This window comes from Carassius gibelio, chromosome B6 (genome assembly GCF_023724105.1).
Source record: "Carassius gibelio isolate Cgi1373 ecotype wild population from Czech Republic chromosome B6, carGib1.2-hapl.c, whole genome shotgun sequence".
NCBI lineage: Eukaryota > Metazoa > Chordata > Actinopteri > Cypriniformes > Cyprinidae > Carassius > Carassius gibelio.
Genome location: NC_068401.1, coordinates 17,474,900 through 17,619,078, shown reverse-complemented (window position 1 = coordinate 17,619,078; position 144,179 = coordinate 17,474,900). Strand labels below are relative to the sequence as shown.

Genomic DNA, 144,179 nt, shown 5'->3' with positions numbered 1-144,179 from the left:
ATTTGCCATATGTATTTGTATATATACATGTAGCCAATATATTTTTGTACGTTTTAAATATCTTGTGCATATAGCTTTTCATCTTTCACATTTGGACTTTTGTATTGTGCTTTATTCCCCATGTGCTCTGGGACCTAGTTTCTCTCAGTTTCCCTGATTAGTTCATTCTATTTACCTGTCCTTGTTAATCATCTCATTTGCTCATTTGCTTGCCTGTCTTTAAACAAAAACTGAAGGCTTATCCTCTTGTTGCGGTATTGTTAATGTTGATCCTACATGTCTATCCTGCCTGTTTCCTGTGATTTACCTTTATCATTTACCTTTGTGCGTGGTTTTAGACCAGGTTAATAAATTAATAAATTAAAAGACAAGAAAAGAAGGAACAGTGCTAGTATTAGTTGGTTAAGTGCTGGAAAAAGATGAGTCTTTAGATGTTTCTTGAAAATGAGTAAAGACTCATTACTCATCAAAGACATCATTTCAATTCGTTCTCAAAGCTGTACGAATTGAGATTGGGATGTCATTCCACCAGCTGGGCACAGTCCAGGAAAAGGTCCATGAGAGTGATTTTGAACTTCTTTGGGATGGCATCACAAGGCGTCGTTCGCTTGCAGAGTGCAAACTTCTGGAGGGCACATAATGTCGCGTTTCCACCAAAATTACCCGGAACATTTGTACTAGGAACTTTTTTCCCCCCAGAACTGTTGCTTTCTGCTTTTCTACTGCGGTGTAAAGTACCGGGAAAATAATAATAATAATACTAATAATAATAATAATTTTTTTTTATAAAGCGCCTTTAAAGGCAACTTCTCAAAGCGCTGTACAAAAACAAGCAATACAAAGCTCAAACAATAAAAATAAGATCAAAAATCAAAGGCTAATTTAAATAAATAAGTCTTAAGTCTACCTTTAAAAATATTGTATCCCTGTGCTTCCCTAAGATCAGGAGGCAGAGAATTCCAAAGGACAGGAGCACATGAAAAAAAGGCCCTGTCACCCATAGATCGTAAGCGTGTTTGAGGAACAACCAACAAGATGGATTGTGAAGAACGCAGTCTCCGAGTTGGGGTATAGGAAGTTAACAACGCAGATAAATAATAAGGGGCCAAGCCATGCAATGCGTTATATGTCAGCATCATAATTTTAAAATCCACTTTGAATCGGACTGGGAGCCAGTGTAAGGACTCCAAAACTGGAGTGATTTGATTGCTTACCCTGGACCCAGTCAATATCCTGGCGGCCGAGTTTTTTAGAGACTCCGGCTAGAAGGGCGTTACAGTAATCTATCCTAGAGATGACAAAGGAATTCATCAGCTTTTCAGCTACTGAGAAATTTAGCATAGGACGTAATCTAGCTATATTTCTGAGGTGAAAAAAGGATGATTTAACAGTACTCTGGACAAAAGAATCAAATGAAAGCCTGGTATCAAAAATAACTCTAAGATTCCTCACTTTAGCTTGAGTAGCCAAGCCAGAGCCATCAATAGTCAAAGATAAGGAACCAGCTTTTGAAATTTGATGACGGGAACCAATAAGCATAACTTCAGTTTTACGACTATTCAGACACAAAAATTAGGCAAATAGACCAAGTGACGTAGGTCTGCGAGCGTTTCTCAATACAAAGTACGCTGATTTTGGACGTGCATCCTCTGTAGTTTGGACTTTGCGCATTTGACCCAGGAGTGTGATGTCCATGACAATGCAAATCCTGTAATTCTGCAAACAGCAGCGTACTTGATGAATTCGGTCAGCTGACCATTGCTACTGCAATTTTCCTCTCTGTATATTTACAATAAAACGAAATAGGATATCAAATACCACTGCCTCCTTTTGTTTTCATTTAAACATAATAACAGCTGCAGAAATGTACTTAGTTCAGGCCGGGATATGTGTATATATACAGCCATTACTATAAATTGGCCTTTTTTATTTTCATTTTAACATATAGATAAATCGAATACAGACCAAAGATAACCTGTTGCACTGAGCCTCTGATCCCGTGGAGCTCATTGTCTCCGAGATCAGAGAAACACATTTTTAAATAGGCACTGTCTTTAAAAATAAACCACAGATTTGAGTTTTAAACAACTACATTTTTGCCTGAAATACTTTTAAAATTACATTTCATGACACAGTAATAGTATTATTTTGAAAATTATCATAATGAATGGTGGTTGAACACTGACTCAACCAAAGCTGCGTGAACTCAACCAATCAGGATGTTTAGCGCCCATGTCCCGCCCCCGAAAGTTCCGGAACTTTGAAAAAGTACTACCTCGCCAGCAGGGACTTTCTGAGGGGCATTTTTTTTACCCGGAACTTTATTTAACTTATTCAAGTACCAGGCCAAAGTCCCTAGTTCCTGGGTAAAGTTCCTGCAGTGGAAACACGTCATAAGATTTAACCAGTGAGTTTAGGTATGTTGGTGCAGTGCCAGTGGTCATCTTGTAGGCAACCATCAGTACCTTGAATTTGACGCAAGCGGCTACTGGTAGCCAGTGTAACCTGATGAGGAGAGGAGTAATGTGAGCTTTTTTTGGCTCATTGAAGACAACCCTCGCTGCTACATTCTGGATCAGTTACAGAGGCTTGATAGTACATGCAGGAAGGCCCGCCAGGACAGCATTACAATAGTCCAGTCTGGAGAGAACAAGAGTTTGGACAAGAAGTTGGGTGGCTTGCTCTGACAGGAAGGGTCTAATCTTCCTAATGTTGTATAAGGCAAATCTGCAGGACCGGGTCATTGTAGCAATGTGGTCTGTGAAGCTTAACTGATGATCCATCACAACTCCTAGGTTTCTGGCTGTCCTGGAAGGAGTTATGTTTGATGAACCCAGCTCTAAAGAGAAGCTGTGATGAAGTTGTACCCAGTGTTCCTGAGTCTTCTATGTCTCCTGTGTCTTCATGGTTCCATCCAGCCCTGAATCTTCTGTGTCTCTGCTGGCTCCTCCCAGCATCTGTTCTCCTGTATTCCCTCCCAACCTCACTCTCCCATCTCCTCTTATACCAGTCAGTTCCTCAGCCCTATCTCTGCTGGTGCTTTCAGTCCATCAGCTCACACTTAGTCACCACCGTCTGGGTGCTCTGATCCTCCTCGGGAATTCCAGTCTCCAGCTCTGCCTAGGCATGAGGATCCCCTGTCTCCACCTCCAGCCTCTGAGTCCTGGACTCCACCTCGGTCCTTTGAAACATCAGCTCTGCCTTAGATCCAGCTTCCTTCATCTCCATCGTGGACCATCATCCCACTGGCTCCAGCTGGCTTTCTTGTCCCCTTGGCTCCACTTTGGTCAGACCTTTGACCATCTGCTGCCTTGGGACTCTACTCCTCTGGCTCTGTCAGGCTCATCCTTCCCTTCAGCTCCACTTTCATCCTCAGTCACTGTGGCTCCACAGTGGCCTACCAGATCACCACCTCTGCTTCTGTCACCTGAGCCTTAAGCTCCACCTTAGCCCTCCGGATCATCTGTGCCACCCTGGTTCTCCATCTACTCAGCTCCATCCTGGTTTTCTCTTCAATCTGTTTCATCTCTGTCAGTCATTCCCAGCATATCAGCAAAGCCTTCTCCACAATGGGTCCACCCGCCTTCGAATCCACCCTGGAGCTTTGTTCTGGCAGGTCTCCAGGTCCCTCCTTGATTCCTCCCTCTGTCTGATCTGCCTTGACACCTGCTGTCTCTGGTCTGGCTGATCCCTCCATCATCTCCACACTGGACTCTGTTTGTTGTCCACCTCCTGGGTGTCTGTCCTCCACCTGAACATCCACCAGTATTGCCTGCCTACCTTCCTGCCAGCCTTTTGCCCTCCCCTGTCACTATCCTACATCCACTCCTTTTTCCTCCTCCTAAGTCCCCCTCCGTCCCACCCTTTGTTCTTTTGGCGCGAGGTCTGTGCCTTCCGGGACAGGAGCATAATGTCACATCTTTGGACTTAGTGTTGAGTTTTCATACCCCATGTGCTCTGTAACTTTTCCTCAATTGACCAGATTAGTCCATTCTGTCCACCTGTCCTTGTTAATCATCTAATTTGTTTATTTGTTTGCCTGTATTTATAAGCCTTCAGTTTATGTCTACTTGTGATCCGGTATTGTGAATTTTGCTCCTACGTGTGTCTCCTGCCTGTGTGTTTCTGGGGTTTCATACCCTCCATCAGGTGACAGAGGTTACAGTAGTAACCAAGAAATTCTCTCAGTCACTCAACTTTGTGTCAGTATAGTGACACTAGGGTACCCTTTACTAAACGTCACATCCAGCTGAACCAAGTTACAAGGTTTGGTAGTGCAGATGGAAGCAAGCTGCTGCATGCCTAATAACAAGTGCACTCAGGCCATGTTGTAACCTTCCCTATGCCCCAATTAAGTTGCCATAGCCCACTATATTGTGAAAGAAGGGTAAGGATCATACTTACAATGGGAATATGTCACTTCAGCCAATTCTTGCCCTTTTTCCTTAACAATTAAAACTTACAGCTGTGCAGACCCAAGGTTTGCTCGGCAAAAGTATTAGTTTCCCTGTGTTGGAGAAAAGAAAATAAGCGTTTACCTGAAATTGGGTATACCACAGGTTATGCACATTTTCTTGCAGTAATGAACTGCAGTAGTTAAATAGTAAATTCCTCTGCTGAATTCAGCTACTGATGATAGCGATAATCTAAGGTTACGGGACACTAGAAACTCACCTGGATAATAAGAGCATAGTTATCACCTCAGAGAGGGGAAAGGCACAGTATACAGGTTATACACCCAGCCAGTTGCCCAAAGTTTTACTTGTTCATGCCTACCAACAATCAGGACAAAACTTGCTCAACCCGAAGATGTTTTGATAACATAATCAAAACAAAGCAATACAAAATCATTATACTGTTGATGCACCTGCATAGAGATCTACATTTACATTCATTCATTAAGCAGTTGCTTTTATCCAAAATGATTTACAATTGAGGAATACATCAAGTGATTCTTAAAGAGAAATATAGACACAGGAAGTGCCTGCAATACTAAGTTGCAGGCATTTTTCAAATAAGTACACGCTAGACTGGATATTAATTAAAAAAAAAACAATTTGATTGTTTCTTATAGGATGAAGTCAGTGGTGAAGAAAAATATTTGTTTTCAGTTGCTTGAAAATTGTCAGTGAAGTGGAATCCCAGTGATGCCCAATGATGAGGGTGGACAGGAAGACTGGATGATTCACAGTGTCAAAAGCACTATCCAGCAGGATAATAACTTATGATCTGGAATCAGCTTTTGCAATCTACAAGGCTTCAGTGGCTGACAATAGCTCAGTTGAATGGCCATGCCTGAAACCTGACTGGTTAGCATGCATGCAGTTTGTTATTTTGTGAAAGAAATAAGCTGGTTGAAGACAACTCGTTCAAATGTGTTGCTACGAATGGAAGGAGAGAGACAGGTCTGTAGCTATAAACTGTTTAATGTAGGTTTTTTGAGCAGTGGGGTTACCCGACATTGCTTGATTGCAGTGGGGAAAGTGCCTGTGAGGAAAGATATGTTGATGATGTGTGTGAGTGCTGATAAGAGTGTAGGAGAGATTGCTTGGAAAAGGTGTGAGGGGATTGGGTCTAGTGGGCATATTGTAGGATGCCTTAGTGAGGAGACAGAAGGAGAAGTGGGTAGTTTTAATAACAATGGATGGTTTGGTTTGAGATCCTGTTGGTTTGAGATCAGTGAACTGATTACAGATTTTTCTAGTTTTGTCTATGAAGAATGTGGTGAAATCATTAGCTATTAAAGAGGTGTTGGAGGGGGGCAGAGAATTTAATGTTTTGAAGAGATTATGTGTGTCTGGAGCACTGTTGATGTCATTGTGGATTAATCTAGTACAGGCTGAGATTGATCTAGTACCACTTCATCTTTCAACAGTTTTCTTTCTGAACTCTTCATGACACTGTACCTCGTTTTCAAAATAATCTGCATCAATGTCCGGACAAACCTCTGACACAATTCGGTATGCCATTTAAAATTATCAGTCTATTTGTTCCTTACACTGAAATCCTTCTGATATCTGTACAAAGACATGAATAAGCAGTTTAAAAAAAGCAAAGCAAACATTCTTTCACTTCAAGTGTCCTGACTACTCTTACGAAAAAGAAGTGTATTCAAGTGTGCTATTATTATACTTCTTTTAAACTAAAAATAGGAAAGTATGCTTTTAGTTTACTTTTTATGTAGTTCTCAGAAATGGGAGCAGAAATATACTTAAAATGACATTTATGTATACTTGACTTATGCTTTCAAAAATTATCAATATATTTGAGCTATACTCCTAGAATCCATGTTTTCATTATTATACGGTAGAGGACACAGAGAAGTGTGGAAGACATGCTGAAATATCTGTTGTTTACAGAGGTGTAAAATACTTGAGTAATTTTACTTGATTACTGTACTTAAGTATTATTTTTGGGGATTTTTACTTTACTTGAGTACAATTAAAAATCAATACTTTTACTTTTACTTAATTACATTTTTTTAGAAAAAAAAGTACTTTTTACTCCTTACAATTTTATTTACAGTCAAAAAGTACTTATTTTTTGGAGATCACTTCATTCTATTTTCCCTTGCTATAACCAAACCAATTGAATTGCGCTGATGCCCAGTTTAATTTAAATGTTATTTATTCTGCCTATGAAAATCGTTTTCACATTATATGAAATTGGTCAGACATGTTCATTGGTCCTTTGGAAGTGACGTCATGTCACATCTATTACCACAAGGCACAGCACCTTGACCTGGAAATTAGAGAAATTATAACAGTCAATCAGTGGAAGAAAATGGAGGAAGTATGTGATTCATCAGCAGCTGCGAGCAGCACAGTCCAAAATCAGCCACAGGATCAAGAGCACCCGTGGCCGTATCTTCGCAAATTCTTTTCTTTTAGTGGTGTAAATAAAGATTCATTCAAGATGAAATGTGTCCTCTGTCTCCCGCTTAATAAAGAAATATCGGCCTTCAAAAGTTGGCCATCAAACCTAAGGAAGCATATTGAGGTAAGTACATTAAGTATTTTGTTTTACTGATAGTTTTTTTTTTTTTTTTTTTTTTGGGTGTGCATGTTTTGACGTTGATGGCGCGCCTTTTATATGTGTAGTAGGCCTATTTTCACTAATGCATGCGATTGACAATATAAGGCTCACGTAATAAAATGCTAAAATGCATTTGTAATTGTCTGTAAATTATTTGCTATGGTAACGTTAGGTCCACGGGAAATTTGGCGCCTATTGCAGGTTTGAATAATCATTATCATTCCGTGCTCTCATTGTGTTTGAATTCATGCAAAACACAAGAAAACCAAGCGAGAAATTTTTATTTTTAATAATTACCAAACATGTTGTATTGTCAAAACGGTAACACTTTACAATGAGGTTGATTAGTTCATGTATTAACTAACATTAAATAACCATGAGCAATACATTTGTTACTGTATCTGTTAATCTTTGTTAACGTTAGTTAATAGAAATACAGATGTTCATTGTTTGTTCATGTTAGTTCACAGTGCATTAACTAATGTTAACAAGATATAAAGTATTAGTAAATGTTGAAATTAACATGTATACGTGCAGTTCATTATTAGTTCATGTTAACTAATGTAGTTAACTAACGAACCTTATTGTAAAAGTGTTACCATCAAAACTAATGTAATGAAATCAATTCACCCTGTCATGTCAGCCTTACAGTCCTGTGTTTTTGTCAATATAATCAGAAATAAAATTAATGTTTGATTGTCACTAAATGCTACTGTATGCTACTGTATTTCTAAAATCAACAAGTATTTAACATTATAAAGTGTGCAATTGGCTGCAAATGTCAGTTTTATTAAAGGGTTAGTTCACCCAAAAATGAAAATAATGTCATTAATGACTCGCCCTCATGTCGTTCCAAGCCCGTAAGACCTCCGTTCATCTTCAGAACACAGTTTAAGATATTTTAGATTTAGTCCGAGAGCTTTCTGTGCCTCCATTGAGAATGTATGTACGGTATACTGTCCATGTCCAGAAAGGTAATAAAAACATCATCAAAGTAGTCCATGTGACATCAGTGGGTTAGTTAGAATTTTTTGAAGCATCGAATACATTTTGGTCCAAAAATAACAAAACCTACGACTTTATTCGGCATTGTATTCTCTTCCGGGTCTGTTCTCAATCCGCGTTCACGACTTCGCAGTGACGCTACAATGCTGAATAAAGTCGTAGGTTTTGTTATTTTTGGACCAAAATGTATTTTCGATGCTTCAAATAATTCTACCTAACCCACTGATGTCACATGGACTACTTTGATGATGTTTTTATTACCTTTCTGGACATGGACAGTATACCGTACATACATTTTCAGTGGAGGGACAGAAAGCTCTCGGACTAAATCTAAAATATCTTAAACTGTGTTCCGAAGATGAACGGAGGTGTTACTGGCTTGGAACGACATGAGGGTGAGTCATTAATGACATCTTTTCATTTTTGGGTGAACAGAGTGCATCTGGAGCCTTTGGACCACAAGAAGGAATTGGCCAACAATTCATCTGATGATGAAGATTTTTTCGCTTCTTTGAAACCGACAACACATGAAGCCAGCAAAGAGTTGGATGGATATCTGGCCTGTGTTTCAGACACCAGGGAGTCTCTGCTCACGTTTCCTGCTATTTGCAGCCTCTCTATCAAGACTAATACACCTCTTCCCACATCGGCTGCCTGTGAGAGGCTTTTCAGCACTGCAGGATTGCTTTTCAGCCCCAAAAGAGCTAGGCTTGACACTAACAATTTTGAGAATCAGCTTCTACTGAAGTTAAATCTGAGGTTTTACAACTTTGAGTAGCGTGTACTGGCATTAGATTGTCTGTCTTATAGTTTGATAATTAAATACAAACAGTTCTAAAGCAGGATAAAACCTTGTATGCATTTCATTTAATGTTTTTTTAGATTAAAAGCTTAAACAAGAATCTCTAGTTTTCTTTCTTGCTTTTACTTTTACTTCTTTAATACTCAAGTACAATTTTAATGGAGTACTTTTTTACTTTTACTCAAGTAAGATTCTAGCCAGATACTTTTACTTTTAATTGAGTAAAATTTTCCCTAAGTACTTGTACTTTCACTTGAGTAAAATTTTTGAGTACTTTTTACACCTCTGGTTGTTTAACATTTATATTTAGGTTTAAAAGTCAACATGCAGTGTGAGTAATTTACAGTATGAGAGTAGGAACTGTGAAGGGACAGCTGTGTGTAATTGTCTGAATATAAATATCAGAATTTGTTTTACAGCACAAATAAATTACAGTAAGATGAATCTGACTGTGATCAATGCATGTGAGTGTGTGTTCCTGCAGATAATTACTGTGATTTTATTTGTCTTTATTGTTTTCATTTTTGATCTGGAGATTAAAACTACCTTATTTTCCGGACTATAAGTCACACTTTTTTAATAGTTTGGCTGGTCCTGCCACTTATAGTCAGCTGCGACTTATTTATCTAAAAAAAGTATCACATCATATCAAAAAGTACATAATGCCAGCAAACATATGAGCTGTTATCAAAGGCAAAGGAGGCCATTTTTGTTATGTTAATAAATACTATTTAGTTATTTCAGTTTGTTATTTGTCCAAAAATACAATAACATTTTCACAAATTTGCTCTCGACATTTGTCAGTTAAATAACACCATATAGGCCTTTATGAATAGACAATGTCGTGAATTAAGATCTCTTAATGTTGCACCATATTTTATTTTAGGCAATTTTACAGTGTTGAGCATTTTAATTTAGGAATGCAATGACTGTCACACTGTCTGGTCTCTGTTTCTCTGGATGCCCACTAGTGGCCTCACTTCCCCATAGGCACCTCACCGCAGGCACTACAATTCCCACAAAGCTTTGTCCCTTCATCACAGTAATTGCACTCCTGTTAATTGCACTCAGGTGTCTTCACTTGATAGTCATTACCCTGCCTTTATATCCGGTCTGTTTCCTATTGTCTTCAGGGAGTCCTTACTTTCCGTCACCAAGTTTCCTAGTGTGCCTAGTTTTCTATTTCCTGTTCTTAATCTTGTTTGTTTATTTGTTTGGACTGATGTTTGATTACGACCCCGGCTTGTTTTGACTCTGATTTTGGATAACCCTATTAAACCTACACTGCACTTTGATCTTCCGTCTCCTGTGTTCCCGAACGTGACAGAAGGACTCCATCATGCTAAGATCGAGCGGTGTGGGATTTCATATACGTTCCCCAGCCACCATAAAGGAGCGGATGGGGAGAGTTTCTAACCTAACCACTCTCCGTCAAAAGGGGAGTGAGATGGGGGGCTTGGCGCAAATGTTCTGGACAATGGCAGTGGGGATGGGGTATAACGATGAGGCCTGAAGGACCTTTTCAAAGACGTTTGGATGACGTTTACCTGGGTGGGAGATGAAGGGGCTGGAGATACTGGACTTGTGGGGGTTCACCAGTTACCTACAGCATCGATCTCGGTGGGATGACTCAGCCACACCTGTCTCTCTCGGTGGGATGGCCGACTCTAGACCAGTGTCTACAGACAGTAGGACCACCACAGCACAATATGACCGCCAGCCCAGCGCCACAGCACAAGGTGGTCGCCAGCCCAGCGCCACGGCACAAGATGGCCGCCGGCCCAGCGCCACTGCCCAGGATGGCCACCGGTCCCGAGTCATGGCACAAGATGGCCGCTTGTCCAGCACCTCCACACGGGATGACAGCCACAGTTGACCCTCCAGAGTCGAGTCAGGTTCCCGTTGACCCTCCAGAGTCGAGTCAGGTTCCCGTTGACACTGATTTGAGAGCGCAAAGGCTACAGATATGCATCCTTTCCTGTGTATGGGATATTTTTCGAACGAGGGACTCAGTCAAAAGAAAGGATGGCCTCCCAAAAGAAAGAGATGCGCTACAGCCATCCTAGAATACTGGAATCATAGGGAAGAGTTATCGGAGATGGGTGGTATGGTCTTCAAGGAAGAAAAGATCGTAATCCCCATACAGCTGATAGAAGAGATGCTTAAATGCATTCATGCAGGCAACACAGGAATTAAGAAATCCAAACAGCGATAACACATAGAATGTGTGGGCAGGAACTAAAGTACAAACTAAATGAATGAAATAATGATTAACACCTGAGCTGATTAGATGGATACCATGACAACTAAAAAGTGGTGGGAAAACTGAACATAGGAAAACAAGTGACAGAAAATAACCAATCAGAAGTCCATGAAAACAAAACTAATAGTCCATGAGGAACATTAACTAAAATTCTGCAACAGAAAAGTTATGAAAATAGTTAATTATTTGTATGACTACATCACAAAGTCAAGTCTTGTAAATGTCAGGAGAAATGGGCAGGATTCAGATGCGGGTTTACACAGAGCTTTATTAAAGCAGAGGAGGCAGAGCAGATGAGTCACGTTCACAGGATTCACTCGTAGTGACAGGATGAAAAGTCGAAGCAGATGAATCAAAGCCGATGAGTAACGTTCCACAGTAATTCGTATGACCGCCGAGACCGGAGGGATGACAACTGGAAGCTCCTAGGAGCTCTGCGCTTGTAAGAACAGGGGGCAGAGAAAACAGCTAAATGCACTGGAGCCTGAGGACAAGACACGACAAGGTGAGTGCAAAGAACAGCTAGGAGATCGGAGCTATTGGTACGAGTAACACCAGTCTGACAATAGACAGAGAAACACAGGGAATGATAAAGGGAAAAAATTAGAAGAACATAGAGAACAGGTGGCGAGCAATTAAGGTTCACAACGGGGAAACAAGGAAGGCGGGGAAAACTCAAACAGGCAAAAGCGGTGAGCTGTCAAGCGATCCAAACACACACAAATACACACACACACACACCAAAAAGGCAGATGATTACCCCCGAGACCCGACAATAAAAGCATTAGATTGAAAACTTTACATTTTCATAAAAGTGTGTCAATAATAAGAATGCAGCTTTTTTGCTTTAACCCATGAACTTTTCACCTGGGAGAAAACTCTCCTGACCACAACAGGGTCAGAATAACATCTTTGGAGTTCGTCACTCTTCAACCCTGAAAACATTTGATTGCAGATACCAACACTATGGAACCATCAAAACTTTCATCCAAGACTGTACCTGGATGCCTGTTCAGTGGCCAAGACATTGTACATTTAACTAAACAAAACAGAGGTTTAGTATACGCTATAGGCCCAGTTGTAAAAATGGCACTGATAGTTCTGTATAGATGGTTAATGACTCTTTTCAGAGCTTAATTCCCTGTTTCTCTAACAGTTCCCTTTATTCACTCTCATTCTTAGTGGCCATGAAAGATCCAAGATCCCTGTGCTGTAGATCCAATGATGAGGAGATTGAGAGGTTAGTAAGGTTCCGCTTCTCACAAAGAGACAATGAATCTGACTCCAAAGAACAGAACGAGTGAGCAAATCCAATGCTGAACTATTTATACCTATGTATATACCTATGTAGCTATGTATATTTTGCTTGACAATTTAATTGCCCTTTTTTTCTCAATGATGTCAGAGGTGTCGGCCCCTTGTGTCGGAATTTAACACAACGTCAAAGTGATCGCTTGAAAGGGAACTGCCAACTAAGTCAAATGAGAAGGTTATATAGCACATGGATTTAAAACTGTCTGGCTGCTACAAGTTCCATAATGACAGAACACATAATTGGAATTAATGCCACAGTAACAGGGATATTTATATACTCATATTCTAGGCACACACTCATCTGGCTTTGCTGGATGAGCAGTGGATGGGAAAAATAGGGAAGGCCCCAAGCTTTTATTAGTCCATGAAAGAGACAGAGGAGATGTCTGCCATACTTTTCAGCACTGCCATCAAGCCTGATTCACACATACACATGACAAAATCTCCTGCAGCCTGTTATCCAAACATATTGCTCTTGCATGAACGAACATCCTGTAGACAAACATGTGCATGCACACATGGTTGCTTGGGTTTTTTCTTCCTTTTTAGGGAAGCAGATGGACAGACACGTGTGCAAAAGCATCCATGCATAAAACAGAGATGTAGATAAATCCACAAATAGCACAGCATCAGTGTAAATAAAGGGTGCATGCCTTACAGCCCCAAACTCTCTGACCTACAAGCATGACTCAAGCATGCCCATTATGTTATATAAGAATGTACCGTTTAATCACCAGCCTGCCAGCTCTGATGGCCATGCAAAGGGGCAGCAATTCTTACTGAATCAGAGAAAGTAGTCAGAAAAAAAAAGATGTCATGGTAGAACCAATAAAAAATGTGATTGAGTGATTCAATAAACAGGACTTTGTGTGTGCATATAAAGAAATGTGGACAAAGACTTTGACTTTCTTCAGAATACAGAATACTGTATTCTTTAAAGTCATGGTCTTTTTTGCCTAGATTATGGTCTATGTGCCACTTCTTTTCTTGAGCCATTTGAACAACCTTCTTTTGGACACCAAATGCCATCTCACTGATGTCCTACCGCTAATGAATGGTGAGTCTTGTGATTGGTGCAAAGTGATTTCCTCTGTCTGATGGCTGGCAAATGTTCCATATTTACAAATGTCTAATAATAAAACACTTGGCCTGATGGTGACCAAATGTAGTAAGAGAGGCATATGTATTCTAGGATGAGAGGGAGGACATTTCTCTCTCTCCTCTCTCTCTCTCTCTCTCTCTCTCTCTCTATAGCTATAACTATCTGAACTATCAAATTACACTTCATATTTATTTACATGTCATCAAGTAATTTACAATTTGTAGTATACAAAATAAAGCTGCAGTATCAGTTTAAGGTTCAAGGCTAAATTTAATTAGCATTTATTTAATTAACAAGTAATTAGCATTATGTATATTAATCAATTAATAAATTATTAATACAGATTAATAAATGCTGTAACAATTATTACTTATATATTACATGATATGCATGCGTGTGTGTTCTAACCCTTTGGGCTGGAAAACATCAAACCTGCATTTTGCCTGGAAACTAAATTTCTGACCTGTACTCTGCTGTAAAATGTTCTTAACACTGGCTCTAATTAAATTAACAATTTTTTTTTTTTTTTTTTTTTTTTTGCGATGATTTGTGATAATGAACATATGAGAGATCATGAAAGAGTAGCTTCATCAAATAAATGGGCTTCAGGATAAGTTCTTTGACAAGTAATTTTTGGGTTTGGTTAATGTTCATGCCTAATGACTTACCATCAGTAAAAAACAATAACAATGAGGCCAGTTTTTCCCCATCTGTTCAAAAGCTTTTTCAGTCATGACATCATGCATTCCCTGTACACTTCATATGAGCTATTTATATACAGCCTATGGCCCAGCGGCATATGATGTCATAGCAAGAGAGAGCGGATGAAAAAAAAAAATTATAACGACACAAGTTCAAATAAATACAGTTTTCATGAATAAAAATGTTTTTTTTTTTTTCATTAAGTCTAGACTGCATAACCGTATAGCAAAAAAAATGCATTCCAGGAAAGCTAGCTCATAGCAGTGGAAAGGGACTAAATAAAGCTAATAAGTTATGATTCACTTCATGTTAGAATGTCGTCTTGCGAAGCAGTAAGTGAAGTAAGTCTCAGATGTGATAAGCAAAGCAACTGCTTGATAAAACATACAGCATGTGTAGGAGATTTTTATGAATTAACAAAAAAAATATGAAAAAATATTTTCTGTTGAAAATCTCCAGGTTAAACATATCACTCTGTTTTATAGCTTTACGGATTAGTAAAATGTGGTTTGCATACATTTCAGCTCTTTTTTTTTTTTATTTTTTTTTTTTTTTTTTTGCTGATTTTATGACCCAAATTCAGTTATTTCTAATATTATTTTCTGGTTATAATATCTGTTCCTGAAACAACCAACTATTCAGTCCACTGCATCTCCTTCTGTCAATTTTAACAATATAAAATATCTCTCTGTCTATATATGTATGTCTATATTAGCTGACCACTAGTTAATAACTGCAATTGACATAGTTTTGCAAACAGGACCAGAATATCCAGCTTTTCAATTACTGTATAGTCCTTTTAGTTTTATCACTAAAAGCAAGAAAATACTGTAAACTTAAATTGGCTGCTTTCATAAAATAAAATGTAATATTTCTTTCACATCTTAATTCCATCAATACCAAAATACGTCATACATGTGTTTATATGTATTCTCTATGTAAGGTATTATAAGGATGTGTATATGTATATAGTAGTAGTAGTAGTAGTCACAAGTACCAAATATATATATATATATATATATATATATATATATATATATATATATATATATATATATATATATATATATATATATTTATTTATTTATTTGTGTGTGTGTGTGAGTGAGTGGTCAGCATTGGTTCAACGTGATTTGATTGATGTGGCTCTTTTTTTCACCTACCATTTAAGTGACTTCTGTATTTAGGAATAGAGGTTAGCTGGCCTAATGCCTGACTATATTAATAGACCTCTCAGACTGTACGAAACCCCCAGGATAAAGTTAAGACCGAGAACCTGGAGATAGTTATTACTTTATAACACAAGCTTGAAAGAAAGAAGAAAGAAAGAGGACAAATTTTTCATGCATGCATAATGTAAAACCTTACCTTGATGCGAAATTGTTTTCTTCATTTTCAATAAATATCCACTTCAAATGACACAAAATTAAATAAATAAATAAATAAATAATGTTCAACGTAAATCAGTTTTTTTTTTTTTTTTTTGGACGATGAATGCCTTGTCGTCCAGTTATCGGTACACACGTAATCCGCGCGCTGATCTCGTTGTTCAGGTTTGTAGGGCGCCAGTGTGCATCTTGCTCTTGTCAAAAAGAGAGCGTGACGCGTGATAAGAGTATGTAGGGCGCGCTCATAGACTCACATGTACCAGGAGCGCGCTTTTTTACACATAGTCTACTGCAGGATAGCTTTGGTGGCTCGCTAGCAATTCCCAGTGTTTCTTTCCTGGGTTTTTATCATTTATCTTAATTCACTTAATGAATTATATTAAATTAAATCAGTGTTTTGTCACAACAGAGTTCATAAGGCAGCATTAGACAGATATGGGGCTTGAATAACATAATACAAAAGATAAAAAAAAAGAGTGCCACTGTTGATGCAACAATGGAGTACTAACAATTTTTGGATTTTGTAACATTACAAAAATAAATGTAAATGTTACAACATTTTTGGAGTTTTGTAACATTTACACACCCATGGGGCTCTCACACTATCATCACACTATCGAGCCTTTTTGCACTTACACGAATTAGACCAGAAGATGTCGCAATTGTAAAGTATATTGATATTTGTTTTGTCAGTCCACAGCCATCATTTCATAATTTCATCAGCGATAATACGGTCGCGCCATCATTAAATGGCGAGTGGAACGGGGCAAATGGCAGAGAAAACGGTGCAATATTTGTAAAGTTTCTAGTAATACTGAAAACCCTAAGCTGTTTTGGATGTGTTTAATTAGGTGTTGAGCTAAACACTGCAGGATAGTGGCCCTCCAAAAGAATTAGATGAATGGAAGAATACTGGCAGATTTCCCTCAAGAATCCTAAAACAGGACTCAAACATTCCAGTAGGCTATAAGGACATGAAAGTCTTAAAATTGTATTTCGGTTTTGAAACGGTAAGCAATTTTGGACATGGCATACATTCATCCGCAACCAGCCATGAGGCTCGCTGGTCTGATTTTCCAGTATATCAGGAGTAGTTCTCAACCCAGGAAATTAAACTGACTAAGGCGCCCCTCAAAAAAGTTGCTTGTTATCTTGGCTCTTTCTCCATAACACATCAGATTAATCCTGTCAGATAGGCAATAATTTACAATTACCACCTCCTAAAAGCTGGTCAAGTCAAGTCACCTTTATTTATATAGCGCTTTAAACAAAATACATTGCGCCAAAGCAACTGAACAACATTCATTAGGAAAACAGTGTGTCAATAATGCAAAATGACAACAATGACACAACAAAAAAGTTGTGACATTTTCACCATATCGCCCACCCAAACAAACCAATACACCATACCCTACAGATTTGAAAAAAATAAAAAAATAAAAAATAAAACGCCATACATTACATAAATTCTTTCAACAATAAATTACATTCATACACACTCAGGCAAGCTTTCAAATACAGACATCTTTTCTACTAAGGAAAAGGTCGACCATTTCCTCTATTTGTTCTCAAAGACTTTTCATTTCTGTGACTTCTGCTACTACTTGAAACCACTCTTCTCTCATAGGCAGATCTTCTTCGTACCATTTCTGTGTTGCCACCTTTTTGCTTGTTACCTATAATAGCTTAGATATCTGTCTTCCTTTTTAACCTCAGATAAAAATACTTTAACATGCGGAATTCAAAGACAACCTATGGCAACGGTAAGACTACAGCCATGGCAACCCTGTCCTGTTCATGCCATTTTTGAATGTCTGTATAATCACTTGTACATGCTGATTAATCTGAAAATTTTTATTTATTTCCTTCAAATAATATTGGTGTAGATGTAGGTATCTATGTTTGCAATACCTACCAAACATTACTTATTATTAAATTATAAACATTAGTAACCTGTGAAAGTGAACCTTAATGTAAAGTGGACAACCATTTATTAACTATGAAAAGGGAGCCCTGGTGTAGTAACTTATTTGTGTGGTATTGAACTAACAAAGCGAATACACATAAAAATTCTTGAAAAGCATAGTAAGCAATGTCTGTAATAATAAGTAAACACTATGTCAGATTTTAATTTCTCTACAGAGCAAGTTGGAACAGTCCTAACAGCGTAACTTTTGAAAGTGGCTTTATATTGGATGCTCACTGGCGCCAAGTAACATTTCAGGCTCTGATGACAGAGAGCAGGCAACTACCCACAGACATTGGTGAAGTAGGCATTTTGTATTTCCAAAATGTAACAGTGTATAACAAAAAAGGCAAAATAAGACACAAAAGTGCACATTACAAATTATGTAACAATATATAATTTTCATTAACTTTCACATATTTCTAATGATGATAATCTACATATTATTATAATATGTATGTAATGTATTTATGACATTGTTACTTTTAGGTTTGTGTTCATCTGCTTAGAGATTCTTATTTTGATATATGCAATATCTGCATATCTTCTGTGTTTTGTTCATTCTTCCTTTTTTGATTCTCATATTATAATATTGCCCTGGGGTTTAGTCTTTGTTTGTCTGCAGCTCCTGGTTACAGTGGCCCAGTTATGCACAAAAAAAAAACTAAAACAACAAAAAAAAATAAACCAGAAACAAGCCACAACACAATAAAATTAGCACAATACAATGGAATCAAACTGCGACGCGACAAAACTAGCACAACAGAAACAAGCCACAACACAATGAAATTGTGTTTTCGATGTGGATGATTTTGTTGTGCTGTCCACTAATGGGCCACCGTACCTGGCATTGCTCTACATGTAACTATAACACACACATCACACTGCAATTACCTGGGTTTGAAAATCGCATCCCCAGGAATGAACTGAAAGATAAAAGCAGAGCCTTCGATGCCCAATTGAGATCCCTGTTAGAATTTGGTTGAAAATATTAGAATCTGTCATCTAAACACTGAAAAAATCCAAATCAAGAATTGAACAAATGTATGTGTAAATTCATCACTAAACTATCCAGGTGTTAAAACATTCCAAAAAAATTACATTTTTATTAAAATCACTGGACTATAAAAAACTACACAAGACATTTTGGTGTCTATCCAAACACCTTCATCAGTTTTTACAGGAAGTAACTCTAGCAAATATATCCACAAACGTCACACGATTAACAAACCTATAGAGGTTGTATATTTGTCAGAGTTAAATCCTGTTTTTACAATTGATGAAGGTGTTTGGATAGACACCGAAATGTCTTGTGAAGTTTTTTATAGTCCAGTGGTTTAAATAAAAATGTTTTTTATTTATTTTTTATTTTTTTATGCTTTTAATACCTGAATGGTTAAGTGATGAATCTACATTGACAGATTGCTAAGCAATTTGGCGAGGAAAGCCTGAAAGTTGTGCGGGAGTATGAGAAGACAGCAAGAAAAACTGGCAGATTACAGGAATGATTTTAATAGGTCTGTTGATCATGTGACTTTTGTGGATATTTTTGCCAGATTTACTTCCTGTTTTTACAACTGATGAGGGTGTTCGGATAGACACTGAAACTTCTTGTGAATTTTTTTATAGTCCAGTGATTTTAATAAAAAATTAAATTAGGCAACTGACCAAATGGGGCAATTATCCAATGAGACCCTACATGCAGAATTTGAAAAAAAAAAAAAGGTCTACACATCCACTGTAACACAACTAATAAGGAAATATCCACTTATTATAAAAATACAGAAAAGGGCATTACAATTTTTGAAGAATTTAAAACTCAGTGACCTTGAATCCATCATACCATCATAAAGTTCTTCAAAATGGAGAGCTGAGCAATGGAAGCCAATGGAAGTCCAACTGTTATATTGTTAGGATTTTAATCTCACATAGTGTTTACTGATTTTACATGTAAGCTAACCATGAGGTGACATTTTCAAGTATGTTTTTAAGTGTTCATGTTTTTAATTGCTGTCCTGGTTCAATTGATTAGTTACAGTACAAATAAATAACTGCACCGGCGCTCCCGCAGACGATTGGCTCGCGCACAGGTACTGCACAGGTGGATGGCCAAATGCTCAATTTAAAGTCGGCTTTATCCTGATATCAAAAATTATTATTGATTTCTTATTTATATGATAATGTTCTTTAATTTGCTTTCAGTAATTGATTTAAATGATTAAAATTTTTTTTTTAAATTGAATAAAATATAAATTGTTGGTAGACTTTGGTCAGCTTGCATTTATCAAATATTTTTGGATTGTTGGTGTGATGGTTAGTTATAATTTAGTGGAATACTTGATTTATTTCAATAGTGCATCAACAATAAAATACATTTCGCCAGAGAAAATACTCTAAACAATTTGTGTGTCCACTTTACATTAAGGTTCACTTAATAACATGTATTACTCATTAATAAATGGTTTACAACTGTTCACGTTGCATAAGGATTCAATTTCACAGGTTACTACCATGTATTAACTCATTAATATGTATATATATATAATATTGCTGTGGATAATCATCATTAATTTTTGGAAAGCATCATGGGTAAGATACAGAGTAGCTTCTGGTAAGCAACATAGTAAGACAATATACAGTACCATACTTCCTGAGATAGAAATGAGAAAACCAGAAATACATTTCCCTTCAGTCTCACTATAACTGTCTATTTTTCCTGCATAATGAAATAAACCAGGAATCTAGTTTTGAGTAAAATAAGTATAAATAAATGTATGAAGTGTTTATAATGTGAATTACAAATAGCTCAATATTTGGTATCATTTATACAAACTGCTTAACAATAATTTATAAAGCTTTTGTGAACCCTTTACAAAAGGAAACTTTAATGTAAATTGTTACCATCTTTATTGATAAGAGATGTGAATGCATTAATATAGCTCATTTTGACTAAACTTTAACTTGTTTTGCATTAAATAAAGAGCTGGCTTTGTCAAATGTGTCATATAATCATAAATGTCAGCTAAAAAGCGGAAGATGAACAGGAAGAGTCTACAAACCACAGTACTCTCATGTGGCTATATATTGCTGATTGGTCAAGCATGAGCAGTGTGTCTAAAATAATAGAACCAATTCAAATACAGTTTGTGTAGAAATTCATATATTTCTTAAGAGGATTATCACAATTATTATACAATGGCAAATGTTTACACTTTTACAATGAAAGAATAATGCATTTTACATTTGCTTTGCTACATAATGTTTTAGTAAATTAATGAAAATCTTGAGTTAAATTTAAATGTAACGTCAGTTAGTAGAAACACAACACAACGAAGGAGAATAAAAAGTCATGACATTTTCCAAATACGGTAACCTATACTCGGAATTTATGCTCTGCATTCAACCCATCCAAGTGCACACAAACAGCAGTGAGAAGAAAACACACCATAAACACACACACACACCCGGAGAAGTAGGGAGCTATACATATATCCAGCACCTGGGGAGCAACTGGGGGTCCAGTGCCTTGCGCAAGGGCACTTCAGCCATGGGTATTAAAGGGTGGATGAGAGTGCTGTTCATTCACTCGCCCCCACCTACAACTCCTGCCATCACCGAGACTCAAACCAGCGACCTTTGGACTAACTAGTCCAAGTCTCCAACCATTAGGCCACATCTGCCCCAAACTGAGAGGAACATTATCAAACACAGTTATAACTTTTACATTTTGTCTAGGGGTGACAGGTGAGTAACATATGATAAAGAGGAATGAAAACATATCGCTGAACAGAAAAAACAATGGGCCAAAACAGAAAGAGTTGACTATCTGCAATCCCAGCACTCTCTCTCACACACGGAAAATCTTCAAGATTTTATTTACAATGTAGAATCTTTGTACAGCAGATAGGAAGAAGGGAAATTAAAAATTTAAACAACATGGATAATTCAAAAATAAAAGATAAGACACTTCTAGCTGCAGGAGTGGGTTAAGGCCAAAATGAACAAAAAGAAGATGCTACCTGGGAGTAAGGGAATCTAACTTACCTATCAAACAAAACATTAAAATAAACATGTCTTTTCCTTGACTCCCTCAATGTCCCAACAAAACCATGAGAAAAGCAAGTGTTGATAATAACAGTGGAACCCACCTCCTTACTGCATCAGCAGACAAAAATTGCACAATCACTACAACTGGTACAACAGGTTTTCTTGAAGAAGCACCTAGGCGCCGAGCACACAATAATCAACAAGTGCAATTTATTTATATAGCACATTTTATAGCAGCCACTGACTGACCAAAGTGCTTTACAAGACTACAAGATTAAAACAATAATACCGTGATCACAATAAATCACAATTATACAGTCATCATTCTGTGAAATGCTGCTTCAAGTCGAACGCACCTAATGGCATGAGTTGTAATTAATCAAAAGGTTATAATTGTTTTAGAAGTTTATTTGGTAACACTGTACAATAAGCATCATGGGTAAGACACAGAGTAGCTTCTGGTAAGCAACATGGTAAGAAAATGTAACATGAGTCCCGAGATAGAAATGAGAAAACCAGAAATACATTTCCCTTCAGTCTCACTATAAATGTATATTGTTGCTGCATAATGAAATAAATCAGGAATCTAGTTTTGAGTAAAATAAGTATAAATATTAAGCATTTACAATGTGAATTACAAATAGCTCAATATTTGGTAGGTATTGCATAAAAATTCTTTCATTACTAAGCTTTTGTAAATTATTATTGTTAATGTAAATTGTAAATTATTTTAGTCATTTATGAAAACCTTTATGAACCATTTACAAAAGGATTATTTATTAATGTGAGATGTGAATGCATTAATATACAGAGGTGTCAAGTAACGAAGTACAAATACTTCGTTACTGTACTTAAGTAGAAATTTGGGGTATCTATACTTTACTTGAGTAATTATTTTTCAGCCGACTTTTTACTTCTACTCCTTACATTTTCACGCAAGTATCTGTACTTTCTACTCCTTACATTTTAAAAATAGCTTCGTTACTACTATTTCATTTCGGCTTGTTTTCATTCCGGCTTGTCATCATTCAAAAAAAAAAAAAAAAAAAAAAAAAAAATCCAGATATCGCGCCATACGGATGGAGTGAATTGGATTGTGGTTGGATGAGAAGCATAAACATATACCATTCCGACACCCTATTGGTTTGTACGCGGGTCCATCGCATCTGCACATGACACATCACACTCCAGCAAGGACATAGCAAGTTTTGGGTTCATCAAAAAATATATTTCTTAAAAGTAGGGTTGGGTATGGAACCGGTATCCGATCGCCTCAGAGTCAATCCGCTTAAATTTAATATGAACGGTCTCCTCCGTCCTTGTCTTTCAGCGCGCTCTTCAATCCGCAGACCGCGAGCGGAGCAGCGTGAGCTCAAACAGAGACAGAGGACACAAGGTGTGTGTTTATCGATAGATTTTTAGAATATCCGTATCTGTGCAGTTCTTTGTCATAAATACAGTTTACAAAAGGTCACGAAGAAGCAGTCCCTTTCTCATCTACTGTAAAGTTTTCGCTTGTCACCGCTCATCACACCACAGCTGTTTCCTCCAGCGAAAATCTAGCCCTTAACACATATGAACGAACACATACTTTAGTTACAATTATTTAAATATACTTAATTTAATCATACGTACTTTATACATACATTAGCTACTGTGCAAAAGTCTTAGGCATGTTAGTATTTTCCTGGGTACGACACTACGAAAGTCAAAGTCTTCTTGCTTTTGTACCGACAACAAATACATACAAAATATGTCAAAATATCCGTCTTGGAAAGTGTGTTCGAAAAAGTCTGTGGTTATGTCTTAATTGAAAGTAAAGAGTTGAGAAAGAAATCTGATGTGTATCCTTATAATGGATGCACTTCTCTTAAAGTGACCGCGCCTAATTTACTAGCTCTGCTGTCAAGTGTCTTTAATGAATGAAAATGAAAGTAAATCACTCACTGCTCTTGATTGAATTACTTAGTTTTAACAAGAATTTATCCAAAGTCAATCCAAAAATCAGAGAGAATTGATTATATTGTTTTACTAGTGGGTGCAGGACACTAATTCATTTATGTAAGTGTCTGGCAAAATACAGTTGTCTGTGAAATATTATACCCAACTTCTTCATACTGTGTAGACTACCAGTGAAATTGATTTTAAAAAAAAATGTATTAGGGACCTAGCCATGTTTTGCTTGTGTTTCTTTCTTTAATTGCTAATGCAACCTTTTCACACCACAGGCTGAACCAAATTAAGCATTGCTTGGTAACTGTTCAATAAAGTATTGATAGTTGTGTAAATATTGTCATACTGACAGCTGTCTGAAGCTTGGGTTGATTCCATTACAAATCTTTCTATCAAAGTTATCTGACATTATCAAGATGAATTTGTTCTGACACAGTTTAACCCTGAGTTCTTGTCATATTTTATTACTGAATACATTTTGGTTTTATTGTGTATTTTATTTTACAGTGAAGACCATGCAATGCTATTTTAAATTAACAAAAACAAACTTAAAAAAATGTAAACATTGTGTAAATAGCACAAATAAATAAATAGAATGAACATACAGTAAAAATTAAACAATTTTAAGCAGGGCCCACTTTACAACCTGCCCCTCTAACCCCAGCACTGTGTGTACTGTAAGAAATAGAACAAGGCATGTGGTTTAAAAGATGGCAAGTAAAATAAAAAGCACATCTGTATGCAATACAGTTTCATTATTGTTCATTGTTATCCAGTAATTACTATACTATAAATAATTTGTACAACCAAATCATTTTTTGCGCCAGTAACTGAAAAAGTTAGTAGCGCAAGTGCCACCAGTGGAAAAAGTTAGTGTAGTTTTCACTTAAAAGAATGGTTTTCGGCCAGTTATTTATATATTTTGCTGTAGTGTGTCAGTAGAAAATATCAGTTTACATTTCCAAACATTCATTTTGCCATTGTCAAACTGCTTTTGCATTCAAAATCGCACTAGATTATTATTTAAATGAATGTCAAAATGATATTTCCTACGGACACACTACAGCAAAAGATATAAATAACTGGCTTAAAACCCTTTTTTGGGGTGAAAATACTATTTTTTCTTTTCCATAAGACTTTTGCACAGTACTGTATTTTAAAAACGACATTGTTGCTACTTCATATAGAATGACCATACAGTAATTCACAGAACTGATTTAAGACAGTGACAGACAGCGCTCATCTTAACTAAATATCAGAGTGAGTGACAGGGATACAGTAGAAACATTATGTGTGCTTTTGTATTAAATAATGACCCAGATTGTGAAATACATTTATTAGCCTTAGATTAAGGGAAGCACAACTTGGGAAATGAGAGCATCCAAGGTGATAGCTATGGATTTATTTTAAATATTTGTTATGTTCTTTAAAGTTATCCATAGTTTTTTTTTAGGTTCTTTTTTTTTTAAGTATCGGTTCAGGCACCATTTAGGCGCTGGTACCGTTTTAAAAGTATCGAAAAGGCACTGGACCCTACTTAAAAGTTATTATTTCTCACTGGCTCATTTACCAAATGGGTGCTTTCTCTTCCTCCTCCACAAATTAAGCTACTGTAGGTAGTTCTGTAGCGAGACGTTTCCATAAATGATCGTTTGCTATTGATGACGCGATTGACAATGTTGTGATAACTAGGCCCTACCAACTTTGTAACTCGAATACAGGAAGCTTTCAATCAAGAAGGTATCAGGATTATGAGTTATTTTTCATTTTTAGTTTTTGATTAATCACTTGGATTAATCATTCATTTTGACAGCACTATAATGTTTATTGTAAATAGACAACCATACAAGTGTAATTGTTACTAAGGCTGCACCAATGTTCTTGTCCATTGCCCTCGCAGATTCCTGCAGCTAAGCTTGGATGTACATTTACATTCCATTAAAGGTTATTGATGACATGCTGCTGAAGTTTGACTTTTTGCACCATAACAATACTTATTGGCAACTAGTCATCATATCTCTAGCTCTTTAATGTATTTGCATTGTACTAAAATGCGTTCTTTTTCAATGGGCATATATGCGGCTGAAACAGGTAGCCTAGTGCATCCCAAATTTTTCAACATAAACATTTTAATATAACATTATAGTCATTATGGCCTTTAGAAAAATGTTTTTCTAAATTTTTTTTAGAAAATTTTTTTTTAGGAGGTGGGGTAGTGCACAATAGGCCCCCGTGGCACGGGCCAAGCTTTTGTTCTTAATGGCATTTTTTCCCTTACATTACTTTTACTTTTATACTTTAAGTAGTTTTTTAAACCAGTACTTTTACACTTTTACTTGAGTAAAAAGCTTGAGTTGATACTTCAACTTCTACAAAAGTCTTTTTAAACCCTAGTATCTATACTTCTACTTGAGTAATGAATGGCAATACTTTTGACACCACTGTTAATATAACTCATTTTGACTGAACTTGTTTTGTGTTCATAAAAGAGCTGATTTGGTCAAATGTGTCATATCACAAATGTCAGCAAAAAGCGGAAGATGAACAGGAAGAGTCTACAAACCACAGTATGACATGGTCAGATGCTGGTAATATAATTTGAATATCATCAAAAAGTTGATTTATTTCACTAATTCCATTCAAAACTTGAAAATTGTATATTATATTCATTCATTACACAATACAATATATTTTAAATACTTATTTCTTTTAATTTTTATGATTATAACTGACAAAGGAAAATCCCAAATGCAGTATCTCAGAAAATTAGAATATTGTGAAAAGGTTCAATATTAAAGACACCTGGGGCCACACTCTAATCAGCTAATTAACTCAAAACACCTGCAAAGGCCTTTAAATGGTCTCTCGGTCTAGTTCTAGGCTATACAATCATGGGGTGGACTGCTGACTTGACAGTTGTCCAAAAGACAGTCATTGACACCTTGCAAAGGGAGGGCAGACACAAAAGGTCATTGCAAAAGAGGCTGGCTGTTCACAGAGCTCTGTGTCCAAGCACATTAATAGAGAGGCGAAGGGAAAGAAAAGATGTGGTAGAAAGAAAGAGTACAACAATAGGAATAACCGCACACTGGAGAGAACTGTGAAACAAAAGCCATTAGAAAATGTGTGGGAGATTCACAAAGAGTGGACTGCAGCTGCAGTGCTTCAAGTACATCAGGAAGCTTTAGAGCATTTCCTGCTTCCTGCTGCTGACCAACTTTATGGAAATGCAGATTTCATTTTCCAACAGGACTTGGCACTTGCACACAGTGCGAAAGCTACCAGTACCTGGTTTAAGGACCATGGTATCCCTCTTCTCAATTAACCAGCAAACTCGCCTTAAAATCTATGGGGTATTGTGAGGAGGAAGATGCGATATGCCAGATCCAAGAATGCACAAGTGCTGAAAGCCACTATCAGAGCATCCTGGGCTCTCATAACACCTGAGCAGTGCCACATACAGATCGACTCCATGCCACGCCACGTTGCTGCAGTAATTCAGGCAAAAGGAGCCCCAGCTAAGTGTTGAGTGCTGTACATGCTCATACTTTGCATGTTTATACGTTTCAGTTGGCCAAGATTTCTAAATATCCTTTCTTTGTATTGGTCTTAAGTAATATTCAATTTTCTGAGATACTGAATTTGGGATTTTCCTTAGTTGTCAGTTATAATCATCAAAATTAAAAGAAATAAACATTTGAAATATATCAGTCTGTGTGTAATGAAGGAATATAATATATAAGTTTCACTTTTTGAATGGAATAAATCAACTTTTTGATAATATTCTAATTATATGACCATGCTGATTGGTCAAGCATGAGCAGTGTGTGTAAAAGAATAGACCTAATTTAAATACTGTTTGTGTAGAAATTAATATGTTTCCCTAGAGGACTATCACAATTATCATCCAATGGCAAATGTTTTCACATTTTAACAATGAAAAAAAAATGTTTTTTACATTTCATTGCTTTTCTACATAGTGTTTTAGTACGTTAATTAAATTTTTGAGTTAAATGTAACATCTGGTAGTAGAATCACTTGCACAAAGAATAAAAACTGGAAATAGACTTTAATAACAAACTGAGGAGCCTGTCCTGTCCAACAAAAAACGACCATATAGGTCGTTTGTGCAAGCATTTATTATGACCTATATTTAAGTTTTAAAGTTATAAAAATAATGACAGTATCACGTTGCACCGGTCGTCATGAGTTGATGTATAACGTCATTACCAACCAAAACGCACGTTTATTTAAATGCAATGTGTGGGCATTTTACACCGATCTCACAGTATTTCCTACATATTTTAGTACTGTAGGTGGCTTATTCGTTCGAATGACCACACCTAACCCCACCCCTAAACCTAACCCTCACAGAAATCATGCTAAATTATGATGTATTGAGCATATACATTTTCCTGCACGTCTGTTCCCTGGGATCGACCCATGATAGCATGATTACATATCAAGGTTTAACGCAATAATCTACTAACTGAGCTACACAAAACGCAAACCAGAGGGCAAATAAAATATTAATATGAAAACGACCTTTTGCCGATAGGGGCGCAATTGTAGTATACGCTCTGATGGGTCAATTTTCAGGGATTTGGAAAAACGACCTATACAAGCGTATTGGTTGGAGGACAGGTTGAACTGAGAGAAACTTTATTAAACATGGTTACATCTCCTATAACGGTTACATTTTGTCTAGGGGTAACAGGTAGGTAACATATGCTACTGAAGAGGAATGAAAATGTATCAGTGAACATAAAAAATACAATTATTAATAATAGATTGTATGCTGTCCTCCGTTTTCTCCACTGTCAAGCAACTATAACGTCAACAACTTCTTGTAAGCAATCCCTGTGTTCTGTGTTTGAATGTAAGACTGAATATTAAAGTCTTTATGCAGTGAATAACTTTTTTTGAAGGTAATGTGCCTCAAAATGTTTACGTTTGCCGCTACTCAAGTCATTTAACTTGAGCTTTGTGAATGTCATGTTCTTATAGTGCTTAGCGTTTTAACCCTATTTGTGTGCATACATTATCCAAGTATTTTCATTAATTCAAGCGATTGTGAGATTAGTTTGTGTTGCCCTGTTTGTTCGGTAGCATGGTCACATGGCTGGGTCCATTGTGCCACACCACTGAGCCCAAGCTTGGACCAGCTTAGGATCAGCTTAAACCAGTTTAGGACCAGCATTAACCCTCTGAGGTCTAAGGGTATTTTTTGGGGCTGGAGAAGTTTTGTCATGCCCTGATATTTGTGTTTTTTACATCATATTATTATAAATATCTAATGGCTAAAGTCTAATATCAATGTAATCAGCACAAACTGGGCTATAATAATATGTGAGCATCATGTATGTACATTAGGGGTGACCCCAGATAGTCAACGATTCAATGCTTCGATTCGAGGAGCCTGATTCGACTTCCAATCTCACAGTCGAATATTCGCAGGCTGTTCCTGAATACGCTATTCTGACTATATGTGAGCGCACAAATGTCTGATTTCACATAGAACTTGTGGTTTTCTCCCAATAAGTTAATATGCAGCCTATTATGATAAAGCTGTGAATAAGAATCTGAAAAGAAAAGAAGCTTAAAATTTATATTTTAAAGTGCGTGAATAAATCCACCCACCCCTAAAGATTTATGTTTCACTTTCCATAATCCGTGACCAACAGAGGAGCATCTTGGCGGCAGAGATTTAAAACTTTACCAAGACTCAAACTGACACAGGCAGATTGGACGTTTTCGAACAGGTAGGGTACAAGTGATTTCCTAACATTTCAGCTGGTGTATATATATATCATGGATATATTATTTACCTAATATAGGATCAATTTGGTTTTGAGTCAAGCGCTTCATTGTAGTACTAAGGTGATATCTCTTCAGCGCACAGCGCGAGCAGGACAAACAACAAAGCAGAATATTAAGAACTAAGACTGGCACTGTCACACCCATACCATTATAATGAGAACACCATTATAATAAAAATCTGTGAATTTTAAGAGTTTAGCTGCGTGTTTTTGCACATTGTTTCCTGAAGAACGCGTCCACAAAAGGAGTTCGCCTTCAGAGCCCCGCAGATATGTTCATGTGCATTCGAGCTCTATTTTGCAGATAGCCTATAAATTCTAATATTAATGTTATGTTGTATAGATAAGAAAGCGTATTCTATATGAAATTATGAGTTTAATCTACTAGGATGACTCTACTGGTCATCCTCAGCACGCGCAGCTCAAAACAGAAATGCAGAACATTAATAACCACTGTCATATAGGCTAACTTTATAATGAGAGCATATTTTGTGAATTGTGAATTGTTAGGGTTAACATCAGTAATTATGGCTGTCGAATGTCTGACTCAATGTATTTTGCCCCACCGCCAAACATATGATTAGACTATCAGTCGAATATCAGCAAGATTAGAAAATTCCAATTCGACTATGAAAATCCTTAGTCGGCGACACCACTAATGTACATGATTGTGTTTTTGAGAAAAAAAAAATGTTATGCATGGTTAGTGAAAACATAAAAATCACCTGAATAAGACCATAAAACACATAAAGAAAATTGGCTCCCGGGACTTTTGAGAACTGGAGCTTGTAGCCTAGAATTTTTCTTTTTAAATTATGTGAAAATAATCTTGTTTACTCAATCACAGAAAACAATATATTGATTTAAATTTTCTAAGACACTTTTTGTTTGTAAAAGTCATAAGCGAATAGGCGTCAACTATCATGAATATCATGGTGATTTACACCTGAGAAGACAGAGGCCCGCATAATGAGCTGCATAATTAGCCATTCAGTCAGGTTTGTGACTGAGAGGGAAGAGTTACAAGAAAGAATTTGGGGACAAAATAAATGTATAGATTTTTATGTTTGTAGTTTATTTAGAATATATTTAATTATCCCACAACTTAATTTAATGTTAACTTGCGAGTGCATTTAAACAGTTTATTAGGAACAATCAAAGCTGACTTTCAAAGCTGATTTTTATTTTTATTTTTGCATCATTGCTCCAGTCACACAATCCTTCAGAAATCCTTTTAACAATCAGAAATATAGAAATATATATATATATATATATATATATATTATTATTATTATTATTATTATTATTATTATTGTTATTAATATTGAAAAGAGCTGAGAATATTTCTTCAGGTTTTTTGGAGATAAATTAAAAGAATAGCATTGTTTGTTATATTTACATTTATTTGTTACACTTATATTATTTACATCAAGCCTTTGAATGGTATAGTAGTGTATATTGTTATTGAAACTTCATAATGTTTCACTTGATTATACATTTAGTCAGGGATTATAGTTCGGAAAAAGTCTAACTAGTAAAATGTTTACACGTTATGTGCAAAGTATATAAATAAACAAAAAGAGACTAACTCATGTTTATGATCTCTGCTGAATAAAGCACTTCATTGTTTAGTTTTTTTCTGAGGAAATCCAAATCTCAAATCCTGAGGTAATCCACACCACATCTTTTTGGGGTGAATCATCGTGAAGCAAAGAGTAAAAAAAAAAAAAAAAAAAAAACGTGAACAGTCTCGCTGCTTTGTTTTCTGTTGTGTGGGCATATTCAGGCGAGCGTGTCAGTGAAACATTATAATCTGAATAGGGCGTTCAGTACGTGGGCGTGGTCGCATTATAAGATAATGAAGGGACACGTCAAAAACAGACATTGCGTTGTTTTCACATGGATTACTTGATCAGAGAGTATTTGTTTTCGGCAGCATTTTTTATTTTAAAAGAAGACATGTCAAGCTTTCTATAGATATATCTCTCATGTCTCTCAGTTGAGTATTCACTGAGTTACAGTTAATTTTAATGACGTGTGTCTAAATGAAGATCACCGCAGACAAATGCTGCAGATAGTACACCTTGTTTGTTATCTTTATTTTAGAAATGCACAAGTTTTGTTGTTATTATGTCTGTATACAAAAAAGTAGACCCTTTACAGATTCAATTAATGTATCGCTCACTGTAACCCTTTACTTTAAATTTACAGCAATTTCTTACAAAATTGTACTGTATTTCCATAATACAGTATAAGGCTGTACAATTTACAAAAAAGCTGTAAATATTCAGCCCATTTCTGTTTTCCTCTCGATAAATTCGTAATACAGTACATTATCAGACTGTAACTGCATTGCATTGTGGGATTGATTATATTCGCACTCAAATTCAGATGAGACATGACGCCAACTGATGTGCCAACTGTTAGAGTTTTTATGAGTTTGTAATTAATCTTTAAGCTTTTTGGTTCGTGTGAGCAACGTTTCGTGTAAGCTTTTGTGTGCGTCTTTCAAATATGAGTTGCCTGTGACGCATCAAAAACGGTTAATGTCATGAACTTAATGAAGACGGGAGGAAGAATCGGTCATGCATCTGTGAGCAAAAGTGGATCTTAGAGCTTGAGAAGACAACTTACTGATACGGTAAGCCAATCTTTTTTTATTTATTTATTGCGTTCGGTTTTCTACATCGTTTAAGTTTCACGAATAAGTTAGTTTGATTTTGCGAACGTGGTTTTGTACCGCGAAAAAAAAAACCACTCCATCTTTACCAAGTACGTTAACTTCACTTCAAAATTTCACACAGGCAGCATACCATTTCTGCTATATATAACTTATATAAAATAAAAATCGCAAAAATAAAAATCACTCATTCCACCACGTGATTTACCATGTAATTTGGATGATCTGCTTTTTTTTTTCTTCGTTTCAGGTTTTACAATCTCATGAAAAATCCAGTGCTAAAGTAAGTGCTTTAGTAGTGTCTAGTCCACGTGCAAAAACGCCATGGTGTCAGTTCTGCGGTTGTACTTTTGAATCGTTGTCAGCATTTTGCCAGCACATGAAAATCCATAGTCATGTTCCAAATTCTGTTTTCAAATGTGGTATTCCGGATTGCTCCAGAACATTTAAAAAGTTCACTGCTTTCAAAGCTCACATATTCAGGGATCACAAAGACAGGCCCTCAAAGTCATCTGTTGAACAGTTAGGAATTGATGCCTTAGTGTGTGATATTCGTACATGTCATGAAAAGTGCAGTAATTTGAAAAACTTCGTTTTACATTTGAAAAAATCATATCAAATAAGGCACCAGAGTGCCATGTCCATTTACATGCAATAAACAATTTCTGTAGTATCTACATTGACTTTTGACCAGGAAGAGGCAGCATGCACCCTTGAGTTTGTTCAGAGGTAAGTCATTAGCATATTTGACATATATGTTTTAGACTGAATTGTCACTAACCTTTGTCTTGAATGTATTTGTTAAGGACTTCATTTTTTTTCACAAACGTTTTGTACAGCTGACTAACGGGAATAACAAGATGGACCTGGTTTCACACACTGTAAAACATGCTTTACTTACTTGTTTCCAGTCTCAAAAAAAAAAAAAAAAAAAAAAAAACTTAATTTGGATTAATTCCCTTGGAAAACAAGACATTATATCTTATAACATTAAGTAACTTTGTAACTGCATGTCAACTGCACTCATTAGACTAGACTAAAGTATTAGTACACTGTCTGCTTAAAATCTTCTAACACTTTATTCTGATAGGTCCACACCATACAACATACTGACAATTGAGAAATTTAATTATGTTAACTTATCCAACTAACTGTAAACCTAACCTAACAGTCTACTCTGAGAGTTAGTAGAAGTCTCATGCCAGATTAAAAAAAAAAAAAAAAGCTGGCGTATTGGCTTTTTTTTTTTTACTCAATGGTTCCTTTAATTGCACTTTTCCTCTGTGACACTGCTTTTATTGTTAAACATACTGTAAAATGTTAATACTGTTAAAAAATAGTAATAACAGCCAATTGAACAGTTCTTTTCAATGTTTTAATAAATGGCAAATGAAGCACTATATCAGTCTATTTCTCTGTTATTTTTTTTTCCATTGAGTAAGTATACTAGAGATGATAGCATATCAGACAGTAGAGTAAATAGAAAATAACTTGTATTATATTTCCCAGTTATAGATGTGAAATAACAGCACAGCCGTAAAAGAGAAAACAGTATTTAAACTGTAAAATGATGGTACATAGCTGGAACCATTTCTGCCAGTACTTTACTGTGAAATTACAGCACAGCTGTAAAATTGAAAAACAGTGCCAAAACTATAAAATTACAGTAAATGGCTGGAACCACTGCTGCCAGCATTTTACTGTAAATTTACGGGGAAATTTTTTACAGTGTAGTTGACACGTAGTTACAGTTACTTATAGTTAGTAGAATTTCTAAAGTGGTCTATTAAAATAAAGTGTAACCCTTAAAGTGTAACCCTCTTTTTTTAGACACACCCCAAAAATGACATATTCCACATGTTAGAATTAATGAAGTGTGGGGTATTTTGAGCTGAAACTTCTCAGACACATTCTGGGGACACCCAAGACCAATATTACATCTTGTAAAAGGAGGCAAGGTTTCCTTTAACATAAACTAACAATGAAGTAATACTTTTTTAAGCATTTATTTATCTTAGTTAATGTCGACTGTAACATTTACTAATACATTATTAAAATCAAAGTTCAAAAGTATGTATTAATGTTATTTAATGGACCTGACCTAACGTAGACTAACAACTAAATTTTTTTACTATGTTAACAAAAATGAATAAATACGGTCACAAATTATTGTTGATTGTTAGTTAATGTTAGTTCATACATTAAATATTCTTAACAAATGGAAACTTTTACCATTTATTTACAATTTATGAATTTGTTGGTGATATACCCTATTAGTGTATTACTGTAAAACATCAGTGTATAAGAAATGTAAAATAATTTTCTCTATTGTCTAATCAAATATTTTATTGCGTTTTACTTACAAATGTTATTTTGCACATAGAGAGACAAGATACACTCAGAAACAGAAACATTAAGATTTCATTAAAAACATAAAAATACATGATAAATGCATCCAAGCTGAAAGATTCATGTTAATTAATATATAAAAGCAAACACAATGCATAAGTTTTGAAACTTTATATTCAACATTGTAAGTCAACACAAGAAACATGGTAGCGTGGCTTTGTTTTGATGTATTCTAAAAGGTTATAGAAAGTAAGAAAGCATGACCACAGCTGCAAAGGAAGATGACTGGTTAAGAGTGGAAACCAAGTTAAAAAATGAACATCAGAGAGTCAAATACACACTGTGCAAACAAGTACCATTTGCTGTTTAGATTAAAATTTTCGATAATAAAAAAAAGGCTTTGATTGCTATTATAGTGATCAGAGGAGTGAAATATGATTCTCTACTTTTCCGTCAGTCAGTTCACTGTTGGCCTACATGTCAGACAGAAACTAGCAAGCACTTCACAACATTCTAGAGTTCTTTGCAGATGCATGAGCACGTCAGACCACAAATGAGGTCTTTGACGTTTCTTCTGTCCATCAGCTAAGAATATCTCTTAAACTGCTGCATCTTTTTTTGTTGTCGTTGTTCACACTTAAATTATTTTCATTTATTCATCTACAGCTTAAACATACTTATCATATTAACACTAAATTATTTATAGAATTGTAATTCTCTCTGAACTGAAAGGAACGAAAAAAAAAAATAATTAAAATACAAAGCATTAAATCATTTAAAAGCTTTGCCTATCCAAATGCAGAGTTATACAACATAAAATCTATATCACAGGAATTTAGCGGAGAAGCTTGGCGGATTGATAGTCAGGGTTGATGAATGTCCGTACAGTGGACGGGCAGTCAGAATTGCTCCGTTTCATCTCTTCATAAACTGAGTCTGAGGGTTGATTTGATGGACTGTATTGCTTGTTCCCCCAACACCCCTTCACCTGAGAATGAAAAAAAGAAGAATTTTTCACGAATCTTGCAATGTTTTTGACCTATTCTCCAAATGTTTCTTCAGCTTCTAAACTGACTATAACAGGTGCGCAGTAATGGGGGGGTTGTGGAGTGATTCTAAGAGCCCTTTCATGGAGGAGACTCAGCAAGGACAACAGGAACAGGGTTTAGAACCACTGAGAAGATTAAAACAACATTGTATTTGGAAGAGAGAGACACAGGAACGGGAAATCTCTCAATCTTGTTCACAAGAACTTTGACGCTTGCTTGTGGTGCATGACTGCTAGCAGAGCATACTGTGAAATCTGTCAGTAAACAATCAGACATAACAGCGATTTATGTGGTCAAAATAAAAAACAAAAACAAGGATTGTTATTTGAAAAGGTGACTTTTTTTGTTCTGTGACTTCTGTGTCTCGATTGAAAGCCTATATACGTGTTTTGGTTATATAATGTGAGCTGTACATTAACATCTATTATCTATTGATTATGTCAACCGTTAAGTAGTTCAGCCGTTAAAAGACATTGAAAGTATAGTGCTTTTGGCATTCTAAGATTGTCTTAGTGTGAAATGTGGATACAACATACTTTCAAAAAGCTGAAGTGCATATATATATGCAGCATTCAAGAAGAATTCCATTATCAGTATTTTTTTAAGCACAAAAAAACAATTAATAGCTTTAGAACAAACTGCAGGGTCACTTGACTTTTGACCACCATTTCAGAAGTTTCCTGTGGTTTTTAAACATGTCATAAATTTTACATGCCAACCTTATTTTGACAAACAGAAGTGTTTTGAAAGTTAGATTTAAATTTAGCATTTTGTAGAAAAGTAAATAGTAAATCATCCCAGAGTTTAATAACTGAAAAAGAATTAGACAGTAATAGATTTTCAACAACAAATCAAACCACAAAATGTATCAAAAGCTGTCATTTGCGCACATGACAGCATTCCTCTATTTCAGATATATGCATAATGTTGTTTATATGTTTAGTTTTTGCTTTTGATTTGTGCATTTAGATGATCCACACTGCTTTTTGTGTATGTGTGTGTGTGTATGTATGCATACCTTCAGAATCACAGAGATGAAACCAATGATGGACAGTAGCGACATGAAAGCACACACAGTGAGAATGAGCTTCACATTAGGATCTTCAGGACACTTATTAAATACTCTTTCAGGTGTTTCTATTTCGTCTGTTCTTTCTTCTATGTCACTGTCTTTTTTTTCCACTGATTTTTCTATGATAGAATAGAAATTCAAGGCCAGAGAATTAGAGTCTATCCTCTTTGTTATTTTTCATTCCGTATGAAACCACAATAAACCCATCATGCTTGATAATTAAATTATTTACAAGAAGTGTAAGACACACTTACCTATCCATAACCATGTGTGCGTGCTAACTGTACATTTTTCTTCCGAATTAAATTCACACCAGTAAAGCCCGATGTCTCTGATATTTACATTTGAGAAGGTGACATTAAGGTTGGGAAAATTTCCATCTACACGGACTCTGCCTTTGAGCATTGATGTTTTATAGGTAAAACTGTTGTCTTTGTAATAGTAGAAGATGATCTGCGTATTTTTACTTCCTAAATCTTGTTTGTACATGTACACTCCATCTTGAGGGGTTTTATCAGTAGCACACTGGACGATGATATCATTACCAACAGCTCCGATTAAAGGTGTAACTGTGTTTGAATAAAAACAAAACAACAACAACATCTAATGAGACATTAAACACATAAATACACTGATTCGTTTTTAAGCTAAAGAGTATCTATAATAATTTTTGTTTTAACATGCATGGATATGAAAACACAAATAAAGTAGTCTTTACAGTTTTCATTTAGGCTACATGAGTTTGCTCAATTGTGTTTTCTCAACTAATGCAATATTTCAAAAAAAATATTTTCTACTGCAGAATCTAGCATACATGAAAGTAAAATTTGTATATTTTGAAATGGAAAGGAAAATGTATGCATAAAAAATATACAAAATATCCATATTCTTACCTTGCACATTTGCATCTGCCGCTTTGGTGCTTCTTAAACAGATACTGATCAATAGAAAACTGTATCTCACAACACACGCCATCTTCGCAGCTCTGTTGAACAACATCTGGTGGAAGTGGTGGTCGCACATAGAGCTTATCAGAAAGTTTTTTTTTTCTCTCTCTCTCTCTCTCTCTCAAGGAAGTGGAATACCAAGTGGTTTTGCATTGTTATTGCAGTATGTTAGCTAAGAATATAGATAGATAACATACAATAAATATTCTCACTTGACAACTCACAAAACAGTTTGTAACACTGTGACACAAGTAGCCTAAACCTAAACAAGTCATTAATGATAACATGAGTCCACAAAATTGATTTTCAGGACACTGAAATGCTTTTTAAAACTGAATGTTTAAACTTCCCTACATTTAAGTATTTTTTTTTTCAATTAGGATGTTTTATGTATTATATATAAACTTAGGTGGAGTGTTGAAACATTTTAAATTATTGAATGTGTGTATGTGTGTAAAAGGATGCTTGTGTTTGGTTTGCCTGCTTTGTTTGGATTCTTTTCAGTGTGGATCATTAAATAACTAATCTACTTCTATGTGTGCTTTTAACATACAAGTTGATAGATATGAAATATCTGAATATCTGAATATAATAAATGATATAAATATATACATCTCTACCCCCATGTCTTGAATTGTGTGATAATTCTAAATGCATTTTAATAAACTGAATTACGCAGTGAAAAAATGTTACCTGGTCTAACCCTCTAGTCTTCATACAGTACTTTAGCTAATTTACACGGTAGCTCTCTCATATGAGTCATGGATTTTAGCGAGACAATTTAACTATTTTGCCTTTTGTCTTTTGGATAATTAACTGCAAATTTGAGACACAGGTAGCTTCTGTTGTTCATCAACACTCACCTCCACAGCAAGACAAACACAACTGGAAAGGGAGTGAAGGCTTCACTTCTTCAGCTCTCTGTGCATGTGCTGATCATTGTGCTATACTGCTGTGCTGCAGAGATGTGGATAATTTCTCAACATTTCTCGCACACACACACACACACACACACACACACACACACACACACACACACACACACAAACACACACACACACACACACACACACACACTTATATTCATTTATTTACAATAAATACCCCCCCCCCCCCAAAAGGGAACTTTCTCTCAAGGAAGAAAAAGAGCAGGTGCTCAAGCCTTGATGTCTATGTGTGCATGTAACCTGCTCTCACACACGATTATTTGATCTTATTTTCAGTAAAAGATAAAAGTACACAATATACTGTATCTGCTGTTTTGTAAAAGTGGATTGACCTGATCCATAAACAACATTAAGGGCTGCTTAAGAATGAGCATGCACATTAACAGCTGCTTAAGAAAAAGCATGCACATTAAATTATCTTGATTCATTGAACCTGTGAGATTGTGAGCTTGTCATTCATAGTACCGCTTTAATCCCAGTTGATTTGTTAGTCAGGTTTTGTACTTTAATCCCCACTATTCTTAAGCCTTGGAGTTTTTAAAGTGACGTGACATTCAGCCAAGTATGGTGACCCATACTCAGAATTCGTGCTCTGCATTTAACCCATCCGAAGTGCACACACAGTGAAAAGCGGTGAAGAGCAGTGAAAAAACACACTCACACACACGCGCACACACACACGCGCGCGCACACACACACACACACACACACACACACACACACACACACACGCACACACACACACGGATCAGTGGGCAGCCATTTATGCTGCAGCGCTCAAGGGCATATTGGTGGGATTGAAGGTGGAGAGAGAACTGTACAAGAACTCCCCTCACCCACAATTCCTGCCGGCCCGAGACTCGAACTCACAACCCTTCGATTGCGAGTCTGACTCTCTAACCATTAGGCCATGACTTCCCCGTAGTGAATGGAGAGATGAATTCCATGTGTTCCTTAATTTTGCCAGAATATGTATCATCATCTTCAGTCCTATTGATTCTGCCCCCCTCCCTTTCTCACGACATCTCCAGACTGCCATTAGAAGTGCATTTTTTGTTGGTTTCTGTTCTCCACTACCCTTCTCGGTCCTTGACCGAGTTCCTCTTCTTAGTGGCATGATTTCACCATGCTGGGAGCCATTTTTCCTGAGCATGATGAGCCTGTGGCTCTGCCTCCAGCCTCGGTGTGTTCTGTTCTACAACACCTGAGTCCAAACACCATAATATAATATTGACGACACCAGGCAAACTAAGGAGGAACACATATGAACTTATATACAAATGATCATGAGGTGAAGACACAGCTGGAGACACATATTAATTCCTTTTACACAAATTCAATAATTTAAAATGTTTCAACACTCCACCTAAGTTTATATATAATACATAAAACATCCTAATTAAAAAAAAATACTTAAAAGCATAAATAAACAGGAATGTTTAAACTTTCAGTTTTAGACTTTAAAAAGCATTTCAGTGCCCTAATAATCAGTTTTGTGGACTCTTCCTGTGGCCCTGACTGCTATACCTGGGCACTCCACCCTTCAGCTTCAGACAGTTCCGCTCTCCCTCATGCTCAACCATAGCCCACAGTTGTTTCAGCTCAACCTCAGCCCTAAGAAAACCCACTTCCATCTCTGGGGGTTGTCGCTGTGGCTGCGTCGCATTGTTTTCCATTACTGCCTCGGCTATCTGTCTGCACTCTGAGCTTCACTATAGCTACAGCTCCATTACTATCATTCATCCCCCTGTTATCGTCAGCTAGGATTCCGCCATGGCTCTTTTCTCCATCAAATCCATTGTAGGATGGTGTCCTGGTCAGTCTCTGGGTCAGCACCACCTGGCCACTCATCCCATCATCTCCACCATGGCTGATATCACCATCCACACCTCCCTGGTTCCTACTGCTTGCACCTCGTCCACCTCCAAAGCCCATTCCCCCACTTTATCTTTTATGCTGCAAGGTGCCACCTTCCAGGAGGGGGTGTAATGTTACTAATTTACATCTATTCTTGTCTTGGTTCTTTTTTATGGACTTTTAATTTGTTTCTATTCAGGTTTTCTTTTTCCTTTGTTCTAGTTCTAGCCAGTATTTAGTTGTCATGATTTGATTGAGTTAGTTTTCAGTTGTGTTTGTCTGGCCATGTCAGTGTTTTTTTTATTGTGTTTAATTTACCTGCTTTGTTTGAATTTTCTTCAGTGTGGATCAGATTAAAGTATTTTGAAACCGCATCTTCGTGTGCATTTAATAACCAAGTTGTGATAAATATGATATTTAGACAGTGACCACATATTTTAATTTTTTTTTTAAATGCTTTTTAGGGGGACACAACACACACACACACCGTTTGGCAAATCACATGTTAATATTGAGTACCTACCTACAGTATAAAGTAGTATTGCATACTTCATACCTCCGTAGAGAATTTAGCTTCATCAAAAAGAAAGATACAGCTTAACACTTATCTTCAAAAACACATGAGCTCCTGGAGGAGTGCCGTGGGCAGAGCTAAAGAGCACTTACCGAATGCCAACAAAACACAAAAATTTTATGTTTTTACTCATATCCTCTTGTTCCCACTAATTGATCGGACTACTCCATCTTTCAGTATCAAACGATGTGCAAATCCAGCATACTGGACCTTGTTTATAAAACATTTTTCACCGAAATGAAAACTAACTACATTCACTTTTCATGTAATACTGGGTTCTTTGGGAAGCTGAACAAAATTATCTTTCCCTCATATACAAAAACACACTTCTTTGGAGACATTCTTCTCAAGTATGTGTATGAAATGTTTTTAATATTCTCTAGTAAAAAACGAAAGTGATGTGGTCAGGACCAAGACAAAAACACTCTCATGCAGTGTTTGTGTCATTCATACTCAAAGTCAGAGTGTGATCTGGAGCAGAAAGTCCAAAGCTGAAATGTAGAAGTAATTATGAAGTGCAAGGAAATCCTTAATATGGAAAAAGGTATCCAGCTATTACTGTAGGCAAAGCTTTCTCTACTCTGTCTATGCTGAAAACACACATTTTGCGACAATATGGTCTACAGTATGTGTGTTTGTCAAGTCATGTCCAGGTAATATAAAATATATATACTTATGCAGTGCTAATTGGCATAGCATTTATTATAGCTGGTTATAGTACTATAAAATATATCCTCTGCCTTACTCTGTGATAAAAAATAAATAAATACATAAATAAATAAATAAAAAAAATGGGGGAAAATGATGATGATAATAATAATAATAATCTGTAAATTAGGGACAAAGTTATTATATTTGACATTTCTGCCCCTTCACTTCTGAAATGATTGAGTAACATTAATTTTTTGTTTGTTTCAAATAGAGATCACAATTCTCCCACTATTCTGAACAGACAACTAAACAAAATAGCATTTACTTTATTAGAGGTTATAACAAAATGTTATTAATACCCAGTATACCCACTTCTATAGGCACCCCCAACCCCCCACTAAAAAAGCATGCCCAGAACAGTTTAAGTGTAAAAAGCAGAGAGCAGGTTTATGTTTAAAGCAGGTAAATGCGACTGAGATTTGTGGGTATGTGAACAAATAGTATTTTCCGGGTTTAAAGATGTCCCACTTTAGGGTTTGCTTTTGTGAAATAAATATTTATTGTAATAGTCTCACTGCAAATCAGACCCAATATAAACATCTTGTCAAAAAAACGTTTATAATAATTGTAGCAGTTGCACAATTTATTACCACTACCAAATTAAATCTCATACTAGTAAATTACAGGTATTTTCTGAATTCTTTCAACTTTTTTTTAGTGTCACATAAGTGTGAAATCTCTGTACACCTGCTGTTGCAGTTTTTCTGCTGCTCTGCTCATGTGTTGCGGCCATATAATGTATTTTTACAAGTTTATGTCAGTGTAAAGTTGACAGCTTTGATGTCATACAGGAAATTAGGTTGTATGTCATGATCATCAGCTGGAGTGCCCATGACCTCCAATAGAGGGACTCAGGCATTCTTGTATTTTCATTCCCAACTCCATTTCCCATAATCCCGTGCTTAGGGCTAATAACCACCAGGTGTTCCCCATTACCACTCCGCTATGTAAACTGTGTTTGGACTCTCATTAAGTTCGAAGTCTTGTTTAGTTCTGTCTGGCATTTCCGAGGGTTTCCCTGTGTTTGTTCCTTCCATGTTTGATCTTGGATTGTGTATACCGCTTTTGATTCTCCGCTGCCGGCCCCGACCTCTGCTTGTTACTGTTATTGATTCTGGATATCTCTGACATACTTGACGCTGTGCTCTGATTACTGCCTGTCTGACCATTTTTATTAAACATACTGCATATGGATCCGAAAGTCTCCGACTCCATGTTACAGTCTCTATACATTACTGCCACATTACATTGCTGACAGAATGCAGTATTTTCTAATCTACAGATTGTAAAATGGATGTAGCACATGCACTGTCAAGTCAAGAGCCAATGGATTAGAAATCAGCTCCAGCGTGTTTACAATTATTCAATTTAACAGTGCTACTGATATTTTCTGCTCCACTCTTACATCTTGTTTAGACACTGTTTGCCCCTTATCTTCCAGGCCAGCCCGTAACACCCCTTCTGCCCCTTGGTTATCTGATGTTCTACGCGAACACCGTTCTAAGCTTAGAGCTTCTGAAAGGGTGTGGCGCAAGTCCAAAAATACTACTGATCTTATTGTGTATCAGTCACTCCTATATTCTTTCTCTGCTAATGTCTCCTCTGCTAAAAGGACATACTACCATAACAAAATTAACAATTCATCTAACTCTCGCATGCTTTAAAAAAAATTTTCCTCACTTCTTTGTCCTCCTCCTGCTTCATCTCTAATAGCTGACGACTTTGCAACGTTTTTCATTAATAAAATTAAACACATTAGTGCACAATTTTCCACACCACAATCAGTCAAGCTCATATCACCAGCAAACTTACACTCATTTACATCCTTCTCTTCACTCTCTGAGACAGAAGTGTCGAAACTCATCCTTTCTAATCACCCTACAACTTGCCCGCTTGATCCAATTCCATCTCATCTCCTTCAAGCCATTTCTCCTGAATTTGTACCTGCACTCACTCACATCATCAACACTTCCCTCCACACTGGTGTTTTTCCCTCATCATTTAGACAGGCACGTATAACTCCACTACTTAAGAAACCCAACCTCAACCCATCTCTTTTAGAGAAGTACAGACCAGTTTCCCTTCTTCCTTTTATTGCAAAAACACTTGAACGAGCTGTGTTCAAACAAGTCTTTACATTTCTCACACACAACAATCTCCTTGACAGCAACTAATCTGGCTTCAGAAGTGGACATTCAACTGAGACGGCCTTGCTCTCAGTTGTTGAAGCTCTAAGACTGGCAAGAGCAGAATCCAAATCTTCAGTACTTATCCTGCTTGATCTGTCCGCTGCTTTTGACACGGTTAACCACCAGATCCTCCTATCAACGCTATTGGCGAAAGGCATCTCAGGAACAACACTTCAATGGTTTGAGTCTTACCTATCAGATAGGTCCTTCAAAGTATCTTGGAGAGGTGAGGTGTCCAAGTCTCAACATCTAACTACTGGGGTGCCTCAGGGCTCAGTTCTTGGACCACTTCTCTTCTCTGTCTACATGGCATCATTAGGTTCTGTCATTCAAAAACATGGCTTTTCATACCACTGCTATGCTGATGACACTCAACTCTACCTCTCATTCCATCCTGATGATCCGACGGTAGCTATTGCATCTCAGCTTGTCTAACTGACATTTCTTCCTGGATGATGGACCATCACCTTCAACTCAACCTTGCCAAGACAGAACTGCTTTTGATTCCAGCAAACCCATCGTTCCATCACAATTTTACCATCAAGTTAGGCACATCAACCATAACTCCTTCAAAAACAGCTAGAAGCCTTGGAGTTATGATTGATGATCAGCTGACTTTCTCATACCACATTGCTAAAACTGTCCGATCCTGCAGATTTGCTTTATTCAACATCAAGAAGATCAAGCCCTTTCTTTCGGAACATGCTGCACAACTCCTTGTTCAAGCTCTTGTTCTGTCCAGGCTGGACTATTGCAATGCCATCTTGGCAGGTCTTCCAGCCAATTCTATCAAACCTTTACAATTAATTCAGAACTTTAGATTAATTTTTAATGAGCCAAAAAGAATACACATCACACCACTGTTTATCAATTTGCACTGGCTTCCAATAGCTGCTCACATAAAATTCAAGGCATTGATGTTTGCCTACAAAACTACCAATGGCTCTGCACCCATTTACCTAAATTCGTTACTTCAGACTTATGTGCCCTTTAGAAGCTTGCGTTCTGCAAGTGAACGTCGCTTGATTGTGCCATCCCAAAGAAGCACAAAGTCACTTTTACAGACTTTTAAATTAAATGTTCCCTTCTGGTGGAATGAACTCCCCAACTCAATCCGAGCAGCTGAGTCCTTAGCCATCTTCAAGAATCGGCTTAAAACACATCTCTTCCATCTTTATTTGACCCTCTAACTTTAACACTCACTAGTCTAATTCTATTCTTTAAAAAATCGAACTACCTTTCTAATCTTTTTGTATTCTATTTTTTTTCATTTATTATGCAATTGTATATGTATGTGTGTGTGTATGTGTAAAGACCTCTATCTAGCTTGCTCTATTCTTTTATTTTTTTTATTCTATCTGTTTTCTTTTTATTTATTATATTAGTTAAAATCCCATGCTACATGTACTGTGTTAACCTAACTGAGACTTGTTATAGCACTTATATATCATTGCTCTTTTTGTTGTTTTTGATTGCTTCCACTGTCTTCATCTGTAAGTCGCTTTGGATAAAAGCATCTGTTAAATGAATAAATGTAAATGTAATGTAAATGTAATACAATTATTCACAGGACTGCCGTAAAATAGAAATCTCTAAACATTTTATTTTTCTCTTGCACAAAAGCAACATGAGTTAATATAAAATCTAAATGATTAACAGGTGCAAATGTGTGCAGAGTTTCAATTTAGGCTATAAAACGTTATAAAACAATGCAGTGCTGAAATTTGCGTACAAATTATAGACATTATGAAAAATTCGTTATGCATATTTGTTATAAAAGATTTGTGAGATTGCAATGAACTGAGATGTCTTTTAGAGATTTTAAATGCAGCGCTCTTTGCTGGCATTTTGCCATGCCAAACCATGCATGCAGCAGCCGCTTTAGTTAAATATTAATCGTGTTCTGTGAATGTTGATGCTTTAATAACAACTATTTATCGGGAGAGTGTATGCTGTAATTTCATAAATTGCATGAAGAAAAAAGTAATGAAACTAGTAATGTAACTAATTACTAATTACTTAAAATAAAGTAATCAAAACAGTTATGTGATTTGCCCAACACTGTTCATAACACAGCAGCTTAATAGTGTGAAGTGATTTTGTTGTGCTTGTTTTTGTGTTTGTGTGCGTGCATGTTTATGTGGTTTATGAGGACACTATGTGTAATGACATGGGTATGAACAGTGGTGTAGTGGTGTATACCCACTTCTTTATCAGTCGGCTTTGCATATACCAACTTCTAAATCACCTCTGATGTGCATCATTCAGTAGCGTCCTGCATTAATCAAAATCATAACAGTATACCATGACTAGCTAATGAAATAACATGTGAATAAATGCAAGTTTTCCCTTTATATACGCAGTAAAGAAAGTGATGCAGTCGGGCTGCACAGGAATGAAGCAAGTTTTTGTGTAATCTGATTTTTTTAGTTCAAGGATCCAGTAAACAAATGCTTTCAAACAGTAGCCTAAGTTGAAAACAGCTACAGATAAAACCTGACCGATTTTATTAGAAATTGCCTAGAGCCACCTCCAGAATTATTATTTTCAGTGTTTCACAAGAGTTTATAATTGATGCTGCTGAAGCCTGAATGTGTTTTTTTTAGATTCTCAGTGTATCTGTTTATTAGCCTGTATACAGTCAGTCCAATGCAGTACACTGTTAGAAATGTCTGTAAATTTAACAGTATTTAACTGTAAAATGAACTGTATTTTACTGTAGGACAGTTATACAGCATATTACTGTATTTTAAAGTAACATTTTGGGGAATACCCTCTTGGCGACACTAAATTACAGTATTTTTAATTTGCTGTAAATTTAAATACAGTAAAGAAAAAATGAGCGCGAAACCTGACCAATCACAGATCAAGTTTTATTTCCCACTTGGAGAAAGAAGAAAACAAGACCCACAGATGCAAAAAGAACCAGTCAGATGCAAAGGTGGGTACAAATATTACTTCTTTTACTTTAAATATATTATATCTTTGGTTTAACTAAAACAAAAATATAAATAAAAAAAACGCTGCCACTGTATGGCGCGCAGTCACCTCACATTTATGCTGTGAAGAGAGCTAGAGAGAGTTGTGGTGACACTGTGCAAACATTCATATTTCTTTCCTTTTTTTCCCTTTTCTGAATGTTTCACCGTCAAAATATGGACATTAACGGGTCTCTGCCTTGGGTTTGACCACTCCAGGAGCTGGTGAGTGTTCATGTGAACTGTTAGCCGAACAACAAAGCTTTCGTGGATTTAGCTTAAAGTTAGTCGGATTTTTTCCCGCTATTATCGCTTGCTGTTAACTGATTACCCCATATCATGGTTGCCAGGGTAGCGGTTTTCCCGCACAATTGGGCTATTTTAGAAAAGGAGTTGCGGGAAAAAATACGGAGTTGCGGGTTGCGGTTGTTTGGGCTACATTTATGATGTACTGCGGCCGCAAAAAAATAAAAATAAAATAAAATAATTGTGGACAAAGATAAAAGTGAACCTTTTATTAGTGGGTGTTGATCCCCCGGGAATTAATACTTGCGAGTAGTATTAATACTTGAGCGCGCGCCACATGTGCTTTGACATCACAAATCAAGCATCATCATCACGTCACTCACATCATGAGAGCGTTGTAGTCAGAAGCGTTGGTTCGGTTGTCTGTGGATGAACAAGCAGCATTCTAAAATGTCAGGTAAATGGGGAAAGTATGGAAAGAAGTATCGCAAAGAATGGGAGACAGAGAAAGGATTAAAGGAGTGGATTCGAAGTGTTCCAAATGATGATAGAATAGTGCATTATATATATATATATATAATAATAGTGTATTGTGTATTAAAAAAACAGTGTGTGCAAAGAATTTGGGTAAGACAAAAGACGAATACTTTAAACTTAAACTTATATACATTTATTTTAAGGCCCTTTGTGGGAATCCAGCCGTTGTCTAATCTGATTGGACACTGAAAAATTGGGCTAGTTTTCATTCCATTTGGGCGGGTTTTGAGTTGTCATTGGGCTGGAAATATTTCTGGGACCTGGCAACCCTGCCCCATATAAATGCACGTCATGCTTGTAGTGCTAGAGTAAAACCCGCAATGTTCGTGTCGTGTGCAAACACTGGCGTCTCTGTGGAGACATACGCCTTTATTAATCATGCCAAAGGGCATAAAAACACGGCGAACTTAAGGTTTTCGTGTGCAGTTCCTGAATGCTCATACACTTTCCAAAGCCTCTCCGCCCCTCAGTCTCACATTTAACGTTACCGCAAACACATAAAGTTAAGGAAACTAAACAACCAAGAGAAAAATATGTCTACTTCAAATGTAACATTTGTTCTGTACATCAGCATCGGGAGAATAACATAATCTCGTTCGCGAAAATGCGCCGCAAATGGCACAGAACACAATGGAAATGTTTTCAGGGGACCCCAATAAGTGACGAACCCGACTGTGTACATCCAATGCGCGATCAACGGCTGTCCGAATTCATTCACAGCTTCAAGTGAACCGTATTAGTGGACTAATGTAGAAATGAGTGAATGAGTGTTAAGGGGGCGATTTCGGATTTAGCCAACGTAATTTCCTCATTATTTTAACCTGGGATGTTCTCGTGACAAAGCAGCATGGTGTCTATCAGCTTAATAGCTGTACTTAGGACATAAATGTCTTATTATTGCTGTTAACATAACTGTTGCAAATAAATACATTTTATACAAAAAAAGTTTTCGTAATATGCTTTATTTATCTGTGTGTGTCTCAACTTTAAAATTAGCTGTTTCATCTTTGGACCCTACATTACCTTACATTTCTTACCTATGAAACTTATTTAAACATAACATTAATTTTTTTTTTTACAATGTTACTAATGTATAGATTAATATCTCACCCTCATGTTCTTTTTACATTTTTTATATTGTATATAAAGTTGTATGTCATAAATATGTAATATCTGTATTTTTTGCAAGAAAACAAAAGTAGACATTGAGTACTAAACATACTCCATCCGGGTTCGTCACATATTGGGTCCCCTGGAAATATTTCCGTTGTGTTCTGTGCCATTTGCAGTGCATTTCTGTATTTGGTTGTGTTGTGAGTATTTGGTTGTTTTGTTAGACATTTTTCACATCAAATGATCTAACTTTTTTTTCTGTTATGTAAAGGTTAAATGATAACCCTGACAACAGCAAGTGCTCCTCAAAGTTCCACGTCATCAAAAGAAGTGGGAAGATGGTGCAAAGGAAGAACTCTGGTCTGAACCCTCATGTATCCTCCTTCATTAAAGGGATAGTTCACCCAAAAAATTAATTCACCCATTAATAACTCACCCTCATGTCGTTCCAAACCCGTGAGACCTCCATTTATCTCCTCTGTCCCTCCATTGAAGCTGTGTGTTCGGTCTGCTGTCCATGTCCAGAAAGGTAAGAAAAACATCATCAAAGTAGTCCATGTGACATCAGAGGGTCAGTTAGAATTTTTTGAAGCATCGAAAATACGTTTTGGTCCAAAAATAGCAAAAACTACGACTTTATTCAGCATTGTCTTCTCTTCCGTGTCTGTTGTGAGAGAGAGTTCAAAACAAAGCAGTTTGTGATATCCGGTTCGCGAACGAATCACTCCATGTAATTGGATCCTTTTGAACCAGTTCACCAAATCGAACTGAATCATTTTAAACGGTTCGCATCTCCAATACGCATTAATCCACAAATTACTTAAACTTTTAACTTTTTTTAATGTGGCTGACACTTCTGAGTTCAAACAAACCAATATCCCGGTGAACTGCTGTGAGGAGAGAACTGAAGATGAACACCGAGCTGAGCCAGATAACGAACAAAATACTGACTAGTTCACGAGTCAGCCACATTAAAAAAGTTAACAGCTTAAGTAATTTGTGAATTAATGCGTATTGGAGACGCGAACAGTATAAAACGATTCAGTTTGATTTGGTGAACTGGTTCAAAAAGATCCGGTTACATCGAATGATTCATGAACCGGATATCACAAACTGCTTTGTTTTGAACTGTCTCACAACAGACCCGGAAGAGAAGACAATGCTGAATAAAGTCGTAGTTTTTGCTATTTTTGGACCAAAATGTATTTTCGACGCTTCAAAAAATTCTAACCGACCCTGTGATGTCACATGGACTACTTTGATGATGTTTTTCTTACCTTTCTGGACATGGGCAGTATACCACACACACAGCTTCAATGGAGGGACTGAGAGCTCTCGGACTAAATCCAAAATATCTTAAACTGTGTTCTGAAGATAAACGGAAGTCTCACGGGTTTGGAACGACATGAGGGTAAGTTATTAATGACCTAATTCAGATTTTTAGGTGAACTATCCCTTTAAGGAGTTTCTGGATTTCAGCTGGCAAAACTATTAAGCTACTAAGAGCAAATACATTCTACACAGGAGTTTTCTGAATTAGTAAATTTTTAAGATTGTTCTTATGACTGAATCTGTTCATGTCTGTTGTTTTAAAATGCTCTGAATATGACACTTTTATGTATAAATGAAATGTATTCAAGTTTTTGGAAAACTGAAAGTACAATCTGCAAGAATATTAAAATGTTATTTCAAGTATTACAATTTAACTATTAAACCAATAAAAGAAGTTAAACAGTCTTTTGTTTCTTTTTATAGTTTTTACTACTGAGACATGAGACCTGTTGAAATACAATAATTTGTAAAGTTTTACAATACATAATAAAAGTGAACCAATTACAGTAAATTTCACAGTGTAAAGTAATATTTTATTGTATTAAAATATATAAAAGGAGAAAAAAAAACATAATTGTGTTTTACAGTAAAAAAATATATTACTGCAAATACATTTACAGCAAGTTAAATGGTACTGTAAATATGAATACAGTATTTTTACTGTAAGTTTAATTTACAGTAAGTTACTGGCAAACTGCTGCCAGTAAGTTACTGTAATTTCTACAGGAAATTTTTTACAGTGTAGGTTTAGTGATCATTTGGTGTCTCATTGTAGTTTGATATTGAAACTTGACACTTGAGCTTAATTGTGTTAAAACTGCTATAAACAATTTCATTTATAGTGATAGTGTTCCTGTAGCTCAGGTGGTAGAGCATTCCATTAGCAAGTGCATGGTTGGGGGTTTGAATCCCAGGGATGTTAGGAGAAAATTGTTAGCCTGAATGCAATATAAGTCACTTTGGATAAAAGTGTCTGCTAAATGCATAAAATTTATTTAATTATTGTTGCACTATCTAGTAGCCTATATAGATTAATTGTAAAAAGGTATTTGGGAAGTAGGGGGTTAGTATTTGCCCTGTCACTGTATGCCATGGTAGAAACAGTCAGTCAAGCAAAGGAGTAAGCTTGCACAATTCTGGAAAAAATCATCACAATGTATTATTATTATTTTATTATAATTTTTATCAAAGAGAGATCATGATCCTCCTACAGATACCTAAATAAAATAGCTTGTCTATAAGAGATTTTCTGAAAAAATGTTAATTGTTGCAGTTTATGTAATTTGTACATTTTAATTATTTATTACGAAAATTATGACTAAATATCGTCATCAACAAACCTTTAACACGTGACAAAAACAAGACAAGACGCAACATAAATGCTGGTCATGTGTCGAAGCTATAATTAACAAACAGTCACCTTAAGAGACTCACCGGTGCATACGCAACGCCAACCTCAAACGTAATTCCAGTGCCGGCCCGAGCCTCTTGGGGGCCCTAAGCAGAATTTGATTTGGGGGCCCCCCTCCCACCACGCGTAGTCACCTGTGCTTCAAGATTACTGACACAAATGTCACACTATAATTTTACATTATAAATGAATACAGTGAGGTTATGTATTAATACAAAATAAATAAATAAAAATCAATACTTAACATACTTCACTCTTAAACTTCTGAATACAAACTGTCACAAAACATGAAATAAATTATTTGCAAATGTCCAAATGGAAATGTGCATTAAATGTGCAATCTTTTAAATTAAACCAAAATAGAGAAACATTAATATAATAAAAAATATAATGCTACAAATAGTTAAAACTTAAATAATGAAAGCAAACATAATAACAGCTAGGATTCAACAATGACAATTGTACAACAATTAGGGCTGGGCGATATGGCAAAAATGTGATCTCGAAATAAAATATCCATATTGAACGATAACGATTTTCGATATTCGATACAAGTTGTTAATGCTTCCAGCTTAAAAATAGTATGCCTTAATGACTGAAGCCACAAAAATGAGAGGGTTCATTAAATTACACTTTAAAAGTATAGTTTATTAAAAAAAAAAAATTACACATTTCCAAAATGTAAACATAATACTATTGTAAACATAATTTGTAAACATTACAGTTTTTTTCCCACCAGAAGACTAACTGTAAACAGTGTCTGGCGTTAAGAGGTACATTAAATGTGCAAAATATAAACATAAAAATATACAACTTCTAGCAAGTGCACACAATTTGTAAAACTTTCAATTGTATTTTTTTTTTTCTTTTTTTGCCAGGAAGACTGGTCTGTAAAAAGTGTCTGGATTTAAGAGGTATTTTAAATGTGCAAAACGTAAACATGAAAAATATACAACAACTAGCTAGTGCACACAATTTGTAAAACTTTTACAGGTTTTTTGCCAGAAACACTAGTCTGTCCACTGTGTCTGGCTTTAAGAGGTAGATTAAATTTGCAAAATGTAAACAAAAATATTCAACTTTTAGCTAGTGCACACAATTTGTAAACTTTTACAGGTTTTTTGCCAGAAACACTAGTCTGTCCACAGTGTCTGGCTTTAAAGCTGCCCTGTGGCAGGACACTATATTACCACCTGTGCTAAAAGCACGCTCTGAGGGTGAGCTGGTGGCAGGAATACACAGCTAACGTTTTGCCAGGAGGCTCACTCTGGGGTATATTGCTGAATTGATCTTCCACCATTCCAGGGGGTTGGTCTCGCTGTCTGCATCAGGAGCTTGTAGGTAGCCATTTAGTTCAGCTTCAATAGCCTGCTGTTCTGTGAGATCAGATGTTGCAGTAGACTTGGTGTAGGACTTCTTGAAAAAGCTGCCCAGTGTCATCTTCTGCAATTTGGCTGGTGTAGCAGCAGCACCGTCACCTTTGCCTCCTCCCAGTGAAATGGATGGGACTGCAGGAGCAGCTTGCGATGTGCTCTGACATTCATCCAGCATCTGAGCTACAGCTCCGGATTTCACAGCCTCAACCTTGTCATCTTTGATGTAGCGTGTCTTAAAACGAGGATCAACAAGGGATGCTATGCTCAGAAGATCATCAGTGGCAGCGTTGTCATATTTCTCATTCAGATAGGTGAGGACAAAAGCCTTGATGGTCTTGGTGAGCTCCGAGTCATCAGCTACAGGTTTCAAGACCTCCTCACTGAAAAGATGCAGTACAGGGAGGGAGCCAAGTGCCTTGTTTTTTTATCAGCTGATAAAACTTTTGCAATGGCCTTCTCTTGCTCTAGCACTCGTGCTATCATGGCATGGTGGGACCCCCACCTGGTGGGTGATTCTGTGATCAACTTGTGCCTTGGCAGCTTGAGCTCCTCTTGAATGACCGCTAGTTCTCGTTTCTTTTTCCAAGAGAAGGAAAAAGCACTGACCACTTTTTTGCACACACCCATGGCTCTTTGGATTCTCTGGTCTCTCATACTCCCCTCTGATGATGAAGAAAACAATATAGGTACATGTTTAGAATCTTTAAAAGGCAAAGACGATTGTAAAAATTCCTTATTTGTGATGACAAAAATTATTTTGTGATGATAAATTACAATGTTATGAGATTTTCAATCAGCGAGAAACTACTTTTAGACCTTACACACTAGGGCTGTCTTTTATCCTACAAATCTGAGTTAAATAAAGGCTAGTTACTGCAACAATAAACTAACATAACAGCTTAAGCATGCCATGACAACTTTAATGTCAACAGAAATGTAACTGAATCAAAACTGAATTAATTATGAGAAATTATCACACTATTATTGTGGAATAGATGCATTACTTACATTTTAAAACATTAACGGCATTTAACATACTTAATATATATGCATATTTATCAAATAGCGTAAAGCAAGGCTACACGACCATTTATTTATTTATCACTGCCTTTACAGCACACAACCACATGCAAGTTGGTGTTTGTTAGGACAGTGTGAATACGACAGCATATTCTAAATTATGCAGTCAAACGTGATATAGCTTTAAATGCTGTGAAATCAATTAGGATATTTTATAAATCCTCATATGCTGTTTAGCACTGAAAACTTAAAATTTTTTAGATGGTTAACTTACCAATGGCTAGATGTAGCCGGTGACCAAAACATTGCAGACGAGTCCAGTTTTTAAGCGAGACAGCCTTGACGATGTTTGCGCCGTTGTCTGTTGTGATGCACACCTGGCGGTCCTCGCTAAGGCCCCAAGATGCGAGTGCATCCTCCAGACCCGCAGAAAGTATTTCTGTTGTATGGTCATCCGGAAAATATGCAGTTTGCAAGCATCTTGATTGCAGACACCACTCCTCGTCAATGTAATGAATGGTGAGGCTCATATATGTTCTGCTCGACCATAGGTTGGAGGTAGTGGCAAAATATTTCATGTTCCTTAGATTATTTTCCAGCTTTTCGCGGCACTCTTCATATAGCTGAGGCAGTGCAGTTTTGGAAAAGTATTTTCTGCCAGGGAGTTCGTACCGTGAGTCAAGCACTTTATTTAACCTTTATTTAACCAGGAAAGGTCCCATTGAGTTACAGTAACTCTTCTCCCAGGGAGTCCTGGCCAAGACTGGCGGCCAAAAGTTTCAATACATAAAAGACAGGACATAAATTACATAATACACTACAAATCTCTATACACTATACATACTAGAAAACAAAACAAGACATTAACGTCAGCAAATACAAACATACAATTGTATAAGATACCTAATTAATAACAATTGCACTGTTCAGTCAGAGTTGACTTTAAAAGGTTTTTAAAAGTATTAATAGATGGAAGTGATACTAGATTTAAAGTGTTTTGGAGTTCATTCCAGGCATTTGGTGCATATGATGAGAAAGCTTTTTTACCAATGGCTGTTTTTGTTGATGGAGTAATTAATAGTATTTTCTTTGACGATCTTGTCCTGTAAACACTATTTTGGTAAATAAGCAAATTTGAAATATAGATAGGTAATTTACACATTAGTGCTCTAGCAATAAAAATCAATAAATGGATTTTCCTTCTGAGGGAGAGGGAGGACCATTGTACAGTTTCATACAGAGTGCAGTGGTGAGTCCTAGCTGCTGCACCTGTAATGAAACGTAAAGCTGAGTGGTATAGTACATCTAGTTTTTTTAATAAAAATGAAGTAGAGTGCATATAAATTAGGTCACCATAATCCAAAACTGATAAAAATGTGCTCTGCACCAACCTTTTCCTTGCTGAATAAGGAAAGCACTTCTTTAGTCTAAAATAAAAACCTAACTTGGGTCTGAGTTTCTTTAAAAGGCTCTCAATATGGACCCCAAAAGACAATTTATCATCCAACCAAATACCTAGGTATTTGTAGGAGGTCACTCTCTCTATTGGAGTACCACTTTGTGTTAAAATAGTGAAATCGATAAGAGAATGTGAACGTGTAAAAACCATTAATTTTGTCTTTTTAGCATTTAATACCAACTTTAATCCTACCAGAGATTTTTGTACCTGACTAAAGGCAGACTGTAAATTATGAATTGCTTCCTTCAATGACATAGCAGAGGTGTACAAAATAGTATCATCTGCATACAGATGAGCCTTAGCTTGATTCAAATTCAAACCTAAGTTATTTATATAAATGGAAAATAAAATAGGGCCCAAAACTGATCCTTGAGGGACACCCAATCTTACTTCTAGCAGGGATGAAGTACAATTATCTAATGCCACACACTGAGTTCTACCACTCAAGTAATTAGAAAACCAATTTAGCACATTGCTACTAAAACCTATGTTTTGCAATCTTTGCAGAAGAAGATGATGGTCAACAGTGTCGAATGCTTTAGATAAATCAATAAATAAAGCAGCACAAGACTTTTTGTCATCTAAAGCATTAACAATATCATTCATAACAGAGGTTACAGCCGTAATTGTACTGTGTCCTTGTCGGAAACCAGACTGAGTGGGACTTAAAATACAGTTGTCAGCTAAAAAATGTTTTAGTTGCTCATTTATTAGAGACTCAAACAATTTAGCCAAGACAGATAGTCTGGAGATTGGTCGATAATTGTCTAAGGCTGACGGGTCTCCACTTTTTAATAATGGGAGGACAAATGCAGATTTCCATGACTTGGGGATAGAACCACTGTATAGACTAAGATTAAAAATGGAGGAAATAGGATCAGCAATCAAGTTTGCAGCAATTTTGAGGAAATATGGCTCAATCTGATCTGGGCCAGCAGACTTTTTACAGTCCAAGCCTAACAGTGCCTCTCGTACTTCAAAGACAGATATAGGAGTAAAGTTAAAATTATTTAAACTTACACTAGACGAGTCTGTGATAGAGGTTACACTATCTGCGAAGTTGGCTTGAAGTGTCAACTGAGTAACCATTCCTGCATTAATAAAATGCTTGTTAAAAGTGTCTACTATATTTTGTTTACCCCTTACTTCACCATGGCTTGCTATTATAACTTCAGGGATAGTGGGGGGTGGCACGTCACCTGAAGAAGATCTAATTGCTTTCCAAAATTTTTTGGGGTCATTAAGGTTTTCATTTATTAAATTCAAATAATATTCACTTGTACTTTTGTACTTTTTATTAGTCTTGTGCATTTATTTCTTAATACCCTATAATTTAACCAACATTTATCATTATTATTTCTTTTTGCTTTGATCCATGCTTCATTACGTTCTCTAATAGCTGTTGCAATAGAGTCATTAAACCAAGGATTATCTCTGCCCCTCACTCTATATCTTCTAATAGGGGCATGTTTGTCAACTATGGCTAAAAAGGTCTTTTTAAAATAATTCCAGGCCAGCTCAACATCATCCATATCACAAACTAAGTTTAAATCACTCTGATAGATTTCATGAAGGAAAGCTTGTTCATTAAAACATTTGTAATTTCGTTTAAAAATAAACCTTGGCTTGGTTTTAGTCAATTTGCAATTTCTAACACAGACAACCATACAATGATCACTGACATCATTACAAAAAACTCCAGTAGACGAGTACTTATGTGGAGCATTAGTCAGAATGACGTCGATTAATGTAGATTTGTCCATTCGTTTTGGATGTAAGCGTGTAGGTGACTGTACTAATTGCGTCAAATGTAACGCATCACATATGTCTCTTAACGGTGATGAAATCGATAGCCAGTCCCAGTTCAGGTCTCCTAGGACAATATACTCATTAGGCAGTTTATGCAAAAAGTCAGACAGCAGGGCAGTTGCTCCAGCTGCAGCCGAAGGTGGGCGGTAGCATCCTACCACAGTCAGAGAAGCGCCATTGGGGAGATTTAGTTTGATGGCACATAGTTCGAAGAATTTTGGCTTTGTTATTGATTCAATGGAACAACATTCCAACGACGCCTTAGCATATATGGCTACTCCCCCTCCTTTACCCACACGATCCGTCCTAAAGAGATTATACCCTTCGATATGAATCATATTGCTTGTAATTGATGGTTTGAGCCACGTCTCTGACAAGACGATTATATCACTTTCTGTCAATTTAGCCCACAGACGAATAGCATCGATTTTATTAAACAAACTGCGCACATTAACATGAATAAAACGCAAGCCACTGCTATCTTTCAAATCGTTAGGGCTCAAAAGGTCAGTCATTTCTGGTCCTGGGTTGGGATGGATGTTACCTGATAGGAACAGGAGTAAAATAATCCAAAAACCTGCTGATCTTGTCGGGCGTGCATTGCTGATTCCATGATCACGCTTGCAGGAGATGGACTGGAACTGCCGTATTTCTGTCCAACTGAGAAGTTCGTACTTATGCAAGGTCTTAGTAGAAAAGTCATAAAAGTCCATTGAAGCCATGTGGATTGATGTAAAGCCACCGGTATCAGAAAACAGCATAGTTGCAGAATTTGGGAGAATAATCCGGGAAGATGCAAATGATCCAGATCCGGGAGCATCCACAGTCGGTGCGCTCAGCACATAAGCGAGCAGCAGGTAAATCGATAGCCTCATATTATCAATGCAGCCAGACCAGCTCGTTTTGTTGTTATCGGGTTATGTTATTATTTACTGTTTACCAAGTTGTTAGCACAGATCTGAGACCCAAAAAAAAAAAAAAAAAAAAAAAATTATTCCGAATCAGGTAACCCGTTAAGTTTATAAAACACAAATACAGACACAGATAAGCTACACAGACAAACGAGAAAACACTAGCGCCGCCATCTTGGATTAACGACTAACTTTAACTAATTTCCTAAACCCATCTTGTTCCACTGTGCTTAGGGGCATCATTTCTTTTGCTAAAAAGTAAGAAACGGCCCTGGTTATGTCCTTGCTCATAGGGGGTAATAGCCACGAAAGACGACACGATCGATTTTTGCTTCGGTACAGCCCCACTGCTAGCCCTGCTTGTTGAGTAGCATCGGCCCGCATTTTCATGCTCTCGGCGTGGTCGTTTGGGTGATACTTTTTTAGGTGATGGAATAGGTTGGTTGTGTTGCCAGTCTTGGTTTTTACAAACTGACGACATATTTTACAGATCGTTTTAATCTGCGCTTCGTCACTTTTTAGATAACCAAACCACTTCCATATTACGGAATTCCTGCGACCCTTTTTGTCGACAATTTCGTCATTTGTTGATGATAACCCGAGGTTAGTTTCACTTTTGTCGCTACTTCCACTCATTTTCGGGGTCTATTGTCGTCATTTCGAGTTCGCTTGCAAAGTGCGGTAGGACTGTGTACTGACGTGCACGTGCACGCTGCTGTCGCATATTTCTGCTGTGTGATTGGTTCTTGGATCAATCCCTTTCGAGTGAAAATGTCCGGAGCTTATCATCGTTATCGATTTAAATTTTATCGCGATTCGATGTAATATCGTTTATCGGCCCAGCCCTAACAACAATGACCTTAAAATTGTTCCTTCCTAGCTTTTCAGGTGGCAAAGTCACTGATGACAGGACAGCAGGATTGTATTGTTGTGCCCCCCTTCCTCAAATACAAATGCACAAATACACGTGAATTTTAACGTGTCTCTGTAAAGGGTCTACTTTTTTTGGATACAAACATAATAACAACAAAACTTTGGGCACTTATAAAATAAAGATAACAAACAAGGTGTGCTGTCTGCAGCCTTGGTCTGCGCTGATCTTCATTTACAAACACGTCATTAAAATGAACTGTAACTCCATGAATACTCAACGAAGAGACATGAGAGATATATCTATAGAAAGCTTGACATGTCTACTTTTAAACTAAACAAGTGCTCCCGAACAAATATTCTGTGATAACGTAATCCATATCAAAACAACGCGATGTCCTTTTTTCACGTCTCCCTTCATTATATCTAATGTGTATGGAAGGCCAAGAGGGTCAAATACACGTGAATTTTAACGCGTCAACAACACGTTAAATACGTGTATTTCATGCGTAGACAACACATATTTAATAATATTTATTTATCGGCGCTGCACAACATGGTAAAGTCATTTATATATATTTTTAAGAGCTTCTTAAAATACTATATTACTCCGATATTATATCCAATATTATTTAACGCGTTAAATACGTGTTGTTTACACGTGAAAAGTCAGCGGGTATTTAACGTGTATTTCACATGTTAAATACACGTGAAGTACACGTTAAAAATCAGTTTGAAGAGGTCAATGTCATTGGCTGCTGAGAACTTGGGTCAAACCACTTCTGTGAGCTTAGAGGGGTGTACCATTTATAGACAGGCAACCACCATTTAACATGCTATAGATCAGCTTATTCAGCCTTATTATTTAGTCTTTTTTCTTTTCTGTATTGTATAGCCTATAGAAATAATATATTTAAGTTTCAGTTTTGTGAAATATTTATTTTATAATAAATATTAATTAAAATTTTGTGGTGCTAGTATAAAGTTTATAAAAGTTACAGTATTTTGTAATGAAACAGGACTTTTTGTTTAGCTCTTGACTCGCCGAAGTATACTATATATAGTGTCCCTTCTTTAATTTTTCAGTAATGTGTGATAACTTAAAATATGTTGTCAGTACTATTAAAATAAGATTAAATTGAATGGTATTTAGGAGATTATGGTTTTTGCATGACTTATTTCGCATTCAGCTAGACAACCCTGTCGTAGCTGTTATCATAGCCTAGGCTTTTTATTAAAAAAGAAAACAGCAAGGGACCATGGAAAAAGACTGTTGCAGGTGTATTTTTTTATGGTATTATTATTATTATTTATTTTTTTTGCAGCGGGGCAACTCAAGAATGTTTTGCCCCATGGCCAAGATGGCCTAGCCAACATCAAAGTTGGCAGCCATATCACCCTGGAGCCCAAGACCGGTTGCCCACTGAAGCTAAGCAGGGCTGAGCCTGGTCAGTACCTGGATGGGAGACCTCTGAGAAAACTAGGTTGCTGCTGGAAGAGGTGCTAGTGAGGCCAGCAGGGGGTGCTCACCCTGTGGTCTGTGTGGGTCCTAGCGCCCCAGTGTAGTGATGGGGACACTATACTGTCAACGAGCACCGTCCTTCGGATGAGACGTTAAACCGAGGTCCTGACTCTCTGTGGTCATTAAAAATCCCAGGATGTCTTTCGAAAAGAGTAGAGGTGTGACCTCGGCATCCTGACTAAATTCGCCCATTGGCCTCTGACCATCATGCCCTCCTAACAATCCCCATATCCACTGATCGGCTTCATCACTCCGTCTCCTCTCCACAAGCTGGTGTGTGGTGGGCGTTCTGGCGCAATATGGCTGCCGTCGCATCATCCAGGTGGATGCTGCACACTGGTGTTGGATGAGGAGATACCCCCTGTCTATGTAAAGCGCTTTGAGTGCCTAGAAAAGCGCTATATAAATGTAAGGAATTATTATTATTATTATTATTAAAGTTAGTTCACTAACTTTTAATTCTAGTTTACTAATTACAATTGTACCATTCAACATTTACCTGTGGCTATAGCTTTATTATGACTAATTTATTTCATAGTCTTAAGAATTCAGAAATCATGCAATGGGAAATTAAGCAGTTTTACTACTATAAAACCATGGTTTATTTTTTGTAAGGGCTATACATTTTTATATAGGCTGTGTAATCTATAGCAAAAATGTAACAGCAGCAATTACATGGCATTTGGCTCCCTGTGCAGGCATTTGTAATTACATCTACATAAATTGTTTATTTTCTATGTGCCTACATTATATATTTTAACAGTGTTATTATCAACCAATCATTATTGCCTCATTTTTTTTAATATAATGCAATAATTTATATGAAGTCAATTTAAAGCTGCGGTAGGGAACTTTTGACGCTCTAGCGGTTAATAAACAGAACTGCTTGCGTCTTGCGGAAGAACATAGTAGCCGGAACTATTTCTCTCTGTTTATGTCTATGAAGAATCACAAAGGTACTGGGTTACTTCGCCGCGGTACCCCCGAAGCAATCTAAAATAGTCCGAACATAAACACTTATTATAGGTGCACCCTAGTGATTCAGGACAAGCTAAAAACACAGTTTGGAAAATGGATTCATGGTGTACTCGCTTATTATATACATTTTTCTACATTTTGAATACAAACAAAGTTACGGACCGCAGCTCTGATTGGTTGATTTCTTACCGGGAGCGGTCTGTAACTGCAAATGGCAATAGGACCACTGGGAGGAGCCAGAGGAGCTTGATTTTTTTTTTCACAGATTATCTGTCTCATATTCTACTGTCAGGACATAATCACAGGTTTAACAAATATGTAAAAAATATATATTTACAAAAGTTACCTAATGCAGCTTTAAAGGCTATTGATGGCTTAGGTCTGTTTTTATAGCAACAACAACAACAACAACAAAAATATTACAGTAAATTAATACTTCTTTGTAAATCATTATTTGAAGTAAAAATAAAACATGGTTAATTTGCAGTTGCCATGGCTACAAGAACGATGATTTGTGGTGTTATTGATAAAACCATGGGTAATTTTCACAAGGGAACCTGAAAAAAAACAAAAAAACAAAAAAACCTTTAACAGGAATGTGCCTGAAAGTGATAAACGGGCCTCGTTTTTACCTAAATGATTTATAATTTATTTTAATATATATTAAAAATGTATAAGGTGACTGCAAGTCTTTGTCCTCAAATGCTACTGAGCTTCAAATTGGCCTTTGAGGACATGTGAAAAAGTAGCATAATTTACATATACTTTACAGTTTATTTTAATAAATATTCAACATTTAATTCAATAGTGCATTATAGCTGACACCTAGATGAACAATCACAGTTGTTTTTATGACTGTAAGTCATTCTCCTCAAATGCTACTGACGTTAGAAAAGTGTAATATCGCATGTGACTTTAGAGACGGTCCCTAAATTTGAGACTCTCGAACGTCCAACGACAAGCCACCTTTATGTCCTTTTCTTCTTTCTCTTTTCGGCACCAGAGGGATACATCCTTGTTCCCTTTCATAGGTCACTTCGATGCTGCGGTGACGTCACCACGTATGGGAACACCTTCGGTGTGACGAATGTCTGAAGCCCTATACCATCCCGCCAATCCTATTGGCCAAATGGCGCATGGCACCACCCTACGCATGCGCACGCATGATATACCTGGGTGCAGCGCGCCATTTCGCTCAGATTTCATTCCTTCAGGAATAGCGAATCATCTGTGCCCTATCATCTCACGTTCTCCAGCGATTTTCTTCGAGCAGTGTTTAACTCCTCTTTCGCGGACGCGATGAGTCAACGAAAGGTAAGAGCCGTATAATGGGTTTATCACAGGGAGGCACTCATGGGAGATTCGTTTTCAGCCTCTCTCATGTTCTCTCTGTGATAGCCTACGGCTATGGTAAAATAAGAAAAGTATCCGCGCTCTGGAGTCTATTTCTTCAGTCGCCTCGCGTCTAACCCCCACCATTCGCTTCTGCGGTCGCTGAGGCCCCGCACGAGGTGTTGGTTAGGGGCGATATGTGCGGCTTGACTATGAATACAGTGATGCACTGGAGTTTTTCCACTTGCTCGCTCTTCCCTACTCGAGCGCGTTAATCAGAGCAGTTTTGCTTTTATACTATGTTGTCTAACCGCAGCTTCGAACTCAGAGTAGGCTCTGGCCGGCATAAGCGGTTCTCTCCCTCCGAGCGGACAGGAGAAACGCGCTTCCCCTTCCTCAGTGTGCTATTATGTGGCTATCCGCGCGGTGGATAAACTACCCTTCTCACGGACCTCCACCAAGAGGTTTCGAGGTCCTGGAAGCAGCCTTATCAGCGCATATCACGAACGGCGCGGATTTTTGCCACGATTAAGTGACATGGCGGACTGCTATTATATAGCGATGCCGTTTGACTACCTCTCTAGCCGAACGGATCGCGCCAACTCCGCCGCGACCTAGTCTCGTCGAAGACGTATCGAGTCGTGTCTATTCGGCAAATTTTATTATCTTATTACGGTTCTTTTCGAGAAGCCTCTCGTTCTTAACCCCCACACTCTAACATTGACTGTCTCGCAGCACAAGCACTTCGAGCGTCACTGAACTGAGCTGTTATTTGAGCGCCCCTCAGACACTGCACAATTCAGTCTTCAGAGTTTGAGGAACGGCATAGAGACTGGCGAATATGGTCAGTTTATGACGGCTCACACAGCTGCCGCGTTCTCGCTAGCGGCGTGGCCTAATGTTTTCTTGTTGGATTAAATCCTGCTGTGAACACGCTTCAGGATTATACACAACGAAACGCAGCGAGTTTGACGCATGCATTTTCCTTCTATGTTTGCCGGGGTCTGTGCCCTCCACTGAAGAGTGCTGTTGGACTGCTAATGCACATCCAACCCTCTCACTGCAGTCCCCACGCTCTAACATTGACTGTCTCGCAGCACAAGAACTTCGAGCGTCACTGAACTGAGCTGTTATTTGAGCGCCCCTCAGACACTGCACAATTCAGTCTTCAGAGTCTGAGGGACGCCACAAGAGACTGGCGAATATGGCCAGTTTATGACGGCTCACACAGCTGCCGCGTTCTCGCTAGCGGCGTGGCCTAATGTTATCTTGTTGGATAAGATCCTGCCGTGAACACGCTTCAGGATTATACACAACGAAACGCAGCGAGTTTGACGCATGCGCTTCCCTTCTATGTTTGCAGGGTCTGTGCCCTCCACTAGAGAGTGCTGTTGGACTGCTAATGCACATCCAACCCTCTCACTGCAGTCCCCACGCTCTAACATTGACTGTCTCGCAGCAAAGAAACCTCGAGCATCATTGGATTGAGCTATCATTTGAGCGCCCCCTCAGACACTCTGCACTATCCAGCCTTCAGAGTTTGAGGGACGGCACAAAAGGCTGGCAAAGATGGCCAGTTTATGACTGCTCATACAGCCGCCACGTTCTCGCAATAGCGACGTGGCCCGATTTTTATCTTGGTGAATTAAATCCAGCCGTGGATACGCTTCAGGATTATACACAACGAAACGCAGCGAGTTTACGCATGCGCTTTCCTTCATGTTCGCCAGGGACTGTGCCCTCCACTATAGAGTGCTGTTGGACCGCTAATGCGCATCCAACACTCTCACTGCCGTCCCTACGCTCTAACATTGACTGTCTCGCAGCAAACAGCGCTTCGAGCAGCATTGGATCGGGCTGTAACGCCAGGCGTAAATAAAAAAATAATAATCCCTCAGACACTCTGCGCAATCCAGCTGTGTAACAGACGACCCGTTTATGACGGCTCGCACAGCCGCCGTTTTAGTTAGCGGCAGAGTCTGATGTTCAATTCGTTGGTCTAATTCCTGCCGTGGACACGTTTCAGGATTATACACAACGGGACGCAATAGCTCTTATGCATACACTTCCCCTGTGCGCGAATGCCGCAGGCTTTTCCGTGCACGGACATTTATGTGTATGACAGCGTTGCAGAAAGCGGAAATTTGAGACTGCTAGTATTGTTTTGGGTCGCGTGGAACGCTTGCCCGGCATTTCTCAATGGGTGTTACGCACAATTGCCACGGATACACCAATTCGTTTTTAGAGACGGCGGATTGTGACCCCGTACTTCTCAAATGCATGGATGTAGCTCTGGCCCCGTTGCGGCTCCATGGCGTCCGTCTGTGAACCACTTAGACGATTGGCAGTGGCATTCCCCGTAATTTGTCTGGGGTTACTTCACATGCGCCCTTTTCAGTGGAAAAATGGGCTGGAAAAATGAAATATTTCACCCCGTTGTCTTCCGCATCGGACGATTTCGGTGACACAGAGTTGTGTGATGTCGTTAAAACTATGGATGCCAACCGAATTCTCCTACCGGGGTTCGGCTGGGGATTTGAGCTTTCCCAGAGACTGTCACGACGGTTGCGTCTTTGACCGGTTGGGGAGCTGTTTGTCAAGGGCTACCAGCCCATGGAGTGTGGACAGCTGCACAACGCAGTTGGTATATAAACCGATTGGAATTACTGGCAGTTTTCTGGCTCTCCAGTAATTCGCAAATCTGCTGATCGGCCGTCTTGTGCAGCGTTTGTCTCATACCTGAATCACTAGGAAGGATTACGCTCTCGCCCCCTGTGCAGGCTGGCGAGACATGTTCTTCTTTGGTCTCAGAACAAATTTCTATCGATCCGAGTTGTTCATGTCCCCGGACGTTTGAACTTCGGATTGGATATGCTATCCAGACAGGCTCTGGAACAGGGAGAATTGAGATTACACCCCCAGACGGTGAATCTTTTATGGCGGATATTCGGCAAAGCGAAAGTGGATTTATTCGCGTCGAACATGACATTGCCCGCTATGGTTCTCCCTATGCCCCCCATCGCCCCTGGGCGTGGATGCATTAGCTCACAGCTGGCCCAGGACCAGTCTGTATGCTTTTCCTCCGATTCGTTTGATCCCAGCGGTATTATGCAGAATACGGCGGGACAGAGTGGAACAGCTGCTGCTGGTGGCTCCGCGATGGCACACGCAGCCGTGGTTTGCGGATCTGATCAGTCTGCTAGCGGGCTCTCCGTGGGAGATTCCCCTCAGACAGGATTTATTATCACAAGCACAGAGGCTGATTTGGCTCCCGAGGCCAGATCTGTGGAAACTGTGGGCGTGGCCACTGAGCGGAGTGCATTAGTATGTCCCGGTCTTTCTGTTGAAACCACTGAGACTATATTGAATTCTAGAGCAGCTTCTACGAGACGCTTATATGCTTTCAAGTGGAGACTGTTTACAGCCTGGTGTGGCAATCGTAATGTGGATCCAGTTTACTGCCCAGTGGCTTCAGTGCTGGAGTTCCTCCAGGATCGTTTTTCGGATGGCGTAACACCAGCCACTTTAAAGGTTTACGTGGCAGCCATTTCAGCTTACCACGAATACATAGGCGGTGCCTCTGTGGGGCGTCATCCACTAGTTTCTCGTTCATACAGGGTGCGCGACGGCTGAGGCCTTTCCGCCCTGTGCGAGTTCCTTCATGGGATTTATACATTGTGTTGCTATGTTTATCAGGGCATCCGTTTGAGCCCTTGGAGACTGTATCGGATAAATTCCTGACACTGAAGAAACTTCTTCTCATGGCTTTATCCTCCCTCAAGGAGTTGGGGATTTACAGGCTCTTTCTGTTTCACCCTCAGGCATGGAATTTGCACCGGGCTCTGTGAAGGTGCTGCTGCGGCCCAGGCCTAACTATGTTCCTGGGTCGCATATAACCCCTTTCGCTTTCAGCATGTGGTCCTGGAAGCTTTTTCACCTGCTGAGGCTGGGTCAAGAGATCTAAGTCTTTGCCCTGTAGAGCTTAAAGACTTATGTGGATCGTACAGCCCCTTGGCGTGAATCTGACCAGCTGTTTGTCTGTTTCGGACATAAAAGTGAGGGCCATGCGGTTACAAACAGCGCATGTCCCATTGGCTGGTAGAGGCGATTTCTTTGGCCTATGAGGCGCACGGACTCGCTTCGCCCTTGTAAGTTAAAGCTCACTCCACTCGAGCTGTGGCTTCTTCTCAAGCTTTCTCAGTGGATCTTCTATGGATGATATCTGTGCTGCGGCAGGATGGTCCTCACCGAGCACTTTTATCAAGTCCTACAGTCTAGATGTGAGGATGGCTCCTGGCTCCCGGGTTCTCTCCGCTTGAGCGGATGCTTCCTCGGATCTCAGTTATCAGGTACGTCAGGCGTTTTGGTATATCGTTCCCATACGTGGTGACGTCACCGCAGCATCGAAGTGACCTATGAAAGGGAACATCTCGGTTACGTATGCAACCATGGTTCCCTGAATAGGGAACGAGATGCTGCGGTTCTGGCCGTTCCGTACCTTGATAATGTTCTTCATCTTCAGTCATGAAATCTGAGCGAAATGGCGCGCTGCACCCAGGTATATCATGCGTGCGCATGCGTAGGGTGGTGCCATGCGCCATTTGGCCAATAGGATTGGCGGGATGGTATAGGGCTTCAGACATTCGTCACACCGAAGGTGTTCCCATACGTGGTGACGTCACCGCAGCATCTCGTTCCCTATTCAGGGAACCATGGTTACATACGTAACCGAGATGTTGTGACATGGCTTATCATTTATTACAGTGACGCGCACTTGCGCGCCGGCGCGAATTGTCAATGCACGCGAGGTGTCTATGCGCAATTGCGCATGACTCAGACGCTAGCAGAAACAGCAACAGTTGTTGGTAAATAAGTTTTTTTTTTGTCTTGAATTATTAATTTATTCGTTCATTATCCATTCATTCATTCATTCATTCATTCATTTATATCACTTGTTGAAGTTATTTAATTGTAAAAAAAAAAAGGGGGGGGGGGCCCAAGCAGCCGCTTAGTTCGCTTATGCCTCAGGCCGGTCCTGCGTAATTCACCCGGAACTGCTTCCGTGTACAACTGTTGGAGCAAGCCACATTAAAGTCATTATAACATTTTGAAAATTTATATTTTTATTACAAACATGCATTGATTCACTTTGTTCAAACACCACCCCCCAGGAACTGCGTGAGACAATTGTTTTTTTATGGATGGGCAGTTCTTATTTTACTTCTTTTGGACTGAGTGCCATTAAACAGCTTGAAAGATCAAAGACAATTTTTTTTTTTTTTTTACTTTAAAGACTTTTCGTTTTAAGAATTTAAAGAAATAAGACTAAAGACTTAAGACTAAAGACAAAATATTTTTTGGGGGTGAACTAACATTTTAAATACATAGATTTATTATTAGGCTATACTGCATCTTAATTTTTGTATCAACATGTACAGACATGAAAACACATAAATCTTTTCTTAACAAATGTAGACAACAACATTTCCACAGGATCTAGCATAGAAATATAATCCATGAAAGTATCATTTTTAATGTTGTATATATTCATACATTTAATGTACAGGTGCATCTCAATAAATTAGAATTTTGTGGAAAAGTTCATTTATTTTAGTAATTCAACTCAAGTTGTGAAACTCATGTATTAAATAAATGCAGTGCACACAGACTGAAGTATTTTAAGTCTTTGGCTTTTTTTATTGTGATGATTTTTACTCACATTTAACATAAACCTACCAATTCAGTATCTCAACAAATTGGAGTACTTTGTAAGAGCAATAATAATAAAAACAAAAATAATAATTAGTGAATTGTTGGCACTCTGGAAAGTATCTTCATTTACTGTACATGTACTCAATACTTGGTATGGGCTCCATTTGCTTTAATTACTGCCTCAATTCAATTTGGCGTGGCATGGAGGTGATCAGTTTGTGGTACTGCTGAGGTGGTATGAAAGCCCAGGTTTCTTTGACAGTGGCCTTCAGCTCATCTGCATTTTTTGGTCTCTTGTTTCTCATTTTCCTCTTGACAATACCACATAGATTTTCTATGGGGTTCAGGACTGGTGAGTTTGCTGGCCAGTCAAGCACACCAACACCATGGTCATTTAACCGACTTTTGGTGCTTTTGGTAGTGTGGGCGAGTGCCAAATCCTGCTGGAAAATTAAATCATCATCTTAAAAAAGCTGGTCAGCAGAAGGAAGCATGAAGTGCTCCAAAATTTTGTGGTGCAGTGACTTTGGTTTTCAAAAAAAAAAAAAAAAAAAAATGGACCAACACCAGAAGATGACATTGCACCTCAAATCATCACAGACTGTGGAAACTTAACACTGGATTTAAGTGTTGACTTTATCAAGACTCTAGGACCTACAAATACAAAACTTGCTCTCATCTGAAATGAGGAATTTGGACCACTGGGCAACAGTCCAGTTCTTCTTCTCCTTAGCCCAGGTAAGAGGGCTCTGACTTTGTCTGTGGTACAGCAAATTCCTTGACATGTCTATATGTGGTGGCTCTTGATGACTTGACCCCTGCCTTAGTCCATTCCTTGTGAAGATCACTCAAATTCTTCGGGAGCTCCGGAAGGATACAAAAGAGGAGTTACGACAGTGAAGGACGAGAGAGGACCAGGCCTGGATTTTATTTTTCGACTCCCGCCCCGCTCGTCACAATGAGTTTCACAATTTGAGTTAATTTACTGAAACGTTTCCATGACATTCTAATTTATTGAGATGCAGCTGTATATATTCATAACTTTGCATCCATTGCGTCTGCCGATGAGATGCTTCTTAAACAGAAAGTGATCATTAGAAAACTATATCTCGCAACACAAGCCATCTTTGCAGTTCCAAAGATATTCACAGATTCAACTTTTCTGGAGTAATAACCTGTAAGCAAAACATTTTTACTACACAAATGACGCCTCATTTCTTTAATAGTGAGAATGATATACAAGCAAGTTTTCCTCAAAACAACCTTTCCAAAAATACATTGATCTCAATGTGCTGGCATCTGAGAGACTAGGCGAGAGACTGTAGTATAGCAACCAGGACAGGAGTGATGTGTGAACTGAATTTGGTGACAGTGTGTTACTGTGAAGTTACTGAGTATTTTATTAGTAAAATTGTTCACCTTTAGCACTTTACAGGTGGTCCCTTCAGTCTAGTCTCTCAGATGCCAACAGACTGAGATTAAAAAAATATTTTGTACAGAGCAGAGAAAAGGTTGTTTTCAGAAAACTAGCCTGTAACTCATTGTCTACATCACTACAAATGAAGAGAGGCATCATTTGTGTAGTACACATGTTTTGTTTGAGAGTTATTAATCCAGAAAAGCATAATATGTGAATATCTTGCCAACTTTACCGAACTGCATGTATTGGGCTGCGTGCCAGTCCTTTTTTAATACCCTTCACTCTTTAACTTCCCTCAGCCTCGTTTACTTGGATGTATGCCAAATACATTCTGCACATTGCATGACTGCCCACTACTGGAGGAACCCTTGGAATGGGTTCAAGGTCCTAACGTCCTAAGACCTTGATATCTTAAAGAGGTCATATGACGTTGCTAAATGGACATTATTTTTTGTGTTTTGTGTAATTGAATGTTTAGGCATTTAAGGTAAATAGATCCAGTATATGCAGTACAGACCAAAAGTGTGACTCTACAATTTTCATAGTCATGAAAATAAAGAAAACTCTTTGAATGAGAAGGTGTGTCCAAACTTTTGGTCTGTACTGTATGTGTGATGCGTGTGATGTTTTAGAAACAATGGAGCAAGTGTTTTTTTTTTAAATTAAGTAAATATAATGATCAGTGAACTAGTGTTTTCAGCAATATAAAGAATAGGCCAGTATAAGTGTTGTGGACCTTTTGGGAAATGTTTGAGTGATAATCGATATATATGCCGATTTTAACATTTTTAGAATGTACAGGACTAGATTACAGGATTTAGGACTATAGTGTTTGAGGATTAGGATAATAAGGCTTTTGGCCATCTCAGGGGTTGAGGAGCCCAGTGTGAACACAGGAGGAACATGCAGCGTCAGCTGAAGCATGGGCTCTGATCCCCTGGGGTGGGTGGGGCATTGCAGGGTCTGTCCATATAAACTTCCCTCTTCCACTTCACAAAATGGAACACACTACAAAATAGATTCCCCCTATGGGAAGTTCTCAGGGAAGTTCACGAGTGCATGTCTAAAAATGGAGTGGAATGCAGCCTCTCATCTCTGCAGGAAAGTAATTGGAATTTTCAGATCAGTGGGTAATGCGAAAAAAGAGGGGGGTCTTGAACCATGTTACCTGACTGTTTTGTGGTGCAGAAACCTCATTCATTAAAAAAAGCATAAATTATTTTTTGACACCACAGCCTGGATTAAACTTAAAGGAAAAAAGAAAATTGTTCAGCCCAAAAAAGAAAGTTTTCATTATTTACTCACCCTCATGACATTCCAATCCTGTATAAGCTTTTTCCTCTTTTGAACACAAAAGATAATTTTAAGAATTTTGAAGAACCAAACAGGTCCCCTTTGACTTCCATAGTAGGGAAAGAAATAATATGAAAGACAAGGGACATCATCATCAACTGTTTGATTACCATCAACAATAATATCTTCTTTTTGAATGAATATGTGACAATAATAGACAATAGAAAACATTTTTCAAGCTTTCTTTTTCAGAACGGAGCAGAAACATGGAAAACAAGTGTTTCAATGCTTCATTGAGCTGATGCTTTTATCCAAAGCAACTTATGATTGCTATATATGTCAGAGGTCGCATGCCTCTGGAGCAACTAGGGGTTAAGTGTCTTGCTCAGGGACACATTGGTGTCTCACAGTGGATTCGAACCCAGGTCTCTCACACCAAAGGCATGTGTCTTATCCACTAAAGCTCATATTACCAAAATGAAGTTTCTGGTCTCATGAAGCCAAGTCATTTGGATCTACTAGCATCCAGGGGAGCAGTACAGTGAGAAGTGCCTTGTTCCCATAGTGAAGTTCGGTAGTAGAAAAGTTATCATAAAGGCACTTCTGAGTCCAGAAAGTGTGGGGAGTTGCTCTTTCTCAATGGTAAATGGATTCACCGATGTAATAACACAATTTTAAAACAGAAGTTGTAACCTCTGACATGTTGGTTTCTGTTTGTCCTCATCTGAACACATGTTGGTTAATTCCCTGTTCTCATTGATCATTATTGTATTAATCATCTCGTTTGCTCCTTTGTTTCTTTTCTTTAAAAAGTTTCAGTTTGATTCTGTTCTTTGTCTTGGATTTAATGCTTACTTCAATGGTTAGTGTGGGTTATGTTTATTAAAAGATTCAGTTATTCTGTTACTTTTTGTGCATTTTCGAAAAACACATACTCCCTGACACTGCCCTCATCTCATTTTCTGCATTGTTCATTATTTTTTCAACATGTCTTGAGAAATTATTCTGGTGCAACTTCACAAAACCAACAAGGTACAATGAAAAATCTAAAGTAATTATTGAATTTAGGCCAGCAACACTTGTAGATCAGAGAAATAAAATAATAAAAATGAAAATCAGTCCCTTTTTTTATGCCAATATGTTTGTGCACATGCGAACCATGTTCCTGGAGGCCCCCCAACACTGCAGGTTTTCAATGTCTCCTTAATCAAACACACATAATTCAGATCATCAACTCATTAGTAGAGACACAAGTACCAAAATGGATTTTGAGGAGATACAAAGAACGAGGTTGGGAACCACTGCTTTATCAGGACTGAAAAAACAAAAATGCTTAAGCTCCATTCAAATACAAAAAAAAAAAGACCAAAGTTAAATGTATGTTGAATTTAATCAAGGGTGTACTCATCTTTGCAATCCTTTATTTAAGCAAAATTGTCTAATTTACTTATTTAGAAAATTATGATATTTCTCTTGTAAAGTATGTTTAAGATATTTAAATGTTGATCTTCCCACAAACAGTGATAATTAAGAAATAGAAATACAATATGTATTTATTTTCAAAAATGTTGTACTAATTTATGCTGTTCTTTAATATTAATATTCTTACTTTTTTAATAAAATGGGGTCCCCACTTTACACAAAAACACACCTGTGTGTGTGTGTGTGTGTAAAAATGCAAAAATATGAATTGCATATTACAAAAAAACTAGGTCTAAAAAGAAACTATGTCTTATAGTTATACTGTAAAACTAGAATTGTTCCATGGAAGATACCCCACTGCCTCGTGTTTTTAGCAAGATAGCAAGAAGACAAAATGTGTGTGTGTGTGTGTGTGTGTGTGTGTGTGTGTGTGTGTATATATATATATATATATATATATATATATATCAATCACACACACACACACACTATACAAATATAAATATTCTATTATTACAGTAAGATTACAAATAAAACAAGGAATATAAAAGTTCTTAAAGATTCAATGTCTCTCTGCTGCCTGCATATTACAAGCAGGCATATCGTGCATTGCTTTATTCCAAATCAAGAGAGAAAACGCAGGAGATCACGTGACCCACTGACAGAGATGGCAGCTTGAGTCTAAAGCTCCAGGACCCGGTGTCGTTAAACCATTCGTCTGAGTTATATTCTCAGCACAAATTTTAATATTTATTTCCTTATATTCGTTTACTTTTCTGTGATGGCTAAACGACAGCTTCTGCCATCTTCTTCAGAGAAAAAACGACAGAAAGAGCCTGTTAATGAGGCGCTGCGTGCCATGGTGGCTGATGAGCTAAAGCTACAGTTCGGTGTCATTCGAGAAATAATCAAGGAGGAATTTCAACCGATCGCTGAAAGAATTGGATCGCTGGAGAAAGAGATGAGACTGATCAGTAATAATTTTGATAATATCCAGACAGCTGTTCCGAAAGTTAAGCAAGACTCGCCCGAAGTTAAGCTAACCGTTGACACACTTCAAGACAAAATGGCGAGATTAGAAGATAAAAGCCGTCAATGTAACATTCGTCTTGTCGGCCTTGCAGAAGGGGAAGAAGGCAGCGATGCCTTAGGATTCATGCAAGCGCAGTTACCACGGTGGATCCCGTCACTTAAAAACAAACCGATCAAAATCGACAGGGTGCATCGTATATATACTGGCAGGGTCGGCGCCAGGACATACAAAATGAGGGGGCCTCGTTGTGTCACTGGGGGGGCATACCTCCACAGCAGATATATTTTAACAAAAATAACTTAAAATGTAAATTACATTTTAACATTTTTAGCATTATTGCACCATATATTGGATTCTTATTTCTGCGCCCCTGAGAGTATGATTTAGAATGTTCATTGACGTCACAGAACTGCCAGATTCAAACAGCTTTCGCGCGTTGGCTGGCACTGAGCCAGAGACGGACGCGCTCAGAGCTTGTCATATATCACAATTAATATGAAGTGTTTTCAACCACATAATGTTTATTTTGGTTTCATACATTTAAATATACATAATCACTAGTAAAATAAAACATTGGTAGTTTGTAAAATATACACATATGTCTATGGAAGCAGCAAAAACTATTGAATCAAATGTAATTTGCCGACGTGTTTAGTCATATATCAGACACACATAGCAGAACAATAAAGTTTACTCTATTCTTCGCCCAGTTCAACAGCCACTTACTTTCATGTAGTTCAGGAGAAACTGGGGAATTCAAGTGCTGTACGTTAAATCCGGCTGAGCGCTCATCTCGTTATAGATCAAGATAATTTATAAAGAAGAATCGGAATATCAGATAGTTGACATGGTAAGCAAGTTTGCATATATATTTTAATAAAAAATGAAAAACTAAATAAAACGAATAGCGATATATCTGTTAGTTATTGTGGCTGCTGTGTGTCACGTGACAATCATGACGCGTCACCATGGAAACAAGGGGTCATTTAAAATATTTGAACTTACGCGTGAAAGGGTTGATTTTAAAAATATTTATATTTTCTAAGTAAACAACAATATCCAAGTTAATTAAACATTTTTTTATTGAGACAATAAAAAATAATTCTGTATCTATTTTTAGGTGGCTACGCCACTGATCCAAAGCACTGAAGTACAGCCTGCGTAGCTCCACTTTATCAATGATGTGGGCTCCAGTTGTTTCTTCAACTACATATTCCGTCAGGTTCTTGTTTACCTGTCGCCTCCGTTTTGCTGAAACAGGTGTATTTTTTGTGATTGTTGTAACTGTGTCACAGAGAATGCAGAATTAATCTTCGCTGCGGAGATAGCGCACACATTCGGCAGGTGAAGATACAAGTTTCATCTCAGCTAAAAGGTCTGTATCCTCTCCTTGCAGAGTGATATTGGCAGGATTGAGCAAAAAAAGAACCTAGGGTGGCAACCAGTGGCGTAGCGTTGGTGCGCTGCTGCTGTGGTCTGTGGAGGGAGACCATGACAGACCAAGGCTCTTGTCTTCATGACAACAATATCGACTTTTTTTACACACCTACACCTACGCCTACTGATAAAGGACACCGTCAAAAGTATTGACGGCGAAATAGATTGTTTGACAGGTGCAATATTTGAAAATCGATCATTATTTATTTATTTTTTAAATTACATTTATATCTGAATTTATGTCAACCTGTAGCCTTTCAAATATCAAAATATCAGGAATTCATTTGTATTTATGTACAAAATTACATATAAACACATTTTCCTATTATATTTTGCCTGGAAACGCTTCCAGCACGCGCGCGTGTCGCGGTAAAAATAGGCGTCGGGCTCTATTTCTAGCATGCACGCGTTTTCCGAGCCGCGGCTGAGACGCGCGTCTCACGCAGTCGGTCTGTAAGCTCTAACCTGTTAACATGGGAGCCGATTTAAAAACCAACACGCCACGCTACTGAGACGCTTGCGCCACGCATCCAGTGTGTCGCCCGCCTGAAGGTGGTGTGCTGACTAGAGGTGAGGGGGCACAGTAACCTAGGTGGCCGGGCCAGGCCCCCTGGGGCCCCCTCGTGGCACCGACCCTGTATACTGGTGACAGCAACAGAAAGAGCCCGGCGTACTCTAATCTTCAAACTGCTTCGCTTCCAGGACAGGAACGCTATCCTCAAGGGAGCTCGAGCCGCGGGACAAATAATACACAAGGGCAGTTCGCTTCTCTTCTCGCAATCAAACCGCCATGAAAAGACGCGAGTTGAATCAGTCTAGGAAACACTCACACAACTCGGGATCTCTTCCTTCATGAAATATCCCGCCACGATCAAGGTGATGCACCGCGGATCAACCTCTCATCTCCAAACGCCGGCTGAAGTGGAAGCTTTTGCTGACCAGCAACAGGCACTTGCTGCGCCTCTGCCCTTACGTTACAGCACACCAGTGGAAATGTTAACGGATAACAGTGCGCTGTCTCCAGGAGAAGATGGAGACTGATATCACGACTATGCTGAGCACCACTTTAGTGTACTGTGACACCTAGTTGGTCTTGGACTCGGGTGATCCTCTGTTATGTTGGCCACGTATCCAGACAATGTTGTTGTGATGGAAGGTAGGAGAGTTTGTTCTCACTCTCTGCTTACTGCCTTTCTGTTCCGTTCTTGTTGTTGCTCTCTTATAGTTTCAGATGCCATGAACTATCCTTACAAGTCAACTAATTCTAGTTTCTTAATTAGTAAAATGTACAGTAATTCAATTGAATTATGGCTCTTAATATAATGTCTTGGAATGTCAACAGTTTAAATGGCGCCATTAAGAGAACTAAATGCATGGATTATTTAAGATCTAAACGGATCTCTGTCGCACTAATACAGGAATCTCATCTGAAAACTTGCGATGTGCATAGATTTCAAAATAGATATTATAAATTAGTTTATTTTTCCTCCTCTGATAAGAAATCAAAAGGAGTTTTGATTTTGATGGCCCGGCGTCTTCCTTTTTCCTTACATTGCACTAGGAGTGATACAGATGGTCGTATTACTTGTATACTTGGTACATGGTCCAATACTAAATGCGCGTTTATTTTATGCTCCCAATGAAAATGATAGTGGGTTTTATCAACATCTAGTCAGTATTTTACTAAGTTTGAATGACTATTACTTTGTCATAGGAGGCGACTTCAATGCTGTGCAAAATCCCTTACTTGATAGATCTCAAATATCGCATTCGGATCAGACCTCTTCAAAGTTATTTAAGGATTTTATTAAACAGGTCAACGTGTGTGACATATGGCGATTGAGGAATGAGGCTGTCAAAGACTATACCTTTTTCTCAGCTTGCCATAAATCCTACTCTCGCATTGATTACCTGCTCATATCACCAGCTTTCATTCCGTTTGTTGAGGACACTGATATATTACCCCTTCTTCTTTCAGACTATTCGCCGGTTACATTGTATCTTCTCCCATTTTCTATTTCCTCCGGAAACAATCGTTGGAGATTTAATACATCTCTACTTCTTGACCAAGAATTCTTATCACAAGTACACACCTCCTTGGTAGAGTTTATTGAATTTAATAAGGGTTCGACAAATAACCCTCAAGTGCTATGGGAGGTAACAAAGTGTTTTATTAGAGGGAAATGCATTGCTTTCTCCTCATTTCGTCAGAGGTCTAGAAATGGCCGTAGAATTGAATTAGAGAGACAAGTTCAGGTGGTGGAACAGGATCTCAAAAATACTCACTGCCAACAAAAAGAAAAATAATTAAATGCACTTAAATCAGAATTAAAAGAATTGCTCTTACATAGAGCCCACTTTATTATGCACCACACAAAACAGTCTTATTATTTTAATGGGGAGAGACCGAGTAAAGTATTAGTGTTACGGATTAAACAGATGGAATCCAGAGCAAATATACATGCTATAAAGAAGGATGGCACCTTATACACTCAAACCAAAGATGTAAATCTGATTTTTAAATCTTACTATGAACAATTATACACTTCTAATTCTTCCTCTAGTTATCAACAAAATGTATCTTTTCTTCAACAGTTTCCCCTCTCCAAATTTGATGAAAAACATTTTAAGATGCTAAATGGCCATTAGATGAACTGAAAATGGCTTTAGACTCAATGCCGAAGAATAAAGCTCCAGGTAGAGAGGGAATTCCTCCAGAACTAATTCCTTGCGATCGAAAATGGAACCCTTCACAGGGACCAAAATACAGCCCTTGTAACCCTTTTACTCAAGAAAGGCAAAGATCCCTTATAATGCGCCAGTTATCGGCCTATTAGTTGAATAACTATAGATGCAAAACTCTTTGCTAAAACTTTAGCCCTTAGACTAAGTAAGTGTATAGATAAAGTCATAAACTATGACCAGTCTGGTTTTCTCAAAGATCGATTTGCCTCTGATAACATCAGGCGACTTCTACATATTATTCATAGGTCCAGTTCCTGTCCGACCTCCTCCGCGGTCATATCATTGGACGCGGAGAAGGCCTTTGATAGGATAGAGTGGAGTTTTCTTTGGGAAGTTCTTGATCATGTGGGGGCGGGACAGGGATTTATTCAAATGGTTAAAACGCTTTATAATGGTTGTTCAGCACGGATTCTTACAGGCTCCCTAGCATCTTCCTCTTTTGCTCTTGGCAGGGGCAGCCGTCAAGGATGCCCATTATCGCCCTTGCTCTTTACTTTATCACTTTACTTTATTACTTTATTGCTCTTTACTTTATTTTTTTTTTTACTACATCTGCTGTAAAATCTGAATTTGGTAAAATCGCCTTCCGTTACAATGCTCCTTCAACATGGAATGCTTTGCAGAAACAGTTGAAGATAAGCACTATTATCCCACTTAATGATTTTAAATTATATGTCACAGAAACCTTCAGCTATAAGTGTGATTGTATATAGACTGCTGTTCTGTTTATGATTTCCCCTGGTTAAATAAAGGAATAATAATAATAATAAAAATCAGTGGAACCATTAGCTCAAGCAGTACGGCAAACTTTATCCATACAACCATTTATCTGCGTAAATACCCCCCACAAAATTTCTCTCTATGCTGATGATATTTTGCTCTTTGTCTCCAATATTTCGGTGTCCGTTCCTGAATGCTTAAGCCTTTTTAACATATTTGGTAGTCTTTCAGGTTATAAAATAAATTTGAATAAATCTGCTCTAATGCCTCTGAATGAGTCAGCGGGACAAGAATCTAAGTTTACCTCCTTTGATCCCCATAGTCAAACAGTTTACTTATTTGGGTATTACTATATTTTCCTCATTTCATATTATTTCTAATTGTAATTATAAATCACTCCTAAATAAGATTAAGGAGGACTTGGATAGATGGTCCCCCTTATGTTTAGCTCTTCATGGTAGAATATCTACAATTAAAATGAATGTGCTCCCCAGGGTTAATTTTTTATTCTCCATGTTGCCTCTTCCTCCACCTGAATTTTTTTTAAGGAGCTAAACACAGCCATTTCTAGATTTATATGGATGAAGAAAAAACCCAGAATCAGACTTAAGACGATGCAGCGTAAGAAACTAGATGGAGGTTTGTCTTTACCTAATTTTGATTATATAATTTATCCTTCATATAAGAGGAATCAGAACCTGGGTTAACTCAGATTCTCCGGTTCCTTGGCGAGTTCTGGAAGCGAATATTATCCATCCAGTTCGATTACAAGATCTTCCCTTTTCAGGTGTTTCAAAATCTTTAAAGAAAACTTACTGACCAATTATTGAATATTTGCTCGATGTATGTAAAAAGGTGGAGAAAATGATGGGTGGACCTTTCTTATATACTAAAACAACTCCATTATGGCATAATAACCGTTTATGCACCGGCAACAAACCCTTTGTTTTTTAAATCTGGTCTGATGCGGGTGTTCATACTTTGAATGACATTTATGGTGGTAATGGCCTCAAATCGTTTCAGGACTTAAGTGTAGAGTTTTCTTTACCTGGATTCTCTTTTTTTCTATATTTAAGACTGAGGTCAGCTTTAAAGGCCTACGGCGTTCCTTGGGCCACCAATGTGCTTACTCATCCTCTGTGGGAATGGTTGAACATTGATACTCCTTCTAGTGGTTTAGTTTCTAAGATTTATAATTCCATTCTCATATTACAGTATACTTATATTCCAGCTATCCACTCCTGGGAAAGGGATGGTCTTGTTCAGCCTGATTGGGATGTGGTATGGGCCAGATGTTTTACTGCTTCTAAAAATCTTGCACATCAGATGATACATTATAAATGTATTAATAGAGCCTATTTCACTCCTAGTGTACTATATAAGATGAAGGTTAGAGCTGATCCTCACTGCCATTTATGTAATAAATCCACAGTAGGCTCTTACCTGCATATGTTTTGGGAATGCCCGGTGGTGGTTCCTTTTTGGAAAACTGTATGTTCCGTCTTTTCAGATATCATGCATTCACATGTACCTCGAGATCCCCTACTTTTTCTATTGTTAGATGATTCCAGTCTCCAGTTGAATGCTCATCAGAAAAGGGCTTTATCAGCAGCAAGTACTACTGCCAAAAAGACTATTTTGAAATTATGGATAGAACCTTCCACTTCTTTAACTTTCACTTGGCTATCATACTTTAGAGACATTGCCTTGCTGGAAGGTACCACTGCCAGGCTCAACGGCGCAAAGGACAACACTATTCGGAGTTGGACAAATGTTGCGGAGATGCTGCTAGATCGGATGAAAAGTTGACATCCCTACTATGCTTCACTGATTTTTTTGTACTTTTATTTTTCTTCCTCTTTCTCTGTATAAGTGGACGGCTTCATGGCATCTGTTTGTACATAGTTCTTTTGAACCTTGACTTGTGATTTATTTCTGAAAGTGAAATTAATCTGAATAAAATGTTGATCATAAAAAAAAGAGAGAAAATGCACACATCCTTAATCCTGACCCCTCGTACTTTAAAACCACAGCGTTCCTTGTTTTAAGAGAAACTACTCCTCTTATTGGTACACAGTTTTATTCACAGATTCACACTACAAATCATGCATCTTTCACTTCACTTTTAAATGAACAGAATCTGAAAATGAAAGTTAAATTATCATTTATGTGAAGTGTAAGTGAAAAGTGATATAATGGCAGCAGTAGGCTACATACACAATTACACACATTTTTATAAGATTTTTTTTTTTTTTTTTTTTTGCATTGACATCATGAATGTTTGATGTATAAAGCTGAGAAGGTAAATTTAATTAAAATATGTGTATAATGCTTAACAAATGCTTAATATGCAATAATATTATTACTAAGATGATTTACAGAAAATTATTACCAAAACAACCCTCAGTGAGTAAAGCCAAAAGTGACATCCACTTCATAGATGGATACATAACAGTTTTTGCAAAACTAGATGGATATAATTCCTATTGCTGAAAATTACAGCTGTCATTTTGTTAAATTTGTTAATTTAAAATAACCTTGAATAATGAGTTCTAACCAGGTTTAAGAAAGCAGAACAAAAATGAAACCATTGTAACATTGCTTGTTATTGTTTGTATAAGCTGGTTACTGTTATAAATTCATTCACATATTTAACAAAAAAAAAACAAAAAAAAAAACTTTGCTAAATCTTTCCTATAATTTTCAGCAAACTCAATAAAAACCAAATTCAGTAAAACTCAATCAATTCAGTAAAACTAATTCAATCAAATCTATAAATCAAACTTAAAGGTCCCCTTCTTCTTGATCCCATGTTTTAAACTTTAGTTAGTGTGTAATGTTGTTGTTAGAGTATAAATAATATCTGTAAAATTCTAAAGCTCAAAGGTCAATGCCAAGCAGAATTCGCCTACAAAAAACGACCCGTTTGGACTACACCCCTCTAGTTCCTGCAGTAATAACGTCACTAAAACAGTTTATTTGACTAACCTCCGCCCACAGGAATACACAAACAGGGGGGCGTGGTCTTGTTGCGCTCCGACGGAGAAGAGGAAGAGCTGCATTTGTGTTTGTCGCCATTGAAATGCTGTTATTTTCATCTCGAATCCAATCATCTTTGTTTGGGCTTCCCAGGGATGCTGTACTTGGAGTTTAATGGTTACAATTTATGTTTAACTCGGTTCCTTAAAAATTGTAATCTACATGTAAAACTGTGCAGCAGATTTTGCTGAGGACAGCGAGCTTCCTCAGTCTCAATCAGTTTAATGCCGGATTCGCACAAATATTATTCTTGAAAGATGGAGCAGTTCCCTCTTTGTCTGGAGAAGGCGTTGTTTATGGACCACAACTGGTAAGTGTATTTTATTATTTAAGTTGGTGCGTTTAACAGTTTCTGTAACTTATTACACAACGGGCAATGCTGTTTAGCTTTGCTAACTAGATGTTAGGGCTGTGCAAAAAAACGAATGCGATTTTTATGCGCATCTCGTCAGTAAAAACGCTCCTGTGATTATAAGTACATCTCCAGCACATGCCCCTGCCCACTTGCTTCTCAAAACTAGCCAACAATCACGTTACCAGGAGGGCAACCTCAGCTGCTGTCAAATCACAACACAGGAACCGCTGGCCCAATCAGAACTCGTTACGTATTTCTGAAGGAGGGACTTTAGAGAACAAGGAAGTCATCAGCCCGTTTTTATGACAGTGAAAACAGCGGTATACAGATAGGTGAATTGTGTGAAAAATACTGTTTTTTTACACGCGAAACATGAACACTTGTTATATTGCACACTGTAAACACAATCAAAGCTTAAAAAAAAAAACGTGTAAAACGGGACCTTTAATACAACTCTGTTTACATTGACGAAGTAATACATTTGACAGTTATTAGTGTACATGATCTCTAAACCCACATTATATTGTAAATGTAAAAAGAATCAGGAATCAGGAATCAGAAAATCATCTCCTGAAGCTGCTCAGAATAAAAAAAAAAGAAAAAAAAAAAAAGACAGAGAGTGAACATTTCAGTCATATAACCGCACTAATGGGCAATAAGAAAAAAATAAATATAGTATATTAAACCATGTGTAGTATTGTTTTGATCTACACAAAACTGATCTATGGGCCTACCTGCATGCTGTCATCATTCTCCAGATCTTTATCAGCCCTACCTGTTTCATAACAAAAAATAAAAAAAATAGTGTAAAAACCTGTGCCAGGAAACTTATGCAAATAACCCACTCCAGCATTCCCTCATGAGAGCAGCTGAAAGAGAGTAAGAGTGAGATGTGTTTCAGAATGAGCCAGAGTTTCTATACTTTAAACATCTACTATTACATATATCTACACAGGTTGTAACTCAGATTAAACATCTGAATGGAAAAGTGGTCCAAATGGAGAAACTTTTCCAATGTGCAACTAATAGCCCCAGTTGAAACAGAAACAAAAAAGTGTTACAGAAGATATGTTTAACCAAACACCAGTTAAGAAAAAAAATTACACATATTTAATAGGATGGGCAGAAGGTCCTCTACCATCTGTTAATAAATTCAGAGCAAAGTTATGATATCACTACTGGCTGTCAAGCCTATGTTTTTAAATAGCCTTAAAGGGTATGTCTAATGCTATTCATGCAATCTGACTTATTTACACTGTTAAAGAGTCGGATTCTCATGCTAAACATGACCATAGTCTAATTTGTATTACAGAGTATTTCTGTGCCAAAGATAACCCTTCAGGGTTTGAATAAGGCTAGGCATACACTGTGCGATTTTCATCCGATTTTGAGCCGAATTCTGACTCGTGCAACTCTTCTTTGGGTCGGATTTTCAGCATTTTCGTGCGTCGTTTGTCATGCAGTGTTCGTGCAGTGTACAAGAGGAAACGAGAGGCGATTAACCTCTCCCGACCCGCAATCGGTTGGTCGGATGGATTTCTGACACTATTGAAACAGGGCTACGGACCGATTTTCCGCGTTTCCCTCACTGCACATGCGCGAAAGCATAAACTAAATCATGGTGACACGGCGTGTAGCGTGGAATGAAGTGATGGAGGGAAAACTTGTGGAGTTATGGCAAAGAAAAATAAAAAAAGAAGAAGAAAACGCCTGCTTTCCTCCAGTTTATGTTGCAAAATGGATAAACCATATTGGCCATGGCCTCCGAGCCACCTGCGCGTCTAGATATGCCTACGCCTTTTTTTTTTTCCTTTTGACGTTTCAGCACCCAGAATTGTGCATATCACCAAGGCAGTGCGTTTATCCCGGGAAAGCATGTTTATTCAGAAACCGCCACAAACATCCGGGTTCTGAGGGATCCTAAGTGTTGATTCGGTTGATTGCTCACGTATAGTGTGAGCAGTCAAATCGCAACTCGACAATCGGACCGTACAGTGAGCGCATAAAAATCATGAGCTTTGGCTTTACATCACAAGCGATCTACTCGTACAGTGTGAGTTGGTACCTTGCCGAAATCGCACAGTGTATGCCCGCCTTAAGTTTCGGCAAGGTTTCTTTTTTTTTCCAATTATGGCCCTGCATGATAACATGAAGGGCAGAATTCCTTGTATGGGCATTTCTCCCAGAAGAGCACATATACTCATCAACGAGAGCGAGAGCACGATCATCAACATGCTTCATTCATTAATTAGTTAAGACAATCAATAAACAAAAGCTGCACTTGCTCATTACTCTTTAGCTCCGCCCAACACTTTTCAGAGAAAAGCAATACAACTGTAACAGTCTTGTAAAACCAAAACCTTGGGAGATATGAAGGATTCAATATTACTTTATAGGTATTCAAGATTAACATGAGATTAAAAGTAAAGTTGTAAAGAAATATAGAGAAGTGAAAACCCCATTTCACGAAACATCATTGACTAACTCAAACTCATGACAGTTATGTTATGTTTAAAGGGGATGTTTCCCCATTCAGAGAGATAGGAGCTGCACTTGGATGCCCCGAGAGGCATTTCAAAGATGGCCGCCGAGTGACATGACTTGTCTTAAAGAGACTTTGGTGCACTGCTCTTGTCATATTATCACAACTATGCAGTGTTTTTTATCCACATAATGGCTGTGTCCGAAATCGTATACTTAATGAGTAGGTACTTGATTTCAATAAATACTTACTTAGCGAGCGCTAAAAGAGTATGTACAGTACTCCTCAGCCAAATCTCGTTGAGTATGAATGCAGTCCGCCATGTTTACATTATCATGTGACTTATGACGTTATAACAAGCGCAACAACTTATATGACAAATATATGACTGACTGCTACAGGTTTAATATTTACTATCTAAATATTTTGGTGCTGATGCAATTTGCTTTGATTAAACACCTCATAGCATCAGTAACTTCACAACCCTACCTCTTACGGTTTTCCTCAGCGTTTGCAGTATTTGTAATATCTGCACAAAGGAGACGTCAATCAGCTGCTTTTGAAGATCTCGCCTTTGGAGAAGACTGTTGATTTTACACTTGAAAAATGTAAGTAATACTACTTAAAAATTAAGATTATCACAGGGAGCATATCTAGCCCACCCCAACACTTATCAACAATAATAATGATAAATGGTGACTAATAATTTTTATTTTTTTTTGTAAAACAAATTGTATTTTTTTTTTCATATCTATGCATGAATTCACACTAGACAAATGCAGCCAAGATGAATACATCTAAATATTCAGTCAAGTAAAGAATGAATGCATGTGTTAATGAAACAATTAGGCTATATTTTATTTACTGACAACAACAGGAGACATGAATAAACAAGTAAAATAATAAAAGTAACCATCACAATAAATAAATAGAAGTCAACAACAGATGAAACAAAGCTTTATTCAAACATTGTTCTGTTTTTGACCGTTTACAGACGGTGAACACACATCCGTCCATCAGGTCCCTCACTGCTGCAGTCAGACTGAATCTGATCATGATGAGAGAGGGACATCGAGTCCTTGTCTGAGTGCACAGAGAGAATGAAGAAGACCACGATGAAGACGCTGGACCACACAACCCTGAACAAGAGCAGGAGAACATGTGCTGCCGTGTCTGCTCCAAACAGCTGTGTGCTGCTCACCATGAGCATGACTACCTGTAAAATATTTACACATAGTAAAACGCTTTATATCATGTTGTCAGCATTCTATTTATTGCTGAATTTAATTTCATATTTTTACAATTGCATGTTAATTTGATATAGCTTCATTATTTCTGTGGTGTAGTGAAGTGGACTGGTCAGCAGAAGGTTGCTGGATCAATCTCCACCGGTGTGTCTTTACTCCCGGTGACTGCAGAGGGATTGAGATCCTATAATAAGAGCACTGTAAGTCACTTCAGATAAAAGTGTCTGGCAAATTAATACATGTAAATGTGAATTTTGTGAATGCTTTTTTGTGTCTTGGGCACAAATGCTCAATAAAGCTCCTTATTTCTTAAGCTTTTTTCTTCAAGGTACTACTATAATATTAATGCATGCATAAATTTAATACAGTTTCTGTTTGGGGTTTTAAAGGGTCAGGTCATCTAAACATAAATTCAGTCATTAATGACTTGCCTTCATTCTGTTCAATCCTTTGTCCAAACACAAAAGGTGATTTCGGTCAAGTTTCTCCTGCTGGTTTGTGTTCATACAGTATCAGTCAATGGAGCCTGACTTTCAGATTCTTCATGACATTATTTGATGATACTTTAGAAACTTCTGAAACTTAGGTTTATTGACTAATGTTGTATGAACAGAAACCAGCAGAACAAACTTGGCTCTGGGGTCGCTGAAGATGAAGAGACCACAGCAGCATCTGGTCCAGATGAGAAAACAAGAGGAGATGCAGTGATGGAGCATTTCACCCACCATGGCACTCCATCTTCTCCATCCTCAGTGCACACAGCTGTCTGCACACATTTCAGATCCTATAAAGATGCACAAACACAAAACAAAAGCAGTCATTTTAACAGCACAGTGTCATTTCATTTCTGTATTAGAAGTAACAGAATGATCTTACTTTAGATTTTGGTTTCAGGTTTTTTTTTTCACAGATGCTGCTGTCACCTGCTCCACCACAAAATATCTGCATCAAATGTACAGCAATCAAGAATCAGAAAAGTGCTGTAATAACTGTTTATTAATAAACTACAACTTATCTGAAAGATGTTTTATTGATGACTGTAGTATCCTCACTGATAGACATTAATGGCAGCGTTCATCATCAGTTTCTCTGCAGCAGATAAACACACGTGTGTCTCATCTGTCCCTTTAACATCCAGACAAGAGTCAGTCTCCTCTGTGATTTATCTGTGATATACTGCATTTACATGTTGAGATAGATGCTGATGTGTTCACTCACTTTATCCAACACAAGAGCTCCACTATTTATCAACAATACTAATGGTCAAATTAAATAGATAACTTATGTGTATTTAATGTAGATTTACTTACATTACTTACATTCATCTAAAGCAATGTAGACAGTGAATTCTACATAACAAAAACATCTCTCACTCAGATGAACATTCATGTGATTTGCTCTTTTGCAATTCTCTAACATTTCTCTGTCTTGTATTAAACAGACATTTAATCGTTTTTAAGATGTATATGGTTCATGCAAATCCACTTTGGAGATGTACATGTGTTTACTGGAGATCCGCTTTTCACTTTACATAATAAAACCTGTTTTGTTGTTGTTTTTTACAAATATACTGTTATGTTACTGGCTAGCGTCTTTACACCTTAACAAATCAACAGTTTACTCTACAGTAGCTCAACAAATACGATTTTATCACATGGGAACCGTGTTTTGTTTTATAATACTCACCTTTGTAAACACCCACGTCGCTGCTCTCCTTCACGTTCGATGACGATTTATCCCTTTCGTGTGGCATCCTGCGATTGAAAAGTATCTATCGATGAACCCTTCAGAATCTTGGCTGAAGCAGTAGGACATCCGGGGATTTCTCGCCTACTGTTTAATGGTTTAAGGTTTCGGACATACTTATTTCTTTACATCCTCTTTTTCCCTACTATATAGTAGGTGAGTAGGGATATTAGAACGCAAATTAAGTATACGTAAAACTGAATCTCGTAACAATTATTGCAATTCTTGCCTACTCTTTTATGAATGCAAAATATTCAAACATACTAATTCGTTGCATACTGCTTTTTCCATATTATAAAGTAGAGAAGTATGCGATTTTGGATGCAGCCATCATTTATTTTAAGTTTCAGACATTTAAATACACATTAGTACTAGTAAAACAATACATTTAGAGTTTATAAAACACATCTAGAGAAGCAACACTAACAATCTATTAAAATATAATTTGCCCATGTGTTTTATTCATATCAGATATGTCGCAAGAGTCCTCCTTGACGGTCAGCCCAAAGCTTTTTATCTTTTATCACATAGTGTAAGTAACTGTAATGTTCTCTATTCTTGTCCCAGTTCACCAGCCACTTATTTCTTGTATTTCGGGAGAAACTGATGAATTCTTGTGCTATAAAACTGACTGACAGGACTCTCTGAACTGCAGTGTGAACAAGCATGGCGGTGCCCATCTCACATTACAGATCACGCTCAAGATCAGTTAGAAAGATTTTTAAATGAGAAAACATACTCATTTACAAATATTTGTGAATCAGAATATCAAATGATTGATAATAAATCACACTATTCACACTTAGTTGGAAAATTTGAGTTTATTCGCTTAGTCCTTCTGATATTTGCCACTGGCTCTGATGTCTATTCAGTCGTTAAACATTAAATATAATTCATTTGGGTAAATATAACAGGTAATCTTTGGTATTTATTCAATTAATATATTAATAATATGTTAAAATGAAAATAAAAATAAAAAGAGGCAATACTGTTTGGTATAATATTTCGTTTCATTGTAATGCAGGCTATATAGGGCTACACATTTCCCTGAACTACATTTCTGCAGCTATTAATATGTTTAAATTAAAACTAAAGGAGTGGTGTTTTTTTTTTTTTCAAGTTTAGATTGCCTCCGCTCTTCTTCTTCTTTTTGATTTAATGGAAACCAACTTCCAAGGTGCATTCTGCACCCTACTGTGATGGAGTGTATAAAGAATGAACAAACCCTCCTATATTCTATTATATAACCCACTATTCTTAATAATAATAATAATAATAATAATAATAATAATACATTTTATTTATAAAGCACTTTACATTTTAAAGAAAATCTCAAAGTGCTACAATAAAAGCAGAAAAAAAAAAAACAATCTAAAAATTAAGTTAAAAAACAACTGCCAACTAAAACTAACAAAATTAAACATGAAAAAAGTTTTAAACATTGAAAAACTTTTTAAAAAGATACGTTTTTAAGTCCTTTTTAAAACCATTTGTCGTTTGTGGAGCCCTCAAGTGTTCAGGAAGAGCATTCCAGAGCCGAGGGGCCGCGGCACAGAAGGCTCTGTCCCCAATTGTACGGGACTTAGTCTTAGGGGGACGGAGCCGGTGGGTATTTGTGGAGCGGAGGGAACGTACTGAAGTCTGTGGAGTTAGGAGTTCTTGAAGGTAACTGGGGGCATTGCCATGGATGCACTGATGTGTGAGAAGGGAGACTTTATACTCAATCCGGGCAGAAATGGGAAGCCAATGCAAAGATCGAAGAATTGGTGTGATGTGTTCATATTTACGCACTCTCATCAGGATCCCAGCGGCACTGTTTTGTATGTGCTGGAGTTTCTGGATGCTCTTGCTAGGAATCCCGATGAGAAGAGCGTTACAATAGTCCAATCTTGAGGAGACAAAGGCGTGAATGAGTTTCTCAGCATCATGTAGGGTAAGTGTGGGGCGGAGTCTGGCTATATTCCTGAGGTGGAGAAAAGATGTTTTACAAAGATGTTTAATGTGCGCCTCAAAGGTTAAATGAGGATCAAACTTGACACCAAGATTGGTGACTAATGATGATAGGGGAATATCCTGGCCAGAGAATGTAATGCAGGTTATGGAAGATGATCTGATCTGATGAGGGGAACCAATGAGAATAGCTTCTGTCTTTGAACTATTCAGCTGGAGAAAGTTATGAGTCATCCATGCCCTTATTTCCTCCAAACAGGCAGTGACTGTTGATAAAATTGTTGATGAAGTTGATGAATGAGTGTCAGTTTTGATGTATAATTGTGTATCATCAGCGTAACAATGGAACGAAATTCTCAAACGACTGATGACTTTACCGAGGGGTAACATGTAAAGAATGAATAAAATAGGTCCAAGAACTGAGCCTTGTGGAACCTCGCAATTAGCAGCGTGTAAACGGGACCTAGAGCTTCCCATGGCCACAAATTCAGATCTATCTGTGAGATATGACTCAAACCAGCGCAGGACGGTGTTATTGAGACCAATAGAGTGGTGCAGCCGTTTAAGAAGTATACCGTGGTCAACGGTGTCGAAAGCTGCAGAGAGGTCCAAGAGGACAAGGAGTGATGGTGAACCCGCATCAGCTGTCATTAGTAGGTCATTTGTCACTCTCACTAAGGCTGTTTCTGTGCTGTGGGCGGAACGAAAGCCAGACTGAAACTTTTCAAAAAGGTTGTTGTACTTGAGGTGATCGTGAAGGTGCCTGGCAACTACTTTCTCCAAAACCTTTGAAAGGAATGGTAAGTTGGATATCGGCCTATAATTAGCAAGAGTTTGAGGGTCCAGGGTAGGTTTCTTGAGTAGTGGTCTGATTATAGCCATTTTTAGAACAAATGGTACATGACCAGACTGAATTGATTGGTTTATTATCATAGTGATAAAAGGACTGATAACAGAAATATTTGCTTTCACCAGAGCTGTAGGGAAGGGATCAAGGGCACAGGTAGAGGATCTCATCCCCTTGATGATGTCCTCAACCTCTGGTTGAGTAACTTCTGAGAAGCAGCAAAGTAACCTCGAACCGGACTGCTGATCGGCAGTTGGAAAAGATGAGGGAGATGAAACAGAAAAAGAGGGAACAAATTTTAGCAATTCTGGTTCTAAAAAAGGTCATAAAATCATTACATTTTTCTTCTGTAGCTCCTGTAAGAGGAGCACTTTGGGGTTTAAGGAGATGATTTATGGTGGCAAACAATTGTTTGGAATTGCCAGGACTATTTTGAATAATATTTGAATAATACTGTGACCGTGCTTCTTTGATTGACTTCAGATAGGCTTTTTAATGATCCCGATAGGCCAGCTTATGAACAGTTAGTTCAGAAGAGTTGTACCACCGTTCAAGGGCACGTCCAGCTGCCTTCATTTTTCGCAGGTCACTTGTGAACCAGGGAGCTGAACGGGAAAACGTAATTGTCCTAACTTTGACGGGTGCATGGAAATCCAAAATGCGGCTCAATGTCTGATTTGAAGAAAGGAGATGTTGAAGGCTTAAGGTCACGTTTTCTGTGTTAATCTTTTTCAAATTTCTAAAACGTATTTCACGTTTAAGCTTCATGTAGGAAGACGGAAAGGACAGCTCCATGGAAATGACCTTATGGTCAGATACACCCAGATCATATACAAATGGTGCGCTTAAAAGGGATGACTCAGTAATGACCAAATCGAGAATATTCCCCTTGATGTGAGTGGGGACATCAACATATTGTCTGAGATTTAAGCAGTCCAGTAATTGCAAAAATTCTATAGCAAGATGACAAGTAGGATTGTTAACATGAATGTTAAAATCCCCGAGTATTATTATATTGGAGGAGGTTGCACAGATAGTTGAAAGAAAATTGTACAACTCTGAAATGAAGTTTGAAGTTGATTTGGGTGGCCGGTAAATTAATAGTACTGTCATAGGGAATGGAGGCTTACAATTAAATGCCAGACATTCAAAAAAGGACAGCTCGGGGATGTCCAAAAAGGACAAATCCAAGTGACTGCGGTAGATGACAGCCAAGCCACCACCACGGCCGGAGCTACGAGCTTTTTGAAGATAACAGTAGCTAGGAGGGCAAGTCTCATTTAAAACAGAAAAAACATCTGGTTTCTGCCAGGTTTCTGTGAGGCACATTATATCCAAACTTTTGTCACGAATGTGATCATGTATAAAGCCGGATTTGTTAGTGAGCGATTGCACATTAAACAGTTCAATTTTAAAATTGGATGAAGTAGTAAATCTCTGTATTGGCCGAAGTAGGCTGTGATCCACTCCACGTTTTCTATCCATCTCCATGTGTGGCGCTGTTGCAGTGTCTCCTGTGTTACTAACCCACAGAGTGTCAGCGCTCTGATGACGTGGAAGAGATGCGACAGGGCGAACAGCTGAGCAGACAGAGGGGATAGCGTCACCAGACCGGATGTAAACAAGTTTTCGCCGAACGCTTCTGTGGATGTAACGAGGCCGATTAAGGAGACCAAGTTCTTTAATGACTGATATACATGATGGAGTGTTATAGTTGTTATATTCCATCAGTTGAGTGGCCGAGTAGTTCATTACGCCAGCCGCACGGACTCCACGTCTGTTGTCAACTGCTAGCCACAGCTGCAGTATGTTAAGAAAAAGAAGAACTCGGCACCAAAATGTCATCCGTAATGTGGCTGGAAAAAAAAGTGGATCCTGGTAGGCGCCACAAAACTGTAAGCGCTAGAAATGCATGCAGAACTAGGAAAAGCCGTGGCTAGTTCGATACAAAGTTTGCCTCAGGCACTTGCTTCCAACCGCTACCAGTCAAGTGGAGTCATCTAAATCGATAAGATCCATACAACAATCCCAGTTTGAATTCTGACGAATCGTACTAGTTAGTTACAGTCATTAAAATAAAATCATTAAAATCAAATTAAAACTCAAAACTCGAGTGGAGAAGCGGCAAACAGACAGCGCCAGCGTCCTCTCCCCCCGGAACCCACTGTTAATAAATCTCATGATGGCGTGCATTTGTTTTCCTGAATTCGGACCATAATTTAATAAGCTGGTTATATTAAATTCCTTGCATCCTACTGCTTGTAATTCTTCCTTAAGGATCCTCCTTTCTATTTCATATGTCTTACATATCTTAATAACATGTTCTACAGTTTCCTCTATTAAACAGACATCACATAGACCCGTGTCATGTTTCCCTATAATGTATAAATCAGGCAATTCTCTGTGCGAAATCTCTTCTTTGCGTGCACCTGTGCTGTCTGCCCCAGATATGACTCGTCCGTTCCAGCTTGAGGTGGATGCTAGTGCGCTTGGAATAGGAGCTGTCATTCTTCATGAGGGTGCTGATGGAATCAGCCACCCAGTGTCATACTTTTCAGCTAAGTTTAACCGTCATCAGTTGAATTACTCAACTTTTGAAAAGGAAACTTTAGCAATGTTGTTGGTGTTGCAACATTTTGATGTTTATGTGGGGTCCAGCTCTTGTCCAGTTGTTGTTTTTACGGATCATAATCCGTTGGTATTTATGAGTAAATTGTATAACCATAATCAACGACTGATGCGTTGGGCTTTGATAGTTCAGCCGAATAATTTAGAGATCCATCACAAAAGAGGATATGACATCGTGGTGGCAAACACTTCGTCTCATGGATTGGTTTAGGTTTTTCTATGGTTTTATTCAAAATCTGTTTTCTTTTGTCCTTTTAAGGAAGGAAAAATAATTTTTTTAAAAGTCTAATTCTTCCTTTAGGGGGAGAAGTGTTATGGCTTAAGCCTTATGAGAGTTGTATTTGTATTTTGTGTGTTTTTGTTTGTTTGTGATCTGATTAGGCTTTTTCTTCTGAGTGTTAGGCTCCGCCACTGCACACCTGTGTCCTGTTGCTCTGATGGCTCCTGCTAGAGTATATAAGAGAAGTGTGAACCAAAATGAGACATGCAGCGCTGAAATCAGTGCAAATCATGATGCCCAGCCAGCTGTTGAAGAAAGCTGTGTTCGATTTGATTTTTTTTTTTGGTTTGACCTATTTGTCAGTGTCTGTTAAGTATATTCTTTGACTTTGGTATAGTTTAAGTTTTATTGTTATTGTCATTTTCAGCGTTTATTTGCACATCTTCTCAGTTAACAGCGGCTCTGTGTAGTAAACAGCTGCTCTATGTGAAATCACGCACCTGAGGGAATTTACTGCTGATTAGAGAACTGGCTTTACTGACGAGATGTGCATTAATGATCGGCCGTTCGTGATCGGAGCACCCCTAACCCAGAGAAATGAATGTACTCAAACAGTACACTAACTGAACTGCTGTGAAAAGAGAACTGAAGATGAACACCGAGCCGAGTCAGATAACGAACAAAAGATTGACTCGTTCTTGAGTCAAGAACCGTTTCTGTCAGATGCATCTGATTTGAGAACCGAGGATCTGTTGATACTGCGCATGTGTTGTGTGATTCAGTGTGGAGCAGACTGACACACAGACTGTCTGAACCGAACTGTTTTTTTTTTTTGGTGATTGATTCTGAACTGATTCTGTGCTAATGTTATGAGCGCGGGTAAATCAAAGGTTTGAATCAAGGGAAATCATCGCAAATGACGTCATAACGTCGAGCGGAAACAAACCGCTGAACCGTTTTCTTCAACTGGTTTATTGAATCGAACTGTCCGAAAGAACTACTGGTGATCTGAAAACCGATGCAACTGATTCTTGACTCGAGAACAAGTCAATCTTTTGTTCGTTATCTGGCTCAGCTTGATCTTCATCTTCAGTTCTCTCTTCACAGCAATTCAGTCAGTGTACTGTTTGAGTACATTAATTACGCCGGGATATTGGTTTGTTTTAAATCAAAGCGAGTGCCAGCCACATTTAAAAAGTTAACAGCTTAAGTCACTTGTGGATTAATGCTTATGTGAACCATTTCAAACGATTCAGTTCGATTCGTGTACTGGTGGAAGAAGATCCGGTTACTTCAAATGATTCGTTCGCGAACCAGATATCACAAAATTTCAGTGTTTTGAAATCTCACAACAGACCAGAAGAGAAGACAATGCTGAAGTCGTAGTTTTTGCTATTTTTGGACCAAAATGTATTTTTGATGCTTCAAAAAAATTCTAACTGACCCTCTGATGTCTCATGGACTTCTTTGATGATGTTTTTCTTACCTTTCTGGACATTGACAGTATACCGTGCACACAGTTTCAATGGAGGGACTGAGAGCTCTTGCACTAAATCTAAAATATCTTAAACTGTGTTCTGAAGATGAACCGAGGTCTCATGGGTTTGGAACGACATGAGGGTGAGTTATTAATGACATAATTTTGATTATTGGGTGAACTAACCCGTTAAATTGCTCTTGGCCTCGCATCTCCTTTTATGTTGTGGACCCCTTTCTCAACGAGCATCTTATAACAGGGGTTTGTAACATGATTTAGATTTGAATGTCCTATTTGTAAATGTGTGAAAATAACTTGTTCTTTTCTACTTAAGTTGTGAATTATTTTGCTTTTCTTTTCTTTTTTTTACCTTTTAATAGTGTCGACCTGTATAACATGAGTCCCAAACTGTCTGCCATTTCCTATTACAAGCTTCTAAAATAAAATGTTTTCCTTCTGATGTACTGAGTGCAATGTTTAATTTTCTTTTCTTTTTTTTTTTTTTAAATTCTTTGGCAATTTTGTCTGCTTCCTCATTACCTTGAATTCCCACATATTTTGGTACCCACATAAATTGAATTATTATTCTCATCTGCCAGAAACTGTATAACCTAATCATGGTTTCAGTTAAAATGTCAGTTCTATTTGTTTCCAATGATTGTAAACTCAAAAGGACTGCCATTGAATCAGATCATATTATGGATTTATCAGGTCTAACTTCATACACCCACTCTAGTGCCATTAAAATCTCAGCTATATATACACTGATTGCACCATCCGTTATCCTTCCAGCCTTCCTCACCTCAAACTCTGGAACATAAAATGCAACCCCTGTCCTTCCAGTATCTGTACTCTTTGACCCATCTGTATATATTTGAAGAAACGAGTATGTGGCAGGGGAGGCGTGGTTTAGCGAAGTCTACAGCAGGAGAGAGAATCAGTAGACGAACGGTAAGTGAGTGGTCTGGGCCGAAATGATCAACACCAGTTTCTTGTTTCAGTAATTGGCGTGGATAGAGTATAAAACGCAAGGAGAGACAGAAGCAGTCGAGAGAGAGAAGGACTGCTGACTGGAACCCGAAGGAGTTTAGCGATAGTGTGTGCTAGTGTCAGAATAAAAGTCACCATTTTGTGTTTGTAAATATTACTTTTCATTTATTAAAACTTGTCAGCAGTCCATCCGACCCCTTGTCCTCTTCCTTTGCTCCTACGAACTTACTAAACTGGTGCCAAAACCCAGAAAGGGGAGCAGGAGTGCCACCCCTCCACAAGATAGGACCATAGGATGACCCGGAAGTGTTCCTAGAACTCTTTGAGAAATCAGCTGACTCGTGAGGCTGGCCCCGCAATCAATGGCTAGTCCGACTGATCCCCCTGCTCTCGGGCGAGTCCCATTTGGCTGCACAACAGCTACCGGTGGCGAACCTCCTGGTCTTCGGCGACCTGAAGAGGGCCATCATTCAGCAGGTCGGCCGGACCCCTGAGCAGCATCGCCAGTGGTTCCGTTCCCTGGACCTGGGGGAATCCAGCACTTCTGTTTCTCCTCTCTCTCCGCGCCAATTCTCCAATCCATTCCCATGCACTGGGGCCGCAGGGAGGTCTGGGCTGGCCTGTTGGCATTGCGGGGACCCACTAAATACCTGTGAGTATCCTCCATCAAGGAACACGAGACATCAGCTTGTCACAGGTTTCTCGTATTGCTGCCGTAGCTTCCTCTACCCCAGATTTGACTATGACAAAATACTGGTATTCTACTACCCCCTATACATCTTGAGTACAGATTTGAAGCATTAATAAATGTGGGTGAGGAATTCCCAAATGTGATTAAACATGGATCAGATCAGCCAGCAGCTAACACCACTACTAACAGGCGCTCAAGTTCGAGCAGACAGCAGCATTCAGCTCAGAGCGCTGCCGAGCCCAGGACTCCGATAGTGGGTGACTTTATTATCAGAAACATCAGTAGCAGGACTATAACAACATGCTGCCTTCCTCAAGCAACGGTCTCTGATGTGAACAAGGAACTTCAGAACATACTGATGAAGCACAAGGCTGCAAATCGAATCATCATCCATGTGGGAAAGAATGATACTCAGAAAGAGCAGTCAGAAATCCTTAAGAAGGATTTCAGTGAACTCTTTGAAACACTTTGAAGACTCAAAGTTCAGTCGTTCATCAGTGGACCACTCCCAGCAAGGGGAATAAATATGTTTTCATGGATGCTTGGGCTAAACACATGGCTACAAATATCTTGCAATATAAAAGGTGTGAATTTCATAGACAACTTCAGTGTATCCTGGGGTCATAGACAACTGTTTAAACTGGATGGCCTCCACCTAAAAAAACTTGGTGCTACAGTGCTTAAGGACAATATCCACTTTTCCCTCCGTCATCCATCAGCAGAGTGTGTCAATCCATTCAGCACACAAACACTGGGTCCAAGTCATCATGTGGTTGACATATCCCACAAGGACACTGACAAACACCGTGGAGCCAAAACAAGCACTGCGGAAGGACACTATCCCGGCTGATGCTTGCCAGCTAAAAGATTCAGCATCCAAGGTCACTTTCTGGAAAACAACCAGGGAAGCCAGGACAACATATCAAAGCCAACGGAAACACCAGAGACACAGCCCATCTCATCAGATACATTATCCCTCTCTCCAGCATCTTCACTTCAATGGAGGAATTGATGTATGGTGGGTCTAAACTCTCTCACTCATTCATTGCAAGCCCGCAGATATCCAAAAAAAGAAAATGTCGGGCCCATCTTAAGCCGAAGGGCAAACTCGTCTAATCTGCAGCCTATTATGTATCAAACTAAGATTGATGTTGTAAGCCCCCCCCCCCCCCCCCCCACACACACTTCATGCTATGGGCTCATTCCAGCTACAGAAGGCCCTGGTCCTTTTGCTGCAATCGTTTAAACACCTCAGACCAACACAAACATCCCCCTAGATCATCAGTCTCAAACTCAATTCCTGGAGGGCCACAGCTCTGCACAGTTTAGCTCCAACCAGTTCCGAATCACGCCTGCTTGGAAGTTTCTAGTGATCCTGAAGACGTTGATTAGCTGGATCATGTGTGTTTGATTAGGGTTGGAGCTAAGGTGTGCAGAGCTGTGGCCCTCCAGGAATTGAGTTTGAGACCAATGTCCTAGATGAAGACAGAAACTAACAATTGGAATTTGTATTAAGTCAAGTCCCAGACCAGGGTAGTTTACACCTCAATGAGAACAGAAGGAACTGCTGCATATGTGAGAGAGTTGTTTCCATTTTCCATTTTCTCTCAGTGAGATGTGGGAACAAATGTCTGTATGTTAATGTACTGTGTGTCTATAGTATGTTTCAGAAGATCAAAGTGTTTGAGGTTTCTGTAATTCTTACAATGTAAAGACACAAAGCACTGCCATCAAGTTAGCATCTTTAAGCCCTTTACGTGCAAACATCGCCGACGGCCCCAGTTTATTATTGTTTCACTTTCACAGCACGTTAAACATCACTCTCTTACTTGATCTGGACAAACTGTGCATCAATTGAAAGTTTAAAGACTCTAGCTTCGATATTTGACCAATATTTTTATAAAATAATGTTGCAGTGACAGTTATTTAGTAATTTATGTCAGGAGTGCAAAATAATAAATCCGTATTATGCCCCATTTTGAATAGAAATTCACCACTCATTGATATTCAGTCAAGTCTGTAGCGGTTTATTTGTGTTCACATAGGCTGTGTCCAAATTCAGGGTCTGCATCCTCCTTAGGATCCTTCCTACCCGGTTGAAGGAGGATGGGTCCTCCGACGACCGCAAAAACCGGAAGTCGGTGTTTGTGAATTTGGACAGCCTACCCTTCTTTCAGTTCCCTCCCTTAACCGTTGCTCATATCCTGTCGCCTAGCAACCGTGACAGCGCCAAGCAAGACGCCGGTGAAGAGCTCATCGTTCTCTCCCCGGAGCTTTATAAACACTTCTGTCTGCTCTTTCGTCCTTAGAAGCGTTAAAACAGCTACAGCTTCAATCACTAACAAATAAGCTGTGTGTAAGGGGATATTCACACAGGCAGTAAGGAAGAAGCTAGTTTACAAAAGTAAACGTTTTTTTTTTTACATATACACGTACACATGTAAAAAAATGCTTAACGCTAAAACAAAATGCCTAACTAGAAAACCACTGAAAATATATCTTTTTGAAAAGCCAGTTTTTAAAAAACATCGAAAATAATACTCCTCCCCCACTCCGCTACCGCTCGCTTCGTCCTGCCGAAAAGAATTATGGGATAGGTAGGACGCGAAAGGATCCATCACACCCATCCTTCGAATTCGGGGAAAAGGAGGACGCATTTGTGGGCCGCATTTGAAGGATCCTACGAATTTGGACAGCCTTCGTCGCGGCGCTGTGACGTAACATCCTTCAAATGCGTCCTCCGAAGGATGTAGACCCTGAATTTGGACACAGCGATAGACTCACTGAACAGCGTCAATAAGGATTTATATACCAAAGATGCATATCTGTGGAGATATGTGGATATATTTACTGATGTTTACTTCATATTTCTTCAGACAGAATCATCATTCCTATTCATTTTCCACTGATTTACGCGATCTGATGATAAATAACCTCTCCAAGTGCAGTCTCTGTGTGTTTGCTTCCGTGTACTCGAGCTGTGACCCAGACAGACTCTGATTGGACCTTCGGCTTGTCAATCTGACAGTCCCAAAACCGGACAGCGTCAGATCTTGTCACGTGGTTCGTGAACAGTTCCTGGTTCATATCTGCTCACAACAACACTGAAACACCTCTGTATACACGAAATATCTGAATAATAAACCCGCGATTACGATAGAAAAGCTTGGTATGAGATTTTATTGAGATCTGGGGCATTTTATAAAATATAAAAAAAATGTACATCGGAAATGCTAACTTGTGCAGCCATGAAAAAGGCTACAAATAGCATATTTTTACAATAGTAAACGACCAAATTCCACCCGTGATCGCAAAAGGATGTTATTACAAACACTCGATTGGGGTTCAAAGTGAGTTTTGAGTAAAAGTGTATTAATAATTTCATAAATTGTCTGATGTAGCTTGATGCTAACATTAGCTCAAATGCTACTAATAGCAGGTGCATTTCTTCTTCATAATGCATTTTTGTCGCAAGAAAATGTTTTGTTGTATTTTTATAGTAAGACTTTTGATAAATAAGGACTAAATGCATACAGAGACTGAAGTGAGATCGCTGCTTTGTTAACATTGAAAAACCACAACAAAGGCTGATAAAGGTGGAATAAAAACAAAAGAATACTGATAAAAGAATAATGCGGATAAAGTGTCATACCTGGCGGAGGTGTGAAAGACTCGTTTGGTGAGAACAATGGAATAATGAATCGGGCAGTTTTCACAGCTAAACACACACAAAATACACAGGAGAGTTTACATGTGAGATCTTACAGGGATGACAAGGGCCATAAATCAATCTGATTAGCCTTCTCTAAAAAACACACATGACATGGCCTTAGAAAATATTTCATAAAATTCACAGTTTTACAGATTAGATTATGAAATTTCTAATGAAGTTTTGAAAGACTTGTGGCTTTAGCTACACTCTATTTCTAAACTCATATCTTACATGAACACATTTTTAAATACATTTAAAAAAATATATTTTTAATATTTTTATTTTTGTTTTTATGTTTGAGCTTATATATCTCTATTATCATAACAGTCTGAGTGATTCTGATTCCTGAACAGTAAACTTTGAAGTGTCAGCTTTTGTGAACATATGTTGATTATGTATCTAGTCAGAAAGAATCATGAACAGAAACCCTTTTATTTTGGGTATGTCATTTCTGTCTCCATGCCAAAAAAGGGGGGTGCCTAGAAAGGGGTTAAACATTTGCTCACTAAAAAATAAATAATTTCTTATCAATGACTTTATAAAACACAAACAATCTGGATTTTATGTTTCTAAATGAAACATGGCTAGAAGACAGCTTTAGTGCAACAGTCCTCAATGAAGCAGCCCCTCCTAACTTTAATTTCAAGAGTGTCTGCAGGACTGTTGGGAGAGGTGGAGGTGAAGCTGCTCTATTTAAAGATGTATATCAATGCAAGCAATTGTCATTTGGTCAGTACTTGTCTTTTGAATATCTAGGGATTGTGCTGAAAGGTGCTCCATGCATTCTGTTTATTATTATTTACAGGCATCCAAAATACTCTCCAGCCTATGTTGAAGAGGTCACAGAAATGTTATAAATGATTTCTTCAGAGTTTGACTGTTTTGCTATTGCAGGGGATTTTCATATTGACATAGACAATGCAGAAAACAAAACTACAAAATAAATGATAACAGTTCTAAACACATTTGACTCAATTCAGCATGTGCATGGACCCACACACAAAGGTGGACACACTCTAGACTTAATCATCAGTAGGGGTCTAAACATTTCATCCATTGTTATTAATGACGTAGCACTATCTGATCACTTCTGTATTTTCTTTGATATATGGATCTCTGCTACTACTGAATCTAGATCGGTCTCTGTCAGAAGGAGATGCGAGAACGAGAACACAAGTGTACTATTTATGGAGGCTATATCTTTAACACCAAGCATTTCTGCAGACTCTGTTGATATTTTCCTTTATTCCTTCAACTCAAAAGTTAAGAATGTTATTGATGTAATTGCTCCAACAATAGTCATTAAGAAAACAAACAGACATAAATCAGTTTGGAGAAGATGAACAGCAGTTCAGACTTTGAAAAAGAAAAAAATGAGAAAGGCTGAACTTGCTGAACTTGTGGCAAAAAAAAATGAAATTCACTATATCATCTATAAAGACAGACTTCATACTTTTAACATGAAACTAGCCACAGCTAGACAGAATTTCTTCTCAAACCTTATAAACAGTGACTTAAACAACACTTGTACTCTTTTTGCCACTGTTGAGAGACTGACTAACTCCCCAAGTCAGATTCCCAGTGAAAGGCTTGCAGACAGCAAATGCAAATGAGTTGCTTCCTTCATTTCTGAGAAGATCATCAATATCAGGAAGGCCATTAGCACATACTCAAGTAATGCAGAGGTCAGACAGATTTGGCCACAATATCAAAAAGATACTATGTCTATTTTTGAAGGAATTGATAGCAAAATTTTGGAAGACTAAAATTGTCAACCTGCTATCTTGACACACTTCCCACATCTTTTTTTCAAAAGTCTGTTTAGAAGCAGATGTCTTAGAAGTGATGAACGCCTCAATTCTCTCTGGGACATTTCCAAACTCACTGAAAACTGCAGTTCTTAACCCCCTCCTGAAAAAGAGCAATCTTGATAACACCATTTTGAGCAATTTTAGACTAATATCTAATCTTCCTTTTATAGGCACAATTATATAAAAGGTAGTTCCTCTTCAGGAACTCGAGCTGCATCGAGAACGTTTGGGGAATGCCTCCAGTGTGACGTCTCTGAGTAACGTGTGTAATCAGTTCAATGGATGGGCGAAACATCATAGGTAGCTGACGTCAGAGACCAGGAAGCATAAAAGCATGAGCGGCGAAGCCGGCAGTCAGCCTTCTATTTTCAGCAAGGGATCTTGTGTGTGTTAGTCGCTATCTGTTTGTGAGTCTTATTTAGTGTCCTTTGTCCACTGATAAACTCCATTGTCAAGGCTTCAATCAAGAGAAGTTCTGGGCGCATTTGCAGCACTTTCTCCCCGTTGAGAGGGAGTGATGCGCTACCTGTCTTTCTCTGAGAAGATTGATTAGATTAGATTAGATTCAACTTTATTGTCATTATGCAGAGTACAAGTACAGAGCTAATGAAATGCAGTTAGCATCTAACCAGAAGTGCAAGAATATAGTGTTTTATATACATAAAAGTGCAGAGTAAGTAAAGCTATGATATACAGAATGTACAGTGGAGTTGCTATATACAGTATTGAGTATATACAGAGTATAAATATGAATGCAATGTAGATATTGTATGTACATTATGAACAGAGCAATGAAGGATTATATATAAATTATGAATAGCAGGAACGTGAGAACAGTGGTAATAAATACAGTTGAATGAGTGTGCAAAGTATTGTTGAACAATCTATTATATGCAAAAATAACAGTAGGGCAATGATTTTTGTAGAAATAGTCTACTGTGCTTGTACAGTAACCACTTAGACAGTTTATAGAGTAATGGATTTAACCATGTGCAGTCTGTGCAAAATATGAGTAGTGCAATACATGTATGTAAAGTACTGTGACCAGTGCAGTAAAAGAGCAGGTGCAGGTTAGATAGGTGGTGTAGCATTCAGAAGTGTCACAGCCTCAGGAAAGAAGCTCTTCCTGAGCCTACTAGTTCGAGAGCGTAGGCTTCTGTAACGCCTGCCGGATGGAAGGAGGGTGAAAAGTCCATGGTTAGGGTGAGAGGCATCCTTGATGATGTTTCTTGCCCTGCCCAGACAGCGCTTCTGATAAATGTTCTCGATGGATGTTAACCACAACAGCAAGATCGCATACACGGACACACTCCTCGGAGCGTGCCCGGTGAGAGCGGAGCACTTAACAGCGAGAAAAGCACAATCAGTCCACTGAGAGCTGACTGCGTGAACTCCACTCCTCATTAATGCGGAAGACATCGCTGATGTGGAAGACATCGCTGAGCTTGCCAGTTACACAAGCATATCATGCCTAATATTATAATAAGCAGCATTAATGAGGAGTGGAGTTCACGCAGTCAGCTCTCAGTGGACTGATTGTGCTTTTCTCGCTGTTAAGCGTTCCGCTCTCACCGGGCACGCTCCGAGGAGTGTGTCCGTGTATGCGATCTTGCTGTTGCGGTCGCGCTGCTGCTGAGGCATAGCAGCGACCGCGATCATCGCACATATTCTGGCGAACAGTTTGGAGACGGCTTGTCCAATCTCCACCTGTGTTCACTAGATCTAGAGCTCGTTCTCGAGGCTTGGATGCCCACACTGTGGTTTCTTCGCCCTCTGAAGCAGAGCTCGCTGCTGCTGCAGGCTGTCTTGCCGGGCATGCTCTGAGGAGTGTGTCTGTACATGCGATCTTGCTGTTGCGATCGTGCTGCTGCTGAGGCACAGCGGTGACCACGATCGTGGGAGTCGCACATGATCTGGCGAGTGGGTTGGAGTCGGCTCGTCCTATCTCCACTTGTGTTCACTAGATCTAGAGCTCATTCTCGAGGCTTGGAAGCCCATGCTGTGGTTTCTTCACCCTCTGAGGCAGAACTCGCTGCAGCATTAATCTTTCTCTGAGGAGATTGATATTGTTTGTGTGACTGAGTGGCATAAAAAAAAAATATATATATATATAGTCTGGTAGTTGACTACATTTAATTCTGAGGAATAAAATTACATATTTCTCTGAAAATGTGAAGTTAGATGTAAAGGGGCTCTTGGGATGTAATTTCTTGTGTGAGAACGTGTGTTCACCTCTCTTCCTCTGAGGAGGTTGAGGCAGTCAGGGGCTGCTGGGCAGAGTCCCAACCGTGTTTCAGCCACAAAAGTGCCGGGGGAGTCACTTTTGTACTCCCCAGTCGCTAGAGTCAGAGTGGCGATCCAAGGCAGAACACTTCTAGTGGGAAGCGGTTCTGAAAAAAGGACCGTTATTTTTTGCTGTATAGTCTTCATCATAACATCCGGACGCCTAAGGCCTTGGACGTTTTGAGGGCCAGCTCTCTCTTGAGAAGAGCGGTGTACACCGCATTACACGGTGCCCGTCTCTCCTCAGCGCCCTCAGGAGATCGTTCTGCCAACCCTGCCGGTGTTCCGGGGTGCAATGATCTCTGACGAGCGCTTCTCTCAGTTAAGGCCCGGAAATGTAGCGGTGCTAAGAGGCTTGCTACCTCTATGGAGGTCTCTAGAGAAGCTAGTGCGGTCATCCCCTGCCGGTCCGCCACTTCAGGGCACCGAACTAGTAGAGCTGGACAATTATGGCCTAAAATCAAAACCTCGATTAATTGAACATTTTACCTCGATTACGATTAATGAATGATTATTTTGTTCCGGTTTTGTTTTGTTTTTTCCTCATAGTTCACTGACAAGGTTTGTACAAAAAAATATGATTGACTACTAAAGGTGAGACATTTTTTCCTATTGAAAGAGTGATCTGAAATCATAGCTCACTATCAGCAATTATTGTATCTATGTTCATAACATTTCTTACAGATTATTGCTCGGTGTAAGATATAAAGATCAGATAAAGATACATTAGCACAGTACCAGTACGAGTGATTGCCTGTGTGAATTATTCATATGGTCTCTATAGTATTGTGAAGCTGTGGGTTGTAAATAGCCTAGTTCCTTCAAAAGTAGAAAAATATGCTATAAGTTTTGAGATTCTAAGCTACTTTAGTGATCAATTACAGGACAGTGCTGACAACTAGTTTCTGCGTTCCTCTGTGCACGCGATCTTCACAGCTACTGTTTATATGAGTGTTTGTGCCACAATGCTGCTGTACGAACTAGGGCTTATCAAAATGGCTGAAAAACGGAATTTGAATTTGAAATTAAATGTTATCAAAATTCAAATTATATTTGAATTTAAAATGCATAATTTTAGTTAGATTGAAAACCTTCTGATGCCACAAGAGGGCACATTGGGCAAAATATTACTAATGTATATTTATTCAAAGCATAAGAAAATATGACTGTGAAAAAAGTGCATAATATTTAAAATAATGTTTATGAACCAATTATAATTAATTAGCTTAAAGAACTGTAAACAAAACAGCATCATGTGTACATGCATAGTTTAATAAAGGGCTCCCTCCTTGGGTTGCATAGTCCAGGTCCTAGATCTGGTACTTCACTGTTCCGAGGAAAGATGAGGTGTTGTGTCCTTTTTTAGATCTGTGCTTTTTGGTCGCTCTGTCAGGGGACTGAAATTCAGCATGCTTGCACAGGCCAAGTCCGAGGACTGGTGTGTCACGATCTATCAAAAAGATGCACTTATCTCCATCCTCCTTCATCTGAAGTTCCTGAGGTTTGCTTTTGGAGGCAAAAGCCAACCAATACGGATCTTCCACTGGCCTTGCACTCTTACCCCACGCTTTCACGACTCAACCACATTGACGATTGGTTGATATTAGCTCAATCAGAGCAGATAATTCTCGCTCACATGAAAGAGCAGGGGTTAAGACTTAAAAGCCAAGATAAGTGTGCTTTCTCCAGTACAGAGAACCACGTATCTGGGTGTGGTGTGGGATTCGACCACAATGCAGGCACGCATGTCACCTGCTCGGATCGAGTCGATCCTCAGTAGAGCTGGGTATTGTTCAAAATCTTTCGATCCGGTGCCAATTTCAATACCTCAGTTTTGATACCTGTTCCTAACGATACTTTTTTTTCGATACCATGTTTTAAAATCCATTTCAACATCAACACAAATACATTAAACACAAAACTTTTATTTTTCACCTTAATTAAAACAAATTTTGGTAACACTTCACACTCAGGATAACATTATTAATACAACTGGTTGTGCTTTTTGAATAGGGGTGCGCCAGCAGACACTCAGGATTGGTATCAATCCTAACTTGGCCAAAATTAACAATAAAAGAGAAACCTTTTTGCCACAACATGAACATATTATAAATAAATAAATAAACAAATTATATAAAAAAAAAAAAAAAAGTGAAAGTGAAGTGACATTCAGCCAAGTATGTTGACCCATACTAGAAATTGTGCTCTGCACACTTCCTGTTTGTTGTTGACGGCTGTACTGCGTTTGAGCTCCGTCACTATATTCTTTTCATTGACTATTTTTAACTTAAAAATCAATTTTATACATCATCGTTTCCATTTATATAACGTGTGAATATATCCTCTATTGTATTCTACAACAAAAACAATCAGAGCGCCTCGCTATCACTAGTTTTATTTTGATCTCCCGGGTCTGCTATTAGCTTTTAGCCAGTTAGCATCAGCAAGCGTGGTTGCTGCTAACTGCGCTTACATTGCTAATACTCTATTCACACACATTACCACTGCTGTACTCACTGTTACTTGCTTTTAATGGCGGATGAATGTCTCCACTCTGTGCAGCTCGAGCTTGAGGCCGTGGGGAAGCAGATTCGCAACCTGGAACAGAGGCAGGCCCAGCTGAGAGAGCGGAGAGCCGCGCTGGAATCATCCCGGGCTGACGCTCACAAGTCCGGGGTAAGTATACAGCGTGCTGTTAACAGTCCCACCACGTCTACTTCGTGTGTTTCTCTGCGCAGGCCCAGTGCACCCAGGACGCGATCTTCCCAGATGTCCTTCAATGCGACGCCGGGACACCACGGACCCTGGGTGCATCTACAGCGGAGGACGCGAGCCGGGTCCCGGGCGACGACTTCTCCCCCTCCTGCATTCGAGATCTCCATCCAGAACCGCTTCGCTCCACTCCGCGAGACAGGACGCGACGCTGTGATCATCGGAGACTCCATCGTCCGACACGTAAGTGCTACGTTAGCCGAAGGTAAAGTGCTCATTGTTTGCCTGGTGCTCGTGTTCTCGATGTTTCTGCGCAGATACCCGCGATCCTGAAGGACGACGAGAGCCCCAGAGCGGTCGTGCTTCACGCTGGGGTTAACGACACCATGCTGCGGCAGACGGAGACGCTGAAGGGGGACTTCAGGAGCCTGATCGAGACGGTTCACAGCACGACGCCCGCGGCAACGATCGTCGTGTCAGGACCACTGCCCAGGTATCGACGAGGACACGAAAGGTTCAGTAGACTTTTTGCTTTAAATGAATGGTTGTTGTCATGGTTTAAAGAACAGAAACTGCTATTTGTTAATAACTGGAATCTTTTCGCGCTGATGGATTACACCCCAGCAAAATCGGAGCGGAGCTTCTCTCTGACAACATCTCCAGGACACTTCGCTCCATGCGACTAGTAAGACAGTTCTCAAATAACCATAATGATGAGTTTTGTTCAACCCGCTTAAATGCTAAAAGTACTTGCGCTGTAAAAACTATTAAGACTGTGTCTGTTCCCCGAATAGTGAGGTCAAAATATAAATATAATGTAGGATCTAGAAAAAATCTTATCGTAATTAACCAGAAAAATGTAAAGTAAATTAACAAAAACAATTTTTAAAGTTTGGGCTCATAAATATTAGATCACTCACACCAAAAGCAGTTATTGTAAATGAAATGATCACGGATAATAGTTTTGATTTACTCTGCTTGACTGAAACCTGGCTAAAACCAAATGATTATTTTGGTCTAAATGAGTCTACTCCACCAAACTACTGTTATAAACATGAGCCCCGTCAGACTGGTCGTGGCGGGGGTGTTGCAACAATATATAGTGATATTCTCAATGTTACCCAGAAATCATGGGAGATTTTAATATTCACGTTGATAATGCAAATGATACATTAGGACTTGCGTTTACTGACCTACTAAACTCCTTTGGAGTCAAGCAAAATGTCACCGGGCCCACTCATCGTTTTAATCATACACTAGATTTAATTATATAGCATGGAATCGATCTTACTGCTATAGATATTGTACCTCAAAGTGATGATATTACAGACCATTTCCTTGTATCGTGCATGCTGCGTATAACTGATATTAACTATATGTTGCAGCGATACCGTCTGGGCAGAACTATTGTTCCAGCCACCAAAGAAAGATTCGCAAATAACCTGCCTTATCGATCTCAACTGCATTTTGTACCCAAAAATACACATGAATTAGACGAAATTATTTGCATGGAAAAACAGTACGTCCAGCTATAGACAGGCTCTAAAAACTGCTAGGGCAGAGCATATACACAAACTCATTGAAAATAACCAAAACAATCCAAGGTTTTTATTTAGCACAGTGGCTAAGTTAACAAATTACCAGACGCCACCTGATTCAAATATTCCACCAACGTTAAATAGTAATGACTTTATGAATTTCTTCACTGATAAAATAGATAACATTAGAAATACAATAGCGAATGTAGATTCTACAGCATCTAACACTTCAGTTTCATCCATCGCACCCAAAGATAAACTGCAGTGCTTTACAACCATAGGACAGGAAGAGCTAAATAAACTTATCACTGTATCTAAACCAACAACGTTCAGCTCTAACACACCTGCCTGGAACTTCAGGTAAGACTTTTTTTGTTTTAAAATTCCCAAGAACCTTGATTAGCTGGTTCAGGTGTGTTTAAATGGCTAGATCACCCAAAAATAAACATGTCATTACTCACACCCCTTGTCGTTTCAAACGCGCAAGACCATCATTCATCTTCAGAGCACAAATTATGATATTTTTTAGGGATGCCCCGATCATGATTTTTCGTGGCTGATACCGATTTTTTTACAAGCAAACTGAACGATTTTTTTTAAATCTTTAAGCAACAAACAAGGAAGGAAGGACAGTCTACAGTCCAATATTGAGGAAAAGCTCAATAAAGCCCCTTTCACACTGCGATTCCGGCAAATACAGGTCCCGTAACGACACGTGACATCAGGGCGTGACGTGTAATGTACGAGTCGAAAACATTAGGCAGGTAATACTTTCACTGAATCTGGCGAACGATCTCGGTGTCACCGTGGAAAGTGAGGAACTAACTGATATCTGCTTCATACAGTTTGCACTTTTTTTTTTTCAGTGAACGTTGATCTTCCTTCAAAACAGCCGCTAAAAGAGTCGCACGATAACATGCGTCATCACTTAGACACGCCATTAGATCTGGCTTTTGTTCACACAGCGCTTGTCCTGGGATTGAACCCAGCAATGTTACTAGGTCCCCGACCCGGGTTCAATGCTGGAATCAATCCCGGGACGTGTTTGCTTTCACACAGAAGTAATGTAGTCGGAGCACGCGGGCGCACTACCGGAAAAATCGTCCGGTTACCAATCGCATATTTTAAGCAAAAACCGTCCGGTTTCCGATTTATGGCCGGTCAATTGGTGCATCCCTAATATTTTTATGAAAATGCGAGAGATTTCTGAACCTCCATAAAGGCTGCAATGCAACTGAAATGTTCCCAGAGTCATAGTAAGGACATCAGTAAAACAGTCCATGTGGCATCAATGCTTCAGCCACACTTTTACAAAGGTACAAGAATACATTTTGTGCAAAGAAAACAAAAATAGCGACTTTATTCAACAATTCTTCTCCAAATCATTTATGCCGCCATTATGGACAGTAACAAGAGGCATGAAAATTTCTTTCCTCTGCGTGTAATCAAGGCTCAGTGCATGTGTGTTCTAGGTCAGCAGCACCATGAGCATGATTTATTTACGTGCTGTTGATAATGGTGGAAGATGCGATTTGGAGAAGAATTGTTGAATAAAGTTGCTGTTTTGGTTTTGTTTGCACAAATTAGTATTTTTGTTTACTTTTAAAAATATGGTTGAACCACTGATGTCACATGACTGTTTTACTGATGTCCTTACTATGTTTCTGGGTCTGGGAACATTCCAGTTCTGTTGCTTACCGTACTGGGTCCAGATGTGTGTACCATTTTCCACGGTAATGTTTATTAGAATCCCATCTTGACTGCTTGCCTGGATTTCCCATAAGAAGATGAATGACTGACTTTTTTTCATGCAATTAAAAAACAAAGTGTAAATTTTGTTGTTTTCATCTTCAGACTAATGAAATTGAAGTATCCAATGAAGACCCTAGCAGTATGGAGTATATGGTGAGTTTTTTTTTTTCAAGGTTAATAAATGATTTGTTAAAGTTAATACACAAGAATTTGAGTTCTCCATGCTTTTAAATACTTCTAGGATACAGAGGTTGCCAGCAATCAGGAGGTGATCCAGAAGACTCGTGGGAATCTATTTGAAGCTGCATCATTGAAGACAGTCCAGCAGATGTTGGAGTTTTAAAGGATACAGTTCTTCAGGACCTATAGCAGTTTACAGTCTGCAAAACCATGATGCTGGGACTGATATATGGACTGAACTTGAGCAACCCTCCTGAATTCAGGTACACATTTGGAATACTGAAGAAGTTATTTCTGGAGCCAGTTCCTGTTCCTGGAATAAGGTTTGATTGGTTGCCCATGAATGCCAATTAGAATTTTATTTGCTATTTTGTGTAATTTTGTAATGTGGTTTAAACTGTATTTTTACTGTGTGTAATTATTTATTGCTTGTTTAACAAATACACTTTGATCATTTGTGACATCTTGTCTTTTGTCTCATTACAAGACAAATCACACAAAAAATGCTTTGTTGAAGGGAGTAACTTTAAATAGAAAATATTGTGTTAAAGTAACTAGAACTAATTGTGTGGAACCACTGTCCATAATTGAAATGAGTAATTTGAAACAAACCGCCTTATGTTGATAGAGTGAAACAAATTTGGCTAGATTGTAATAAACCAAAACAGGTTGAGTTAACTTAACTGGTTTAAGTTGAAGCACAGTGAATAAATTGAGTTGGTTGGACATTACTATTTCACATAGATTCTACCTCATTCAGTTGTGTTGTCACAACACAAGGAGTTTGCATAGATTCGAAAAAATCCATTAATGTTATCAAAACACAATTTGGTTGTGTGGAACCACTGTCCATAATTGACTTAAGTAAGTTTAAAGATTTTTTTTTTTTTGAGTGTAGCCACAAATGTACAGTTGTCTGAGAAGTCATGAAATGTTCTTTAACCCACATATGCAGTTTGATTTTGCACTAAAAAGTTTTTTTTACATTCCTTTGCATTTTAGTTGGTTCAATATTAGCCTGTGCACAATATAATTTGTTTATTTATTTATTTATAATATGTTCATGTTGTGGCAAAAAGGTTTCTGTTTTTTTGTTAATTTTGGCCTAGAGTGTCTGCTGGCACACCCCTATCCAAAAAGCACAACCACTTGTATTAATAATGTTATTCTGAATGTGAAGTGTTACCAGAATTTGTTTTAATTAATGTGAAAAATAAAAGTTTTGTGTTTAATGTATTTGTGTTGATGTTGAAATGGATTTTAAAACAAATGGTATCGAAAAAAGTATCGTTAGGAACCGGTATTGAAACTGAGGTATCGCAAATTGGCACCGGATCAAAAGATTTTGAACAATACCCAGCCCTACCCATTCATAGATCTTTTAATTGTATAATAGATTTTTTAATAGATTTTAATTATCAAAAGTGATTGCCAATTTAAACGCTTTGATTACATTACAAAATAGCCTAGGCTAATTACCACCATATTAGTTCTGATACCACATAAAGTCAACTTCATAAATAGGCCTGTATCCATTGCGAACATATTTTATTATGAGTCTTAAAATGTCCATAACATAAAATCACTGTTGAGCCACAACATTGTCAACATACCATAGTTTGACTTGTACTGTGCTGTGCTGATTTCTAAAGACCGCTGTACAGTGGCGGTGACTATGTCTTGAGCTCAAACAACGCTAAGAGAGAGCTTACGAATGGTCCAGACCAACCTTATGAAAGTGTGACTTACAGAAGATATACTTAACGTATTAACGTGTCGGGAATCGTGCCATAAGGTTAAGAGAGAGGTTAAGGAATAGGTTAAGAACTACTTAGCGATAAGAACGTTTTTGTGAACCGGGGATTGAGTCCATTAGAAATACCAAGGGTTCACACAAAACAAGGGTAGTCCACCTTTAGTAACTATGCCGCCCGCGATTGGAATCAGCTTCCAGAAGAGATTAGATGTGCTAAAACACTAGTCACATTTAAATCTAGACTCAAAACTCATCATTTTAGCTATTTTACTGTATTTTATGTAAAGCACTTTGAATTACCATTGTGTACAAAATGTGCTATATAAATAAACTTGCCTTGGCTAATGTTGTCCACACTTCCACCTTAATGCATTAATGTTTATTTCCCAAATGTTGCACACCCTCCACCTGTTGCTCTTGACCTATCTTTTCTAATGGATATATACCCTGGAATGATGAAGTCTAATTGCAATTTAAGCCATGTCTCCTTAATACATATTAAATTAGGAAGGTCTGTCATTTCATGCACAACTTTCTTGAATTATTCACCATTTGTAGTCAAACTGTCAAATTATTTGTTTTAACCTTCGTCTGTCTGGGGTTTCCTGAGAGCATACATTATTCTCAGATAGCCCTCGTAGCGTCTGAATTTTCTCAACTGTTACCTCTGTTATACCCAGCTGACGAGCTGCTGCAGATATAATAATTTTCAGTTTCTCTGTTTGTTTGTTTGTCCTGTACAGTTGATAACTTCAGCAATAAATACAATGAAGCTTACTTTCCTGACCATAAGCATACTCTCATCTATATTTGTTTTATATTTCTCTGTTCCCTGTTTGGGATTTCAGTTGCATCAGATCTTTCAAGACTAGTTCTATTTCCTTGCTCATTTTGAACCTGCTTTACTGCTTGTGCATTTGAAACATTATGCTCATCCTAAATACGCTGCACTATGCAGGCCTCCACAGTTGCAACACTTAGGTTCAACTAAATCCCCTCATTCTCCATATCCATGTTCACCTCCACATTTACAACATCGTATATTTCCCTTCCCTCTGCTATATGACCCAACCTTTGGCAATTGAAACATCTTAATGCAGGTTTTACAAAAGGTCTAACTGGGTAGCACACATGTCCCATTTTAAAATTTTCGGTTTCTGTTCGATGCCAATCTTTTCACTTCTATTACCTTTTCACTCATTAACTGGTTTCTTACTGTCTTGTCTGATATGAAAATCACTCCTTTAATTCCACTCACCTCGCCAGGCCCATGATACATACCGGAACTACTTCTCTCTGTTTATGTCTATGAAGAATCACAAAGGTACTGGGTTACTCCGCCGCGGTACCCCCGAAGCAATCTAAAATAGTCCGAATATAAACACTTAATATAGGTGCACCCTAGTGATTCAGGACAAGCTAAAAACACGGTTTGGAAAATGGATTCATGGTGTACTCGCTTATTATATAAATTTTTCTACATTTTGAACACAAACAAAGTTACGGACCGCAGCTCTGATTGGTTTATTTCTTATTGGGAGCGGTTGGTAACTGCAAATGGCAATAGGACCACTGGGAGGAGCCAGAGGAGTTGATTTTTTTCACAGATTATCTGTCTCATATTCTACTGTCAGGACATAATGACAGGTTTAACAAATATGTAAAAAATATATTTTTACAAAAGTTACCTACTGCAGCTTTAATTTCACCAACAGCTTTTCTAAGTATCTTTGTTAATCAAATAGAATTACTATTATTCATTTCACCCACTGTCTCAAACATTAAGATCATTTCTCATCCTCCTTTCTCATAGTTTTACTCCTTCCTTCTCCTCCTCCGCGGAACTTCTCAGAATCTGAGCCTCTGTCTTGGGATTTCTAAGACAGCTGCTCAACCTGAATCAATTCATCAGAATTCGATGAGCAATGAAAAAATGCCCTAAACGCTCAATTTGCGTCGCGTCATTCATGCAAATCGCGCCGCAGGATGTCTATTCAAGTTTTTTCATTGACTTTACATGTAAATCACTCGTGCTTGATGCTTTATTGGCGTCTGCTGTGGACATTAGTGAAACTTCTAAAATAAGGGTCTCCTTAAAAAAAAAAAAACCTCACTCTGGAGGGACGGCTAGAATATTTTAAACTCACCACTGAAAAGTTAAACAAGGCTACATGTCCCCATTGTCTGACAAATTAAGTAAGCAAATAATAGCCTGTGTTTTACAGATATACCTCCTGCTACTCACTGAAATCTGTTCGTAATTTTAAAAAAAGAGTAAATAAGTAGTTCATTTGTTACTCTTAGAATGAATGCTAAAGGTATACTCATGCTGAGCATTTATTTTTCTTATTTTGACGAACATAAGTGTTTGGAAAGTTAGTTTTAAATTTTGTATAGTGTATTAATGTAAATACAAAACCATCCCAGAGTTTAGGAACTGCAAAATAATTAGACAGCAACAATTTATTTTTTGTTTTTGGTTTGTGCTTTTATGTGATCCACACTGATTTTTGTGTATAGGCTACTTACCTTCTGAATCACAAAGATATAACCAATGATGCACAGTAGCAACATGACAGCACACACAATGAGAGCGTTCTTCACATGAAGATCTTCTGGACAACTCTCAATCTCTGCATCTGAATAGACATTTTCTATTAGTTTACGTACTCAATAACTGCATTACATTCAGACCACAATAAACCATTATCCTGATAATTAAATTATTTATAAGAAGTTTAAGACACACTTACCTATCCATAACCATGTGAGCATGCTAACTGTAAGTTTCTCTTCCAAATTAAATTCACACCAGTAAAGCCCGATGTCTATGGTATTTACATTTGAGAAGGTGACATTAAGGTTGAGAATATCTCCATCTACATGGACTCTGCCTTTGTGCATTGATGATTTAAGAGTAAAACTGTTGTCTTTGTAATAGTAGAAGATGTTCTGCTTATTTTTACTTCCTAAATCTTGTTTGTACATGGCCACTCCATCTTGAGGGGTTTTATCAGTAGCACACTGGATGATGATCTCATTACCAACAGCTCCGATTAAAGGTGTAACTGTGTTTGAATAAAAAATATATATATATATGTATAAATAAATAAACAAGAGACCTTAAAAACTTTAGTTAAATACACTTAAATACAGTGATAAGTTCTAGGCTATATAGTGCGTCTTAAAATATTTTTGTAGCAAACGTTATGGACATGAAAACACACAAATAAAGCTTTACAACTTTTCAGTTACATGACTGTGGTTAATTGCCTTTTCTTAACTAATGGAACTAAATATTTTCCACTGCAGAATCTAGCATACATGAAAGTAAAAATTGTATATGTTGAAATGGAAAGGAAAATGTATTCATAAAAAAATATTCATATTCATACCTTGAACATTTGCATCTGCCCATGTGGTGCTTCTTAAACAGATACTGATCAATAGAAAACTGTATCTCACAACACACGCCATTTTCACAGCTCTGCCTGACTAAAGATTGGCATTTACTAGGCCCCGTCCACACGGAGATGGAGTTTACCCCGATCTGATCTTTTACACGAAGACGGAGTTTACCCATAGACAGTAAAAGAAAGTTTTAAGAGAGTTTACCCCAAGCGTGTACGTCTGCAGACTGCAAGACGGGGGTGTAACTTGAAGTAGGAGGCGTAACTTGAAGTTGTCCAAATCACACAGAACCACGCGAGACCTCAAAACGGCACAGAGTAGAATATTGATTACGTTTTAAGGGAGGCAGGGGTTTTAGGCAGGATTTGATGCATGCTGTGTGTGTAGATATTAATGTTAGGGGACAATGTGAGATTGTACGTTTTAGTAGGAAAACGTATTATCTGACCCACACTCCGGAACAGAAGATGGCGGTATTGCACCAATAAGCTGGATGCCAACCATCGTTAAACTGGAAATAAGACGAATATGACAGCTTGCTGTGAGAGACAACGGTGAGAATCTTATTTTTTCCGAAATAGTTATTTAAATTGAAGTGTATAAGTCATTTTCATACAGTAGTATTGTTTTTGGAGTTAATAATTTATTAAAACTAAGGCGTAAAGTAAGCAACATATAAGCAAAAGGTCTAAAGACACCATCCCCAGGTATCATAGGCTCAATCTGTCTGCTCCAATAGTGGATTTACGACTCAATAGTGGATTTACATAAACCATATATACTTCTTATTACTAAAATGTCTATTTATCATCCGACTGAATAATGTTTAATAAGAATTGTAGATGAGCACATCTAACAGACATGAAACAGGTGTCGGAGTGATATATATGTGTGTGTGTGTGTGTGTGTGTGTGTGTGATATTGTGTAGAATTCACTTTTGTCAACACTGCTATAGATGAGTGTGAGTCATGTACAAATCTACATAAAGTAACTAAATATAAGTTATCTATTTTATTTGTCCATTTGCAATATTGATAATTTAAGGAACATTTGTGTTGGATAAAAAGTGAGTTACATCAGTTATTAACTCAACATGTAAATGCAGTATATCACAGATATATAACAGAGGAGACTGACTTGTCTGGATGTTACAGGAACAGATGAGACACGTGTTTATCTGCTGCAGAGACACTGATGAAGGAATGCTCCCATCAAAGGATTTGTGTAAGTACACTACAAAAATAAATGAAACATTTTAAATCTTAAGTTGTATTTTATTTTAATTAATGTAATTTTAAACAAATATTACACCTTCTTTATTATTCTTGATTTCTGTGCATTTGCTGCAGATCTTTTGTGGTGGAGCCGGACCTGCAAGGAAAGGTGAAAAAGAGGGAATACCTGAAACAAAAGAATAATGTAATGACTTTTTGTATTGTGTATGTGTATTTTTGTAGGGCATGAAAATGTCTGTAGACTGGGGGAGAAGACCACAGCATCATCCTGGAAATGATCGAGAGTCACAGATGAGACGCTCCATCACTCCAGCTCTTACTGTCTCATCAGGACCAGATGCTGCTGTGGTGTCTTCATCCTCAGTGCACACACCAGTCTACAGACATGTTCATGCCCTATGAATTATTTCATAAAAGAAAATGGTAAGACGGTTGTATCTAACAATAAACAATCATAATGCCATAAAACAATAAATAAAGAAAAATCATGTTTTCATCATAGTATGAGATACTATACAAGAAAAACATTTTTCACGTAAAATAATTGAAAAAATATTCAAGAGATAATGATTTTGGGTTTTCAAATTATAAAAAAAATGCTTTAAGGATAACACTTGATCACATTAGTGGAGTTAAAAATATAAAAAATTTAAATCAACAGTATTGGCTATACTACAATCACAAAATAAAAGGGCAGCAGTTTCTGCAACATGTTCTTCATTATCAAGATAATTACAAATACATTAATTAAACCTGTCACTTATGTCTTTTACGTTTTTGTGCTCGTTTTAACTTTGTAGGTCACATGATCAACATAGCGGATGATGATATACAATTTGCATTTATACTTCATACATACGCATTTAGGCTGTAGAGTATATACTCTTTTAGCGCTCGTTAAGGTAGTACTTAATTACATTTACATTTACATACATTTATTCATTTAGCTGACGCTTTTTATCCAAAGCGACTTACAATTGCTATATATGTCAGAGGTCGCACGCCTCTGGAGCAACTAGGGGTTAAGTGTCTTGCTCAGGGACACATTGGTGTCTAACAGTGGATTCGAACCCGGGTCTCCCACACCAAAGCCATGTGTCTTATTGAAATTAAGTGCCTAATTAAAGGGTATGCGGTTTCGAACGCATCCCGACAAAGTCTCGTTTTGACATCTCGCGTGGTTCTGTGTGATTTGAACAACTTCAAGTTACGCCTCCTACTTCAAGTTACGCCCACTTCAAGTTATGCCCCCGTCTTGCAGTCTGCAGACAGACCCTTCTCATTTTACCCCGATCCGATCTTTTTTTTTTCTCGTCTCAAGAAATATCCGCGTCCACACGAAACCACAAAACGATGTAACATACATGCCAGACCAGCCTGTGGCGCTGTAATTCTGCCACAGGAAATACTTAAAACGGAGAAAACGACATGGACTATGCTCATAAACCTTGCACGTGGTACACAAACGACCGTGGAACAATACATTTATTAATCTGTGTTAATGTTATTTAATAAAAAGATAAACGTTAAATGTGTGTTCATGTTTTTGTTGTTGTTACGTGACGTAGAGGAGGTGTCTGACTAGATGCCGAGACGTGGGCGGATGACGTAATCGTTTCAGAAAATATTCGTTGTCCACACGAAAACGCAAAGGTGGTGTTTCCAAATTTATCCACTCTGGTATCCGGTTTCAGAAAATTGCGGTTTCACTCTTCCAAAACGCCCGATCCGTGTGGACGAAACGCCTATTCAATAATGTTTTTTTGCATACTCACAGAAATGCTAATTTCAAATGGTTTCATTGCCACGACGTAAAGTGGGCGTTTCTGGAGGTCTTGTTAAAACGCCCTCTTTCAAAAAAAAAGAAAAGAGGTCACCGATCATGTGCAGAATGCTGTTTATTTTTGCATGGGCATTTCCAATCCCAGGATCAACTCAGATGGATGACGAAGGAGAAATAAAAGCATACCTACAATGAATAATGAAGGACAAAACTGTCATACAGGTAGATATTATATTTTATATCTATTATGTTTTATTAGCTTACAGTTAAGCTATTTTCGTAAAAAAAATAAACAACCAAAACATTTAAAACGTGAAGTAACGTTGGTACTCTGCTTATGTTTTACTGTAAATTTTACTACAAACTAAACATGGTTATTGACGTGTATTAAATGTGTATTACTAACGTGTATTAAAACCGAGTTCATACATAGGGTAATCAATCCGCCAAAGAAAACGTTTGTTACACCCTTAATAAACCATGGTTAATTTGATCTTAATTAATTAATGAATTAATTAACTTACATTTTTGTATATGTATCTTTCCACAGTTATACTGAATGAATATGAAGAAAAAGATCACAGAGACGTAATTAATGAACCTCTTTATACTTTAAAGGTGCCATCTGTAATGTTTGGCAAAAAAATCAAGTCATACTCCACATTCCATACCAGATGGGGGCAGTATGCCTCAATAAAGTGAATTGGTCTACTCTAGAGTAACAAACGAGAAACGGCATAGTCTCTATGCTCCGCCCCTACTTTCACAACAACACTACAGCCATAGCCGAAGCCTAACTGTGCGTTCACACCGCCGGCGTCTAGAGCGTCAAAAATCGTTCTTGCCGCTCTGCTCACGACGCTGCAGAAAGATTTGTGAGCGCTCAGACGCTCTAACGTAGATCAAATGCTTATTTTGTATTTAAAGCGGCCGCAAAGCAAACAAGCTTGTTGATCTCGTGCAGACTAACCACAAGGAGTTATAACCTCATTAAATATTGTTGTGGACGAAATATTAGGATCCTTTACTTAAAATGAACAATCTCAGACACCTTGGTCCACGTATCACTTTTAATTGATTTTTTTATGTCCCTGTAGGCAAACAGGGACACATCATAGATTAATACAAACGCTAAACAGCAATAATCAACCTGTCCTTTATTCTGCTTGAGAACTAATGTGCCAACTCTCAAGCATTCACCGTGAGACACACGCAATTGACTCTTTTCACATGCTTTCATGCCACACATAAATTTTTTCACGCACAGAAAAACCACGAAGCAAAGAGGACACGGAGACCAACAGACTAGACAGAGCAGGTTAGTTATGATACATAGGGCTGTGCAAAAAATCGAATGCGATTTTCATGCACCTCTCATCAGTAAAGACGCTCCTGTAATTGGAAGTATATCTCCAGCATGTGCATTCAGATCAGGGTTCCAGGTTTTCACAAAAAATCCTGCCCAGTTGCTTCTTAAAACTAGTCCAAAACTAGCCAACTAGCGTTTCCGGGAGGTTCCCCTATAAAAATTGCTTGCCGGGGTCTCTGTTAAATTAGCATTTTAGGGGCTAAATATCACGTTATTGGTATTGGGATTGCTTCAAACCGCGGACATGAAAAACAACCGCAGACTTGGCAACACTGGTTCAGGTGGAGCGACAGTTACTGCACAGAGCCTCAGTCTACCGACAACTAACACAAAATTGCTTTCAAAATCGACAAAGAATCGCCTGCGATTTTAACATCGATGTTGTGTAGATTGTCAGTGAATTACGGCTCTGTGTAGTAAATGCCAACCAGTGTTGCCAAGTCTGTGGTGGTTGTTTTTCATGTCCGCTGGTCACAGCGACCCCAATACAAATAACGTGATATTTAGCCCCTAAAATGCGAATTATACCAAGGCAACCCTGCTAAAAAAACTATATTTTAACCCCGGGAAGCAATGTTTTATCGGGGAACCTTCTGGAAGCGAGATTGGGCTAGTTTTGAGAAGCAACTGGGCAGGATTTGTTGTGAAAACCTGGCAATCCTGATCTGAACACACTTGCTGGAGATATACTCCTAATTACAGGAGCGTCTTTACTGATGAGTAAAGACATGCACAGCCCTATATAATAAAATGGGTAACGTTAAGTTATAGCTAGCTAATTATCAAATGCAGCTACGGTAAGCCATCGCTAACATTAGCATGTTTATCGAACAGCCTTCGATACATTTCTATGTTATAACTCCCGAAAACAAATACACAAACATATAAAACAAACTTCTAGCGAAATACTAAAAGCATCTAACTTGCAAGTTCAGAGTCGAACCTCATTTCTTTCAGGTCCATCAGTTGTCTCTAGCGATTAAAAGCAGTGCCGATGTTTACTCTGGTATTCTTATCGGATTTGATTTGTGATTCCTAGCGCGGTTGTTTCCCTGTAGTGGGTGTTGGTCTCTTGCCAAGGGCTTCAGCTATCCTTCCGATCTCTTCTCTGAACTGAAAGTAGTGGGCTGTACTTTCCACACGATTGACATCAGGTTCAGGTACGCCCTGCAAGTTATTCGTGTATTGCAGGTTGGCTGGTGGTTATGTTGCCCGCATACCGCCTCCCACGGCCGAAACTGGTATTGCAACACCTGTTGGGCCGGGGCTAGTAATGCTAATTAAGGTTGATATCTCTGCAGCACTATAACTTGACATTTTTTTTAGTGACATCATCGCCCTTATTTCTTCTCATTCTTTTGATGCGTGTAGGTCATGTTATGGATATTTTTACCTCAATTTCTGCATATGGCACCTTTAATACTTTATTATTATACTTTGTTTCTATCAGACTGGCTCCCAACAAATTTCAAAATATGTACATCATCGGAACAGTATATAACAGGAATAGTTTCTTCAGAAGAAGAAAGACTAAACATCTACTGGAAAGTCACATGCGTGCATCAGGCACATCTTACACAGTTTGGTAATTTAACAGTCCATATTTTTACTGCATGTTTTCCCGCTTTGATAAATTATGTAACGTTACTTGTTTGTGTATAATGGAAATATCTTGTGAACATTATTTTCCATGATAAAAGAAAAGTATATTCAGATATATACACTACGGAAAACACATTACAACAAATATAGTATAATTCTCTGTATAGAGAATTTTGCATTGTAAGAAGATAAAAGGTAGCAGAGGGTAACACTTTGCAATAAGGTCTCATTTTATAACAGTTAAAGCATTAACAAACAGTGAGCAATACATTTATTTATTCATGCTGTGCCTGCCCATAATCTTCAGTTTTTCTTTCATTTTTTCTTTTAATTGTATTTTTCCTCATAAACAGGTCTGATGACAGTCACAAAAAACAGAAGATGACACCACGATGTTTATGGAAAGTGGAAGATACAGAACATGTCCCACTCTCTGCGAAAAGAAGTGTGATATATTCTTGTCAGCACAGAAAGAACTACAAGAAGACAACCACAACAGATGATTTGGTATGTATCGCAAAACACATTTTGTTCACCACACTGGTTATACTGTAAATTGCATGCATAACAGTAGATAACAGAATTTCCATTTTTGTGTAAACTAACCATTTAGTGTCAAAAATGTTCAAAGGTACACTTTTGTAATTTTTGCCATTGTGGGTAATAAATAAAATGTTATGCATCTAGCGGAAGAACATTGGAACTGGAGCTACTCCACAGCAATTGGTGTCTCACTCTCAAATAGTATAATATGAATAAGTAAACACTTAAAAGATTATAGGTGAACTGTACTGATTCAGGACAAAAAACAAAAACATGGTTTGGAAGATGTGTTCATGGTGTACTCAACCATTGTATAAATGTTGTAAAAAAAGATATATAGTGTGCCTTTAAAATCTAATGGGGTTTCTGCTGTCATCATTCAAAAAAAAACAGAAACTCCCCAAAACAAGCACAGCTGAAAATGGCTGTATTAAAAAGGGGGGGGGGGGGGGTGAAATGCTCGTTTTCACTCAATATCCTGTTAATCTTGAGTACCTATAGAGTAGTACTGCATCCTTCATAACTCCAAAAAGTCTTTAGTTTTATTATATTCATAAGAGAAAGATAGTCTGTACCGATTTTTCCCGGAAAAACACGACCGGCTGGAGGCGTGACGTGTGGGCGGAGCTAAAGAATCACGAGCGCCAGTAGGCTTTTGCGTTGAGAGCATGTGGAAACTGTGACATTACCGTGAGGGAAAAACCATCATCCAAAACAAACCATGGCTTACAGTCAGATTCAGCCATTTATTTATGATCCAGAATCAGATCCAGAGGCTGAAACTGAATGAGAGCAGCAGCAGCAACGACTCGCTCCGAGCGGGGCTCGAACCCGGGTCTCCGGCATGGAAGGGGACACACTAACAAGGAGGCAGAGATATTTGAAGCATTTTTACTCACCGCCTGCGGTTCCAACACACGATCGTGATCCTTTTTCGTTGGGATTGCATCATCCTTAAGAAATAAACGATACGCAAATCCGTCGTCAAACTGGGCCTTGTTTGTAAAACAAGCATCTTCGAAATGCAGGGAACAAACAAAAACACTTGCACAACTCCGTTGATGCTCTGTAAAAATAAACTCCATCCACTGGTCCCTTAATGCTGTTTTTTTTTTTGGTAATCTGTGCAGGGTTGTCTTGTCAGGGTTGACACACTTCTTTTGTGACTTTTCGTGACGCTCTGATCAGTGCATCGCTTTGATCAGTGAAATGTCTGTGCTCAGCCCTTTTGGGAACAAAAATACTCCTTCAAACGTACAACTTAATTTTTGAAACTTTGTCCATGTTTAGCATGGGAATCCAACTCTTTAACAGTGTAAAAAAACTCAGTATGCATGAAATAGCATTTCACCCCCCCTTTAAAGGCCTGGCAAAGCATTTTAAAGTGTGAAACCAAGAGTCTGGTGATGTCTATGGGTCACAGACTCACTCCTGTAACTGATTGCAAGGGATTCGCAATTAAATATTAGCTTTAACACTTTTACATTTACATTAACTGTTCCACTTTAAAAGTGCTGTACTTCTTAGTTGGTAAAACATTTTGTGTTGAAACAGTCAATAATTAAAATGTGACATGCTGTACTTCTGCCTTATATTATTATTTTAATCATATTTTTAGATGTCTTGACATCCCAGCTGAGCAATTTTGTCTTTACTGTTCGCATACTTATGGAGGGCATTGTACACTCTAAAAACTGTTGGGTTGAAAACAACCCAATTTGGGTTATTTTGGCAACCAGCGCTGAGTCAAAAAGGGACGAACCCAATGCTGGGTTATTTCAACCCAACCAGTTGGGTTATTATGTTTAACCCAGAATACTGGGTTACTTTTTATGGTTTAAAATTACTATATTGCTAGGCTAAAATTAACCCAAATTAAGGTATTAGCATTAAACCTGCAAATCCTGTTCATTTTAAAATCACGTTTACACACAAATAATAACAATCAAAAGGTAAATATTTATTAAAAACAGTCAAAAAGTAACATGCATGTAAGAAGAAATGCAGAAAAGTATGACATTAACAGCTTAAAAGTTGATAAATAGGGCATTGAACATTTGTTGAATATAACTTTAAGATCAAATTAGATTTTTTTGGTTCATTTTTCATATGAAATGAAAGTGAAAGTGAAAGTGACGTGAGAATCAGCCAAGTATACCCATACTCAGAATTCGTGCTCTGTATTTAACCCATCCGAAGTGCACACACACAGCAGTGAAAACACACAGACCATGAACACACACCAGGAGCAGTGGGCAGCCATTTATGCTAAAATATAAACACTATTATACAATAACTGTACAATTAGTGTACAAGTGCAAGTTCTCTACTAACTATTCTAGCATACAAATAAACCACAACATTAACACTGATATTATAACATTTAACAGACGCATATGTGTGTGAAGGAATGTGAGTGTGTATAAATTACAGTGTGCAAACTCCATTTATCCTAAGCAACACACAAGCATTTAACATTTTGTTTTTACAAATTAAACACTTACAGTTTGTTTCATAGTCCATGAATACAGATCATGCATCACTGTCAATTTTCATGATCTCTTTAGCATAACTGATTTAGTCATGAAGAGCATGTGACATCTTTTACATCATCATACAGGGTAGCATCCTCCTTTAAGATAACTGCTGCATCAGTTTAGGGGAAAGGACATTCTCTTCTTTGACAAGCATTCATGGTTCTTCATCAGTGACCTAAAAAGAGAAACACATTCGAAAAAAGAAAACATTTAAGCATACTATCCATTTTCAGATAGAGGTGTATTCACAACCATAAGGTGCTCATTTCTAATCTCTCGGCCACGCTCCACTCGCCACATACCCCCGGGGGTACTCACAAGACTGCGCTCTACTCCAAAATACCGGTTATCCAGACTCTCAATGGATATAACAAAATTATAAGAAAATGTTAAATATATTTGTGTTGTAAAGACAGACATAAGTCTTATAGGTTTGGAATGACATGAGGGCAAGTACAGTATATATATATTTTATTTTTTTTGTGAACTTTTCCTTTAAGAGGGAAGACCAAGAATGATGACTCAAATCGGACAACTCCAAAGTTGTTTTGAGTTCTGCAATGAAAAACCCAGACATTGATGATTTTACTGAAATGAGCACAAAATCACACTGTTGTTGCTTCAAAATGTCAAGTAAACAGGCATGAGACAACAGAAACATTTATTTTCTAAAAATAACTTACATAAATCTCAAAAGAATGATGCTCGTCTATGTCTCTGGCTTTTAACTTCTGCAAAAAAAAAAAAAAAAAACATTTTACTCTCATTAAAAAAAAAACTGATAACATAAAATTATGAAGTAAATTAATGCCTTAAACCGTCTTTCCCTCTCTTCCAAAGAAGCTGAGAAAATGACCTCGTCACACAAGCAGTCTTCTGTATGCTTAACTCCAAGGTTAGTTTGAGTTCTTCAAAGAAAAAAGGGACATCAATAGGTAAAATATGAACATGTAATCACACTGTTGTTGCATCAAAATGTGAAGTCAACTGGCAGGGACTCACATCAGTCTCAAAAGAATGAAATTATCTTGTCTCTGGCTTTCAGAATCTACAAAAAAAACAAAAACAAAAAAAAAATATAGCTGCAAGCAGCGATGTCGGGCTCAAGCCATCAGTGCAACGCCACCCTGGTGGCATCGGGAAAACTGTGCCCAGCGGGCATAAGCATTTACAGTAACCCTCTGACAATCAAGTTTTAAGGGATGTGGCAGTTAAAGGGTTAATCCGACCAATCTAGACTTTGAAATCACATACACAGAACAATATATATAACTTTAGTAACACTTTATTTTAAAATGTATAAAAAATGTATAAGGTGTGCATTGTAGCTGACACCTATATGAACACATTACAATTGTTTTGTGACTACAAGTCTTTCTTCTCAAATGCTATTGAGTGGTCGCGAACGCGGATGGGAGAATGGCGCATATTTGTTTTGTTTTTTTTGAGCAACTGGTGCCCCCTCTGGGAGTTGGTGCTCTACGAAGACTGCATACTCTGCATATAGGGAGCGGCGGTACTATCTGGAAGATATATTCCTCAAACCATCGTACAAGTGAAGGTGATGCTAGTCCTTCAAGAATCGCTCAAAACCTTTTCAAGTGTACAGTTTCCTTTTATTGCATCTTGAAATAAATATTTCTGAATTCTGAATCAAACTGGGTTGTGTTTATTGATTTATTTTATAAGACAACTGAAACTTTAATCTCCTTTGTAATATATGTGCTTTTAAACCAAGAACAATGTAATTAGAGATGTATTCCTGCTTAATAATGACTATTATTAAGGGAAAAGGCTTTATAATCATGAACTATTTACTAATGCTTAGCTAATGAGTGCAGTTATTATAAAGTGTTACCAATGCACTTACTAATGTTAACAAATTAGACATTATTATACAGTGTTACCAAACCCTTTAATAATTTATTAGTGTTTTGTAATGATTTTAATGACCTATAAGCATTTGTGAAATAGTTTTGCTTGCATTGCAGCTTAATCTGTCAGTTGAAGAGTTTTACTGTTACATCCATGAGATTAATAAATGTCATGTCACGTCACAGGTTGTCATAGGTCAGTATCAAATGAGTTTGAAATTATAATTTGCAGCACAAATAAGGCTTCTTAGGATGTTTTTAAATCCCAAAAACTGTCAGAAAAGGATAAGGCCTAAGAGATTTCTTAACCTGTAATGAAAGGAAAAAAACACCACCATTAGCAACAACAAAAACAATAACAATTTAAAATATAGATTTTTTTTCCTGATTATTAAAGGAATGATTAGGTCTCTCTCTCTCTCTCTCTCTCTCTCTCTCTCTCTCTCTCTCTCTCTCTCTGCCAGACAGCCCCTCCCTACAATCCACACACACTGTCAGTCACCAAAGATTCACAGTCACCAACCCCCTCACACTCACACTCCCCCTCCCTCTCCCCCTCCCTTTCCTCACACAGACGGAGTGGCCAGAGTGAGATCATGTCAGTTGAGAAGTCTGACAGTTTTTTCTTTTCTTTTATCCATACAGTGTTGTAAAGTCATGAAACTATGCATATTTCCTCATAATGATTTGATCTCTGTATGAAAACATGCCTTGAAGTGTTTGGAAGCTGCAATTTAGACATACAATACAATTAATGTTTCCCTTCTTACTGTCATTTCAAAAAATCACCACGTCAAAACCGTTCAAGCTAACCAAAATCCGTTCGCAATTTAAGTTCCTCGATGTTGTTTCTTCATGTAGTCAAAGTTTGGTGTGTATAGTGTACTTCCCATGTGAGGAGTATGCATTAATTCACAACTGTAAAATCTCAAAAATACACATTCAAATCAAAATAGCTGACTTCCTGTTGATCGTAGCTTATGACTGTGAATTAGAAAGTTGTCCGTCTTGATAAGAACAATTTAAGTACCGAGTTTGGTGTCTGTAGCTAAAACTAAATAAAATGCATTATTATTATTATTAGCTGTACACTTGCTAAACATTTTTAAATATAAACTTATGCAATTGTGTGTGTATATATATATATATATATATATATATATATATATATATATATATATATATATATATATAAATTCAAGTGTACAGTTTTCTTTTATTGCATCTTGAAATAAATATTTATGAGTTCTGTGTTTGTTTATTTTATTTATTTTATTTTTTATTTTACATTTTTTTTAGGGAGATTACAGCCTTTAATCTCCTCAAAATAAATGTGCATATAAACCATGAACAATTTAATTATAGCTGTATTTATAAAATGCTTACTAAAATATTAATTTTGGGAGAAGGCTATATAAAGCATGAACTGACTATTTACTAATGCTTAGCTAAGAATTGCAGCTATTATGAAGTGTTACCAATGCATTTACTAATGTTAACAATTGAGACATTATTTTAAAGTGTTACCAAATCCTTAAATAATTTAAAAGTGTTTTGTTATGATTTCATTAAACTATAAGCATTTGTGAAATAGTTCTGCTTGCATTAAAGCTTAGTCTTCATCTGTGAGCTGAACAGTTTTACTGTTACATCCTTGAGATTATGTAAATTCAAATAAATGTCATGTCACAGGGTGACAGAGGTCAGTATCAAATGAGTTTGAAATTATTATTTGCAGCACAAATAAGGTTTTTTAGGATTTTTTTTAATCCCTGAAACTGTCAGAAAAGGATAAGGCCTAAGATATTTCTTAAGATGTAATGATAACAGCACAATTTGCAACAACAACAAAAAAATAACTATTTAAAATACAGTTTTTTTTTTCTGGTGATTAAAGAGATGTTTAAGTCTCTCTCTCTCTCTCTCTCTCTCTCTCTCTGTCTGTCTGCCACTCAGCTCACACCCCTCCCCCACTCACACTCACACACACACACAGAGTCAGCACACAGAGTGACAAAGTGAGATCAGATGTCTGACAGTTTTTTAATTTTCTTTTAATCATACAGTGCTGTAAAGTCATGAAACTATGCATATTTCCTCAGAATCACTGGTTTTCTAAATTAAAAATGTTTTTTAAAGGTTTGGAAGCTGCAATTTAAAAATACAAGACGATTAATGTTTCACTTTTTACTGTCATTTCAAAAAATCACCACGACAAAACCGTTCAAGCTAACCAAAATCTGTTCGCAATTTAAGTTCCTCGATGTTTTTTCTTCATGTAGACAACGTTTGGTGTGTATAGTGTACTTCCCCTGTGAGGAGTATTCATTAATTCACAACTGTAAAATCTCAAAAATACACATTCAAATCAAAATAGCCGACTTCCTGTTGATCGTAGCTGATGACTGTGAATTAGAAAGTTGTCCGTCTTGAAAAGAACAATTTATGTACCAAGTTTGGTGTCTGTAGCTAAAACTAACCCCCCCACTTTTGACAAAAGGTGGCGCTATAGAGTGCCTCCTTCACGCCCTTTTAAAAGCTTTTGCCATTGTCTAGCTATCACTAATACTGATATGTGTTTTGAGTTTCATGTAAATCTGAACTTGTTGTCTGCCTCAAACTCACCATAACAGAACATTCAAGTTTGACACGTTGCCATGGCAACACTATATCAGATATCAATATCCCCACAACAAATTTACATCGGCCGTGTTTTGTCATTATTCTGATGAAGTTTTAAGTAAATCGAGTAAAAATAAGATGCTGAATTCAAAGCATTTGGAAAATGACACACTTCCTGCTGCCAGTTGGTGGCGCTATAACGTTGACTCTTAATAGCCACATATATACAATCGGTATCATACAACGAACAAACCCATGAAGTTTGATCAAATTCAGGAAATGTATGTGGATGTTATTAGACATTTCCTGTTTCTCATTTCTCGCCATAAGTTCCATGCCTCGCCACGGGCAAACCATTCGAGATATCAAAAATCCCCTCGCAATTTTTCATCCTCAATGTCTTGAGATCATGTTCACCGAGTTTCGTGGCGAACGGGTTGAAAACCTCAGAGGAGTATTTCAAATTCCAGAGCATGCTTTTTTTAAACAGCCCTGAATAGCTGACTTCCTGTTGGGCGGAGCCTATGACATAAAGTGTGAAAGTTGTTTGGCTCAATGAGATCTATAAGTGTACCGAGTTTGATATAAATACATGCAAGTGTGTGTGAGCTATGGTTCAAGAATTCTGACTGTCTTCCAGGGGGCGCTGTAGAGCCCCTGTGCCACGCCCGGGTCCCAGCCTCTGCGGCGTCCTGATGGCCGCAGATTCCAATGTGTGTGCCAATTTTCAAGAGTTTTTGAGCATGTTAAGGCCCCCAAAACACCCCGGAAGGTTTAATAAAAAATAAAAATAAATATAGCTGCAAGCAGCGATGGCGGGCTCAAGCCACCAATGCCATCACCACCCCGGTGGCATCAGGTAAACTGTGCCCAGCGGGCACATGCATTCACAATATCCCTCTGGCAGTGAGGTTTTAAAGGATAGAGGGGAGCGTAGAGGGGAGCGTGCATTTGCAGTGGCTGGGCCACGACTCTGGAATACCCTGCCTTTAGAGATCAGACTGGCCCCTTCCTTGTCTATTTTTAAATCTTTGCTAAAAACTTTTTTATTTTCCTTAGTGTACTGACTAGGGCTGGGCGATATATCGAACGATATGATCATGCGCATCTAATCAGTAAAGCTGCTTCCGTGATCACCGCTAAAATCTCAATCACCTGCTTATAATTGGAGTGGCGTTTAATAGACAGCAGAGGTGGGACTTTCAAGTCACAAGCAAGTCTTCAAGTCATATCCAAGTCCTCAAAGGGTTAAAGCTAAAGAGATAATTAAGTGACTAATTAAATGATGATTGTGCATTAGTGATGAACTTCTGCTGTTAACAATCAACATCACTGAAGTAAAGCGAAACACAAGAACTACAACTGAATTTAGCCACAGCCTTCAACTGAAAAAAAAAAAGTAAAAGAAAAAAAAAACACTATGTCACCATAATTGTGGTCAAGGTTTGCTTTAGGTAGTCTCTTGACCCTTTAACTTATTCAAAGAAATTTGATTCAAAACAATTTCAATATTGTTTTCACTACAAACATGTATGCATTGCTGAATCCAACCTTGTAATGACAGTTAATCTTATGCTTTTTCTGTTTATAACTCATGTTGACTTGGACATCATGAGATAGTCTTCTTTGGCTTATTGACTGACATTCATCTTTTACCAGAGTTGGGGCTTTCAAGTCACAAGCAAGTCTTCAAGTCATATCCCAAGTACTCAAAGGGTTAAAGTTAATGAGATAATTAAGTGACTAATTAAATGATGACTGTGCATTAATGATGAACACCTGCTGTTCTTGAGAATTACAGAGGATCAGATGTTGATGTTTTATTGGTTAAAGTGATGCAACCATAATGGAGATCAGTGTTTGCTTTAGTGGGGCTCTTGACCCTTGACTGTCATGTTAGATCTCTTTATGTAGCATTGCATGAGGTGCTGTAAAGCAGAGAGAAGAAATTAATCTGTATGTGATAGGTGGTCAGATTACAATCAAATTAACATTAGCTCTATTTAAATTAAGCATAATCAACCCAGTAAATCAACACTATGGGGGAAAAAATTAAAGTGAATTTTAAATCTACTAAGTGCATACAAAATTTGAAAAACTATACTCCGTAGACACACACAGACATCAAGAACCAGCATATGACTCTCAACAGTGGTGACAATCAACAAAATGTTGCATGCTGGGTAAAACCTTAGTAAAATCTCCCGTCATGCACTGCAGTATGAAAAATTGTCACCACTGTTGAGGATCGTGTGAGAAGTGTGTTTGTCTAAAAACCTGAACTGATTGTCTCCTTTTGTGTCTTTCAACAATGAAGCATTGTGATTTTTTTTTTTTACTTCAGTTCAGTAATAGCTGAGTTTCAGCCTACTATCCAAAGATAAACACAATTTCATGATGTTCAGTCATCATGAGTTATAAGCAAAAAAAAGCATGAGAGCATAAGACAAGATGTTACTGCAAGGTTTGACTCAGCAATGCGTACATGTTTGTTGCTAAAACAATATTGCAATTGTTTTGAATCAAATTGGTTTAAATTAGTAAAAGGGTCAAGACACTACTTAAAGCAAACCTTGACCACAATTATGGTGACATAGTGTTTTTTTTTCTTTTACTTTTTTTTCAGTTGAAGGCTGTGGCTAAATTCAGTTGTAGTTCTTGTGTTTCTCTTTACTTCAGTGATGTTGATTGTTAACAGCAGATGTTCATCATTAATGCACAATCATCATTTAATTAGTCACTTAATTATCTCTTTAGCTTTAACCCTTTGAGGACTTGAATATGACTTGAAGACTTGCTTGTGACTTGAAAGTCCCACCTCTGATAGACAGAGCCGTAGATCGCTGACAAGCCACGCCATATCGCGTTCATATCGAAGGCGATTAATCTGCGATAATGAACGCGATATGGCGTGGCTTGTCAGCGATCTACGGCTCTGTCTATTAAATGCCACTCCAATTATAAGCAGGTGATGGAGATTTTAGCGGTGATCACGGAAGCAGCTTTACTGATTAGATGCGCATGATCATATCGTTAGATATATCGCCCAGCCCTAGTACTGACTACTGTGTTATGCTACATTTTGAAATGGGTGGTTTTAAATTTTTTGTCTGGTCTATTTTTATGTATGTGTAATATTCTTGCTCTTATGTTAAAGCACTTTGGTCAGCCAGGAGGCTGTTGTAAATGCGCTATACAAATAAATTGAACTTGAACTAGAACTTGAACTTGATATGGCAGTTAAAGGGTTAATCCGAATCATCTAGACTTTAAAATCACATTCACAGAACAATATATATATATATATATATATATATATATATATATATATAACTTTAGTAACACTTTACAATAAAATTTCATTTATAAACATTATGTTAACATGAACAATATTTATATAGCATTCATTCATGTCAGTTAATATTCCAAACTTAAACATTAAAACATTGTTTTATTGTGATTTTTTTCCAAGCACATTTTACCAATTCCAAACCATATCAATCTTAATAACTACCATTATTTTTTATTTAATCATTTATGAGTGCTATACAATAGTCCAGGAAAGCTGGAAGAGAAAAACAGGTCAAGAAGAACTGACAAAAGAATTGCAAAAGAATTAGGAATTAATGTGAAGATTAATTTTTAGTCAATTCTGCAAGACAGACTTTCAGGAAAGGAGGTGGAATAAAAATGAGCTCCTAAATCTTAATCCCAGATTCTGGAAGATATATTCCTCAAACCATCGGACAAGAGAAGGTGGTGCTGGTCCTTCACGAGTCACTCTAATCTGTTCATTAAGCCTATATATAAAGTCTTAATATATAGTATTTCACAATACTTCATGGTATTCTAATTAAATAATTTTTTGGAATCTTAGATCTCTCAGAACCTGACACATTGTAATTCTGAGACTCCAGGAAAGTGGCAGTTCTGTAAAATGTTGGCGCTGGAGACTAAATGCTCCCTGATAGTTTCACACCTAATTCACTTAAAACACACACAAACACACACACACAGTGACAGAGGGACAGAGTGACATCAGATGTATGTTTTTTAATTTTCTGTCATCCATATAATGTTGTATAGTCATGAAACTATGCATATTTCCTCAGAATGACTTGTCTTCTATGTGTACATTTTTTTTAAGTGTTTAGAAGCTGCACTTTTTTTTACTGGTTCCTTTTTTACTATTATTTCAAAAAATCACCACGACAAAACCATTCAAGCTATCCAAAATTCATTCACACCTGCTCTGTAAGATTAATTCTTTAAACAGTGGTAAAAGAGGATGTGGTGCTGAACCTTCAAGAGTCACTCAAAACGTATCTGTCCATAAAGCCTATTAAGAATTATTCTTAATATACAGTTCACAATACTTCAGCTTGTTATTCTAATTAAGTGAGGGTCATTTTATCAGTAAAATTCCTAAAATACATATTATTTTATTTGAAAGATTTCTATAAATTATTTAAATCATACTCGTTTCTCCAATAATTATTTAAAAGTAATCCTATAGCTCCCTCTGGTGGCCATTATAGGTACTAAGAATTGCAAGCTTGATTTATAAGTTATGATAGTTTTAATTTTATGCTGGCTCTTGAAAATGATAAAGCTATGAAACTTACTGTGCTTCCTTCAAATGAGGACTTCTACTTATATAAAAAATTATGAAGAGTTAGAATGAAAAATTTTAAAGATATAGTAAAATAACTATTGTATTTTTTATGTTACTTTAATAAATCTCTATGGCAACACCATTTAAGCTATCCTAAACCCATTCACAATTTAACATCTCAGTATATTGGCATCATGTTGAAAAAGGAGTATGGAGTAGTATGAGTAGGAGTATGAATTCATTTACAGGCTGATTTTATCATAAATCCACAATAAAATTTCTGAGTTCTGTATCAATCTGTGTTGTTGTTTGTTTATTTTTATCTTTTATTTTTCATAGGAAGATAACTGACCCTTTACTCTCCTTTTTAATAAATGTGCTTATAAACCAAGGACAAGCTATTTATAGCTGTATTTATAAACTGCTTACTACTGACTATTAATATTGGGACAAGGCTTTATAAAGCATGAACTGACTATTTACTAATGAGTGCAGTTATTATAAAGTGTTATCAATGCATTTGCTAATGTTAACAAATTAGACATTATTTTACAGTGTTATCAAATCCTTAAATGACTCATAAGCATTTGTGAAAGTTCTGCTTGCATTACAGCTTAGTATTGATCTGTGAGCTGAACAGATTTACTGTTACATCCATGAGATTATGTAAATTCAAATAAATATAATGTCACAGGATGTCATAGGTCAGTATCAAATGAGTTTGAAATTATTATTTGCAGCACAAATAAGTTTTTTTTAGGATTTTTAAAAATCCCTAAAACTGACAGAAAAAGGTTAAGGCCTAAGCTATTTCTATGTGAGTGGCTAAATTTATTTTTGTTTTCATAATTGTAATACACAAACTATGAAATTATACAAAATGTATAAAAAGGTAAATAAATAAATACGCACACATTAAAAAAGCAGCCAAGTCGAATGAGTTTCCTTTTTTATATAGATTAAAATTGAAGACAGAAGCAAGTGGTAAATGTGGTCACTTTAATATTCAAATCCAGTAGATCCAGTTTATGTTCACGTGGCTGTTTTCGTTTATAGTCGCCAAGCTATTATGTATTTTGAAATAATCTTGTCCGTGATGTGTTCGTTCGTACGACGAAAGCCAGAATCCTGCAGCTCGAGAGATATGTTATTCTGCCAGTCGCGCTTTCAAATAGTCTTGCACACTTAAACAGGTCACAAACACCTGCATTTAGCTCTTGTTGTGTTACAATGGGTTTATTGTGTGCATTTGTGGTAATATTTTATTTAAAAAAGCTCTTAAACAAGAATAAATTCGTTTGTTTTGAGCTGGACACTGTGCGCGCTGATCGGAGGCAGTGATTTCAGATAGGCAGCTGCAAATATTTCATTTTCACACAAACAGTTCAAAAACATCTTAATTTAGCTCTTGGTGTGTTCTAATTGGTTGATAGTGTGATATCGCTGTAATAATTTATTTTTAAAAGCTTTAAAACAGGAATAAATTCGTTTTCTCTGAGCTCTTTACTCCAGACGCTCGTGATCACAGCGGTGATTCATCTCTCCTATTTCTCACGTATCTCTGGCCAGAAATAATTTATCCATGAGCCCTGAACCGGTAATAATCAGATATGTTGGTTTAGCTTGTCAGTGTGAATTAAATCTAAGTATTTGTTTGTATTTTTAACCGATTTAAAAGTGAAAGTAAAAGTCCGGGAATTGAACCTGTAGGGGCGCTATTTCTCTCAGACAATGGAAGTCTGAAGCACATATACTCAAACAGAGGGACAGAGTGAGATGAGATGTCTGACAGTTTTTTAATTTTCTGTTATCCATACAGTGTTGTAAAGTCGTGAAACTATGCATATTTCCTCAGAATGACTTTTTCATCTGTATGAAAAAATTCTTTGACGTGTTTGGAAGCTGCAATGTAAAAATACAATAATGATTCCCTTTGTAAGGTCATTTAAAAAAATCACCACGGCAAAACCATTCAAGCTATCCAAAATCCATTCACAATTTAAGTTCCTATCAGAAATACTGATGTGTGTTCAGAGTTTTGTGAAATTCTAAGTATGTTATTTGCCTCAAAATCACCGGAGAAGTATTCCAGTTTGACATGTTGCCACGGCAACAATTTTTTAGATATCAATATCCCCCTTGCAGATTTATATCAGCTGTGTTTTAACATTATTCTGATGAAGTTTGAAGCAAATCGAGTAATAATAAGATGCTGAATTCAAATCATTTTGAAAATGACACACTTCCTTCTGCCAGTTGGTGGCGCTATAACTTTGACTCCTAATAGTCACATATATGCGATCGACATCATACAACGAATAATCTGATGAAGTTTGATTAAAATCAGAAAATGTATGTGGACGGTATTAGACACTTCCTGTTTCTCATTTCTCGCCATAATTTCAACGCCTCGCCACGAGCAAACCGTTCGAGATATCAAAAATCCCCTGGCAATTTTTCATCCCCAATGTCTTGAGATCATGTTGACCGAGTTTGGCGGCAATCGAGAAAAAAACCTATGACAAGTATTTCAAATTCCAGAGCATGCGCTTTTTACATAACTCTAAATAGCTGACTTCCTGTTGGGTGGAGCCTATGACATGCAATACGAAAGTTGTTCGGCACGATGAGATCTATATGTGTACTGAGTTTCATATGAATATGTGCAAGTATGTGTGAGCTATACATCAACATTTCTGACTGTGTTCCAGGGGGCGCCGTAGAGCCCCTGTGCCACGCCCGGGTCCCAGCCTCTGCAGGCTCCTAAAGGCCACAGATTCCAAAGTGTGCGCAAATTTTCAAGAGTTTTTGAGTATGTTAAGGACCCCAAAAGCCCCCACAACTTTGACGAAAAATTTGAATACTAAACCCTAAATAGCCAACTTCCTGTTGGGCGGAGCCCATGATATGCAATACAAAAGTTGTTTGGATTGATGAGATTTATATGTGTACCAAGTTTCATACGTCTACGAGCAAGAATGTATGATATATGGCCCTCCATATTCCAGGGGGCGCTGTAGAGCCCCTGTGCCACGCCCGTGTATCAGTCTCTGCCCGGCCCTAATGGCCGCAGGTTTCAATCTGTGTGCCAATTTTCAAGACTTTTTAAGCACGTTAAGGGCCCCAAAAGCCCCCGAGACGTTGGAAAAAAATAATAATAATAATAATAATAATAATAATAATAATAATAAAAAATAATCCTAAGGAAAACAATAGGCCTCTCGCCCTTTGGGCTTGAGCCCTAATAATAACAAGAATAATCCTTAGAAGAACAATAGGGCTCTTCGCCCCTTCGGGCTTGAGCCCTAAAAATATATATATATATATATATATATATATATATATATATATATATATATATATATATATATATATATATATATATATTTATTATATGATGGAATTCTGAAGTTTACTTGCCTTAAACCCGTCTTTCCCTCTCTTCAGAAGAAGCTGAGAACACCTCCTCCTCACTCCTCCTTTAGATTTAGTCCGAGAGCTTTCTGTCCCTCCATTGAAAATGTATGTACGGTATACTGTCCATGTCCAGAAAGGTAATAAAAACATCATCAAAGTAGTTCATGTTACATCAGAGGGTCAGGTAGAATTTGTTGAAGCATTGAAAATACATTTTGGTCCAAAAATAAGAAAAACTACGCATTGTCTTCTCTTCAGGGTCTGTTCCGTTCACAACACTGCGTAAACGAATCATTCGATTTAACCGGTTCTTCTTGAACCAGTTCACCAAATCGAACTGAATCGTTTGAAACGGTTTGCGTCACCAATAAGCATTAATCCACAAATGACTTAAGCTGTTAACTTTTTTAACGTGGCTGACACTCCCTTTGAGTTAAAATAAACCAATATCCCAGAGTAATTAATTTACTCAAACAGTACACTGACTGTGAAGAGAAGGTCTGAAACGATTCCTAGAGTAACTCGATTACAAAAAATGATCGAGGAAAATTCCTCTACCTCGAAGCCTCTTTTAATTTATTTTAAATATCACGTCAGGTTCTTTCGCAATAATTGTTTTAATGTGACACAACATCTCGGTTACTGCCTCCCCAGGGACCGGCCATCTACTGCATCGTGATGGGCTGCAATGGCAGCCACATACACCTTCAGGGTGGAGGGTGACAGCCCACGCTCCAACCTTTCTTGCAGGAAAGAAAGCATGACTCTGACTGGGCATCTCCGGGGGTCTTCTCGGTGAGAAGAACACCAATTCGTGAACAGACTCCACTTCAGAGCATAGGCCTGCCTCGTAGAAGGGGCTCTAGCCTGAGTGATAGTGTCTGCCACCGCTGAGGGCAGATCACTTAGGACTGCCGCGTCCCGTCTAGAAGCCACACGTGGAGGTTCCAGAGATCTGGACGCGGGTGCCAAATGGTGCCAAGCCCCTGAGAGAGGAGGTCATTTGCAGCGCAAATCGCGTTGTATCGGAAGGGCAATGCTGAACCCAGCTGCAAGCGCCTACATACCGCGTCCTGTGTGAAGGGCCCATTACACAGTCATTATGTGGGAAACACACTGCAATAGAATAAGAATAAGTTAAACGCTAACGTTATAGTTTGACCTCTTATTAACGTCCGCGCTCTTCCACTGATAAACATGGTATTAGCTTTGTGGCTAATCTAATACAGCAATGCATTAGCGGCTGTAAGTGATGTTACAGAATATTTAGAAGTGATAATGATAGGACCGTTAGCTAGAAATACCACACCCTTTTTATATACAGTGTATACAGTATATGAACTAAATCTACAATCATTTCCCATGACGAACGACAGACTCACCGTCACAACAGTACATCTCTGTGGCTTGGCTGATCGCTTTCTTCTGTAGTGAATTTCTGGCGCTGATGTCAACTCTGGAGCTGCAGAGCTCCCTCTGGTGGGCAAACTATGCAACACTCATAACATGAGTGCAGCATGAGACTCTGTTTCTCATGTTTCATCGGCCGTTATAAACGCCGTTGCCGATTTAAATTCAATAAGCTCATATCGGCCAATAATATCGGCCGGCCGATATATCAGTCGGGCTCTAGTCTGTTTAGACAACCCCGTGCTGGAGAGGGAAATGGTAGAGCTGGAGGCCTTTGATTTTTGGGGGTTCATTCTGTACCTACAACATCGGTCTCAGTGGGATACCCCAGCCACACCTGTCTTTCCCAGTGGAATGGCAGACAGGAAGACCGCCAGCTCAGCGCCACAGCACAAGGTGGCCGCCAACCCAGCGCCACGGCGCAAGATGGTCGCCAGCCCCAGCATCACAGCACAAGATGGCCGCCGGCCCAGAGCCACGGCACAAGATGGCCGCCGGTCCATCGCCCCTGCACAAGATGACAGCCACAGGTGACCCTCCAGAGTCGGGTTCCCGTTGATCCTCCAGAGTCGGATCGGGTTACCGTTGACCCTCCAGATTCAGGTCGGGTTTCCGTTGACCCTCCAGAGTCGGGTCAGGTCACCATTAACACTCATGAGTCAGGTCAAGTCACCATTAACACTCATGACTCAGGTCAAGTCACCATTAACACTCATGAGTCAGGTCAAGTCACCATTAACACTCATGAGTTAAGCACTACCACAGTTAGACCTCAGGAGTCAAGTCACCAGTGTTATTCATGGGCAAAGTCAAGTCACCAGTGTTCTTCATGGGCAAAGTCAAGTCACCAGTGTCCTTCATGGGCAAAGTCAAGTCACCGACTATCTTCATGAGCAAAGTCAAGTCACCGACTATCTTCATGAGCAAAGTCAAGTCACCGACTGTCTTCATGAGCAAAGTCAAGTCACCGACTATCTTCATGAGCAGAGTCAGGTCACCAATGATCTTCCTGAATTCAATCAAAACACCACGGATCTACAGAGCCTCTCCACGTCTCTGCTGAACTACCAGAGCCTCTCCTCGTCTCTGCGGACCTTCCAGAGCCTAGTCACGTCTCAGCCGATATCTCTGAGCACTCGACTCATCCTGTCGTGGCCACTTATCCTGCCCTTAACCTGTTCATGTTCTCTGTTTCAGACTTGCCTAACCAGACTTGCTCTCCTGTGTCATCGATCCCACTGTGGTGGTCTTCGGCGCCGCCCTGGTGGGCTTCTGTCCCGAACCCCCGGCTGTGGTGGTCTTCTGCGCCGCCCTGGTGGGCTTTGGTCTTGACCACATGGCCGTGGTGGTCTTCTGCGCCGCCCTGGTGGGCTTCGGTCTCGACCGCATGGCTGCGGTGGTCTTCTGCGCCTCCGCCTGCCCTGCCGCAAGCTAAGTCCCAGATTCATTGGCCCATTCACCATCCTCCAACAGATCAATCCGGTCACTCACAAACTCCAGTTACCCCCTGAGTACCAGATTCACCCCACTTTCCATGTGTCTCTCCTTAAACATCACCATCCTTCTGTCTCTCCCTCCACAGAACCTGGCGAAACCAAAGCCCCCCTCCACTCCTCCTAGACGACGGCGCGGCCTATGCAGTTAGTGCCATCCTGGACTCCTGGCGGCGTGGAATATCTAGTGGATTGGGAAGGATGCGTTCCAGAGGAACGTTCCTGGGTCCCACGCAACGATATCCTGGATCCTAACTTACTCGATACCTTCCACTCCACTCCACTCAGGTTCATCCTGACCGACCAGCTCCCAGGGGAAGAGGACGTCCACCACATCGTCGGGGTCCTCAACCCACAGGAGCGGGCCATGGGGAGGGGGGTACTGTTACAAACACGCCAGGTTCCACCTCCACTCAATCACTACGCACGCCCTCACCTGAATACTGAGCACATCCACCTGATCCTCATAATTACCCAATCACCTCGGCACCATAAATACCACACACACATACTCAAACCAAGTCTCGTTCACGACAAGGTCTTACTTTTATGCTAACACAAAGGACTAACTCTTCCTCTACTTACCTCTCTCCAGTGATTCTCCGAAGATCCAGATCCCCAGTGTGCGTGTGTGTGGTTCACCTCCCTCCTCTGACGTCTTCACCCTGCTATCACGGATTCATTGTTGTAGATTAAACTACCCAATAGTTTTACTCTCTATACCTTAAGTATATTACAGTATGCAACATAATACTTTTACTTAAAGGACAGTTCAGCCAGAAATGAAAATTCTGTAATCATTTACTCACTCTTAAGTTATTCCAGGTTTGGATTTTTTTTTTTTTTTTTTTTTTTTGGGTGAACTGTCCCTTTAGCAAAGGTTTTAAATATGACAGCTGTTTTTCCCCAACATGGTATTTGTAGTTATTATAGTTTACTAAAGTATCTCAATATTTCTTTTACTAATTACGTTGTCATAGCTCTAAACAATTTCTCTTTTCCTTCCTTCTCTAAATCAGAGCAGACCCCTGTACTGCAGGATGAAGCTGAATGTGGCAGCACTGGACAGGTGTTTAATGGTTTTGTTCTGAGCAGCGAGGCCCTGACAGTGCTACTGGATCTTCTGAGAAGTGCCACAATCCAGACCCTGGTGTTTCTCTTCTGTCTGTCAGTGGTACATCATACAAAGTGTTTGACATGTCTTGTTCCACTGTCACCCTATTGTCCTCCGAATCACTGAGGAGTAGAGCCCTGCACGGTCCTCAAATCTAGGCCCGAGCCCGGCCCTGGCCCGAGATGCTGAGGCCCTAGCCCGACTCGTGTCCAACAGCTCATCAGAATTATCAGCCCGAGTCCGACACAAGCCCGTTTTTTTTTTTTCATTACACAGCGGCAGCCTGCCCTATTTGCAGCCATTAAATAAGTCAGTTTTTTTGTTATGTTTCTTTTCATTTCTTTCATTTTTTCATTTTTTTATTAAGTTAACTAATTTAGATAAATGTTTGGAGCATTTTTTTTTATGACAATTAAGCAGCCGAGCCGACAGCGAGTAAACATGTTTGATGAATTTAGCCTCTCAAATCAACGCTAATACATCAGTAGTTTCCAACAGTTAAACGAAAATAAAGACCAATAAAACTAAAAACATCGGTAGTTTCCAACAGTTTAACGAAAATAAAGACCAATCAAACTAAAAGTTAGAACAGTCTCTTAAAGGGCATTGTGGAGAAAAAGAATAGCATCCACAGTGGAAGGTTTTAACCCAGTCCTTCTCTCTTCAATCACTCTTCCCGCTGCGCTGAAGACACATTCGCTGCTGCTGCTGCTGGCGGGGACACTAAACACAGAGCGAGCCAGTCTTGACAGTCGCGGTAGCAGGGTCTCGTGCTGTTTCCACCAGAGCAGCACATCTTTACTTCATCGTTGTCATCCTCGTCCTGCTCCACAATGTTTTCCCACTCTTCCTCAAACTCGGCCAGCGATCTCTTCTTTGCTGTGTGGCCCGCAGGAACAGGTGCAGACACAGAAATGCTCGCCGCTGCATGAATCAGCATTATTTTATAATTATTAGTTGGCCAAGTAGCCTATGATTATAAATTTATTTAGAGGCCTATAATAGCTACTACTATAATAAGTGACTTGGTATGGTTGCAGGTGCAAATAAAGTGAAATAATAATAATAATAATAACAGGCCTGATGATAATAATAATAAGAAGAAGAAGAAGAATAATACACACACTTAAAAGAAAATCTCACCAGCTGCTTGATCCGCCCCTTGCACTGCCGTCCCCTCCTCTCTGTAGCGGGCTATCTGACATCTGGCCAGCTGAAAGATGTCATCCCTCTTGGCGTTGGTAAACATCCTTAACTGACTGAACTTTGGCCATAAGAATATGGCAAGTTTGTGAAGTGGCTGGATGTGGATTTTCTTTATTATCCACTCAAGGTGTCGTTGGCGGATAATTACTTGGGAAGGAGTATCCGACACATCTGGCTGGCAATGGTGTTTCAGCTTGTGAAGCCATGGCACAAAGAGGTTCAGTGTTGGGTATTAATCCCCCTCCAACTCCCTTTGTGTGTCGTAGAACGGGCGCAGAAATTGCACCAGAAAAGCCAGCACATCAGGGGACACATCGTGTAGTCGCTGGCTCTCACCACGGCTCTGAAGTATCTCCTGTAACTCTGCGTAGACTGACTCAATTGACTCCAGGGTGAGAAATAGGGTGAGTGCTAAATCTGGTTTCTGCCATCTGTTTGACAGTTTTTGACAACCGGCTTGTCAGACCTGACAGCTTTATATATCGGACTAAAGCCTTGGCGGCCTGAAGGGTCTCTGCTACTTCTGGGACTGTTTCTGAAAGCTCATCTGGGTTCAAGTAATGCCGAAGGACAGTGTTGTACATGTAGTCTTGACAGTCCAGGCGCCGGTATGGGCATTGAGCGGCAACATAATTAGCGCCCTGATCGGTTACCCAGACAATGCAATTCATCACCGAGGCATCAAATCCAAGGACTGAGACTAATTGCTGCTGCAACTCTTTTCGAATATTGTCTGCTGTTTTGGCCTCGTTTGGGAAGCTTGTTGTAGTGAGTACCATGCTCTTCATGTCATATTGTGGTGTGACATAGTGACATGTGATTGACATGTAGCTTATTTTCCGGTGATCATCCGTCCACATGTCAGTTGTCATGCCCACATTTATCAACGACATGACACCCTTGAGTTCTTCAACCACATCCCCTCTCTTAGCAGTTGCCAGTTCTTTGCACTTTCGAGAGACTGTGGTGGAGTCAGGGAGTAAACTTGTTGCTGATGTGGTGTATTTTGCCATTCCTTCTTCACCAGGGAGACTCTTTGCTAGTCGTTGCAATGGTCTTTCCCTCATTGGCAAGGGTGGGTCGTTACTAGCACACCCTTCATCCCTCACTTCATGCTGTGTGGAGTTGTTGAAGCTGGTTGGCGTATTTTAAGGTTAGAGATGTGAACTCAGGTGTCACTCTGTAACCGTTTTTCTGATTCAAGCAAGGCTCTCTTGAGATCATTTCTGCACCCGCACTGGTTCTCTTTGATGGAGCGAAGCATTCCTTGGCCTTACTGGAACTGCTGTCTCCTGTAAATGGAAAACTTCAGAGTTTTTTGTTAGTGTTATCAAGCATGCTATTTTGTTCCTCTTGCTAGTCGTCCTTCTTGGTGTGACCTGTGGAAATGTAATGTGGGTTGAGGGCTGTCTTGGCCCCTTTTTGAGTTTTCACAATTCCAGTGCTGTCTTTACTATTTTTTTTAATTCCTTTTAATTTAATTCTCAACAATTTGCTTATTTAGTTATCTTTTTATTTTGTAAACTGAGTTCCACTATATCACTGGATAATTTATCTAGGCCTATGTTGCTCAGTAGCATAGGCCTTTTGCCCTGGAAAACACTCAACCCACTGTATTTATTTTAACAGTCAGAAAGATAGTATTTCATCCTTTTGACACAATCTGCTCCATCATGATATGCTGAAAAGAAAGTTAAATGTTGGGTAGACAGAGCAAGCTTGCTTTGCTCTGCCTTCCCATGTTATATGCTGCGCATGTGTGGCACAGTTTTTCTTTCTGCCACAACAAAGACCTAGGTACTGACCAGGAAACTTAACCAAATTCATCCATGGTCATTATTTTACTGGGCATAAGTTTGCCCTGTGGGCCCACATTCAAATTTGTATACATATGTTTGGGCAAATTGATTGAATTGCCTCAGTGTATCGTCAGACACTCTCTTTCATGCCATACAACACCATCATTCATACTTTTTCACACACTTTCACTCCCCCCTTTTTTTTTCTTTTTTTTTTTTTTTGCCAAAAACTTATTTTCTTTCTTTCCTTCCTTTTTCAAAATCTCATAGATGAATTTGTTTAGA

At 38.2% G+C, this 144,179-nt stretch overlaps 1 protein-coding gene and 1 long non-coding RNA gene across 3 annotated transcripts; both read right to left on the bottom strand.

Moving 5' to 3' along the window:
• Positions 1 to 34,409: 34,409 nt before the first annotated feature.
• si:rp71-81e14.2 (uncharacterized protein LOC100002239 homolog) lies at positions 34,410 to 115,522 on the bottom strand. 2 transcript variants are annotated; one of them, XM_052558364.1, is made up of 5 exons: positions 115,259 to 115,522; positions 114,617 to 114,931; positions 114,393 to 114,502; positions 82,576 to 82,616; positions 80,546 to 82,417 (listed from the first exon to the last, which is right to left on the bottom strand). In XM_052558364.1, exons 1-5 carry the CDS (start codon positions 115,338 to 115,340, stop codon positions 82,405 to 82,407), a joined length of 561 nt encoding a protein of 186 aa, XP_052414324.1. In that variant the 5' UTR covers positions 115,341 to 115,522; the 3' UTR covers positions 80,546 to 82,404. The 2 variants fall into 2 exon arrangements, with proteins under 2 accessions (XP_052414323.1, XP_052414324.1); XM_052558363.1 differs by lacking the exons at positions 80,546 to 82,417; positions 82,576 to 82,616; positions 114,393 to 114,502 and adding exons at positions 34,410 to 35,413; positions 36,493 to 36,665 and having other exon boundaries at positions 115,259 to 115,499.
• Positions 85,264 to 87,558, bottom strand: LOC127959300 (uncharacterized). The gene is made up of 3 exons (XR_008154236.1): positions 86,447 to 87,558; positions 85,625 to 86,354; positions 85,264 to 85,539 (listed from the first exon to the last, which is right to left on the bottom strand). It is a non-coding gene; the product is annotated as an uncharacterized LOC127959300 (long non-coding RNA).
• Positions 115,523 to 144,179: the final 28,657 nt, after the last annotated feature.

What these genes read in the sequence shown, in the direction of transcription:
- si:rp71-81e14.2 (XM_052558363.1), bottom strand. Translation starts at nt 115,340, where the DNA reads ATGGCGTGTGTTGTGAGATACAGTTTTCTATTGATCAGTATCTGTTTA. An exon ending in GGCAGATGCAAATGTTCAAG is followed by an intron (nt 114,932 to 115,258) that starts GTATGAATATGA and finishes ATTCAAACACAG; the next exon opens with TTACACCTTTAATCGGAGCT. An exon ending in TCATCTCTGTGATTCTGAAG is followed by an intron (nt 35,414 to 36,492) that starts GTATGCATACAT and finishes TTTCATTCTCAG; the next exon opens with GTGAAGGGGTGTTGGGGGAA.